We start from the raw sequence: 144,179 nt of genomic DNA on the forward strand, positions 1-144,179 counted from the left end.
ATGTGAAGTAGAAGTTATCGTTGGCGAGGTGGAAAAGAGGAGAAAAATGTTGTTTGGAGGGCACAGTGTGGGCATTACTAATGCCGAAAAGGCACGTGAGCGGCAAACTGTGGCAGACGCCGAAAATGCTGTAGCCTCACAACCTCGGACCGTGGCCGAAATAAAAAAGAAATGAAAGAAATGATCGGACATCAAAGTCGAGGCAAAAAAACGTCTAGCGCTGCATCGGCAGAGTGTGTCCGCCACGTGGGGGGGTGGGGTGGGGGGGGACCGGAGCTGACCCCTCTTGATGAGAAACTGGCCGCTATTATTGGGGAATCCCTATTAAGTCCCCCTTATCGGCGTCCTCCTCCGCCTCAGTCACCTGACTGAGACGGAGGGGACGCCGACGCGCCAGGGTCAGGGTGACACAGGTAAGAGAAATAATTAAAATGAATGCAGTCAAGTCACATGTATGCAGGCTACACAATTACAGATTATTAATATAGAACAATTTTATTTTAGTTGCTGGGTGTTCCAGCGGGGCCAGTGGTTTCGATGCTGCAGCTGAGCAGCCGTCTGGACCCAGCGTCTCCACGGCATCCGGCTCTCAACCCTCCAGCAGTGGACGTGTCCTCACCGATGCAGTCCTTGAAATGCAGAGGGAAGTCAGTAGTTCAATCAGAGACGTGGCCAAGGAGTTGGGCGAAATCAAGATCGCCCTGACTGAAATAAACTGCACGATGAGGGAATTCTTAAATAAATAATATTTTCCACACCTCTTTTTCTTTATAAGCGACGCATCACTTCCAAACGCTGGCGCACAGCAGCAGCAAATGGCTCAAATGCGTGGGGATGGGGTTCAGGGTCGGGGCCAACACAGCAATCAGCGCCAGGGGGTAGAGGCACGTTTTTAAGCTGTGCCACATTGTGTAGCACAGCACATGCCAGCACGATTTGGCACACACTGTCACTTTCACGTGTTTCTTCCATCTGCCGACGGTGTCGCCATTTCTCATTTCACCCGTTTTTGTGCGTACGCCTGGGTCAGAGCTTGCGTGGAGGACCGCACATTTTCCCGTCAAGTTTGCTTTTTATAAATCTCAACTATTGCGTAGAGAGTGGCGTACGCCTTCTTTTGTGCGTACGCAACGTTTATAAATGAGGCCCCTGGTCTGGCTGGGTAGGATCTGGTTCCCCACAACACAAGGTTCAGTGAAGCATGCATGTATCCCCACCCCCACGTGCACACTGCCACACTGCTCCCTATCTGCTTCATCCCTCCTCCTAACCCACAGTGTATTGATGGACAGATATTTTCCGCTCATCTTCATGCCAGATTTTCACCTTTGATGTAATATTTGTCTTTCCAGCAGATCTGGTATAATTGTTAGAGCTTAAAATAATAACTTATTCAAATCAGTATCCCCCACTTTTTCACCTTTCTTCCTTTTACTCTCTTCCACCCCCACCCCCCCACACACACAAAGACACACACATTCTTTCCCTCTCCACAGACACTGAATGTAACAAATAAATAAAAACTAATACAACAAAAAGGGGTTAATACAAATCTACACTCTGGCTTCCAAAGTTCTATAACCTCTTTTTGTGATAGTAAAACATGTCCAACACAAAAGGCTTTCAGCTCTATTCTGTTTGATCATCTGTAGGACAGAACAATTGAAAAGAAAAAAAAAGAAAAAATAACAAGGGTGGGATTATATAAATTTGCTTCCGTCCAATCCCTTTCAAGCAATATTTATTAATATGTCTAATTATCCTTATGTAGCAGGATGATGCAGCACAGCTGCAGGCAATCCCCCTGACTTCCTGGGAGCAGTCAAAAATGGTTTGGCCCATCACTTGAGCACTTGTTGTCTGCAAGAATTAGTCTAAAAACTTTAAAATTTGCAAAAAGCTGTGTAGGCTTAGAATCACCCAACTTCCACAAGTATTTTCTTGCAAATAGATTACAATACATCTTTTAATGGTTAAAAAATAATCCAGAAACCAACTCATGGTTAGACTTGGAACAGGCGTTATGTGGAAAGATCAACCTGTCAGATCTACCATTTATTAGCCAAACAGGTAAAAAACAAGACTTTTTCCAAAGTACTAATATAAATGCTTTTTTAACAGCATGGTGGGAATTTCTAAAAATATCTAACTCGCCAATTCAACTGTGCAAAATGACACCCATCTGGAACAACCCAGACATCCTCATAAACAAAAAAATGATACACTTCCCATCTTGGCAAGAAGGGGGCGTAACACTACTAGAGCACCTAATTATTGATAAAAGATTCATAACTCCCCAGGAACTTCAAGACAAACATGGAAAAAATAACTTCTTGGAATATCAGCAACTTAAATCAATTATTACTAAAAAGTTTAAATATAAAGACAATGATTTAAAGCTAACAGATGTAGTTACCTCTTTGATTAATTTCTCAATGAATAAAATTCTCTCTAAAATATACAAACTCTTATGCAATTTAGATAATAATATTTCACTTCCAATAAATAAATGGGACGCAGATTTGAGCATCAGCACAGATGAAAACGTCTGGTCAGAACTTTGTCTAAACACCTTTAAAAAGACCCACTATCGGTACGGGACCTTGGCGGTTTGACGGGCCGGGGTCTCCGCTGAGGCAATCGGCGGTTGCAGCAGATGTACTCCTAGCACCCTACCCCCTTAGTGCACAAACCATTTACTCCTCAAAATATACATTCAAAAATAAACACACGCACACGCGCACGGACGCACGCGCACACACGCACACACACACACACACACAGTCATGTCGCAAGGAAGGCGGGACCTTGGACCATCTGTCCCCTACCCCATCCCTGGTGGGGCGTGCTGGGCCCTTTGTCCCCTGGGTGCCAGTTTCCTGGGCCCGGCTGTGCTCTCCCCGCGCAGGGAGAGGGATCCCTGAGCTTTCTGGCAAGCCCAGAAACCGGGGATCATATTACACCTGAGCCGGGGGTGTCTGTGTCCCTGCGGGGTGGGTTCTGGTCCTTGCCGCCGGGTGCTGGGCCTCGCCGATTTCCATCTGTGGCCGAGCCTGGTCGGGCCATGTCTACAACAACCCTTGTGGGCCCCCCCTTCTCTCTGGGGTGCCCCTCTCGTGGGCGGGGGCGGCTGGCCCCTGTCTTGCACCTTTCTGGACCATCTGTGGCCCTGGTGGGTGGCTGCCTGGAGCGCGGAGCAGGTCTCCCTTGGGGGGTCCTGGCTCGTACCTGGGTTTGGGGCTGGGGGATGCCCAGAACTCCTGGGTGGTGATGGGGTGCTCGTCTGGGGCTGTGGGTGCCCTTCTCGGGTGGGGCCCTGCGTTGGGCTCTTCCGGCGTGGCGGGGGGGCTGCTCTCCTGGTTGGGGTGGGGCGGCACTCTCTTTCCCCCCCATGCCTCCCTGCTCTCTGGGGGCCTCACGGCGGTCCTGCTGGCCATGGCCTGGGTGGCGGTTGTTCTCTGGCTGCTTGCTGCCGCAGCTCTCGGGTCGCGGTGGGCGGGGCCAATCTCAGCGATTTGAAGCCTTCTGTTCACATCGATGATTCAAATTATTATTTGACAGTTAAGTACAGAAGAAATTTGTTGAAAAACCTTTTCTAAAGTACTTTTATTTGTGAAACAAATGCTTGAGCCTGTAAAACGGTTTTTTCTTTCTTTTCAATGTATAATAGAGAATTTAATTGTATAATAATTGTTTAAAAAAAAAGGTTTCTACTTCACGGATTTTGCCTTTCACGGGTTCTTTTTGGAACGTAACCCCCGAGAAAAACAAGGGTTTACTGTATAACATTTGAGTGTGTGTGTGGACTGGCCCCGCCCCTTTGAGATTTGTATTCTCTCTGTACCTTACCGTAATGATAAACATCCAGTAGCTTGTTACTTTATGATGCTTCATGGTTTTACCCCCCCTTCCCCCCCTCCTATCCCCCTCTTTCTAACATCCCTCTCTCTTCTCCCCTTCTTTCCTTTTCCGTCCGGTCCAACACAAAAGAATTTCAAAAATAATTAAAATGAATAAAGTCTGGCCTCGATTACAAAAGGGGTTTATTCAGACATACCTCTAGTTTGTCAAAAGATTCATAACCCCTGTTGTAAAACTAAAATATGTCCAACACAAGAGGCCTTCAGCTCTCATCTGTCTGCCCAGCTGTTGGACAGGACAAGTTAAGAAAAAAGAAAAAAATCAAATAAAAAAATCAGAGAAGCCAAACAAAAGTAGCAGTGCGCCTCTGCTGCCCCTAAATCCAAACAAAAATTGGTCAAAACACAATTCATAAAGTGTAAAAACAGGAAGAGGCTAAGACCAAACAAACTGATCACCTGAGCAGTGAGGAGACACACATCCACACCTTAAGCTCACTGGGGCGTAGAGGGGAGCTCCGGATGCCAGAGCTCTTTTCTTTTTTTAGCTAAAGAACACAATTTGTTTAGGACAACCTAAAGCAGATTCATAGACGGCACCGCGACACTTACCAGGAAGCACAGAGGGATAGCCACCAGGAAATGGGCGGGGTTTGAGCACCAGACAACAAGTGCTCAAGTGATGGGCCAAACCATTTTTAACTGCTTCCAGGAAGTCAGGGGGATTGCCTGCAGCTGTGCTGCATCATCCTGCTACACTAAGTTCAATTTGTCATTGTATGAATGTATAACTGATGATTGTAATGTTGTGTATTGTTCTTATTTTATTGTTTAAAATAAACCATTTAAAAAACAATCAAATGTTTTGAGTTCAGTTTCCTGTTTTATTTTGAAAGGTTCCTATTATGTTGTTTCAAGTTTTGCTTCTGGTCCCCATCTGCCATTATTGTTTCCATTGTGTCTCGTCTGTTCTGTGTATTTAAGTCCTGTCTTTCCCTTCAACCCTGTGCTGCTTCATAGGTTAATGTTTCCCTGTTTCTAGTAGTTCCAGTGTATTTTGAGTTTTCCTAGCTTGCTCAGCAGTGGTTTTTGGTTTTGTTAGTCTGTTTTACTTTATCAAAGATCCTGTTTCCCCTGGAACCCTCTGCCTCCTCCTCCTCATCGCCTTTCGTAACAACAGCAGAACTAGTCTAGAAAAACAAGGTTGCCCGGACTTAGTTTTCCAAGCTGATAACAAGTTGGCCTCTTATCCTGGAGGGTTTTCTCAATTCTGTGTAAGGTGGGGGGTATATACTAGTCTCAGATTTGGCTGCTGAAGTCCTGCAGATTCTTCCTCATTGTTGGACAATGCTCCGCCTGGATTTGGCAATCCCCATCCCAACAGATCTAAGAACATTTGATCTGATACAGCAACGTTTTGAAATACCAATATAACAATTTTTGATCCGTGGACTTGGATCAGGGAATTTGGTAATCCGGATCACTTTAATCCTGATCCAAAGATGTGAAATTCTAGGGCAAAAAGATGATTCTGATCCCAGTTCAGTGCAGGATCTGAGACTGATCAATCAGCCTCAGATCTTTTTGGTGTTCTTTTTCATGTGTTTATGAACATGTTTATCCAGATCCATAGTTTCAAACTCCAGGGTCTTTATGATTTTCAGTATCAGAGCGACAGATCCATTAAGGTGAGAGGAGATTTTTTCAGAACAGGAACAATTCTGGAGGCCTTCAAGCTGCATTTGATTGGACAAACTCTGTGCTTTTCTCACCGTCCTGCTAAACCGAGGAGGGAAACAAAAAGTTACCGTTCACAGCCACAAGCATGAGACTGTTTGCTGTGTCTTCAAAAAAAAAGTCTGAAGTCTGAAGAAAAGAAGAGAAATGAAACAAAAAATAAACCGTCTCAGAAACAGGAAGTCGTCTCTTGTTGCTCACGTCAGTCCACTGTCACATTACTGATGGTTCATGTACTTTCAGTTTGTAGATGAGAAATGTTCTTCAGACAAAGTGATTGTTTTTATTAGAGTCTCAAAAAAGTTGGCTTCAGGATTTGAGTAATGGGAGTTTTTATTTTTCAGAAAACTTTGATGATGAACAAACTTTTTAGTGTTTTGTTTTTCCTGATCCATGTTTGGATTTTAACCAGAGGAGGTGAGTAAAACTAAAATCTGTTTGATTTCTTGTTCTGGCTAAGTCTTTATCTCAACTCACCTTTTTTCTGCAAAGGTAATCTAACAAAGTAAACGTTGTTAAAAAACATTTAGATTCTTTACAAATGTTTGCCTCAAATCTGTGTGACAGAAAAACAAGGATCCATAAAGCCAAGTTCAGGTCAGAGAAGATAAAACTCTGCTGTGGACTAAATATCACTAGAGTCGTGTTTTTCAAAATATTTTGAGACAAGGTACACTTTTTCCTTAACAAAAGTCCTACTCCACAACAGCAACCAAAAATAAAAAAGAGAAACTCTGTGGTCTGTATTGATGTATAGTCCTTTCACGATCTCACGTGTATTTTTTTGTAATAATTGAGGCGCCAAAAAATTTAAGTTGCAGCTACTTTTCCAAAAGGTTGCAATACTTTTTTACTAAATTAGTGGAACTTTTGCCCAGGTAGTTGTTTTTACCCTCCATTTTATTGCAATTGACTCTGTGAATTCAAAAGGGGCCGAAGCCCAAGAGGTTTGTTTTTCCAGGAAATTAATTTATTTACATCACATAAAGGGAGGCTACACAAAATGATTAATACTTTACCCAGATTTAGCACCAGTTCATGGCTTACAAATGCTATAATACAGAGCACCTCACTTTTATCATTTCAGAGGACTAGCAAACTAAAGTCTCTGGATTTGGCCCCTTCTTGAATTAAACAGGGGAGCTGCCATATTGGATAACTAGTGCTGCCATCTATGGGATAAAGCTAAACCCATGCAAGAGAGGCCCAAGTCCAGAACTTTGTACGTAACCCTTGTTCTATCCTAGGCACTTTAACATTGAGAGTTGGGTCATCTAGACCCACTAGACAGTGCGCTGAACCTTTTGTCTTCAATGATTTGTGATCTTCACTGGTGTCCATGGTTTACATGAAATCTTTCCACCTTTAGCCACCTTTGTTATGGTAGGGGAAACACGTCAATGGAAGGGGGTGGTCATCTAAGATAGCACGAGATAATGCATTGTAAATGTCAAGCATAGTCAATACATTACAACGGACATGGGACTTTTTTGCACATAATCAAATAGCTTTTTCCTTGAAGACCATAGAATATCTCTATTTTGAAAAATTGTGGACTTGGGCCCCTTTTGAACCAACCGATTCAATTTAATATAAACCTCACAGAAACCAAATAAATTGACATTTTCTAAACAGCATTTTTTTCAAGGAATAAAAGTTTGGTTGCGTAAAACCAAGTTTTTAGGGCCATTAAATAAAAAACTTTGATTACGACTTTAAAATCCTAAATTAACGAGAAAAAAACAACATTTGTCTGTTTTTATTGGAGCCATGTTCGAAGAGCAAAGATAAGGAGTATTTTGTGAAGCTTTATTTCCAGATATGGTTATAAAACAAAGACATTCTGAACCTTTTGGCGACTCAGAAAATCAGATTATTGTTAGTGTAATCAGCCTTTTGGGGTTCGGTGTCGGTAAAGCGGTGCTAGGACCTGGGGCCTCATTTATAAAACTTTGCGTAGGATTTGCGTCAGAAGTGGCGTACGGATGAAACATAGGACGTGCATACGCACAGAAATATTCGGATTTATAAAACCGTGCGCATGCACATCCTACGCATCTTTCCCTTAATAAATCACAACTGATTCTAAATACAGCGCTGTTTTTGCGGCTTCATGACACGCCCATAGTTGCCCATAAATAGTCTGCGAAACGCCCACAAATGAATATTCATGGCTTGCGAAACCATGGCAAACACGGAGAGAAAATCAAAAAAATGTAACTTCACTCAATTTGAAGTAGAAGTTATCGTTGGCGAGGTTGAAAAGAGCAGAAAAGTGTTGTTTGGAGGGCACAGTGTGGACATTACTAATGCCTAAAAGGCACGTGAGTGGCAAACAGTGGCAGACGCCGTAAATGCTGTAGCCTCACAACCTCGGACCGTGGCCGAAATAAAAAAGAAATGGTCGGACATCAAAGTTGAGGCAAAAACAAAATACGCGCTAACGCTCCATCGGGGGGGGGGGACACACCGGAGCGCCAGATGCACCGGGTGACGCGTGGTTCCTCCGAGTGCTCCTCTGTAACGCCGGGCCCAAAAGCCCGCAGAGGTCCAACAGGACGGCTCGATGAAGTCTGAACCGGCTCATAAGCCACTCGTCCTCGTTTGCCAGCAAGTCTCCTTGCTGTCTAAAGATGCGTTCACTCCGAATTCTTCCATTTGCCACATCTTCTAAGAGCGCAAGATCAGCCATTGTGCGTCATTACGCATTGTGATGGGGCATTTTATTTCCCTCCATTTAATTACATCTGACAAGCTACAGATGTCGGTAATAATCGACGTGGAAATGGGAAATTGATCAGCGCAAATGTAATTTCTTGTTGCTTTCTGAATGATTGAGACATACGCCATACATTGTTTTATCAAAAATAAAACAAACCAAAGGCATATGCATGGATACCATAATTCCATATCTAATGAAGAAACTTTTTAATTTGAAAACAACTTTCCCCAGTGGACAATTAGTACATCTGTCCGTCCGTCCGCGCGCCCGCACCTATATCTGCTCCGCCAGACGGACACATTAACGAGAATATCAGTTTTGTACATTATTTCATTCTGTTAACTATAATATTTATGAGGAGGAATTGCACAACATGCCAATATTGCAGAACATATTTCACTTTTCTTTTTGCAAATATGTGTTCATTTGAATTTCTGTTGTAATTTGCGTTTGTTTTTTTTGTTTGTTTCACTGCTGATCGATCAAACGGGTGTTCGTGTAGGCGGTTAATTGTCAGACTTGCTTTGTGAAGTCTTCATGTTATTTCTGAGAGGCAGTATTGTCATTTTCACTTTCACGTGTTTCTTCCATCTACCAACGGTGTCGCCGTTTCTCATTTCACCCGTTTTTGTGCGTACGCCTGGGTCAGAGCTTGCGTGGAGGACCGCACATTTTCCCGTCAAGTTTGCTTTTTATAAATCTCAACTATTGCGTAGAGAGTGGCGTACGCCTTCTTTTGTGCGTACGCAACGTTTATAAATGAGGCCCCTGGTCTTGAAGACCAACAAAATATGACAGACCCAGGAGTAAGAGAACTTCAGAGTTTATTTGAGGACCAGAGCAGGCAGGATGATGGCTGAAACTTGACACCAGAGGGCGCTGAGGCAGACTTGTGGGTGATTAGGAATAAGAGGAGGGAGGGAACAGAGCAGAGTCCAGAGTTCAGAGAGGGGGTGGGACGCCGGTCTTGGAATGAGGAAGTCCGTGAACACAGAGTTTGTAGAAGAGGAATGTCTTACTGCTTGGTATCTTGAGGTAGGAATTGGCGATGTGGAAAGTGAGATCACAGGCAGGTAAGTTGATTATTGAAAACTTGGAATCACGGGTAGAGTAGAGAGGCTGGGATATCGGCAGGCAGGCAGGCGGCTGAAGGTCTGAGAGCTTGAGAACGTGGAGCAAAGAGCCAGGCTTCCAGACAGGCTGAAGACTGTAAACGTAAAGCATGAGAAAGCTGGGAATCAGGCAGAATACTTGATGTTCCGGCAGTGAGTGCAGCTGCATGGCAGTAATAAATACTCAGGCGAACAGGTGGAGTAAATCAGAGGCGACGAGCAGCCGATGGAGGGCGAGGCGGCTGCTGTCATGACAAGCAGAGTTTTACATGTAAATAAGGAGCTCAGAGACACGTTTGGGTGTAGAGGACCAGTACTTTATTCTGTCCTTTAAGTCCATTTGTCCCATTTCATGTCAGGAACCTGTCATGAACCTGTCATCTGCAGAAGACCAAAGTGAAAGAAAAACCGTGTTACATTCGTCCCCTCCTCCAGATGAAACGTCCCGTTTCAACATTAAACAAAAAGAGGAATGAAAATAGTCTGTTATATTAGCATTAGAATGTGAGTCTCCTCAGAAGGAAGCATCACACATACTTAGAGATCTTGTCTTTGGTGGAGGAAGAAAGGATTAATGTGGACAGCTGCAGGGACACTGATGTCTTCATCAACGGACTGCAGAGATCCTGCAAGCCCCCTGTTATGTGGTGACCATTTCTTGTCTTTTTAGTTTCTTTATTCCAGCTCCAGGTTTCCCAGCCTGCCCCAGAAGGACCTGATTGAGAAGGGTTTTTAAAGGCCCTTTATTGGCTCCTCCCTTCCCACTTTTCCCATGGCTGGCAGCCACACTAGCAGGATGACTCATGCTTGTCACAGCAGCCTTTTTCCCTCCCCAGATATTTGTTGTTAGTGTTTCCACATTAAAAATAAACATGGGTGCTTTGCACTGTAAGCCCTTGGTTGTGCCATTTATGTTGCACCCACTGAGCCTGGATGTAACACCCCATCAATAAATGGAGGTGTTACATCCAGGCAGCAAGCAACTCCCAGAAAGCCCAGCGCACACTTCCTGAATGCTGCACACGTCATTCAAAAATGAGGAAAAACGATAAAAAATGACTAGAAAGTAGTCAAATTATCTGTCCATGCAGCAAGTAATTTTTACTTGACAAAAATTCTTGAAATAAAACATCAAAATCTAAAAACAAGAAATTCCCAATCCCCAGCTGAGGACAAAGGACTCTTAACGACCCGAAACCATGTAGGCTACACTGTAAACCCGAATAAGTTCAGTGAACTCAAAATTTTTGAGGAAACAGATTACATAATAATTTTTAAGTTGACTTACTTAAAAAGTATAAGTTATTTGAACTTAAAATCTTTGAGTTGAATAAAATAAAACAATTTAACTAAAATTAAACTATAACTTTTTATTTAACTAACTTAAAGATTCTTACTTTACTGAACTAGAATATTTTGTTTTTATTGAACCTTAATACATTAGTTAATTAACTAAAAAACTTTAATATATCTCAACTCAAAATTAATCATTTGAAGTCTAAACTAGTCTTATTTGTCCTTCTTAGTCACGGCCATTTTTACAAAAGAAAAACTGAGGCAGAATTGTAATTGCAAGTTTATTTTTAAACCACCTTACACAAGTACATTTGAACAACTTGTGGTACTACAAAAAGGTAAAACAAAGCACAATTTGTGTTAAGAAAAAGTGCACAAGCCATAAAAAATAAATAAATCAGTCTTCAAGAAAAGCAAAAAATGAGCACTAATCTTTTTTACACCATTTCCTTATACAACTTCATAAAAAAAGAGCATTCTTACATTTCAAGAAAAGCAAAAATTGTTTATCAGCCTTTTTTTTTTTTATACTTTTCCCACATAAAACAGTATTTTCTTAGGCTGCCATTTCCCTATAAACATTAGCGCTCAAAAAAATACCCATTTAGGAAATTTGCCTACCACAAGCTCATCTTCCACCACAACTGCTGTACTGAGCGGACAGAAATGCACTGAACTTGTATTGTTGTTGCTGACGGTCAGAATGCCAACAGAGGTGCAGCTGATGTCTGGCTTTGGTGACTCTAATCTGCAAAGGAAAAGATACAGTGTAGTATTAAAGAGAGAGAATTGATCACTTGAGGGAAGAAAACTTTATGCAAAAACTACAACCTGAAATTGACATTTTAAGAGAAGGTCAGAAATTACACATCAGGAAAATTATTAAAATTGATTTAAATTAATGATTTCAAGGATTGTAGTCAAAGCAATAAAAAAATTACACATATTTATCAAACTCATTACAGAAATGATGAAATGCATTGATTAAAAAGACAGAAAATAAAACAAAAACGTCAATTAAATCACATTTGCTTAATTCAATACAGTGATCTTTAACTAAAGTCATGTAGAGCTTGATTTATTGCTTGAAAAGGATCTGGAAGAACAGAGCTTATATAATACAAGATCAAATGGAATCAAAATAAGACTATTTGTAAGAGTCCTCATGATTCCATAAGGCACTGTACAATAAAAAATATGACATCTGAAAACAGGATCACATTTACACACATCACATCCCTGCCATTAGACCCTTTTACACAGTTAGTAAAAACTCCTTTATAAAAATAAAATAAAAAAAAACTCCTCCCCAGGACGGACAGGCGATGTACCAGAACTCTTTGAGAAGAATTACATTTTCTAGCTCAACAACTGCATTTTTTAAGTCCAGCAGATTGGCGTCATCCAGATGAAATAGGGGACGGCTGTGGGCCCAAGACGAGTCAGAGGCGAGGTCCACGGTCAGGTACAGGAGCACAGATGAGCTGGAGTGCAATATTTTAGGAGACTATGTGCTCTGCCACATAATATTGCTTTGGCATGACTTTATGGTTAAGTTGTATTACCCACACAGCTGGAGTATTAACCAGCATATCCATCATAAAGTACTTACATTCCAAACTTTGAAGAACTGTGGGTCCTCCTCACGTTTGTATATGGGAAGCCAGTACAGGACAGGAGTACCTTTGACATCAGCAGTCTGCTCTTGCTGCACAGAGACAAAGACAAATTAATATGGCAAACATATTTCAAATGACTGCACCCTTTGGTCTGGCTCAGTTCAGTTCATCTAGTCTTTTTAATAATCTTAAAATTGTACAGTTATTTCAAAAAATACACCAAACATAAGATGACATTAAATTCATATTTACAAATGCATTGGGATCAACATTGATGTTTTTTTCTCCAGTGAAGTAAACATTTACACTCATTCACTGAATTAGAAACGCTCAGTGATTAATATAAACCGATCCAAGTCAGCCCCTTCTTTTAGCTATACTAATGCATAATGTTGATCATGCCATGCAGTTACACCTCACCTGTTTATCATAGAGGTGCAGAAAGTCGCATAGAGCCTTCCGGTTCGTGCTGCCTTCTTTCTCAACAAGATCAGCATCCTCTGCGTCTGTCTGTCCAGGTCAAAATAAAACGGTTTTCGCAGGTTGACATTTGTGATGCGATGAAACTCAGCTCACATCTACAAAATTTTTTTTTAAAATGTTAAACACATTTTAAAGCTTTTTCAAGCTACTGGTAGCTTGGAAAAACCGCTGCATTTCACAATAGCCTCAATACTCTGTCCACAATATGTAATCTATGATTTATATTAATATTTTTTAAATACTTGTGCATTAGCTAGAATGACATAGAGGATGTTTTAGGAAGAGACAAAAAAGTTATTTTAAAATATTTGACATTGTGAAACACAAATCACAACCAAACCAGTGGCCAAAATACAGTTTTTGAGTCTTAAGCAAACTTTATGATACATTTAGTATTTTAACTCGAGCCCAATTCAGGACAAAGTTATAACTGCTACATAACATTAAGGTAGCTTAGAAATTTTTACTTATTTATAATTAATTTCATTTTTCAATAAGGTCAAATGTTCTCCATAGCCGGAGGATTCGTGGGACTGGGAGCTGCTCGTGTCTTAAATATTGCAGCCATGTTATTTACAATCAAAACTTACCTTCGCTCTTATTTTTCAAACGCACCGCCGGTTCACTAAAGAAGATACGAGAACATGTTAGCGTAAGGCAGCTAGCTTAGCCCACATTTGCATTTATTAGGTTACTACGTGAAATACAAGTTACACAAAAAAATAACGATTACCAAATCACAGAGCCTATGGTAAAAAGTAGTAGAAAAAAAAGGCAATTCCCACCGAGTCGTATAATATGTGGCTGTGGCAGCCGCTCTGCCAGAGCTAGCTAGCGGTTAGCTAGTAGTAACGGTTAGCTAGTAACGGTTAGATAATTTAAAATGTGCGCCAACCAACTCGGTAAAAGTAAAACTTGAAACTTTGCCCCAACAACTTCTTTTAACCACAAGCAATAATTCTCTGATGACATGATACTGCAAAACATACATAATTGTTTAATTCAGAACAAATATTCGAAGATACATACAAACTCATGGAGCACGTCATGAATACAAAGGATATACTTGAAGGAACATCAAAAGAAGCAACAAATATATAATACAGAGGCGAAAGTCATAAAATATAATAAAAAATAAAATAATACGACTTACCTAGACGTATGTGCGTTATCAACTTGGGCCAGCTGACACTCGCATCAGACCTCCGCCATCTTGAAGACTTCTGTGGCTGAGTTCACGTTCATGGGCGTACGTTACGACGTCATCACGTCTCATTACTCATAAGTTTTGACTCCAAGGTTTCATTTACTCAAAATGTTTTAGTCCAATAAACATATAACTGTGGCAAAAGTTCAATCGGCTTATAGGTTTTAAGCTGACTCAACTTGTTTGTTACTTTTGAGTTCAGTGATTATAAAACTTTTGAGCTCATTGGACTATTCGGGTTTACAGTGTAAGTTGACAATACCATCCAGTTTCAGGTCTGACTCCTCCCCCATGAGCGCATATATACCAGCTCTTCGACCAGCTATTTCAGAATTGAGAAAAGCCTCTTGGATAAGAGGTGAAACTAACTTTTAAAACCAAGTCCAGATGACAGCCCCTAAACCTACTACAATGGAACCAACCTGGATGAATGAGAGTCTTCATAGACATGCTTGGGGGAAAAAGGTTTAAAAAGCTAAATCCTAGATAGAATAACTTAAAACTGGGTATTATACATCCCCAAAATATTTTTTTTTACTAGTTCAAAGCACATGGTAATTAAAATATGATCTTACAACAAGTTGGCCCATCTTAATAAATCCTCAAAGCTTAAAACTGTCATGATGTGTATGACGAGACAGACCCAGATGCTGGAACCCGGAAGTAAACTCAAACTAGGAATTATTTTAACAGATTTCTTTCTCTTCCAGAAATGACTTAAGAGAAAGTTTTTTAGCAAGGATAGTAGCTTCTTGAATTCTTGCCGCTGGGTCCTTAAGGCGGCATCGAGCTGGATGTTGACATAGGTGTTCGTGACCGGATGGATACTAGGCAGGAGTATGAATTGGGCAGCCTCGGAAAAACGATTGATGATGGTTAGGATGATGGTGTTACCTTGCGAGGGCAGAAAACCAGTGATGAAGTCCATAGCTAGGTGGGACCATGGACGATTAAGGACAACGGTTGTAGCAGACCAGCGGGTGGAGAGTTCGAGGATTTGGAGCGGGCATAGATGTTGCAGGCCGGGGAGCCGGTTCAGCTCGTGCTGGTTTGCGGCGCCTTCCGTCCGTGAAACCAGGGTTCAAATCCGGGCTGCTCCCTGTTCCCTTCTCTACCTCTGTGCCGGTCCCAAGCCCGGTTGCTTTGAGAAGGTTGCGTCAGGAAGGGCATCCGGCGTAAAACATTGCCAAGTTTACCATGCGACTTGTTCGCTGTGGCGACCCCTGATGGGAGAAGCCGAAAGAGGAAGAGAATAGATGTTGCAGGCCGAGATAAATTATCGAACATCGTGCTCCATAGCTGGCTAGAAGAACCTGCGCCTAATGAGATTAAGGGTTCTTTGGACACCTCTGTGACAGGACATACGGGATGCGTATGCGTAAGGCTAGGACGTCTTGATGGAGTGATGAAGGGACAGACAAAATATTTTTAGGAGCAGGAGGGTGATTGAGCTCCTCACCTTGATCTTTTAGAATCCGTGTCTCTAGGGCTCAGGTGAGATTTCCTATGATGCACGTAGAAGGGATGATGGGGGTAGTGTCCTGGGGCCAGTTGTTTAAAGGTAAGCTGATCGTATTTTGGTGATCGGATTGGATCAAATCTTGAAAATGGGTTGTTCAAAAGGGATAGAAGGAATCTGAAATCAGATTAGATCACAGAATCCAATCCTAGTTCTAATCTGGATCAAACCTTCAGTTTGTGTTGTTCAAAACTTGTCAGTAGGATTTGGATAACTTTGATCCAAAAAAACTGGATTATCCTGATCCCAACAGGGGGTAGGATTTAAAGGTGGATTCCAGGAGGGAAACGTAGAAAAACTTTAAAATTGGTAAAATAATACATTTGTTTCATTTAGTGTTTATACTTTTATTTATAAAAGTTGTTATATTATATAACAGTGATGAAGTAGATATAGTAGACATTGGCTACCAATTAAGCTATTAAGTAAAGTAAAAACAATGAAATATGAAATAATCCCCGAAACAGATTTCAATAACAAACAAAAATAATATATTCAATTCATCACCGTATATTAATTTCAAAGTAAAAATCATCAAAGATGAGCCTGTAGAAAATAATGTCTAACAATTGCATCCCTTACTATACGTCCACTCATTCTGAGAGAATGCCAGAGGTTGGTCTGGTTCTTCAAATGGCTCAGGTGCATCATAAACATCATGACAGAGAGGGACATTGCGCCTGGTAGCCAAGTAACTACTTGGTAGAAAGTCCCAGATGCATAAAAGCGCAGACCAATGAGGACCTGTTGTTCCACAGACTGACTGTGACTCCTTCAGGTTCTCTGTTGATGTTTTGGCCTGACTAGGTCTACAATGTACTTAATATCAGCATTCCCAAAGCGAATGCGAGCATACAGTTCTTCAGTGGTGTACTGCTCCAGTGGTTGAGCACGCTCAACATACACCCTTTGACAGTATCCTCTTCCACCAAAACGATGGTAGCGATGGACAATACCTGCCATGTCAGTGCCTCTCTCTAAGTCCTCTGAGAAAGGCTGAATATAAGACGGCTGTCAATTTCCCACACACCAATTGGCTGACGTGCTGTGGTTTGTGTTCAGTTAAATCAATCATGCCCCTGGCCTATAAATACTATGTTCACTGCAACAGATGAGGTGGAACCATGGACTCAAAAGGACCTAATTTCACTGTTGCAGAAACCCATGCACTGCTGGAGGGTGTTAAGTGCCATTATGTCTCAATAGTAGGAAGCTCTGTTGCGGGTGGAATGGTGACTAACAAAAGGAAGAAAGACATTTGGGTTGAAATCACCCAGAATGTGAATGCAATGGGGTCTGGCCAGAAGAGGACCTTGGAGCAAATGAAATTTAGATGGAAGAATCTGAGGGCCAGAACAACAAAGGACCTTGCTGAAGCCAAAAAACCCCAAACAGGCAACAAACCCTTTAAAAAAGGTGAATACACAGATGTGGTTCTGGACATTATTGGAGGTGAGAACTCTAAAGCTCTGCACGGGATTCAAGGTGTTGTAGGGGATGGTGAGCCTACGATTGTAGAGGAAAGTGAGCCTGTTTCTCCTAATGCAGAGGAAACATTCATTCTGGATCTCAGCCCTATTATTGAAATTCAACCTGGACCCTCACTGGTAGAGCCAGCAGTCACAGGAGCTCAGAAAAGACGCTTGAAGCATCCTTTGCCGAAAAATAATGATGATGCCTATGAATTACTTCTAAAACGAGAGACTGAAAGAGCAGCAGCACAGATACTCCTGGCAGAGGAACAAATCAAGCTGACCAAACTGCAGCAAACCAAAGCAGAACTGCAGATCCGCCTCCTAAAAGCAGAGCTTGGAAATGCTGGTCTCTCCTCCTCAGATAAAAAAAACTCCCTAAACATTCTTTATTTTGTTAACTATTGGACATTTAGCCATTTTATTTAAGACGTTTTCAAAATATCCACAATGTATTTGTTAATATATATCTGTTTTTTGTATTTTTTGTGACTCAGATGAGGACTTCCATTCATAATTTCTTTTATGACCCATAAAAGAAATTATGAATGGAAGTGGATGTTTGTTATTTTTGTGTTTTGTCTCAGAATAACAAACTCTTACAGTGACCCCATTTTGGCTCTTCTACCTGTTCTTTACATAGCTGGTAGCCCATGTTGTGATATGTTATCCCATTTAGAGCACAGGTAATCTGGATTCGGTAATCTTGAAAACTGTGTATCTGGATCAGGGTGATCCAATCCAATGTTGGTTTGAAAAACCGGCATAAAAGTAAGACGGATTACCTGATCCTGCATAGGAAAAAATGTGATTTCCAAATCCGGATCATTTTGATCCAGATTAAACTTTTTGAACAACCGGCCCCTGGTTATCACTGGTACTGAATTTGCGAAAAAGGGCAGGATTTTTTTCAAAGTTAAAGTGTGCCGTGGCTCAGAAAAGGTTGAAAAACACTGCTTTAGGACATTAAGGAGAGCCTCACTGGCACTTCCAAGCCATTTTGGTGGTGGAGTTGGTGAAGGGAAGAGTGATGGGAGTGCATTGATGAGAGCAACAGTGAAATCCACTAAGAAAGAGACAAAATAAATAACTGAGTGCTTTGGACACAAATGAAACATGTTCTGAAAAACAAAACAGGAACTTACCTCCACGTATATCTAATGGAAAACGGGGTTTCAAAACCGTCTTCCACACTCCAAACCGAACTTTTGCAAAAAAAGTCCTTCCACCTTCCCTTCATTTTATCTATGTACTTTAGGTTAGCACCACACACATACGGCGCAGCTCATCCATGGCCTTAGTAAAATAAATAAATCAATGGTGCTCAATTCATTTAATCCACTATTGACCTTAAATACACAGCAATCATAGGCAACAAAAACAAATCCAATTAAAATGAGGTAAGAAACTTACATTTTTAACTTCTTTGAAGCATGGACATGCCTCAAACATTTTTTAGGCTTTCCTCATAGAACATCCACGCAGATTTGCAACCATACTGGTAATTGTGTTTCTCACATGCCTGCAACAAAGCTCCTTAGACAAACTGCAGCCCTTTTCCTTCCCTTTGAGAAGCAACGTAAAGTACTGACTGCCCACCATTTCCAGCTCTGAATCTGTGTACACGACATACTCTGGTGGGTCTGGCATTTTTATTGTCTTGTCTGTAGATATGGTAGTTGAATTTTAATGTTGGCATGGTGATACAGCTGTAGTTGCAGGGATGGCATCACTTTCATAAGATTTTGCCCAGATTTCTTTTTTACTGCTATACCTTTTGACGGATGAAATCCCAGAGCTGCTCTCTTCTGAAAAGGTTTTCTGATCCAGAAAATCAATCCTTCAAGTCCTCCCGGGTGAGACATAGCAAGGCTTCCTCATCAGCATCGGCAGCTATTAATCCAAAATTAAACATTCCATTTAAACAACATTTCTCTCCCATCCACAGAAACAACTATAGCCTCACTACCATCATAGAGTGCAATTACCCCACATGCTTCCTGTCAGAGATTTTGTAGATTGTCATCCAGTAGGAACTTTGATTGGTTAAAATTATTCTGATCTTTATTTCAGTCAGACAACTCTTGCAGTAAGAAATATTTATTTGACATACTTAATTTTCCACATTCTTTAAGTTGGCATTCACATCTTTTCGTTTGGCATAAGGCTCCGTTCAATTCCATGAGAAATTTCCATAAAACTTTCGGGTAACAAAACCCCCAACACTAAAATCATCCAGAAGAAGAAAAATGTGAATGTATAATCAGTGTGTAATAAAATGGGGTGTGTTTTTCGGCAGCATTCCATTTTCATTTCACAGTATGACTGCTATGTGTGACCCGGCACCATTGACCATTGGGCCGCCCCCGTTCGAGTACAGCGCCACGAAGGGAACATGCTATCTGTTGGATCTGCTATGTGTGACCCGGCACCATTGACCATTTGGGCCGCCCCCGTTTGAGTACAGTGCCACGAAGGGAACAGGCTAACTAGTGGATCTGCTATGTGTGACCCGGCACAATTGACCGTTGGGCCGCCCCCGTTCGAGTACAGTGCCACGAAGGGAACATGCTATCTAGTGGATTTGCTATGCGTGACCCGGCACCATTGACCGTTGGGCCGCCCCCGTTCGAGTACAGCGCCACGAAGGGAACATGCTATCTAGTGGATCTGCTATGTGTGACCCGGCACCATTGACCGTTGGGCTGCCCCGTTCGAGTACAGCGCCACGAAGGGAACATGCTATCTAGTGGATCTGCTATGTGTGACCCGGCATCATTGACCGTAGGGTTGCTCCCGTTTGTGGAAACCACTAGGGGAACATACTATCTGAAAGAGAGAGGGAAAGAAATAAAAGGGGAGCCAACATAAAATTACTCATACCTGATCTTAGAACGTAAGCTCACTTCTGCAAAGCGCTGTGTGGAACTATAATTTAAACCGCCAAACAACCCGTATGATACACTAACTTAACATCCAATCCAAAGCTTCCGATGGCGTATTATGACATGCTTAACAGCCATTATTCAAACTTCTATAAAACTAAGAACAAGCTTGATGGCCATAAACTTCTTCCATTTTGGCAAATATATATACACGAGCTTAAGTAAAATCCATTATTTCGAAGCTCCCAACGAACGAGCTTAATAGCCATAATTTTCTCCATTTGGCATACCAATTATAAGCGCTCAAGGAACATCCATTTAATTGAGGTTCCATCCAAATATTAAGAACGAGTTCAACGCCCATAATTACTATGCTTCATTGGCATACTACAAACAAATGAGCTTAAGAACCAAATTCGAGCTCTGCGCATACTATGATACAACTTAGAACAACCTAAATTTTGAGGCTTCCACCTGGCTATAATTTTCTTTTAACATCTATAATCGAAGAATTTACATTCATTCTGCTGTTGACATTGATTAATTAATTCAGTCAGAAGTGTCATTGGTATGCAGAGGAGGTCCACCGCCCCGTCACTTTCAGTGCAGCAATAGGTACGTCGAGCAGTCATCGTTGCAGCACCAGATCAAGGAATGCATGGGTGACATCATTTCCTGGAAACGGAGAAGCTGATCGGGGCGTAGGGGTTCGCAGGCTCAGGATGCGAGGCATAGATAAAACAAAGCAGTATTAGTCTTGACAAAACATACAAATAACCCAGAAACTGATCAGTTTCAAAATGATTGAGAGAAATTAAATAACAGTGCTTTTAAAGAACAAATCTGAGAAAGTGAAATTTAGTAGATAGTTAAGGCAAAGACCCATTGTGGATTTATCGCAACCTAGAAACCACCATAATTACAAATTCCAACAGTGAAATGATAGTGAAATATATAACCTGCACGAAATCTTTACACCAATTTTTTATATACTCCAATGATAAGAAAAGTAACCTTTGACAGTTTCAGAGGGACGCACCTTCAGGAGGCCATCGAGGAGTAGGTGATGGGAAGAGTAGCCAAGGAGATTGGTAGATGAGGAAGGTCAACATCCCACGTAGCAAAGGATTACAGCTCGGCTGGATTTGATATTAGTTGTTCTCAAATTGGTGGACAACAAAGTACAGACTATTAGCCAAGGGCGTCTGGATACTGCAAAAGAGAACTTGAGAGCCATGAGGGATCATAGGTTTTGATAGTATTTTTGCTAGACTGAACCTTAAGCATTTAGAGGCGGAGTATAACAAGCCTCTAAATGGGAATGCATCTAGCAGAGTGTCATCTGCTTAAACAAGGCAGATAGAAGACTGGCTTGTGGAGACAAGATTTAACTCTTGAACTAAGCTAGAGAGCGCAAGTGATATATTTCCTACGGTCAGGGTAGAAATTGCTCAAGGTGTTATTTAAACATTAACCAAGTCAACCGATGACACAATACTATCATTCACTATTGAAACAGCCTTAATATAATCTCCAAGGATTAAATAACCGGACGACCCCTTAAAAACCATCAGAGCTGTGGATTCTGGCGGCCGGACAAACACAAACTACTCTTCTTAAATCCTTTTCCCCCAAACCAGAAGGCGCAGACTCAGAAGAACAAGTGGAGGGAGCCTGAAGACACGACAGTCATCACAAAACCACTCCAAGCATAGAGAGGGAAAGATCAAACGCAAAACACGAAAATCCAGAACAGGAACACGGGGCCCAGGATCGAACTACCCAGAGCACAAGATGAACGGATGACCATAGGACCAAAGGCACAGCAAATGTCAGGTGGCCCAATCATTGACAAATCATATTCAACCAAAAATTGAATAAACAACATGCTGCACAAAAGCTAGAGATGACATAATGGGGAGAGACAAGCATCAATAAACGACCCAGATCCATAGAAGAAAAATAAATCTGGACGGGTGGAGGACCATACATTATAGACAACGTGGAAACCCAGATTCGAAAATAACGTTTTTTTCCACAGAGATTCAAAAGACCAGGGATACAGAGGAAAGTTGGCCACCAAGAAATCATCAATAACTCGCAAAATGAAGGGCACCCATCGCCTACAAATATCCAGTACAGGGCTTCTGATAATAAAGTCGATATTATGAGGACTGTCACGACAGCGGAAAGGTAAACCGACACGTCGAGCGCCAACTGAATGCCAAGAGACGCCACTGAGAGGCATAGAGGCAGAACAGTGAGTCCATCAGTGATAATAGTCATCCTCAGCCTTATATCGTTTTCGGAGGAAAATCGTGCAGACAGCATGGGGAGCTGAAGAAAATATATACCAATCCTGAAGGCGCATGGGGAACCAGGCCACAGATGCCCAGGGGATGAACTGCGAGGCGCTAACAGGTCCAGATCAAGTCACGTCAACCTGAACACTTCCTAGGGGCCACCCTCAGTGGCGGCTTTGAAAACGATGCCCCGGAAGAATCCATCACCTAGCCCCCACAAACCTCCAAACCAAACCAGAGAGAGAATAACAAATTAACTGTCCAGCCAAGAAAACAAGGCCGCGACGAGACTAACACACTCACTAATGCGGTCGACGCAAGTCCCTGAAGCCAGGGCAGGACCCACTGGGGTACACAGAGCAGGGGAAAAACAGGCAGAGCAGAAACAGATGCAGAAGGTGCGGGGGCAACGAACAACGATCGCTGAGTGAATAAAATGAGCGATAGACGCTGCATAAGAGAGACCAATCATGGGGAAAATGTCCACTGAGCAGAGATGGGTCCAAGAGACACTGATTCACATTCTGACTAACCAGCAGCTACAACAACGAAGAAAATAAACAGAAGAAGCGCCATAATAATAAAGCCAGCATCGAATCAAAGATAGTCAAGATTCACACTCAGCTCCCAAAGAACAAACAGCAACAGAAAAAAAATTGCTAAAAGCCACAAAAAAAAAAAAAAATTCAGCCAGCATGAGAAACCTGTCCAAACGAGGACCGCCAGCCTTCACAACCACAGAAAAGACCCTACAACCCCTGAAACAACAACCGGACGACGCAGAACTACGCAGCAGAAAAGGAATCAGAAGTGAATCATGAAGGACCAGGAGACAAAACTACAATTTCCAGGGTCCTTAGGGGCGTGACGTCACCGAAGTAAACAGGAAGCAAGAACGCAGCCTTAAAAAACTACACGGGAAAGAACCGTATGCCGCTCACCGTAGAAATTCGGCCGACCACGGCAGACGAGAAGACCCGGACTGCTCCTGATCGGGGGCCACGGACATCCCGAACATCGCGGAAAGCACACCCCCTGCAGATGCACGCTACCGCGGCGGAACGAACGCGCTGTGCGCCGTCAGCCGCCCGCTGATCGCCGCAAAAGGAGAGCAGACGCGGCGAAACGAAAACCCCAAATCAGAAAAATGGGGATCATCCATCCGAAGGACGGGGGGAACACAGCAAGACGCCGAAAGAGAAGGAGACGCTTGGGCACGGAGACTGGCGAAGAATGAGCGCTGAAGGTAAGAAAGAGAATGAACAACTGCGCACCTGGGCTTAAATAGGACGCTGAGCAGGTGAGTTATTTGACTGAACCGCCCTAGGGTATTTACCTGTAAAACACTGCAGCGAGGATCTGCCCGAAATACGATAAATCATCATTAAAATTGTTCCTAATAGCAATAGAAAAAAAAGTAAACTGAATAATTTCTTAAACTTATATTGCATGTGTGTGTCTTTAAATAAAGTTATTGGAACTTTTTTAAAATAACTCTAGCCTTAGAACTCTGCTTACTTGCGCTTGCTCATTGTTGCAGATTCCTTAAAGCTCCGTTCTTTCATAAAATTTTTTAAATAGGATAATTTTTTCCTGCAAATATTTATTGTAAATTGTGTTAAACTGGTAGGTTTCGATTTATGTTTTCATCACCATTTTTCTTTCCGTTCACACCAGGCTTGAAAATGCACATTTAATTTTTTGTTCCGATTCTTGCACAAAACGCACTGGGATCGTGCAAGTGGGAATTTTAAACTTGCTGAACTTTGACCAACCGGCAACTTGGATTTGGCAGTGACGTCTGTGGTTTTTCAAGTGATCATCCTTACAAAAAATTGATCATAGAGGACAAATTAATTGCATTTTGTGCCCAGTTAAAATTCTATAACACCTAGTGGACATTGATTGCGCACAAAGCTTTTTGCTACCCAATATGGCAAAACGCACCAGTGAACAGTAGAAACAGAACCCCCACCCCATCCATTTTGAAAGCCACATGGTTGGTCTAAATCCAAAAAAGAGGGGTTAAAAAACCAGGAGATAAACTCGCTTTTAAGAAGTGATGTGAATGCACATAAAATGCCCTGTGTAGTATGTAGCTTAAAACAAATCATCATCATGTTCTATTTTATTTTCGGTTGAAATTTAATTTCAGGAAAATATGAAATGTGAAATATTTAGATATCACACATTAAAAATGTGAGACCTCATAAAAACAGCTTTCCAACCTGAATGAATGAATGAGAGTCAGGTGTGCAGCATCCAGGAAGTGTGGCTAGAACTCTAGAGATGGTTCCCACTGGTGACCAGAGGGGGAGACAGAGTTCTGACTTCTGACGGAGACTTACTCAGAATCAGCTATCCGAGGAGATGGAGGAAGTGTCCAGGGAGAAGACAAGTCTGATCATCTTTACCTAAACTCACCCATGACCTGGTCCCAGATGAGCAGTAGAAAATTGGTGGATGGATGAAATGACTAAACCACTCCCTATTGGTGGACTTGTGGCAAAGAGCTTGATGAAAACATTTCCATATCTTTTTCAGAAAGCAAGGCAGTCTTTTTTTCATAAAGTTCAGGAGGCTGAGCAGGCTGGCTCCTCATCCAACAGCAGGTCTCTGTCTGGCCGCCAGCTCAACTCCCAGTAGCATAGTGATCGCTCCAGCTCCAGTGGCCCTACGACAGGCTGCCTAGGTTGTTCACGGCTTGATTTGATTTATTTATTTATTTTAAGCATGTAGTTAAAGCAAAAAATAATATACACAGATTTATCAAACTAATTACAGAAATGATGAAATGCACAGATAAAAGAAATAAAACAAAGAAAAAAGACACTTAAATCCCATTTGCTTAATCTAATATAGTGATCATTCACTAAAGTCAAGTAGTTTGATTTATTGCTTGAAAAGGAGAAGGAAGACGCAAGTTTATATAATCCCTCCCATACTGAGTTTATTCATTTTATAGTTGGACATAGTTTTTGTAATCTGGTTCTGATCAGATAGATTCTTTTCAAGTAACAAAATCCAGTGTCTAATAATGATTGATTATCTTCTGTAATTCATTTATGATTTCAGTAAACAGTAACGGTAACCAATATGTAATAATAATTGATTATCATTAGAACACACGATCACATTACACCAGTAATTATTGCTACACATTGCAGATCAAGTAAAGAAAATCAATAGTAATCCTTTTAGTAATCATTATTGCACATTACAATGTAATACTCATTGGTTTTAATTAAAAGATCTTTGATTATTTCACCACAATCAAGTTTACACATGGATTTGGAAATATTCAAACACCTGTTGATCCTTAACTCCTCTTATCTTTAATAGTAAAATCAGAGTTTCTTTATACATTTTCTTAAATCTTTGGATATTTAACATTGTTTGGGTTTATTACTTAACCCGTTCCAAAGTTAAGTGCCACACCCCGACACACAGAAACTTTTCTTTGTGCTTCTTATAAGTTTGATCTTGAAGTTTCGACATCCCCTCAGTTTGTTCCTTTTCCAGACTTTAGTTTGTATGTGTCTGATGTGTGGCTTCCAACTTAGTTTGTCATCGATAACAACCCCTAAGGATTTGATTTCTCTAACACTTTCAATAAGGACATTAGTCATTATGGTCCGGAGCAGCAGTCACTGACTGCAACGAACATATTAGTTAGCCACATGGTCGAAAAGTCACCAAAATGTGCACACACCTAGGATAAATTGCAAATGAATTTTCCACAAAGTCAACTTAACCCCCCCAAAGACGATGAAATGTGTTGGGAATATCCCAAGAGAGTTTTGACATCATTATGGGACGGCCACACGACCCACGGCTTGGCGGCCCCTTTGTGGTGATCTCTGAGATTTGGCATTTTTTGTTTTATTCCACGATACGGGAAAACAACACTTTTGTTTGAGCGATTTTCACGAAATTGCACACACTTGCTGCCAGCTCTGGTCTACAAACACCACAGAAGTGTCTTGAACTTTGACCTTGGGAAAAGGCCGCCATCTTGCATTTTTTTTTTAAAAAAAAGCACCTTTAGCGCCAGATACAAACAAAAACTCGTCCTAGGGATTTTTAGCAATCGTCTCGTAACTTCTCAGGCACGCATAGCAAGGTGCTGTAGACAAAGTGTTAAAATTAGAAGTTATAGACTTTGAACGGCACATTTTTAATCGGCATGTCGTGAAAATGAAATATGCAGTTCTCTGGCGCACGCTGAACAAACTGATGTAACAAACGACAAGATCAAAAATGAAATGTGGGCGTGGTAAGCAAAAGACGGTCGCAAACAAATGTGTACACTCAGCAAAAACGAAAAAATTCGGATTTTTTTTTTAGAATTGACTAACACACCAAATATACAAGTTTTAGCCACTTTAGCATAACTAGCATCTTAAGCAATGTGTTTTTCTGAGTGGGTTGATGATTGTGATGCTAGCACTTTTATTCACATTAGCATAACTAGCAGAATTAGCATCATTAGCATATTACGCAATGTGTTTTTCTGAGTCAGTTGACGGTGCTGAACTAATCCTAGCACTTTTACACATAGAAGCATAATTAGCATAGTTAGCTTTGATTAGCCTTAATAAAATTTGGGCGTAGAGGGCGACGGGTACTGTGTAGAGGTGGGGGGCAGGGCCAGTTGCGCTTGGGGGCTAAACAAGGCTGCTTGGTCCTTTATTTTAATTGAGAGCTTGTTGTTGGCTATGTCGGTACCAAAGAACATCACTTTGGTTTTATCTAGGTACAAATATAATTTGTTATAATCCATCCTTGATTTTATTTTGATTGAGCTTGTGTTTACCACATTGATAAGGTCCCTATGACCTGAAATTTGAAATATTTAGATATCACACATGAAATATATTTCATGTGTGAAATATATTTCACACATGAAGCAGAAGCAGAAGCAGATTGAGAACACTTGGGTTAAAGGCTGCAGGATTTACGTCAAACCACTTGGTCCACCGGACCGGTCCAAGTGATATCAGCTGAAGAAGGATATGGACCTGAATCACATAACATCGAAGAGAACTATTAACTGTTTTGAACCCAGAAGAACGGCTGTTAATCAGCAGAAGAAGAAATGCCAACCTTGGACAATCGACAGATTATGGACCCTTTTTATTTTTCCCTTACAGCATTACTTTATTATTTAAAAACAAAAACAAAATAAAGAAAAATAAAAAAGTAAAACAAATGATTAATCACCTTTTGAAAATGGTTAAATTGATCGACATTTAATGAATATTACTTCACTTGCTCCAAAAATTGATAAATTGATTCAAAAATCTTTCCGAATGTAGCAAAATTTTGCACGTTTTTAACTTTTGATAGTTGATGAAATTTTGCTATGAAAATCTCTGAAACAGTGTTGTGTCTACTTTACTGATATAGTATTATTTTTTAATCATTTGAATGACTTTTATAAGTAACATAATCTGTATATATTTTATATAACTGATCTCCATTTACCATGTTGATTTCTAAAATAGTTATTTTTACATTACAATTAAGTAATTTTCTTTGTCATGTGCTTTAATGATATTTCAAGATTCTTAATTCTGTCTGACAAAAGCTATGAACAGATATTGATAAATCATGTAATAAAATGGTTACAGTATAACGGGTGGGATTATATAAGTTCGCTTCCTTCCACTCCCTTTCAAGCAATATTTATTAATATGTCTAATTATCCTAAGTTTGATTAGTTACTGTATGAATGTATAACTGATGATTGTATTGCTTTTGTGTGTTATTTCTAATTAATTGCTTGAAATATACCATTTCAAATCAAAATCAAATGAAACCTGGTTTTCCCCTCCCGGTTTCTGGAGTCCGTCCCGGCTACTGCAGGGCGAAGGCCCTCTTTAAGTTCTCGGAGAAGTCGCCTGGCAGGCATAGAACAGCTGCACTTCTCAACTCAATATACTACATAAATGCTTAAATATTGATAAAAGCATTTCCTAAACATGCCACCTAAAAAAAAAACAGTTTCGGAGGAATATGAGGACTTGAGGAAGAAGCTTGATTTCATTCTGGAGGAGATCAAAGCTATGAAGATTGTTCATGGACAGATTCTGGACCTGCTCGGAGAGGTAAAGCAGGTCTGGGCTCTACAGGAGCAGTGCTTCAACAGGACGGACATAATCATAAAATGAATGGATGACCAAGAGCAGATCTCCAGATCTAACAACATGATTATTGACAATCAAACCCAGGTCACATGCGCACGCAGTGACCGCTGGGAACAGTGAGGAATCCGACAACCAGGAGAGGAGTACTGTGGAGAAACAGGTGGAGGAGTTCCTGAAGTCCAATGGAATTTCTCTGGACACCAACATTGTGGAGATCTGCAGACCGCTTCACCGGAGAAGAGACACGACAAACCAGCAATCCTCTTCATAAGTTTTTTCATTTCTTAACCTTTTATAGGCTGGTTCTTTCATTATTGTCTTTGTCTTCACATGTATGTCAAAAACTGGTAAATGATCAGTGTTACATCCCACCCCAAGGGAGGGAGAAAATATTAAGAAAATATTAATTAATTAATTAATTAAGCCGTTAAGGGTTTAAGGCTCTCAGTGCAGCCGTTTATTTGAATGACAGCTCCAAAAGTAAAAGAAGGTAACAAACTTAATTGCTCAGGCACTAATGCAATAAATAACAAAACCAATGTGAAACTTAAACTGGATGGACGTCACCAAGACACAAAACACAAAGCATAAGCCGAAAACAAAGATCACAACTAGAGGTGAAAACCAGGCCGTTTCCACAGGCTCTAACGCCAAGTCCAACAACAGGGGCCAGCTGATTAAACGGATTCCTCCCAGAAATTCAGCTGCCACTGGAACAAGGGATGTTTGAGGCTTTTATGCTTCCTGCCCAGCCTGGTGATTGGAGGAGGGAAGGATGCCGCAATCATCTCCTGCAGGAGGTGGAGTCAACTCTGTGGTGGAGACTTCTGCAACGGACACAACCAGACACACGCAAACACTCTACATACACACATATACACACCAAAGAGCCTGGGGCCGTAACAATCAGTTATGTCACATATCATTAGTCCACTCATATGAATGTATTCTATATTATTTGTAAATATGTTATCAATAAGAGTAGCACTTTGAGTAGTGATTCTGCTGGGTCTTGCTATGGTTGGATAGAAAATGATTCCATACATTCTGCTGATAAAGTCGTTGGTTGCTTTTTGTTTTTGATGGGGTTTATCAGATCCATTTTAAATTTTCCACAGATTTGTAATATTTTGTTATTTATAAACATCTTTCCCCTCCAGTTACTGAACACTTCTAGGCTTGACCCTGGTGACCTATAGACACAGCTTATAATGACATTTTTCCCTGAATCGTTACATATTTCAATTGTGAGACATTCCAGTATTCCATCCACTGCAACTGACAATTTATCAATTACTGTAAACTTAGTATTTTGTTCACATATATTGCAACTCCTCCACCTTTTTTGTTTACTCTGTTCACATAGTTAAGTTCATAGTTTTCCAATTCAAAGACACCGTCTTTGTCGCGGATGAACCAAGTTTTGGTTATTGTTATTGTTATTATATTTTAATCTTTAATATTTTTATCTGATCGACCAAAGACAGTGGATTTAATTAATTTAGGAATTTGATAGGCCCCGCCCTGATAAGTGTCTGACAGTTTGCCTTTCAATTTGAATTTTAACACATAAAGAGTGATGCTATGCAAATGAAAATGCAATACACCAGGGGGCGCTGTTTGCAATTTATGTTGAATTTCTACAGAAAAACAGCTCGAAATCTATTGCAATGCAATAGATTTTAAGATTCCTTAAAATGAATTTAAAGCAAACCATCTATTAAAATGTTAGTTTTTACTATTTTAAAGTGAATAACAAAATACAAATAAAATGAATGGTCAAACTGCATACTGAATTCTAAATTAAAAAATGCATTTTTAAGTTGCATTATCAAATTGTAAATTAAATTGTTCATTAAAAATTGCATTTAAAGCCAAATGTGATTGGGCGGAGCCCTTCAGAATCCACAGCCAGCTCGCACAGAGAAGAAAAAGATGAGAACGAAAGAAAAAAGATAAACTGTGAAAAAAAATTAGAAATAACTAAAAATATTGACATTGACAGACAGACCATCAAAAATGTTTACAGCAGTTTATCAATCCTAACATACAAACAAAAGAGCACAACATTGAGAAGGTGTTGATAAAGTTGTTACAGAAAACATCTTTAGGTTTATTTCAAATGTTAAACAGCTTCTAGCAAAGTTGTTAAATTCAGTAACTAACTGACGTCATTGTTACTGGCTCTGTCTTGTCTTCTAACAGATGTTCACGTATTTAACTCTTTTTTTCCCTCTCAGAGTCTACATGACATGACAGACCAGACTGCTGCTAATCACTGAATGTTGCAGCATCATCTGAAGAATATCCTTCATTAAATCTCATCCTATGAGAAAAAGTGTTTGTGTGCAGCTCAACATTTACACATCTGTCTCTGATGTTCACAGATGCAGAGGTCTCCTGTCAGCTTGGACAGAGCTGCATTTTACCCTGCAGTTTTACACCTGGAGATGATCCTGCTATTCATTGGATTCAGCTGACACTAATAAAAGCTAAAGTTCACTCCTACCATGACAACAAGGACCATTGGGTACACCAGGACCAGAGGTTTAGAGGAAGAACGTCTCTGTTCAAGGATCAGATCTCCAAAGGAAACGCCTCCCTGCAGCTGACAGGAGTGATGGTTCAGGATGAAGGAAGATATCAGTGTTTCACCAGCACCATCACTCATAAAAATACAAGCCTCTTAACCATTCGGATTGAGTGCGGTAAGAGAAATAACAATTTGTTTTTGACAGAAATCAAACAAGTGTGTAAATAATTTGCCTAAAGGAGCAGAAAAGTATTTGAGTTTTATCTGAATTATTATATTTCTTTTTATTATTATTATATTTATATTTTTGTCTGATAAACTCTGAAACTATGTAATGAATTTCAGCAATTATGCTTGAAATATATAATGGAATAAAATATAAAATATATTATGCTTAAATAAGCCAAGTCCTCTGCTTCTGCACCCAGCTCCTCTTCAGCATCTTTAATACGTCCCGATGAAGACAATATGCTTCCTTATAGCTCTTTTATTTTGCACTGATTCCAATGATGCTTTTATAACACCTGCATTCATCACACCTCCCAAATGACACGCCCACCGTCTACATCGCCCATCAACAAACAAAAGTAACACATTAGCCAGAAATAAACAAAAGTAGTCGAGGGGGTGGGGCATCAGAGAGGATACGGGAGAAGGGATTGAGGAACGTGTTGGGTGAGATGGGTTTTAGAGGGTGGTGTAGTGTGGGGGAGGTGGGGTGAGGCTGTGGTTGCATCGTGAACTTTGGGAGGCTTGTTTTTGTTTTTTGAGAGAAATGTTGACGTGTTCAATACTTATTTTCTCGCTGTGTGTGTGTGTGTATATATATATATATATATATATATACAGTAAACCCTTGTTTATCGCGGGGGTTACGTTCCAGAAAGAACCCGTTATAGGCAAAATCTGTGAAGTAGAAACCTCTATTCTTTTAAAAAAATTATTAAACAATTAAATACTCTATTATACATTGAAAAGAAAGAACAAACCATTTTACAGGCTCTAGCATTTGTTTCACAAATCAAAGTACTTTAAAAACGTTTTTTTTTCAACAAATAACTTCTGTACTGTCAAATAATAATTTGAATCATCGATGTAAACAGAAGGCTTCAAATCGCGGAGATAAGCCCCGCCCACCGCGACCCGAGAGTAATTGAATTAAATTGGAGAAAATTTAAAATGATCATGAAAAAAATACAAAGTACAAACGGACAAATAGTGGCTCAGTTGTATTTCAATGCTTTTCAGTCTGAGAAGCTGCAGTGTTTTCTCTTTCTCAAGCCCGCGGTGCAGTTGTGTGTTTGTTCAGGAAAAGAACACAGTGATTGACAGTTGGTGTTGCTCTTTTTCTATGGGTTTTAGAGAAACTTGAAATTGCAAGATGATTTGCATGTACGTAATTTGGAAAGCTGTTTTACGTATGTGTACATATTAAACTGCAACATTATTGACGCACAGGTAGAGCAGAAGCGGAGTGACTTTTTTAGCCAATCAGAATGCAGAACACAATGCATGATGCAAATCCGTGAAGTAGCGAAACCGTGGCTGTGTCCGAATTACCGCCCTAACCCCTAACTACTAAAACCCTATATAGTGCGGCACTATATAGTTCTCTATATAGTTCTCTGAATTTTCAAAGCAATTCGGACACCCGTGCTCACTAGTTTTCTCTTTCGGGTGTTTTCAAATGGCGCTTGGCACGGAAACAAAGTGGCGCATTACCGCCACCACCTGGTCTGGAGGGGAACTACTTCTATTTAACGCGGAGAATGACACCCAGTTGTCAAATTAAAAATACAATAAATATGAACATTTTATGATGACTATTTATGAATCTGCTGTGTTCTGATCATGGAAAATGTGGCTGATTTATAAATAATAAAATTACAAACACATTGGTGGTGATTTTATGTATTTGTTGATAGATAAACTCCCATGTTATTACTCCATGGCAATATTTATTTTTGTGCCGCTGAACGATTTATGGGCTCATGCGAGGAGGCATTTTTTTCTGTAGTTTTCTCTTCTACCTTACTGAAAATAGCTTTATATATGAATCTGTCCGTGTTCCTGGCAATAATTCCACCGTTTTCATGGGATCAAACCAAAAACGAGCAGATATGCACCATCACAGGACGGCAAGGAGGAGAAGCAGACGTCTCAGAAGATTTACTCTGGATGCCCTGGCCAGACATGAACAACTTGTGAGTTAAACTTAAAGTTTTTTATTAGTTCAATTTAGGCATTTGTCACTAATTGTGCTCAAGGTTACACAGTCTGCTGGGTAAGAGTTTAACATTTTTCAACACTGGACTATGAACTGTATAGTCCAACTACATAAAACACTTGTGAGTTCAAAGTTTAGTATTTTTTATTCAGAGTCAAACCATATCACTTGTTTTAAACAAAAATACTTTAATTTTTAAATATTTATATAAAAATCCAAAAACCCAGCCAAAAAAAACCACGAGATTTTCCAGCATTTATAAATACGTCATAAACTAAAATGTAAGACATCAGAATAAAATGAAACATTCAAAAAAATCAGATTTAATTTTCTCAACAAAATAATTATTTTTCTATTTTACAGGGTTTTCCACATCTCTACTGCTTTGCCAACATAAAGGTGTCTGTCGTGGCCCTTCACGCTGACGCTCAGTCCGACACAAGACCAGACCGGCAGACCCGCAGATCGGTTGACCCGCAGGACCATTGAGCATCTGGTGGAGCAGCTTTGGGTTCCTCACACTCTGGGGGGGGGCACAGGAGACTGAGGTCCTGGTGTTTCTTTTCTGGCTGGCATGTGGCACATCTTACGGTGTGGTAGCCAGGGCCTTTGACATGACACGGTCCACTGTAAGCGACGTTGTCCACAGGACGGCAGACCGCATCCTCCAGCTGATGAGCAGGGTCACCCAGCATCCAGTGGGAATGAACTGCCATTAGTCACCTCAGGTTTTTTAGCAGCTCGCTGAGTCTTCCACCTTCCAAAAGGTCGTAGGGAGTATCGATGGCTGCCACTTAAGAATAAAGGCCCTAAAAGAAAATGCAGCTTGTTATTTTAACAGGAAGCTTTTTTATTCCATTCAACTGCAGGCTGTACGTGACTCTAATGCCAAATTTAGAGATATTTTTGTTGGGAATCAAGGATCAGTCCACAGTTCACAGGTTCTAAGTAAAAGCCCAATTTATGTAAATCAAACATTACCCACCTGAAGGATCCTTTTGGGTGATGGTGGGTATCCCTGCATTCTTCATCCCATCACGCTGCTGACACCCTACAGGGACCCATGAGGAATGTGGTTCAGGCCCGTTACAACCAGCACCACGCCAAGGCACGCTCTGTGGTGGAGAGAGAGCATCTGGCAAATGAGGAGGAGAGCAATATTTCTGGGGCACTGGAAGTAAAACCAACCTTTGCAATGAAAATCATTGCCTGCAGTTCAGTTCTGCACAATCTGTGCATCGGTGAAGGGGACTGCTGGGAGCCACAGATGTTGAACCACAGCAGGAACCAGTAGGACGGGTAAAGTGGCGTCCGTCTGCGAGGACAGATCTCTGCTTTCCTTTTAGCTCCAACTGTGACACACCTGACTCTAGAAAACCAGGATTATTGTTAAGATGTATAAAATAAATGTTAACATATAAAACGAAAATGTAAATATGTACATTTGATATTTATATGAAAATCCTCAGATTTAAATAATACATGTAAATAATTCATTTTTGTTCCTGCATTTATTAAACAAATTGCAAAAACAACGACGATGTTACATTTTTTGAACAATATTTTAAACTCAGGTAAGCTTAACAGACTCTCCTGTCACTCTTTGTCCCTTCTTGCTCTTTCCTCCTCTCCTCTTTCAACAACAACCTTTACCCCAACATGACAACGATTACAGTTTAATGATAAATAAATACAAATCTGATCAAGTGTCTCTCACTCCCATCCGGCACGAGCTTGCCTGATAACAAACAGGCTATCTTTCTCCATCCACAGATGGATCAGATTTTCCTCATCCTCGTCAGTCCCTACATATATAAACACATTTTAAAAATGTGTTAATAACTTATTACTACGGTTAGAACTCACTCATTTTTTTATGTAATATCAACAGCGTTTGTTTTTAGCCTTCAATGCTAATTCGCGCTAGCGTTAGCTTTAGCATTACCGAAATTGATGAGCTTCAAAACAATGTAGATAGTCGATTGAGGAATATAACATATTAAACACATCATCTTACGTATTTACAAATATATTTTACAACATATAAAAGATACTTTTAAATATACTTACATTTTTAAGTCCTCTTTCTAGCGCAACCGTCCGCCATCTTCGAATAATTCAAACGCAGTGTATTGTGGGTCACACGCAATGCATTCTGGTATGAACGCAGTGCATTCTGGGCAATATTCGCCGATCGAGTGAGCATCGATCCACACTGGTTTTTCGTAGAGAATTCTGGGAAATTTCTAGTGCACATGATTTTTGAACTGTAGATTCGGACAGCACTACAAAATGGCGACCGCACTATATAGTGCACTATATAGTGGTTAGGGCGGTAATTCGGACACGGCCCGTGAAAAGTAAACCGCGTTATAGCAAGGGATCACTGTATATATATATATATATATATATATATATATATATATATATATATATATATATATATATATATATATATATATATATATATATATATATATATATATATATATATATATATATTGGATATCCGCACAGTGAAAAAAGAAGTTCTGGTCACCTAGCTCTAATGTTTTGTATCACTGCGCCGACTTCTTTAAAACAACCTTTAGCTTCATTATCTGGACAAAAACAAGCAGTAGGAGATAAACTTTCTCTCTAAACGCCGCACCAGGGAACAAATAGTACGCTTTTTGTGAGAAAAGCGATCCAAATCTGGGGAAAAAAAAAAAGAATTAAAGACTTAAAACTGGTTAATATTCATTGCTTTTGTAAGTTACCATGGTATAAGCGGGTTAATGCCCAACAAAGTATGCATTATCACTTTTTAATGCACACCGTGGAAGCCTGAACCGTCCGACGGGATCTCTGTGTGTAGTGTGTATTTGTTGTGTGTGTGCTGCTAACATACAGTGTTTGTGTCTAATTTAAGTGGAAGTAAAAAAAATGTGAGGGGGACCAGTGAAAAATGAGCATAGATGTTTCACTGTACCCCCCTCCACCAGACCATCCCCACAAGAACCCAGATGAATCAATGTGTCTAATATGCAAGTAAAAGTGGAATGGAGGCCAGGTGCAGATGAAGACCCAAAGAGAGACACCTCCAGTGAGCCCCGCCAGCATGTCCCACCCATCCAGTTCCCGGAGCCCTATGTGCCTGTGTGCAACATTTCTTTGGGTGGGAGCGGGGAGGAGCAGGCGGATGGGCACAACCGGGGGAAGAGGCTGCCCCCGAGCGACTGGCCCCCCAGCCAGCCGCAGTAGGCGCCTCACCTCCCAGGGTGACCGGGAAACCAGAGGGCAGCCGCAGACAGAGACAGCGACAGCGCCAGTGCATAGAGACAGTCAGCAAGGAAGGGGCACCGCGCCGCACCCGAGGGCAGGAGGTCCAGAACCACCACTCATGCCCCTGAGCTTCCTGAGGAACAAAATAATATTACTTAATAAATAAAATAAAAGAAGAAAAATATATAAAAATAAATAAAATAAAAGAGGAACATTTTAAAAATTATAATAAGAGAAGGTATACTGACCGGTTCAATGTAGTGGAGCATCAAGGTTTGTCACCTGATGATGAGAAAATGTATAGACCTGATGGACTAACTTTAACATTACAAGGAAATCAAATCTTTCTCAACAACATCCACACTGCCATCCAGAAATGCCTCCAAGAACAAGATGAATGGATGACTTCTTGTCTTGACAGACCTTTTTAATGAGCAAGATTTTTTTAAATGGCTGAAATAATTGAAAACTATCAACGCTTTTGTCTTCAAAGCACAGTGGACACATAAATAATCGATGCAAAATGCTCATATCAATTATGATGTTGTACCTGCCATATACATACATTTTTTAAAGTAGTGTCCTAATTGCTTTTAAATTCAAGGGGACTTTAAATCAGACAGTTTACACCCTAACAATAGTGGTTCCCGTCTTCTCAGAATGAACCTTGATTTCACCCTCCGTTCTTTCAATACTACCCCCAGCTGACGGTTGAACCAGGACACCCACACACCCCTGACTCATCATTTTCTGCCATACAGCATCACATACCAGTCTGCATCACCAATAGACATTCAAATCATTTACATTCATGTCCATATGCCTCGCATGTTAGATGTCTCCGGCCAATTCACACATCAGTCACAAAACCCATGACATGCACACATCAGATTGTACCCACAACCATGAAGATGGCTCTTTTAAATGTCAGATCACTTTTAAATAAGTCTTTTATCATTAATGATCTGATTTTAGACCATGATTTAACCTGTTTGTTTTTAACTGAAACCTGGCTTGGCTCTGATGCACCAGCTATTCTCACTGAGGCTTCTCCACCTAATTTTAACTTTTTATTTTCAATCAGGGGAGGAAAGAAAGGTGGAGGTACAGCATCGATTGCTCTCAAAACAATATAATCTGAAAATATTTTACTTAGTAAACATTGTTCATTTGAGCATCATGCTTTTCTTTCTGGTGACCCACCTGTTTTAACTGTCACAGTAAACAGACCACCAACCCCTCCTTCCTGTTTTATCCAAGAATTTTCTGAATTTTTATCATCTCTTCATATTAGGTACAATAGGATTTTAATTACTGGTGATTTTAATTTGCATGTTGACAATTATGATATCTATGCCTGTGAGTTTTTAAATCTTCTAAACAGCATGGATTTTCAACAGCATGTCACACAGCCAACTCACAACAGAGGACACACCCTGGACCTTGTCATTACCTATGGTCTGTCCACTGGGGTGTCCTCTGTTGTTGATTTGGCCATATCAGACCATTATTGTGTGTTTTTTAATGTCACCAGTGAAATCCAGCAGGAAGCCTCAGTGAGAACTGTGAGGAAGCGGTATTTAACTCCTGAAGTGGCTGCAAGTTTTATTGATGTTTTTAAGCAAAATCCTGCTCAGATTTTACCTGCACCCTGTGATTTTATTGTTGATCATTTTAATAACAGACTTCAGTCTTCCATAGATGTAGTGGCTCCATTCAAAACAAAAACATTAAGAGCCACTCCTAAAATGCCATGGAAGACTGACGACATTAAGGGTCTGAAGCAGAACTGCAGGAGAGCAGAGAGGAGATACAGGAAGACGAAATTAATAATTCATAAAGACATTTTAAAAGAACAACTCAAAATCTACAATAACTCAGTTAAACGGGCCAGAAGCTCTCGTTTTTCCAAAATCATTTCAGAAAATAAAAACAACCCCAAATTTATTTTTAAAACAATTGATATTTTAATAAACAAAGACTTCAACAAGTCCTCCATGCCATCATATAATGCTGCATGTGAGGACTTCGCAGACCACTTCATGGGTAAAATCAATGCTACAAGATCAAACATTTCATCCATGCAAAACACTGATCTTAACAGACCTCCAGCATTGTCTTTACCAGAAGAAACACTGGGGAGTTTTGTCCTGGTTGATACAGAGATGCTTGGTCGAGTTGTATCCCAAGTAAACACTACAACCTGCCTTTTAGATCCCATTCCCATTTCACTTTTTAAAACATTTTATGGATTCTTTGAGTCATAGCTTTTAAATACAGTGATCCCTTGCTATAACACGGTTTACTTTTCACGGTTTCGCTACTTCACGGATTTGCATCGTGCATTGTGTTCTGCATTCTGATTGGCTAAAAAAGTCACTCCGCTTCTTCTCTACCTGCGCGTCAATAATGTTGCAGTTTAATATGTACACGTACGTAAATCAGCTTTCCAAATTACGTACATGCAAATCATCTTGAAATTTCAAGTTTCTCTAAAACCCATAGAAAAAGAGCAACATCAACTGTCAATCACTATGTTCTTCTCCCGAACAAACACACACAGCTGCACCGCGGGCTTGAGAAGGAGAAAACACTGCAGCTTCTCAGACTGAAGAGCATTGAAATACACCTGAGCCACTATTTGTCCGTTTGTACTTTGTATTTTTTTCATAATCATTTTAAATTTTCTCCCGTTTAATCCAATTACTCGGGTCGCGGTGGGCGGGGCTAATCTCCGCGATTTGAAGCCTTCTGTTTACATCGATGATTCAAATTATTATTTGACAGTACAGAAGTTATTTGTTGAAAAAACATTTTTAAAGTACTTTGATTTGTGAAACAAATGCTTGAGCTTGTAAAATGGTTTGTTCTTTCTTTTCAATGTATAATAGAGTATTTAATTGTATAATAATTGCTAAAAAAAAATAGAGGTTTCTACTTCACGGATTTTGCCTATCACGGGTTTTTTCTGGAACGTAACCCCCGCGAAAAACAAGGGTTTACTGTATAGTAAATTGCTCTCTTCAGACGGGGGTCTTCCACTCTGACTGTAAGACGGCGGTGGTGAGGCCCCTTCTGAAGAAGAGTCAATTAGATCCAAAAAATCTGGATAACTACAGACCCGTATCCAACTCATCATTTTTAAGTAAAATTATAGAAATAAGTGTCGCTACTCAACTGCATGAGTTTTTAAATGCCCAAAAAATTTTAGGAAAATAAGACAAACCATAGTAAAGAGACGGCTCTTTTAAAGATCGTTAATGATCTTAGATTAAACTATGACTTACAGAAACTTTCTGTTCTGGTGCTACTGGATCCTAGTACAGTAGATCACCACATTTATTAGACAGACTTAGGAGTCTAGTGGGCCTCTCTGGAAATGTTCTTAAGTGGTTTTACTCTTACCTGACAGATCGACACTTTTATGTCAGTATGGATACGTGCTCTTCGAGAAATAAGTTGTGGGGTTCCCCAAGGGTCGATTTTAGGGCCGATACTGTTTAATTTATATATGTTTCCTCTTGGGGATGTCATCAGGAGACATGGCGTTGACTTTCACTGCTATGCTGATGATAAACAGCTTTACATCGCCGTGTCTCCTGATGACCTTGAACCTGTTAACACTCTTTTAAGCTGGATTTAAGATATAAAGTCATGGATGGCAGAAAATTTCTTACAGCTCAACCAGGACAAAACTGAAGTTTTAATCATCGGTTCTGAAGACAAGAGAGAGATGATTTTACCACATCTTCATAATTTTAAACCCTCTCAATGTGTGAGAAACCTTGGTGTACTTTTTGACTCTGAGCTAAATTTGATCCCACACATTAAAAATGTTGTTAAGACAGGATTTTATCATCTTAAAAATATTGCCAGAGTCCGACTGTTCCTCTCTCTTGCCAGCACAGAGGTGCTGATGCATGCTTTTATTTTCAGTCGTTTAGATTATTGTAATGCCCTGCTCTCTGGTTTACCCAAAAAGTCAATCTCAAATCTACAGCTATTGCAGAACTCAGCGGCACAAGTTCTGACAAGGATCAGGGGGCGGGAACACATTACACCGGTTTTAAAATCGCTGCATTTTAAATGATATTATTTTTAAATATGAGCCCTCCCGGACCCTGAGGTCCTCTGGTGCTGGCCTTTTAGGCCGCATTTACACTGCCGGTCTTGATGCCCAAATCCGATTTTCTGACTATATCCGATTTTTTGACGACCCGCTTACATCATCTTTTAAAAGTGACCCGTATCTGATTTTTGCATTTACACTATACAATGCTGAAACTATCAAACGTGGACGTTCTGAGGACTACGTAGCAGTATTTCCGCCTTCCGCGGACCTCTTTCGGACTTTTGTGACTCTCATTGTCATGGAGGCAAGGCGGCGACGGAAAGAGGCATTGCTGTGGGCACGGGAGAGGAAAAGGGAGGGCTGCTCGGCTCTCTCTGAGTTTTGATTGAGGAAGTGTTTGCAGACGTTGTGCTGTCCGAACAGTTTGATCCAAGTGTTGAACCTTTCCTGCACGATGACTTCTCTTTTCCGACCGTGGTCAGAAACGCATGGGAGATTTCCACGGGGTTCACTTTTCCGTTCTGAACCCTCAGCCTCCAGAGGGGGTTAAGAAAGACTCCAAAACTTTTGGGCGAGACACCTTATTTTAATTTAGGGTTCTCCGACAGTCCCCCTCTCTCCTCTCCTTACACACACGCAAGCACGCGCTCACACACACACACGGTCCCCAGCATACACGCCCCCCAAAGAAATAAACGGTTTCTAGCCTGCTGTTCCATAGCATCGGTGTCCCGCTTCATTAGTTACCGTTTGCGTCCCGACCGGGACCGGACCGGACATAACAGCGGTTTCCAACTACGGTCTGAAGCCTGAGGCTGAAAGGTAACACGCTGACAGCAAAATCAGCGCACAAAAAGCACCTGAATAAGTCACGTGATCTCAGTTGGTGGTGTCCTGAATTGACGTCACTGACGTACGACTCGCATTTACTGGGGAATATCCGATCTGTCTGCCTACAGGGCACACCCAAATGCACGTATCTGATTCGTTTCCGATTTATTTCCACATATGAGAGAGGCCTGTATCCGATCTGAGAAAAACGGAATCCATGTGCTTTTGTCCTGCTTACACGTTCACCGATCATATCCGATCTGTGCCAAATGAGAGGAAAAAATCGGAATTGGATCACTTGAACCATGCACTGTAAAGGCGGCCTTAGTTGTTCCTAAGGTGAGGACCAAAACTTATGGTGAGGCTTCGTTCTGCCATTACGGTCCTCGCCTGTGGAACAGCCTGCCGGAGAGCCTCAGGGCCGCAGAGACTGTAAAGGTTTTTAAGAAGAGGCTCAAGACCCACCTTTTTAATTTACCTTTAAATAACAATAATAATGGATTAGATTTATCTGCGCTTTTCCAGATGCTCAAAGTGCTTACATTGTGGCCATTATTCATTCACTCCTCATTCATACTTGGTGATGGTAAGCTACGGTTGTAGCCACAGCTGCCCTGGGGCAGACTGACAGAGGCGTGGCTGCCAGTTCGGGCCTACGGCCCCTCTGACCATCACCAGGAGCATTCATACACATTCACACACCAGTGGAGCCTCACTGGAGGCAAGGAGGGTGAAGTGTCTTGCCCAAAGACACAACGACATTTTGGCTGGTGGGAGCGGGGATTGAACCGCCCACCCTTTGATCATTGGACAACCCGCTCAACCACCTGAGCCACTGTCACCTTTAGTTCCCTTTAATCGATTTTAACTGCTAATTCATTCTATTAGTTTTATTATAGGCTATTTTATGTATTTAGTTTAATTTTATGCATCTTATTCTCCGTTTTATGTTTTTAGATTTATCTTATATCTTTAATTTTAGTATCTTATCATGATTTTAGCCCCAGTGTTTCTTGTGGGGATCTTTTCTGCCAGGGCTTGCCGGCTTGGTCAGTGGTTGATGCTGCAGTTCTTGACCTTGCTGGGGCGGCTGGGGTCTATTCAATTCAATTCAATTCAATTTTATTTGTATAGCCCAAAATCACAACAACAGTCGTCTCGATGGGCTTCGAAGTAAAACATGAAATCAAAAGGATCACGAATACAAAGAGTTCAATAGAAAAATACTAAAATGAACTAACAAACTGACTAAGCTATACTGGCATCCCTGCCCTTAGACCCCCCTTCGCGGTAAGGAAAAACTCCCAAAAAAACCGGATTCCGGAAAAAACGAAGAAACCTCAGGGGTGCCCACATGAAGGAGGGATCCTCCCCCAGGACGGACAGGCGATTTACCAGAACTCTTAGAGAAGAATTAACTTATCTAAATCTACAACTACATATATAAAAGTCCAGCAGACGAGCTTCATCCAGCCGTGGTTATCGGGACAGTCAAAGGCGCGAGTCGAGCCGGAGACAGGAACCACAGCCAGGTGTAGGAGCAGGAGCAGAGACGAGGTACTCGGTCAGGTACAGAGCAGAGACGAGCCAGAGATGAGCCAGAGACAGGATCCACAGCCAGGTGTAGGAGCAGGAGCAAAGGCGAGGTAAACGGTCAGGAACTGGAGCACGGATGAGCCAACTGGAGTCTGGAAGCACTCCCACTCCCCAGGAGGGGAGAGGAAAAGAGGGACAATACATGAATCGCACTGCACCAAACAGAGGCATGGAGAACTAAATGATAAATTATGGTCAAGAATAGAGGAGAGGAAGGGTAGAAGTAAAAACAGGAAAGAGGACAGAACCCCAGTGTACCATAGTTACCCCAGCTTCAACTTCTAGCAGCCTTTTAAAAGAAATAGTTATTATTAAGTTTAATTTAAACAAATTAACATTAAGTTAAATAATCTCTGAATACTAACTAGTCTGACAATAAGCCTGTCCAAAGAGGAATGTTTTCAGTCTAACTTTGAATGTAGAAACTGAGTCGGCCTCTCTTACATGAGCTGGGAGTTTATTCCATAAGACAGGGGCTTGGTGGCTAAACGCTCTACCTCCAACCGTACTTTTACTAATTCTAGGAACCACAAGCAGTCCTGCATTTTGCGAGCGAAGTGTTTAATTTTGCAGCTTCATGGCTGTGAAGTGGACTCCAGCTGTCCGAGTCTGGGTGGTCACTGTGGCGATGCTCCAATGGCCGAGCTGGCTCCTGGTATGAAGAGATTCCCAAATACTGTTTCCTCACAGCATAGCCAAGCCTTACTTGTTTGTTTGCTTATTTATTGATTGATTGATTGATTGATTGATTGATTGATTGATTGATTGATTGATTGATTGATTGATTGATTGATTGATTGATTCAAACTTGCTGTTACATCCCACCCAGAGGGAGGGAGAAAATAGGTAACATAAAGAAATAATATTAAGCCGGTAAAGGTTGAATGGCTCTCAGTGCAGCCGTTTAATTTAAATGACAGCTGCAAAAGTAAAGAAGGTAACAAACTTAAATGCTCAGGCACTAATGCAATAAATAACCAAAAGAAAATTTAACTAGATGGACATCACTAAAATACAAAAATAGTCCAAAAACACAGATCACAATCAGAGCGGAAAACCAGACCGTTTCCAACAGGCTCTAATGCCAAGTCCAACAACAGGGGTCTGCTGATCAAACAGATTCCTCCCAGGAATTCAGCTGCCCACTAGAACATAGGTTGCTCCAGGCTTTTATGCTTCCCGCCCAGCCTGGAGATTGGAGGAGGGAAAAAGCTGCAATCATCTCCTGCAGGAGGTGAAGTCAACCAATGTGGTGGAGGCTTCTGCAAAAGACACACAACCACACACACACACACACATACACACACCAAAAGGACTGGGGCCGTAACACTTGTATAGTCAATATTCATTGTCATGGGTCATATGTTTTAATGGAGGGGAGTGGAAAGGGTGAAGGTTGGGTTGGGTTTTTACTGTAATGTTGTGTGTTTTCTGTTTTTAATGTTAAAGCACTTTGAGCTGCACAAAATGCATGAGAAGCGCTATTTTATAAATAAAGTTTGATTTGATTTGATTTACACACTATACTGTTTTTAGTTGGGGGATAGGGCAGGGATTCACACTCAGCCCCTCAGTTCACTAAAAATCTCAAATCACACTTATTCAGACAAGCATATCCACCATAAGTAATTTATGATTGTACTGACTTTTTTAATTCTATGAACTAAAGTACTGTTTAATTATTGTAACTGTGTTTTGTATTTTGTTTTTTACCTGTAAGCTGACATATAAATTAAATTTAAAATGATTTTTACGAAGCAACAGACCAGCAGACCAGACTGTTGCTAATCACTAAATGTTGCAGCATCATCTGAGAAATGTCCTTCATTAAATCTCATCCTAAAAAAAGTGTTTCTGTGCAGCTCAACATTTACACATCTGTCTCTGATGTTCACAGAGGCAGAGGTCTACTGTCAGTTTGGACAGAGCTGCATTTTACCCTGCAGTTTTACACCTGGAGATGATCTAGTTATTCACTGGATGTATTGGAAACCAACACAAGCTGAAGTTCACTACTACTATCTCAACAAGGACCACCTGGAACACCAGCACCAGAGGTTTAGAGGAAGAACGTCTCTGTTCCAGGATCAGTTCTCCAAAGGAAACGCCTCCCTGCAGCTGACAGGAGTGATGGTTCAGGATGAAGGAGGATATAACTGTCTCGCCAGGACAATCGCTGATAAAGGAGGAAGATGCTTTACAATGAAGGTTTACGGTACGAGAAACAAACCCAGAAAACTGGAGAAAGTCCAAATGTTTTAGTTCAGTTTCTCCGATTCAGTCCATTAGACATTCTTCAAGCTGAATGTTCCACAGTAAGTCATGAAATGAACTTGAATTCAGAGTTTAGACAGTAGTTCATGATCCAAAGTTCCTGATTCTCCTGAATCTGTCCCATTCTCTGATGAACAAATGTTCTGTGTCTCTGAAACTAAAAGCTTCTTGAAATCCTCCAAATCTTGGAGTCACTAAAAGGTTTTCTTTGTTGAAGCAGAGACGACTGCAAGAACAGAAAGATGTGGAAGCTCTGAAAGCTGAACCAGAAGAGATGAAGGAAGGACAGGAAATGGGAAAATGCAGACATTTGTTGACTTTACAGCTGGAAATCTATCCCCCAAAAACCTTCAGAGAAATCTGTCATTAAGGCTGAAAATGTCCCAAAAGAAATGAACAACAAGTGAGAGATTCTGCAGAATTGAAGGAGGTTCAGCTCCAATGTTGAAGGAAATGAAGAAAGATTTCAAGCAGAGCTGCAGATTAGTGAGAGTGTGGATTAGAGGAGGACACACCTGCTGAGGATCAGTTCATCCTGAACCTGCTTAAAGCTGGAATTCTAGCAGCAGGAAGAGAGGATTGACTTTTCCACACAAACACTGATTCTACACTGCTGGAAGCTGAAATTCTACTTTTTCCACTTGTTGCAGCTCCACCTCAGAAGATCAACATGAAGCAGACGGAAAACCAGATCATCTGCAGCTCAGATGGGATCTATCCTGAACCTGATCTCAGCTGGTCCATCAGTCCTCCATCCAGCAGAACCTTCCAGAACACAACCAGAGTCCAGGAGACTGAAGAACTTCTTTACAACATCAGCAGCTCTCTGACTCTTTCAGACGGTGAAGATGACCTGGACTACATCTGCACCATCAGCACTCCATCAAACCAGAGGAGAGCTTCATGGAGGAGAGGACGTGAGTGTTCCAGTTCATCTGGAGACATCTCTGTCTGATCATGGCAGAACTTTCCAGAATCAAAGACCTTGATGTTCTTTGTCACTGTGGGACTGTTTCTGCATGCAGACCTACAGGATCCTCCAGGATCCAGCAGACTATGGAGGATTCAGCTCTGAAATGATTTCTTTCAAGTCTTTCAAAGTGTCATTCATGTCAATATGGAGGCAGGAGGCTGAGTGCAAACATCTCAGTGTCTTTGCTTCAGGCTGTCAGACATTTGGACTGGATGTTTTATTTCATGATGAACTGTTTCTGTGTTTCTATTGTCCAGCTTCAGTGAAGATCATCTCTGGAGAAGCAACCATCTCCTGCTCTGCCTCAGACTCCTCCCTCAAAGGCTTCAGTCTGGTTTGGAGCTTCAATCAGAATCAGATGATTGTGACCAAGAAAGAGGATGATGAGCAGAGAGTGTCAGAGGAGTGGAAGCAGCATGTGAAGGATGTCTCAGAGTCAGGCAGACTCACACTGCAGCACTTATCTGCAGATCATGAGGGAACATACACATGTGAAGTCAGCAAGGATGAGGAGACCAACATCACTCAAGTCTCTCTGAGTCCAGCTGAGGAATCAAGTGAGAAACTAGTTTTTCTGTCAGAGATCAGAGAAATTGCTCCCATGTTCCAGACATCCAAACGTGATCAACATGAAGTCTGTCAGAACTCGTCCCGTCTTTGTGATTGTGTTTTACTTTGAAACTTGCAGCAACATTTAGATTGAGTTCACATGAAAACATGATGCTGAGTAAGAAGTTACCAAAGACGGCAACGTTTAGCTGCAGAAGATTTTCTGTCAACTTTCCTCTAAATGTTCTTTCATGTTTCACAGTTTTAAAGAATAAAATCTCCTTTTTGAACCAAATAACTGTTTTCTGTTTCAGACAATCCTCATGTCACCATCATCATAGTGTTAACAGTTATTGGGATCTCTGCTGTTGTAATCGCTCTGGTGTTTTTCTGCAGAAGAAGAAGAAGAAACGGTAAAGTTCCTCAAATCCTGTTGTTGTTTAGTTGTGGAGGAAGTTGTTGTAGATCAGTGATTTTCAAAATAAAGTTGAGGAGGTGAGAGTTTGTACATTTAGGACTGCTCTGTGTGAGGAAGACATGAAGGTCAGCTGATGAAGAGCAACAAGAAGATGATTAGTTTCTTTATTGTGTACAGAGTCTGTCTGACATTTAGAAATGAGCTCAGAGATGAACATCCCAGCTGAGAATTTACATCCATGTGTGTTAGTGCACGTGTCTGTGCACGTCTTTGTGTTAAACACTGGTGTGTGTGTCCTCTTCTCTGTTGCAGCTCAGAGAAAAGCTGCTGAAGTTTCATCAGTGGCCTCAAACACAGAGATAATCCTGTAAGTGTGTCTGTTTGCTGCCTTGCTCACAGGTTTGTGTTCAGTTTTTGCTCAGACAGCAGAATCAGAAATGCAGATCTAGCAGATGACCTTTAGGTGATAGAGGTCAGCTGCAGTTCTGTGGGCCTGCTTTCAACAAACACTCCCATCAGCTTCATGACTGCAGTTCAGCTTCATTTTTCCTCAACAGTCTTTGAGTTTCAGCTGCTCTGACTTTGAGGCTCCAGAGTCTCCAGAAGATGAAAAAGGACTGAAATGGAGCTGAGCTGCAAAAGTGCAGAAAAGACAGAAAGAAAGATGGACGGATGTGTTGAAAGTGTCAAAGCAGAGCAGAATCCCAGCTTGTGTTTGATCCAGGAGAAAATGTTGGACCATCAGGAATATTTGGACTCAAGTCTTCCATTGAAAAACTAAACATGGATTTTCTGAAAATCTTTTCATCCAAACTGGAAACACAAACCACTGAACAACTTCTGGTTCAGGTTTCATCCAGCTTACAAGTTTCTTTCTAGTTTGGAATCAATGTGAAAAAGAGACAGTGAGCAGAAAATGTGCAGAAGTTTCTGAACAGAATAGAGAATGATTCTAAAAGATCAGAATAGAAGAGAATCTCACTTTTCATCACACATGGTTGTTGTTTGGATCAAAGCTGGTTTCTAATCAAACAAACTGATTCACATTTGGAAAAAAGAGGAGATATTGAATCAAATAGCACAGATGTTAGCATTCTGGCCTCACAGTGAGAGGGTTCTGGTTCAAATCCCTGCTGTTTGTTTCTGTGTGGATTTTTCATGTTCTCCTTATGCATGTGTGGGTTTTCTACAGACACTCTGGTTTTCATTCCACTGTCCAGAAACATTGTGTGTGTGTGTGTGTGTGTTGTGTGCGTGTGTTAACATGTGAGTGCGGTTGTGGTGATGTGTTCAGGGTGTCCTCTGCCATTACCCAACAGCAGCTGGTTCGACTCCAGCAACCCTGTGACCCTTGAAGGGATACAGCTGGATGGATGAGGAAATGTTTTGGTTCATGTTTCAGTTAAACTTCATGATCTTTAGCGTCTCTTGTTTCATGTTTTTCAGCAACAGGATTTCTGAAGAAGCACCAGCAGACTACGGAGCAGTCAGGAACGATCAGGAACAACAAGCAGAAACAACATTGTGAAACTGCTGCTTCATCTGTGTTTCATCAGCAGAACCGACACAACAACATTCATGAATTTTGAAGTTTCTTTTGCATTCAGTTATAACATGGTCCATGGTTGGGGGGGCTTTGTTACACCCACAGCAGCACATGAACCAAGTATGAGGGAGAGAGAGAGCTCCAGGTACAACAACAAACTACAACACAAAGTAGAGAAAATGACACTGGACCCAGGAAATAAAGTAACATCTGGAACCATTAGACTTTTATTGATGATTCAAAAGAAGAGTGTAGAGTCTGCAGGAAAAGAGTTCCGTCTAGAACCGGCTCCAGAACCAACCTGTACAGAAACCTGAGAGAATTTTCTCCAGAACAGAACAGATCAATTCTGACAGAAGAAACCAGATCAGCTGCTAAAAGCTAAGACACTTTTAAATACAAACCTTCACTGTGAATGAAAGTCTTTTGTTTGTTTGTTTTGTTTTGTAGATTTTAAATTGTATTTTGTGTTGCAGTTTCAGTGTTTTGTGTTGCTTTGCCTCAAATATGTTTAAAAAGGATAATGCTAAAATTTGATGTACCGGTCGTTAAAAGTTGATTAGTAAATAGCCGTTTTGGTTTTATCATTTATTTTTGAACATTTTATCTGGAAGGAATACTAGTAAATACATGTCAAAACTTGAATAAAAGCACATTTTTTTACATTAGTTATTCATTTTGTGAATACTTTTATATAGTTGTTGATAATAAATTAAATACAGCAACGAAACAACCTAAAGAGCCATTTGGGAGCCAAAAGATCCAGTTCTTTTTAGTGAGCCGATCCTGAAGAGCTGGTATTCCCATCTCTACTGAGGAGCTTGTTCTTGTAGTTCTGGCTGCTGGACCATTTGTGTAGCCGCGGCCTAGTTTCTGGACTTACCCAACTGGAGTTTCACAAGTTGTGTTTGTAATGATGGAACTCCTTCCATGGTTTGATCACTATAGTAATGTGGTGTGATTCCTCCCAAACTGTCCGATTTGCCCCATCAAATCAGGATAATATTTGTAATTAATACTTTATTTATCCCACAATAAGAAATTCTCTCCACATTTGACTTATCTCCTGGGGATATCCCCTATCACCCATCCCCTGCCCCTTGTTCAGAAGTACCCCATCTCCTGGACTGTGATCCTCAACAGCCCTCTGGGGGTCCTTTCCCTGTTCATCCTAATGCCACTCTATCTGATCCTCGTTTTCTTCATCCTCAGATGTTCTCAGTTGTCCTTTAACCCTTGTGCTATCTTATATGACCCCCCCCCCCCCCCCCTCCATTGACGTGTTCTCCCTACCATGACAAAGGTGGATAAAGGTGGAAAGATTTCATGTAATCATGGACACCAGTGAAGATCACAAATCATTGAAGAAAAAAGGTTCAGAGCACTGTCTAGTGGGTCTAGATGACCCAACTCCCAATGTTAAAGTGCCTAGGATAGCACAAGGGTTAAAATGACCTCTCATAAATCTCTCTTGCTGTCTAAATCTGTCTACTTTCTTCTCCCCTGTTACCCAAAGAAGGTACAGTTTCCCCAGCAGGTGGTGCAATTCGGTTACTAGCCCCTTTTTGGCGGGCCTTCCTCAGGGTCAGCTTCCTCATCAGGGGGCATCAGAGGTTGTTCTGCATTCTTCAGCCCTCCTCACTGTTGTGGAGGTGAACAGCGGTTCCACTATAGTTTTTAGGCTCTTTTGATTTTGCATTTAATGGATTCTATATATATATATATATTGTATTAGAGAGAAAAATGCCTGATTCCTTCCTGCAGAAACAGATAATATGTGCTGAAGTCACCAGTAGGCCTGTCTGTGACTTTTGGTCTCTGTTGTCTTTCTGTGCTGGAGTGTTTATGGAACCACAATACCTGCAATGCACACTAGACAAAAACACAGTCTGAGAACGTATTTTGGATGATTACATTTAGCCTTGCTGGAAAATAATTAAAAGGTTTTTCTGCCCTGAAGGGTGAGAGAGTGGACAACCACAATGCCTAACAGGTTGTGTTTTTTCATCTCTCCCCTCTTGCAAAAGGTTTGAAAATGTATGCAGACTCTTGTGAGAATTTTCATTTCCCAAAATGCACATTTTATTTTTTGGACGCCCTGAACCATCCGAATCTGTGCGAACAAGACGGCAACACTGTCAGTCATAAATGGACAATCATCTCTGACGTCATCTATGGACTTCTACTGTTCTGTCTCCCCCAGTGTTTTATGTTTCTGTTATTAGTTAAATGGGTTTAATTGTCATTTTCTCTTATTTGGTACATTAAGATTTAAAAGTTCATTGTAAAGTCAAAAGTTTATGCCTTACGCTGCCATCTAGTGGCCACATGTAAAGTGGGAAGCTTGGTTTGGGAAAGAGAGGCACGTGCTGCGTGTTGGGGAGTGGTGCGCATCCATGAAAAGTAAAGCTCTTTGATGTATTCAGAACCCTGTGAGAAGCCATGATCTGTACAAAATTAAAAGTGGCTCAAGAAAAGCAAATCTGTGGAAGTTTTTTTGAAGCCCTTTGTGTTTAGCTCGCTGCATAAGCTAAATCAATACATCTGGCTGAGGGCAAAAGATCTACACTCCGCTAGTGGAAGCTTAAATTGTCGGCTCATATGTGCCGACATTTTGGCTGTAATTAACTCTGCCCAACTCCAACTTTACAAATCTTGACAAAAGAGCCAAATGACTTGGTTTTTGATCAGGGACAAAAAAATCTGATCAGTTCATCCATACGAGAAACAGATTGAGGTGATTTGAACACATTGAAAGGTGAGACAGTGAAAAGTATAACAAGTTTAATCAAATATGAAAACTATTCACTTAAGGCTCACACTCACTGGCCACATTATTAAGCCCACCTGACCAATCAGCCAATCACACGGCAGCAACTTGATGCATGTAGACATGGTCAAGACGATATGCTGCAGTTCAAACCAGCATCAAAATGGCGAATGGTGATTAAGTGACTTTAAACGTGGCATGGTTGTTGGATTTCAGAAACTGCTGATCTACTGGGATTCTGAAAATCTTTTCATCCAAACTGGAAAAACAAACCACTGAACAACTTCTGGTTCAGGTTTCATCCACTTTTCAAGTTTCTTTCTAGTTTGGAATCAATGTGAAACAGAGACAGTGAGCAGAAAATGTGCAGAAGTTTCTGAAGAGAATAGAGAATGATTCTAAAAGATCAGAATAGAAGAAAATCTCACTTTTCATCACACATGGTTGTTGTTTGGATCAAAGCTGGTTTCTAATCAAACAAACTGATTCACTTTTGGAAAAAAGAGAAAATCTTGAATCCTATTTTTCTGGAAATGAAGAAATTATGTTTTGGTTTGTGTTTGTGATAAACTTCATGATCTTTACTTCTTGTGTTTTTCAGCAACATAAGTTTCCATTTTCTAAAATGACAATTAGAGAAAACTGAGAGTTCCAAACTACAAAAATCTGGACCAATCAGGAAGAAGAAGAAAGTCGACAGAATTCCCTCTAAACTCTGCAGATGCTGCTTCATCTGATTCAACAGAATCAACATTTCCATGATGGAGGAAAAGTAGAATCTACAGTCTAGAAAATGAACAAAATGAGAAACTAAATGACCACTTGGAGCCGATTTAGAACTGGACACTTTAGAAACCTAACTTTTCATTCCTTACAATGTAAGGACATGAAGTACATGAAGATGTTTTAGTTTTTATCAAATCTTTTTTAATTTATTATGAAGAATTTGATGAATTACCAAACTGATGACGTTTTTTATTATTCTTTTAATTATTATTCTTTTAATATTATGAATGTTCACTTGTTTATCTGTTTAAATGTGTTAAATTCCAAACAAAGTTTCACTTCTGAGACGTTTTGAAGTGAAAGTCAGATCTGAAGGTCTTTAGATATCAGTTTCTTTACTGCTGCTGCTTAGTCAAACGTAAAAACACATTTTTTTACCACGTGACTCTGTCTCTTGTTGCATTTACAGGTTTCTTCTTCAGACTTTCAAAAAAGTTAACTCCTTTATTTTCTTTTTCCTGTTTAGTTTGGTCGTGTTTCGAGTTGTTCTCTTATTAGCCACTTCAGGGGGTTATGTGAGTTACCACGGTAAGTTTGTGGCTAAGGAAGTTGATAACCTCAGCTTTCGGTTCCAGAAATGGAGTTATGTTTCAGGCAGTGCCGGTTTTTGACATGGGCGAAGTGGGCGGTGGACCAGGGCGGCACTTCATAGGGGGCGGCATTTTCCGTGCCCGATGCGTTACACATAATGTGCTACCAAATTCAAAGAGGCAGCTTAGAGCTTTTATTTTGACATGGCTGCAGCTTCCGACACGTTACGCTTTTATTTTGACATATCAGACTGTTAAGAATGTCTTCATCCTATTCCCTCTTCACACTTATGGTACAAAAAAAAAAAAAAAAACAGGACGAAATAACTCAGAGTGAAACAATGTAAAACAGGCACATGAAAAGGAATTGGAAGTCCGACACAGCAGACCCAACGTGCACGTGACCACAAGCTGCGTTGGAACAGAACAAAGGACTCCGGTAAGAGCAGAGGGGGGGGACTCTGTGTTTATGTGCACGATAACTGGTGCAACAAAGGAACGATCATCGATCAGCACTGCTCCCCAGACGTGGAGTTTATGTCTGTTAGATGTCGGCCCTTTTTTCTTCCGAGAGAGCTGACTGTTGTTATCATCACGGCTGTGTACATCCCGCCGAACGCCAACGTAAACACAGCGCTCTCTCTCCTGCTGAACGGCATAAACAAACAGCAGCGTGCTCACCCCGACGGCGTTCACATTGTAGCTGGAGTTGGAGTTTAAAAAGGCCAACTTAAAGACTGTTCTCCCGAAGTTCTACCAGCATGTGAAGTGTTCTACAAGAGGGGAGAACACCCTGGATCATGTTTACACTAACATCAAGCATGCATACAGAGCCCCCCCCCCCCCCCCCCCCCCCCCCCCCACACACACCTCGGGCAGTCAGACCACCTTTCCCTCCTGCTCTTCCCAGCCTACACCCCCCTCATACGCCGATTCAGGCCCACCACAAAGACCATCACAACCTGGCTTGAGGATGCCCTTCCCATGCTGCAGGACTGCTTCCAACAGACAGACTGGGACTTATTCCACCATCAGGAGCTGGAGACACTCAAAGGAACAGTGTTGGACTATATACAGTTCTGCATTGGAAATGTGACTGTGGAAAAAACCATGAGGGTTTTTCCAAACCAGAAACCCTGGATGATCAGCCAAGTCCGCTCCCTCCTCAGAGCTTGTGACGCTGCCTTCAGGTCAGGGGACAGAGCAGTATACAGAGCTGCCCGAGCTGACTTGAAAAGAGGAGTAAAAGCAGCCAAGGCAGACCACAGGATGCACAAGGAGGCCCACATATCCAGCAATAATCCACGAGAAGTTTGGCAAGGCATCCAAGACATCACCAACTTCAGGGGCTGTGATGTGTCTTCAGCAGCTCCAGATGCTACACGGGCAGAGGAGCTTAACTGCTTCTTTGCTAGCCATGAAACCACCAAACACCTCCCCTCCACCCCGGACCAACCCCCAACCCCCACCGGTCCAAGCACACCCCCACTCACTGTACAGGAGCACGACGTCAGACGGGTGCTCCTAACAGTGAACCCCAAGAAGGCTGCTGGCCCCGACGGAGAACCGGGCAAAGTGCTCAGGGTGTGCGCCCACCAGCTCGTCCCCACCTTCACCAACCTCTTTAACCTCTCTCTGGCCCAGGCAGTAATCCCATCCTGCCTGAAATCGGCAACCATAATCCCTGTGCCAAAGTCGTCCCCTACCACCAGCCTCAATGACTATCGCCCAGCGGCCCTCACGCCGGTCATAATGAAGTGCTTTGAAAGGCTGATGCTCCCGCACATCAGAGACCACCTCCCCACTGACTTGGACACCCACCAGTTCGCATACCGCAAGAACAGATCCACAGAGGACGCCGTAGCCGTGGCTCTCCACTCTGGGCTGAACCACCTGGAGCAGCAGCAGAGCTACGTCCGGATGCTCTTTGTGGATTACAGTTCTGCTTTTAACACAATAATCCCGGACAGACTCTGCAATAAACTGCTCACTCTCGGCCTCCCCCCTCCCCCCCAAGAGACTGCAGAGAGTCGTAGAGACAGCTCAGACAATCATTGGGTGCCCTCTCCCCACCCTGACTGACATCTACTCTGCGCGCTGTCTCACTAGGGCCCAGAACATCATCAAGGACAGTTCACACCCCGGCTCAGACCTGTTCAACCTGATGCCCTCTGGGAGGCGCTACAGAGGCATCAGGCATCAAATGAACAGACTAAAAAACAGCTTCTTTCCAAAAGCAATAACCATCCCCAATTCCCAAATGCACAGATAAAAAAAAATCCATATTCCTGTTTACTCTCTGTCCAGAGTGTCAACTATCTACCTCATTGCCACCTCTTGCACTTTTGACATGTTTACACACAGTTTTCATACGCAATTTTGCACAATTATCTCAGCACTCTTCATTACAGTTTACAGTTTATATTTGCACACTTGTACATACTGTTTGTTTGTTTGATTTTATTGTATTAAAATGTTTTTTTCTTTCCCTTCCTTGCTGTACTTGCACTGATAGCGATGCTTAAATTTCATTGTACTATGCACAATGACAATAAAGCAAATCTAATATAATCTCTAATCTAATGGTGTTGCACAGAATTAGGGAAATGCCAAATATTTTTGGAGTAATCCCACTGATGAGTTTTATGATTTAGTTTTTAATGTTTTTATAAGACCTAAAAATAGTATTCACAATAAGTTTTTTTAGATATAATCCCTCTGATATGTTTCACAAAGACACACACAGAGGATGTCACACATTAAGAAATTATTGATAAAAATTTAGCATAAAAAATGATAAAAGAGCAAAGAAATCGGAATTATTTGATTTGTCATTTCTGGTTCTGCAGCATGTTCATATTTTGACAGAATATATTTCTATGGAGAGCAAAATATTATAAGTTATTTAAGGTTTAACTTGATTACTCTGGATTAATGTTTCTGTTTTTATTCATATTTATGTCCGAAAAGTTCCGTTTAAAAGGTTTAAAGTTAGCTTTAGTGTGTTCAGTAAATGTTTATCTTCTTCGGCCCAAAACCTTAAGCGTGTTTTTAATTTAGCCCCCTGTGTGACTGAGTTTGACCCCCCTGTAATACGAGTCTAGAAAATTCATGCATCTTTTGTGTAAAATGGCTAAATAGAAGACAGGGAACACAACAGGATGTTGTAAAATTTTGTATGTGTGCGTGGGCGCTGGTGGGGTTACTCACCCAGTTAGTGCAGAACTGGTTTCAGGGTATGTCAAGTTGCCATAGCAACTCATGCTCTGAACATAACCTGGTCTGGAGCAGGTTTAGTTGAAGGTTAGTTTGTTTACAGCGAGGTGAAGCAGCATGGCGTGTCCATTTGAAGATGATTTAGTGGATGAAGAAGCTCAGATAAAGTTTGATTGGATTCAAACATTCTGAAAGTGAGGGACAGCAGGAATTAGAGCAGCAACAAGGGCCCTGGTTCTAGTCCCAGTTGGGGGACCTGGACCAGAACATCAGCCTTTCTACGTGGAGTTTGGTTTTCTCCGGCTTCCTCCCACTATCCCAGAACATGCTTCATAGGTTCGTTGGTTACTCTAAATTGCCCCTAGGTGTGGATGTGCTGCTTCATCAGCAGCACCAGGATCCACAGCCGTCAGCCTGAAGAACTGTTCAAAGGGAAAAGGTAACAGTCTGCGTCTGTACCGCGTCATTTGCTGTTTTATGACGTTTCTTTAGACACATGCAGCTGAACTGACTTTCAGAGATCTAATTAATCTGAAAACACTAAAGTTTCCAAAGTGATGCTTAGAGGAGGAGAGAGAACATCAGCTGAGATGATGCTCATCTGTGATACTGAAGCATTTCAACTGCTTTGCTTTACAGCATGTCACGCTGTCAAATGCTAAAGTTTAGGAACACTTTCCAAACAAAACTTTATTGTTCATAGAGAAACAAAGAACGTCTGTTTTCTACAGAAAGCTCATTGGGTCCAGTTGACCCTAAATACTCATATTTCAGACTCCTAAAAAGTGCCTCCAGTCCTGCAGTTCCATAGAGACCAAACAGTTGTGTTGTTTTCATCTGAACGCCATCATTGTAACCTTTTTCAGCAGAACTTTATCAGTCGTTTTAGAGTACCATGGTCAGGTAGACCATGTTTAGCCTTTGTGTTCCTATCTATGCACTAAAATGACTAAAAACAAGATTCTATTCACAAACAGCTCTTAACCTGTTGATGGCTGAAGTTATTTCCAGCTATGGAAGCAATCACTTGTGTTTTTGCTTTCGAGGAGATGCTACATTAAGGTAATTTGGGATCTGAAGTGGTCTGATGCATTTTGCATCAATAGGCATCGTGCATTAGTCACATGCATCTGTGCGAGGGTTACTTTGATTCATGCTCCCCGTGAGGGCAGTTGTAACTAGAGACAACTGTAAAAACATAAATCATGTTTTATTGTTGGGAAATGTTTGAATTCAAAGATGAAATCTTTTCAGAAAGTTGTGGATTAAAAAACCTGGCTGACAATTTCTGCAAAAATGTGGTTCATAATCTAATAATCACATAAACTAATCAATCTATTTGATTTGAGGTCTTCCTTAATGTTAAAAATATGAACTTGACTTTAAATGAAAGGAAAAAGTTCTACCTTTGTACTTATTCTGATAAAAGAAACTCAAAAGTAATCCAGACAGGAACATTGTAAACCCAGGACATATTTTTAATAAAATAAGTATTTTATACTGGAAGTAACTTGTGAAATTCTGTTTCTGAATCACATCAGTCCTGTCATTGTTTAGTAGGCCTTTAGTACCTCAGCAGATTAAATTGAGGATTATTTTGATGTTTTCTTTCCTTTGGATTCAAACTTGTTATTTTTCAAATGATCAGATTCTCTAAAGCCTAAAACCTAAAAAGGTAAAAAAAAGAAACCTGAGCTTTTCCTTCATCCAGACCAGCAGCACCTCTCTGTGATGAGGTGAGACTCTTCAGCAGCTCATGAGTTCGTGTTCTGCTCCCAAATGTGAGTTTGGACAGTCTGACGGCTCACACAGAACCTTTCCCGTTGATAAAGGATGCTTTTCAGGATGCAGAACATGGATGTTAGAAATCCCATTTATAAAGAAGAAGATCTTTGAGATGAAAAAGTAATGCACTACAAAAGACATTTCATTGTTTTTAGTGCATCACGGCTGTTTCTCATGTCTCATGAAAAAAACTTCCTGTTGAGCTTCACTCCATTACATAAACTGCAAACAAAGCTCTGCTCCCCTGGAATCAGACTTTTTGACTCAGGGTGGCGCTGAGTCTGTAGCTGCTGCTGTGAAATCCGCTGATTTAGTCTCTGATCCTCCTCAGAATCAGGAGATCCTGTGTGGAATTCTGACACTTCTGTGTTTGCATTTTTTTCCTGCACACAGAAAAGTCTGTACAAATGTAGATCTTCTCTTAAACCAGAGACGTTTGAAGTGCCTTTAGAAGAGAATAGAAAACCAAGGCTACGTTCACACTGCAGGGCTTAATGCTCAATTCCGATTTTTTGAAAAAATTCCGATTTTTTTGCAAGGCCGTTCACATTTCCAATTAAATGCAAACTTTTGTGATCTCCTGTGTGACCGTGAAATGATCCAGAAGTGACCCCCAATTCCTTGCGATTACTAATGTAATTCAATTTAATGGTATAATGTTGGATCAACATGATTGAAATTAGTAACTGTTAGATTGATTATTTTTATTTTTATGTACAATCGACATGATTCATTCACGTATGATTTACAAACATAAAATGTTCTGGTTGAAATGACAAGTTACATTTTCGTAAAGTTAATTGGCTGGTAATTCCCTTTTGTATGAGTGTTCCTGAGCAGCTCTGCACTGGTGGGGTCTAAGAGCAGGGATGTTAGTTTAGTTTAGCCTGTTTAGTTAGTTCAGTTTAGTATTTTCCTATTGAATTCTATGTATTCATGATGCTTTTGATTTTAATGTCTACTTTACAATTACCTGTATGAAGCCTATTGAGATGACTGTTGTTGTGATTCTGGGCTATACATCTCTTTAGGAGATTTTTGGATCTCTTTAGGAGATCCAAACAGCAGTTTTGTGGGGGTGAACAGGGGTTTCATCCCTTTTTAATGCTCATTTTATTATGCATTTAATGGATTCTATATTTGCATGAATATTGAATTGTTTCCTGTCTGCAGCAACAGATAATATGCCGAGGTCAGCATCTTTCTGTGCTGGAGTGTTCATGAAATAGAGACACCTGCTCATTGCAGACTAGACTTGTATCCTTGAGTGGCAGAAAATATCTTGCATGCACAGACACAGTCTAAGGACGTATTTCACATCTTGCTTTGTTGGACATTGAAAAAAGCTGCCTGGAAAGCAGTGAGAGCGGACAACCACAAAGCCTAAATGGGCGTGTGTTTTTCATTTCTCCCTTTTGCAAAGGGTTGGAAAATGCATGCAGACTTTGTGTGTTTTCATTTTCCAACTGCACATTTAATTATTTGGACGTCCTGAACCATCTGAATCTGCGAAGGCCGGACGAGACAACAACAGGGACCATCCAGGTGCTTGCTGGACTTTCTTGGACGCAGTGGGAGCACTCCCTACAAAGATTTTAGATTTTGGATCGAGATCTGAAGACTGGCTACACCTCTCCAGAACCCTAAAATGCTTATTACTTAGACATTTCTGGTTGATGCAACTGAGCACTCTTTCTTCTTCAAACACGACAAGTTTAGTTTTGCAAAGTTTCGGTTTTATCAGACCTTTTCTTTTATGTGTTTAAACCACCTTAGCACCGAAACGTCAACGTAGAACAGCGGTGCACAGGCCGTACCTAGCCTGCGCCATTACGCGCGCAGCCACGGGATGACATGTCTAACATTTTTCCTTTGCCTGTTCTTTCAGGACCTAGCCGTTTCACGATGTCGTATGAACATGACAGGCTTTCGTTAAGACAGGTGACAATTGGAAATGATTTGGAGCGCTCTAGGAACTCCGCGCTCCCCATATGCGCACAGCGACGTGTTACACGGAGAGCTGATCCCCTTTTACGCACGGGTTGTTTTGTTAGCTGTTCTGCATGTGACCCAGTGGAAGGGGCACTAGTTTTTAGACCGGGAAAGTTAGGGAGCATTCACACCCCGCGACGTTCCCCTCAGGCATTAAGCAAGAGTTCCAGCCCGGAACTCCTAACCTGTGCCTCCGGCGCTCGCTTTTGTTGGAGAGGAGAACTGGTTAGGTGATGACATGTCCAGATCTGATTAGAATTCTCCTTCAAAGTAAGTTGTCCCTTTGTTACATTTACTCTTGTGGTCTTTTGTTTGCATTTTGAGTAATTTGGTGTCTTGCTATAAAGCCTGAGAATTTACGTTAGACCATTATTTATTGCACCTTTGGTGTTATGTTGATTATTTTCCTTTTAGTCCCCTCTGATTGTTATTTGTCACAGAATAAACGGCTGTGTGGCCAACCTTAACCCCGCCCAGTTATCATAATTTTCTCTGTTACACATTTCTCCCTCCTCTCTGAAGAGGGATGAACAGGTGACCAAATACTTCTTTTAACCGAGGAATTTACTAATTATATCATTAGAAATCCTATAAAAATCCTGTCTCTCTTAGGGGAAGTAAACTTGTGATGAAATATGCAGGCCTCTCATCTTTTCAAGTTGGAGAACTTGCATATCGACCAATGACTGACTGACTGAATATCTTTTTGACCCACTGTTAACTCCATATCCTATCAAACAACAAGGATAAACTGGTGGACTTAGGGCCTCCCTACTCCACCTGAATGTGGATAAAGGTTTCCTGAAGGACTGCAGACAGAGAGTGAGAGTAGACTAACATCTGCAGCACCTCCTCACAGGACAGTGTGCTGAGCCCCTGCTTTACAACTTTCCACCATTCTAAAGGCCTGTTCGCACCGGGACGAATTTCGCGCGCGATTTCGCCGACGTTTAACGCCTCGTGACTAAACAAAGGGCACCAATGAGAGTGTGCACACCGACGCGAAAAAACGCCACGCGTCAAAGCGTCACTTTTTAAAAAAACGCCTCGGGTTCGTTTTTTTTTTGACGCGTCGCGTCGAAATTTATTCGACCAATGAGAATGGCGCTTTTGCACACGTGTCTGGAGCTTCTGTATTTACAGTAAAAAACAACTTGGGGGCGCTCAAACACAAAACTGCCTTGCTGAGCACACATACCAGCGAAGAAGATAGACGCCAAGTAGCGTCTACACAGCAGCGAAGAAATAATGACGGACATTCTAAAATATCCCCGAACCAAGCACCAGTTGGAGCAACTGGTGCTTGAAATATTCATGTTTTCTTTGTATGATTCTGACAAGCGCGTAAATACTTGCTCTCTTCTTCTGAGTGAAAACCGACTTTAAGAAGCGTAAAATTGCGCAGCGCCACCTTGTGTACAGGAGTATTTCTGTTTACATTAAGCGCCATCTAATGTCAGGGAATGAAATTGCATGTTCACTCGGCTCATCGTCAGCGAAAATCGCCTGGGTGTGAACACAAAAAACGTGGCGAAAATCGCCTGGGTGTGAATACAAAAAAAAACACTGGCGAATATTCGTCCCGGTGCGGGTTTGCAGACCACTTCACAGCGGGTGGGGCTGATCTCTGGTGGGGACCAGATGGCTCATAGGGATGAGGTAGAATGGCTGTCAGGATGGTGTATGGAGAACAACCTGTTGCTCCACAAGATGGAGCAGTGTTGTACCCTCAAGTCCAGTGTTTTTCAACCAGTGTGCCACTAGTGTTCCGGGGGAGACAGTCAGGTTTGCCGTTGGAAATTACCCATTTTCACTGATCTAAATACATTTACCATCTCCAGGATATCAGCTCTGTGTTCACTTTCACTTTTTGTGTAGCTACAGAAAACATAAATATAATGTCAGTTTTTTGTGTGTAAAATTTATCAAACATGTTGTGATCATATTGTTCAAAAATTACAGTTGCCTTTGCACTAATATTGAAAGAAATGTTTAAAAAGTAAATCACTATTTAGAAAGAATATATTTGTTTTTTGTGAGGTTACATAAAATTGCATGTTAATAAACTGAAGAAAAAAACAACTACCAGGGTAAAATATCAAATGATTTAGTTGAGAATTATTACTAAAAACTAACTTAACTTTTATTACAACTTTTAGAAAAAACAGCTGCAACTTCCAGCTTTTTCTCCACAATTATCACATAAATACTCGTGAGATCATGGAGGGACTGTCCATCAATACAGACTATGAGTTTCTCCTTTTTTATTTTTGGATGCTGGTGTGCCGCGGGATTTTTGTCAAGGAGAAAGTGTGCCTTGAGAATGAAAACATAAAAACTGACAGAATGTGAGATTCAACAGAAGGCGTCTGAACACAGTTGTGTGAAATGACACAATACTAACCAGATTTTTGATGCTGCAAAGGCAAACGTGTTCTGTATCCAAAGGAAGAGATTTTGACAGTACACCTAGGATTCGGCAAACAATACTTTTTATTTCCAACTTTAAAAAGTTATAGTTTTAAAACTAAATTGTTTGAAGTTTAGAAAATGGGTATTTTATAACTGTGACTTGTTCACATTTAAGTGGCTGAAATATTGCGTCACACATGGAGAGCATCCTAACAAACCAAAGTTTAATAGTTTGATCAAATATTTTTAATAGCGTGGGTCTTGGAAAGGATTATAAACATACATTAAACAGAAATATGACCAGAAGTGACTGCTCTCTGGCCGCATTCCAGCCCCAAACTGCTGGATAACAAGACCAATATTGCCCCAAATTTATGTATGAGACCACCCGACATTCGATGTGTGAGATCACCCACAGTCTGTTCTGGAGAAGAATGTTTAGAAGTTTGTTTATGCACAGCTTAGAGAGAAAATACCTGTATATTCTGATCATCTTCTAAAGCAAAAGTAAACCAACATATTGATGGCTATTACACATCTATTAGTTTGTTTTATTTTCATCATTTTTATTCATGTATATTGTTTGTATTTGTTTTATCATTTAGGAAAGCGAAGTCTGTCAAGTCATTTTTTTTGGCAAAAACGTGTCATGATTGGTAAATGATGTGTACTAGAACAGCACTTTTTTACCTTCCTTGAAGGCTTAAGATGCTTTACAGTCACAGTCACATCCACAACATTCACGAATCTGCTGTACCTCTGCAGCACAGCCACTCTCATAAAACACAAAGAAAACTGCAATAAACATGGCTTAATAGTCATCAAAAACGTGCATCCAAATAGCAGTATTATATTGTGGTGTCTAATGCGTCCTGCTCCCATACCACAGTTAAAAAAATAATCCTGTCCCACTCCTGCTAAAATGATCCTGCTTCTGTCCTGCTTCCTATGTTGTTGTTTTTTGCTCATTATGTACAGCAATAATGTAATTGTAATATTAAGGTGATGTTTTTGTAAGGCAAATGAAAATGTAAATTGTCAACAACTGTGTCTCTCCAGACCGCTCAACCCAGAATCATTATTGTACTTCACTAATATAAGACATGTTTACAAGCTGCACATGACGTCGTATCACCATCTAACTCAACTCACATCCATGATTTTTGCTCCATCTGACTTCTCTACTAAACAGAACTAAACAGAAGCGTCGTTCATCCTGACTCTTCGCCTGATGTCATTTTTTCTGTCCTCAAACTCACCGTGGTTTTTGTTTTCTCCAAATGATCGCTGCACTTCAGATTTAAGGGGGAAACTGTGACTAGGGACATTGATGGCTTCTAGGTAATGTAGTTATTTTTCAGTTGAGTTACATTGTAGGAATATTGTCAGGAAACTCCTAAAAGGTTCCACTGTTACCGTCTATATTTGCCTTTCCTATTGGTTGTAGTGATGGGAATCCAGCTCTTCTTAGACATTTGGCTCTAAAAAGAGTCGTCTATTTTGGCTTTCAAGCGGCTCTTTGGGTTGTTTTATTGCTTTGTTTAAATTATTATCAACAACTACATAAATGTATGAACAAAATGGATAATAATGGCCATCCTGTTGTTTATTTTTTCTAGATAAAATGTTTAAAAAAACAACTATTTACAATTCAACTTTAACTCTATATATTTTGAACTTTTTCTTTTTAAACAAATTTGAAATGAAACAACACAAAACACTGCAACCACAACACATAATAAAAATAAATATCCCCCCCAAAAAAAGGATTTTTTTTTTGGTCTTTCTTTCTACTACAGACGGCTACAGCTCACCGCTCCCCAAGGGGATGGGTCAAATGCGGAGAAAGAATTTCCCTTCGTGGGATAAAATACAGTGTATAAAAAAAAGACCCTCAACATTCCCCACTTCCCATGAGTCTTATAAACTGAAGGCAGGGCTAACCCCCAGATCGCCACAACCTTCCGATCATTTTTTACATTCTTGCTTTAACTGGGATATTGATCTTTGTGTCTTTTGTGGAAATGATGTAGAAACTGTGGAACATCTTTTCTTTATGTAAACGAGTTTTGGTCTTCTTTTCATAATTGGCTCAAATCCAAAAATATCATCATTAACCCTTTTAAATTGGAATACAATTAAAATTCGATTACAATTCATTCACATCTGGACTTTCTGATTAAAGCACTGTCGCGGGGTTCTCTCAAGAAATTCATAAAAAATGCAAAAACAAAAACTGGTAGGCAAGCCAGGAGAGATTTCATAGGGTTTTTACCCTTTTTAATAGAGTCTTTGGGAGACACAAAAAATAAAGCAGGGATGAAAGTAAAACAACATAAATTCATCTCACTTCAGATCATATCACCTTCAATTGTGAATTTGAATGGCACTCCTTCTGCCCATTTCTCTCTCTCAACCTCTCAGTCCCTCTGCAATGATGAGAGTGAGGCTTCCTCTGCCATTGTGAGAGTGAGGCGCCTTCTTATGTACCTCTTGCCACTCCCACATAATTAGGCCTTTTACTTAGAAAATTGTAAAGAGTTATTCTCAAAACATTTCATATTTCCTTCAATAATTAAATAATGTCCATCACATTAACTTCAGCCACAAATAACTCAACTTAAATTATACAAAGAAAAAACGAGAAACAAAAACAAGATAAATTAGGAACAGCTGTTTCCTAAGATTTACAACAATATATAAACAAAAAATACAAATCCCTCGGTTTGGCTGTCAACGGAGGGGGCGTGGCTAAGACGCCGCTGCTGCTGAGCTGCTGCTGGGCTGCCGTGAGTAAGCGGTTCTATGTATGTGTATGCGTAAAACTACTGATGACCAAGTGTGCACCCGAGGTCTAAACTGTAAAAATGAAAGGTGAATTGTAAGAAACTATGGTTTCACAGCGAAATGTTTGATTGTGACGTGGACGCGCGCACCAACAGGTGTGGGTGTGTGTGTGTGTGTGTGTGTGTGTATGTGTGCTCACGGTGTTCGCTCAGCCCGAGAGACGGAGCCGCTCCGTCACAAGCACTGATTGTAATTTCAAAGCATTTTATTCATACTTGTAAATTCTCAAACGTGAAACCTCACATTAATGGATTACTCAACCATCTCAACCTATTTTTCTAAATATTTACATTACATGAATCATAAGAATGCCCATACATGGTGTAATTTATTTGATCCATTTAAACTTTTGTTATAGACCCTTGTTTTTATTGATTATTTTTTAATTTATATTTGTTTTTTTGTCTATATTTATCTCAGAATTTATATTGTTGTCATTGACAGACATGCCGTGGTTGTTTGTTGATTATTTGCTTCAATAAAAAATAAAAAAATTGGTGCATTCCCTGCGGGCGCCACAAGGGGTGCTCGCGGGCGCAACATTCATACATGTAGCAGAGAGTGAAGGATTTACACACTAGTCTCACTTTCAGTTTGCTTTTTCAGACTTTGGTTGAGTTTGATTTGATTGATCTCACAAAGTCACGATCTACCCACAGAGAAGCTGAAACTACGGAGACCGTTGGGTGCCAGTGGTTAAAAATTTTAAAAAATCTGATAAACTGTGCTCACAGATTACTAAACCGTGCGCACCATTTAGTAAACTGTGTGCACGGATAAGTAAACTGTGTGCACCGATTACTAAATGGTGCACACGGATTAATCAATTGTGCTCGTACTTTTAAGCAATTGTGCGCACACGCACATTTATTGCATGTGTGTGTCTCTGAGCAGAGCAGATATACTCTGTTAAGAATAGTTAGAAACAGAATAGTTAGAAACTCTCTTTTTTACTTTTTATTACACTAATGGTTCAAACTTAATTCATTATGCATGTATTATCATCTCAAAATTGTATTACATTTGAAGACAGCACAGCCAAAACCATTTTTCTCATAAGATTCCTCCAGCATCCTCCCCTTTTCATCTTTGTGTGTGCTGGTGCCTGTGCTCTGGTAAATGTCTGTGAGAACCTCAGAGAGATCTGACACTTGAAGCTTCCTGACCTTCGAGCATCTCCCTGCAACAACCTGTGGGTGTGATTTTCACACCATTGTCCAGTGTGTGATCCTTTGAATATGCAAATGCAGGGTTTATATTCCAAGCCCATCTCCCTGCCTCCGTTGTTCAGACTTTGTGTGCAGACTTTGCTGTTCACTTCGTCTGTAACCCTTCATACAATCTGATTAGTGCTGCTTGTGCGGAGTAAACTTCCACTGAAGATAATTTTTGCCTCTAAGTCATTATTAATTCGTTTCTGTGTGCAGGGAACTGTGGGTACGAACCTTTAACCTTAATTTTTACAGTCCTATCTAGAAAGACCAGTTTCCTCACAGACTCTTAGCTTCGTGTTTGCAGGATCCACTGGATTCAGATGACACCAACAGAGAAACCGGCCCACTCCTTCTATTACAACACAGACCAACTGCAGCGGCAGCACGAAGGATTCAGGGGCAGAACGTCTCTGTCCAAGGAGCAGATCTCCAGAGGAAACGCCTCCCTGCTGCTGTCAGGAGTGAGGGTTGAGGATGAGGGCAGATATAAGTGCTACAGCAGCGTCCTGGCAGGGAACCACGAGTCCTTCATCAACCTGAAGGCGTACGGTACGAGAAACCCACAAGTTCAGAAAACAAAAGCATGAAAAGGGTTTCAGGGGCATCAAATGTTTTTGGTTTATTAATTAAAAACTAAGTCCAGATAACTTTTTATAAACCTTTCATCAGTGAAACATCCTGAATGAATGACAGTCATCACAGATTTGCACAGAACAGACCGGATGAAGGAAATGTTTAAAGGGACTTTACAGCTGGAAGCAGTGATCCTACATTCTTTCATTCTGATTGAGCTGCCATAAAGCAGTGAGCCTGATTACAAAGCAACGACTGAAGGCTTATTAAAAAGAAAGCAGCAGCTGAAATTTAGCTGACTTCATCAGGTGAACTTTGGGATGAATTTATCATTTGTAAAAAGGTTGAGCTGATTCTTTAGGTTTCAGGAGTCTTTCATCTTGCAGTGTTGGAGGTTTGAGTGCTGCTGCACACAGGCATGCAGCTGATCTGCTTCATTCCACAACTACTGATAATGCAGTCAAGGTTGAGTTTCTGAGGTCAGCCAGTCGACACTGTTGGTGAACTGTTTCAAAGCAAAAACAACAACTCCAATGACATTTCAGGTGGAAGGAAGGACGGCTAGACTGTGTCTGTGCTCAACTGTTTGGCTCTGAAAGACTTTCACGGCTCTGAAGAAGGTTCCAGAAACACATCCATCTGCTCCTCAGTGGGCCGGCAGATTTTAATGAAACTGTCCGTCTTTGCAGGCTTTTTCTCCCCAAACCTTCCAAGAGATTTTGACCTGTTTGCTTTGGAGTTGAACCAACACTTTTTAAGATCCAAACAAAATATTTCAGCATTCTAACTCCCCCCTGGGGTTACGTATGTGATTTTGAATCAAATACAAAAACTCTGGTCTCAAAGCCAACATGTTTAATTGGGCTGGAGGTCAGGGCTCTGGGGGGGCAAATGGGGGGGTTTCCACCCTCACATAGTTTTACTGAAAGGGTGGGAAAATATTTTGACATCGATACAAGGGCTGGATCAGGAGCAGATGTGCGGAGTGGGAAAGAAATGAGGAAGAATTTTTTTTCTTGTGTGTGTGTGTGTGTGTGTGTGTGTGCGCATGCATGTGTGTGTGTGTCTGTTGGGCGGTTTTTTTGCTAGGTCTGGCGGTTTTTAGATGACTTTCGGCTGGAAAAATGTGACGCTATCTGGCAACGCTGATCAGTGAAATCCACGGAGTCTCATTCCAAACGTTTATGGCAGTAAAACTCCTCACTGCCTAAATACACTTTTCTCACACAGACATGAACATTTTCTCCTTTTCTCTTGTTTAAATTCTCAAACCTTCATAGAAATGAGGTCCAGGATCTTAGAATGAAAACAAAGATCTGATCGATCACAGATTTCTGTAGATCTGAAGAGCTCCACGTTTCTGTACAGGACAGGAGACATAGAGGACATTGATTGACAAGATCTCCAGCCAATCAGGACACAGAACAGGTTGCACTGTTTAAAAAAAGCAGCATAATGGCTCTAAAAGAATGAGCTAAACCAGGAAAGATGAACTTTGACGTAGAAAGGAAAGACTGTCTTCTGTTCTGTTTGAGAGATTTTAGAGGGTTTCAGATCGGGACACAGACTGCAGAAGGGGGAAGAAAATGTCACGTCTTGATCGTGTGGCCAGATTAAAAAACAAACAAACAAACATGGGTCTCTGCTATTGTTCAGTGGACCGGCCCAAACATGGAGCCGGGCCGGATCCAGCCCGCGGGCCGTAGTTTGCCCACCCCTGATCTACACTGGAGGACAGATCCTCTGATCCCTATGTCATGCTCTAATCTACATGTGTCAAACTCAAGGCCCGGGGGCCAAATGTGGCCCTCCATCTCATTTTATGTGGCCCGCGAGAGCATAAAAGTTTTTTATTTCTTAGAATAAAAATAAAATTAGTGTATATTTATTCATATTTGGGGGGAATCAGACTTGAAATATCGGACTGGGCAACTATACATTAGGACTTAAACACTGTCAATATAACCTAACCTGACAGACACAAATTTAAGAGGATTTATGCTAAAGTAACAAGCAAACATATGTTTTCTATTCAACTGTAATTGTCACTTTAAAAAGTTATAATACATAAATAATGAGTTATTTAACATTTAGGAGTAGTTACATTTATTTTTTATTACATTTAGCTATATGTATAAGTTTTATCTGGCCCTCCGAGGACAGCCACTATGCTGATGTGGCCCTCAGTGAAAATGAGTTTGACACCCCTGCTATAATCTATGGAGTAGAATACTGTGGTCAATAGTGTCAAAGGCTGCACTGAGGTCTAACAGGACCGGAATAGAAAGTAGTCCCTTTTCTGAGGCCACTAACAAGTCATTAGAGATTCTAACTAGAGCAGTTTCCGTGCTGTGGTGAGGTCTAAACCCCGACTGAAGGTGGCAGTAAAGCTGCATATCTACAACTCTTTCTAGGATTTTAGAAATAAAGGGGAGGTTTGATATTGGTCTATAGTTGGCCAAAATGTTAGAATCCAAACTGGGCTTTTTCAGAAGAGGTTTAACAACTGCATATTTAAAAGACTGTGGCACATAACCCGTTTCCAGAAAGGTATTTATCATTGTTAATATGGGATCATTAATTAGGGGAAAGGTTTCTTTAAAAAGTCTAGTGGGAATTGGGTCTAACAGAAAAGTTGAGGATTTGGAGGACGTAATAATTGATGCTATTTCTGCTTGATCCACAACAGTGCCGGAATTGTGCCGGAAAAATGAACCAAATGAGTTCTATCGCTAGAGGAGACGTCACGTGGTTCCTCATGGGAGGAGAGCACCGCCATCTTGGTGAGGTCAAGTCACTGCTGCATGCATGTGAACACAGTTTTTGCAAAATGCCAGTTCATTGTGGTGGTTTTCAACTGCCAAAATCGGAGAAGTGAGTCCATGAAGGAGGAAGGTATATCATTTCACAGGTAAGTACTATATTTTTTTTCTTTTAATGCTGCAGGGGCGTCATTAATCATACACATGTTGACATGCATGATGCTGCAGGGCTATTATCAACATGCTGCTGCATGATGTACGTATAATTTTCTGTTGACATAAATGTAAACATTATTTTGTTAAACCTGTATACAGCATACTAGGCTATTATAGTAATATAGATTTATACATTTCTGACTCAGTGACTGAACTTTTCTTGCAGGTTTCCAGTGGATTCAGACTTAAAGAAAAAGTGGGCCTTAAAAAGAGCTACAGTCTGGATATGTTCAAAACATTTTGTGGAAACAGATTTTGATAAGAGGCCAGACTGTTCACTTGAAACCCGACACCATAGCATCTGTGTGACACAAACTGATCACTCACATGAATCAGTAAATGTAATGTTTTTCTTTGTTTTTTTAGGGTAAATCTATTGTTGAATTTTGGACTTGTTGTTGACTTATTATTATTATTATTATTATTATTATTATTATTGTTATTTTTATTATTCATTAACTTATTATTCATTTATTATTATTATTATTTATTATTATTGATTTACTGTTGATTTGTTATTGTTAATATTATTATTATAATTATTGACTTATTATTGACTTTTTGTCGGGCTTTTTAAAATAATTTAAATTTCATGTCAAAGAGGTCTAAAACTTATAAATGTATTGAAATTATTTTTAAAAATTATTTGTAACAATTTCTTTATTTGTATGAAGTCCTGCAACATATATTTATTCAAGTTTGAGCTTTTAAAGCTCCTTGTATAACACTTCAATGTGGAAATGATGATGAAAAAAAGTAAAACAAAACAATGTTGTTAATGATGATTAAAAAAACGATGTAAAACAAGACAACGAGTTATGTTGTCTGTGAAAGGAGCTTGACACAGCAAAATACACGTCACATGAAGAAAATAAACACAGGGCAGAAACTTGAAAACCGCTGGATTTGAACCCGGACAATCCGAGTGAAGTCCGTGTAACTAGTCCGCTGAGCTATCCATAAAGTACTATTTAATGACGGTAATTCAAATAGGGGTCAGAACAATAGAAAATGTGGCCAAAGGTTCGGGATTCATTTGTTTTCACAGAGAATAGCGCAAACACAAAAGACATCTGAACCGTTGTTCGACGATGCATTTGACGCTTCATACGTCATCAACCACGTGATCTGCGCTAGTTGACACACGCCTCGAAACATTGTGCAGAACCACTGTGTTTCATGAAGGTGAGACAAGCGCCAAAGTGTCCGTGTCAAACGGGCCATCCCTGGGATTAGGGTGGGAACTCGGACACAGCCCTAAAGTCACGGAGAGCTTCCTCTGTGATGATGACGTTCAGGTTTGTTAGATGAGAAACTGTTTGGAGACATCATGTAACTCCTGGGACGATGCAGTTTCTTCTTTTTATTTCTCAGAAAACTTTGATGATGAACAAACTTTTTAGTCTTTTGTTTTTTCTGATCGATGTTTGGATTTTAACCAGAGGAGGTGAGTAAAACGAAAATCTGTTTGATTTCTTTTCTGGCTGAGTCTCCATCTGAACTCATCTTTTTACTACAATAGAATCTGTCAAAGTGAGCATTGCTGAAAAGATTTGGATCTGCTGTCTCAGTCCCGGGACTCACGGAACCGGGACTCCCGGGACCGGGAGCGGCTCTGGGACGGTGTGTGAGCTGGCTGATGATGCGGCTCTTGGGTGCAGCATTGATAGCCCGCACGGACCTCAGTGCGTCCAGGGCTACATGGAGATGGCACGCATTAGCCTCATCTTAACCCTTCTTCCGGGTCATATTTAGACCACCCTGCTGGGGGGTTGCTGGTTCCCCGCCTGTGATGCTGCATCTGGCTGTCTATGCAGCTTTTCACATGGGGGGGAGGGGGGGGGGTTGGTTCCAAATATCAACATTAACACATATTGCCTCATCTCCATCATTAAGGGGTGGGAGGCATAATGGGGGTCTGTGTGGGGTGGGGGGTTGATTTTAGTTTTTACTTTGTTGTGCTTGTTTTATGTTTCTGTCCTGGTGTTAAGCACTTATGTTCCATAGGAAAAGTGCTTTATAAATAAAGTTTGATTTGATCTAGAAATTTATGAGCCGAGTCACTTAATAATAATCCTAATAATAATAGAAGCAGCTTTAGAAAATCATCTGTGCTTTTCCAGACGCTCAGAGTTCTTCCATCGTCTTCTTCATTCACTCCTCATTCATACTTGGTGATGGTTGATACTCGCTCACCATCAGTAGCATGACGGACAAGTTTCCAATGGTTGATGATGTGATGCTGAAACAACTGCAGAATACAAGAACAGTTATTAATAACTCTTTCAAGAAAGAAAAACACAATGAAACACAATAAGAAACTCAGTCTAAAGACCCACTCCAATGAAAAGGGTCGTTTTTGTGTTTTTAACATGTTCAACCTCATGAAGAACATGTTAAAAAATTATGATTAAAGCTGGATTTTTTTAGGTTTTATTTAAATCTTGAATCGGGAGCAGAGGAAAATTTACCATTTGAAAAAACTTGTAGTTGTTGTTTTCAAACTACAATTGCTGGGCCACAAGCTCCCTGTTCTGCTCCATTCTGATCATCCACTGTCAGACCAATAGATCCATGAACGTCTTTGTTTTCCTGGTCTGAGCTGGAATCTGGATCAGAACTGGATGGCTGGATGAATACAATACTCATCACCATTTTTGTTTCTCCATTATTGTTAGCTTGGAGGTGTGAGGGGCTGTAAGATAGCGGGAGAGAGTGTAAGCAAATGGCTGATGGGAAATGGGGCAGGCTTACTTTGCGCTTACCTTCCCAACCATAACCCAGGTGGATTTTAATGAACTCCAGCTGCTCTGCAGAAACTATGTCCTAGAAAACAACACAGGTTTTTGATTTTGGCTAAAAACTGCATCATTATATAGATCAAAAGAGGATCAGAGTGAGACTTTAAATAAATATTTTATTTTTCATGCATCCAATACACCCATAATTTAAACTAACCATCTGAGCATAATACAGTCCCTTTCCTAAAATACTAAACTTTCACAGGATAAAGATTCAGGGTCATCTCTTTAATTGATTTAAGTATTTGTTTATCTTTTTATATAAATTGGGGTCCAACTCATCAAACCCACAAAAAACAGAAAACTGTGGAGAAATCACCATTTACTTCAGTTTTTACTAAAAGATCAAGACAGATTCTGATCACATGAAATCAATCAACAAGTAACGCACTTTTAAAATAATATGTCCATCTCCAAACCTTACTGGGCGGGGCCAGGTCCTGCTGGAGGATGAATTCTGCATCTCCATCCAGAAGCTCAGCAGAAGGAATCCAGAAGTCCTCTAGAACTTTCTGCTAGACTGTTGCAGTGATTCTGGACTGAAGACAGCAGAGGTTTCATGTCAACATCAACTGAGACATCTGCTGCTGCAGCTATGTTAACTCATGAGCTCATCAGTTAGAGATGATCCTGTTTGTCATTAACCCTTGTGCTATCCTAGGCACGTTAACATTGGGAGTTGGGTCATCTAGACCCACTAGACAGTGCGCTAAACCTTTTTTCTTCAATGATTTGTGATCTTCACTGGTGTCCATGGATTACATGAATCTTTCCACCTTTATCCATCTTTGTCATGGTAGGGAGAACATGTCAATGTAAGGGGGGGGGTCATCTAAGATAGCACAAGGGTTACGTTCACATTTACAACTAGCTGTTGTGTATTGATCTCCAAATAAGGAAAATTGTATTCTCATGTCTTAAGAAAAGTTTGTTTTCGTGTGATAACAAATTATTAAGTCTTTATATCAAGAAAACAAGCTGTAAAAAATATGAACAGAGGCTGCTGTTCTTATCTTCAGTAAATTAATTATTTGACAAAAGTATCAAAACCCATGAAAAGATTGAAATGAGCCTCCTTTTTTCAGATTTACAACAAAATGAATGTCTGATATGATTATAGGCGGTTCAAACATGCTTTTTTATTTTTATTACTAATCAATAAAGTTTTTACGGCAGATCTCTTACTCAAAGAAAAAGTAAAAAAACTAAAAGTGAAGAATGTCCTTCATTGAATCTCATCCTTTGAGAAAAAGTGTTTCTGTGCAGCTCAACATTGACACATCTGTCTCTGATGTTCACAGATGCAGAGGTCTCCTGTCAGTTTGGACAGAGCTGCATTTTACCCTGCAGGTTTACACCTGGAGATGATCTTGTTATTCACTGGTTTAAGATGACACCAACAAACACTAAAGTTCACTCCTACTATGACAACAAGGACCACCTGGAACACCAGCACCAGAGGTTTAGAGGAAGAACGTCTCTGTTCCAGAATCAGATCTCCAAAGGAAACGCCTCCCTGCAGCTGACAGGAGTGATGGTTCAGGATGAAGGACCATATCGATGTTTGACCAGCACCATCACTGAAACAGGAGAATTCGACATCAACATGAAGGTTTACGGTACGAGAAACCCAGAAAACTGGAGAAAGTCCAAATGTTTTAGCTCAGTTTCTCCCATTCAGTCCATCAGACATTCTTCAAGCTGAATGTTCCACAGTAAGTCATGAAATGAACTTGAATTCAGAGTTTAGACAGTAGTTCATGATCCAAAGTTCCTGATTCTCCTGAATCTGTCCCATTCTCTGATGAACAAATGTTCTGTGTCTCTGAAACTAAAAGCTTCTTGAAATCCTCCAAATCTTGGAGTCACTAAAAGGTTTTCTTTGTTGAAGCAGAGACGACTGCAAGAACAGAAAGATGTGGAAGCTCTGAAAGCTGAACCAGAAGTGATGAAGGAAGGACAGGAAATGGGAAAATGCAGACATTTGTTGACTTTACAGCTGGAAATCTATCAGAGAAATCTGTCATTAAGGCTGAAAATGTCCCAAAAGAAATGAACAACAAGTGAGAGATTCTGCAGAATTGAAGGAGGTTCAGCTCCAATGTTGAAGGAAATGAAGAAAGATTTCAAGCAGAGCTGCAGATTAGTGAGAGTGTGGATTAGAGGAGGACACACCTGCTGAGGATCAGTTCATCCTGAACCTGCTTAAAGCTGGAATTCTAGCAGCAGGAAGAGAGGATTGACTTTTCCACACAAACACTGATTCTACACTGCTGGAAGCTGAAATTCTACTTTTTCCACTTGTTGCAGCTCCACCTCAGAAGATCAACATGAAGCAGACGGAAAACCAGATCATCTGCAGCTCAGATGGGATCTATCCTGAACCTGATCTCAGCTGGTCCATCAGTCCTCCATCCAGCAGAACCTTCCAGAACACAACCAGAGTCCAGAAGACTGAAGAACTTCTTTACAACATCCGCAGCTCTCTGACTCTTTCAGACCGTGAAGATGACCTGGACTACATCTGCACCATCAGCACTCCATCAAACCAGAGGAGAGCTTCATGGAGGAGAGGACGTGAGTGTTCCAGTTCATCTGGAGACATCTCTGTCTGATCATGGCAGAACTTTCCAGAATCAAAGACCTTGATGTTCTTTGTCACTGTGGGACTGTTTCTGCATGCAGACCTACAGGATCCTCCAGGATCCAGCAGACTATGGAGGATTCAGCTCTGAAATGATTTCTTTCAAGTCTTTCAAAGTGTCATTCATGTCAATATGGAGGCAGGAGGCTGTGTGCAAACATCACAGTGTCTTTGCTTCAGGCTGTCAGACATTTGGACTGGATGTTTTATTTCATGACGAAACTAGTTTTTCTGTCAGAGATCAGAGAAATCGCTCCCATGTTCCAGACATCCAAACGTGATCAACATGAAGTCTGTCAGAACTCGTCCCGTCTTTGTGATTGGGTTTTACTTTGAAACTTGCAGCAACATTTAGATTGAGTTCACATGAAAACATGATGCTGAGTAAGAAGTTACCAAAGACGGCAACGTTTAGCTGCAAATGTTTCATGTTTTTTACAATTTTAACGAAAAAAAAAATCTCCTTTTTGAACTAAAATAACTGTTTTCTGTTTCAGACAATTCTCATGTCCGCATCATCTTAGGCTACGTTCACACAGCTGGGCTTAATGCTCAATTCCTTTTTTTTTTTTAATCCGATTTTTTTGCAAGGTCGTTCACATTTCCAATTTAATCCGAACTTTTGTGATCTCCTGTGTGACCGTGAAATGACCCACAATTGAACCGCATGCGCAAAAGAGGACTCAACAGTGAACGACGTCACTCGTTTGCGGAAGTAGCTAATGTTAATAATGGGTGTCAACAACAGTGTTGTCAACAGCGGAGCTCTTTTTGTATTAATACATTTATCTTCACGAAGAAACCAGCACAATAAAATTCTTATCATTTTAAGAAGGCATTGGAGCCAGGGTCGTCTGTACCCACTGTTGTGGAATGAGGATGTTTATGTGCTGCGGCCATGCGCGCGTGTGTGTAAAAGAGAGGAGAGACCGCGTGCAGCGAGGTAGAGAATGGGGGGGGGGGCAGTGGGGGCGCGCATTCATGTTGTGTGTTAGGGAGGAAGGAGAACGGTAATAAAACAAGGTTTCCCCCAGAATAAATGCTATTGACTCTTTATTAACCCGTTATGGGGAATCTAAGGGTTTGAACGGGGAAGTGAACCCCGGAGGAAGATCCGCGCTTCTGATTACGGTCGGAAAGGGAGAAAAAAAGTCAGCGCGGGGAAGGTTCAACACCATGATCGGCCATTTAGCTAGAAATCTTTTCAAAAACTGCCCGGTTGTGATAAGAGCCCTTGAGTTTGGCCTGAATAGAGCTGTCACCCCAAATATGAATCCAATCGGTGACCTCGCTTCCCTTCCACTGACTGGTCTCAGCAGCATCGTCCGCCATGGTTGATATTTACGATCTCGTTTCCGCCTACTTCAATGCAGAATTATGACGTTTGTAGCGTATCGATGCAATCGGGTTGGATTTATGTGGCCTTCCCGGTCAGACGGAGGTCGCATTTTAAAAGATCAGATCTGTATCGGATTCAGAACCACATACCCAAGTGGCCTGGGTCGCATTTGAGAAGATCGGATCTGTGTCGTTCATGAAAAGATCAGATACAGGTCGCATGGGGGCAAAAAAATCGGAATTGGGTCTTTTGAGTCTGCGGTGTGAACGTAGCCTTAATGTTAACAGTTAGTGGGATCTCTGCTGTTGTAATCGCTCTGCTGTTTTTCTGCAGAAGAAAAATCGGTAAAGTGCCTCAAATCTTGCTATTGTTTAGTTGTGGAGGAAGTTGTTGTAGATCAGTGATTTTCAAAATAAAATTGAGGAAGTGAGAGTTTTTACATTTAGGACTGCTCTGTGTGAGGATGACATGTAGGTTAGTTGATGAAGAGCAACAAGAAGATGATTAGATTTTTTGGATACACGACCACCGCCGGGCGGTCCAGAATGCCGGTCCGGGTGAGCCCGATAGAAATCCTCAAGGAGGGTATGGTCAAGGATGAGGGAAGGGGAGATCCAGGACCGTTACTCTGGACTGTAACCAGTGACGTGCGGTGAGGTTAATGGCTGGTGAGGCACTGACGTCATCAGTCAGATTTACAAACATATGAACCATGAATATAAATAACTGAGTAACTTATTCACCATTTGATTGACAACAGTTAACGTTTTGTTTAAAATATAATTTCAACATGTTTTTTTTTTCATATACAAACTGCAGCATAGAAAAAAGCACAAACGTTATTATCGTCTTACCTTTAGTTGTAAATAAAGTCCATACGCCGCTCCTTCTGAAGAAAATGACTTGCCGCTTGCTATCACTTCTTCTAGTATTTTTAGCGTCATAATCTCAGGGCTCACCGGCGCCCCCTAACACGAGGCACGAGAACTGCAACATGAGGCACGAGAATGTCTGGCCTCACCCAGCGGCTTTTTCGCCGTCGTTTAGCGCTCAGCACAAGAAACACGTCCCTCACATACAGTTATTTATAAAAACAAGCACTGTGCATCATATACATCTGCTAAATTATTTAAACTCAGCTCATATAGTACAAGTGATTGAACCGACATACAGAGAGACAGCAGTACCGTCTGACTGCATAGGTATTGCGCAATCCAAGGTGAGGCTCAGCGGGCTGATGCCTCATCGCAGGTCACTTAGTATCTGAACGGCAAATGCGGAAATTCAGCGATTTTGAAAAGAAAAAACACCCAAAAATGGTACATTTAAATGGAAAATGACCGCAAAGCACAACTTACTGATTAAATATAATAATTGAATTTATTTTTTCTCTTTTCTTCCCATAATGACAGGTGAGGCTGTGCCTCACCTGCCTCTCCTGACTGCACGTCACTGACTGTAACCCTCCCAGTCCACCAGGAACTGAAAGCCACGACCACGGCACCGGATGTCCAACACCCGGCTGACTGTGAAGGCAGAGGCGCCGTCGATGACACGGGCAAGTGGAGGGGAAGCGGACGGCGGGCACAAAGGGAACTCGCTGACTGGCTTAATCTGGGAGAAACGTGAAAAGAAGGATCTACCTTGAGAGCAGTGGGTAACCGGAGGTGGACACAGGATGGGTTGATGATTTTAGTTGATGACATAGGGTCCAATATAGAGGGGAGCCAGCTTCCGGGAGGTAGCCTGGATGGGGATATTCCGCGACGAGAGCCATACCCTTTGACCAGGCTGGTATGTGGGTCCCACCACCCTGTGGCAATTAGCAATAAGGCAATTACAGTCCTTGGTGCCCAGGAGAGCAGCCTTGGTCTGGCGCCAGATGTTTTGGCACTGTTGGAGGTGATGCTGGATTGAGGGCACTGCCAAATCGAGTTCCTGTGACAGAAACAGAGGTGGTGAGTACCCAAGGGAGGCCTCGAAGGGAGACACCCCGGTGGCAGAAGACGGATGAGTATTATGGGCATACTTGACCCACACCCGAAACCTGGACCAGTCCGCATTGTTCTGGGCTGCCAGACATCGGAGGGCCGCTTCCAGCTCCTGATTGGCCCTCTCTGCTTGGCCGTTGGATTGAGGATGGTATCCGGATGTGAGACTAGCTGTGGCTCGCAAGGTGGAGCAGAAGGCCTTCCACACTTGTGACATGAACTGAGGGCCGACACAATATCTGAGGGAATGCCAGTATGACGAAAAACGTGACTGACCAGGATGTAAGCAGTTTCAGTAGCAGTAGGTAGCTGGGGAAGGGGAATTAATTGAGCAGACTTTGAGAAATGACCGATAATAGAAAAATAACTGTACTGCCATGAGAGGGAGGAAGTCCAGTCACAAAGTCAATGGCGATGTGGGACCAAGGACGACCAGAAGTGGGCAGAGAGTGAAGATGACCAGCGGGAGGTGAGTTGGATGTCTTGGAGCGGGCACAGGTGGTACAGGCAGCGACATATTCACACACATCCTTCTCCATGGAGGGCCAGAAAAAACATTTTCGGAGAAGATTGAGTGTTTTACGGACCCCACCAGGTGAGGACGTCCGATCTGAGGGAGGATGGTACATAAATAGTTCCTAGAGGACATGGCACATGATTGGGTTCCTCACCTTGGGCCTGTAGAACCCTGGTTTCAATGTCCCAGGTGAGGTTCCCCACAATGCAGGTGGATGGAATGATGGAGGACTTGGCAGGAGTTTCAGAAGGGTTATATTTCCGGGAGACAGCGTCAGGTTTTACGTTGCGGCTGCCGGGTCGGTAGGTGATCATGAAGTTAAATCGATCAAAAAACATACACCAGCGAGCCTGATGTGAGCTGAGTCGTTTAGCCGAGCATAGGTGAGCCAAGTTTTTGTGATCCATCCAAACTATGAAAGATTGTTCAGCCCCCTCCAGCCAGTGGCGCCATTCCTCCAGAGCGAGCTTGATCGCCAGGAGTTCCCGATTTCTCAAATCATAGTTCCGCTCTGCGGGAGAAAGTTTACGTGAAAAGAAGGCGCTGGGTTTTAGTTTTCCTGGGGATTCTTATCTTTGGAAGAGGACTGCACCAACACCCAAGTCGGAAGAGTCTACTTCGACAATAAATTGTTCATTGACATCGGGTTGGACGAGAATAGGAGCAGAGACAAAAAAGTCCTTTAAGCTTTTCAAAAGCAACATAAGCTGCGGGATTCCAAATGTAAGGTTTGATGGTCGAGGTGAGTTGGGTTAGAGGAGCGGCGATACTGCTATAGTTGCGGATGAAGCGACAGTAGAAGTTGGCGAAACCCAGGAATTGTTAAAGCTTCTTACGAGTGTCTGGTGTTTCCCATTTGGTGACTGCTTCAATTTTAGAGGGGTCGGGTCAGATGCGACCCGCCTAAATGATATACCCCAGGAAGGGGATAGTGGAAACATGGAACTCGCATTTTTCAGATTTGATAAAAAGCTGATTTTCTATTAGTCTTTTAAGGACGAGGCGGACGTTGTTTTCATGCTAAGCTAGGTCCCCCCGGCGGGGGGGCTGCTTTCCTGGTTGGGCTGGGGCTGCACTCTCTGTCCCCCCATGCCTCCCTGCTCTCTGGCTCTGGGGGCCCCGTGGCGGTCCTGCTGGCCCTGGCCTGGGTGGCGGATGTGATCGCCCGGGGGGCGGTTGTTCTCTATCTGCTGCCGTGTGGGTTTTAGGGGGTTCTGGTCTTGGTGTGAGGATGGCTGGGCACTCTCCTTCCTTTTTTTTACATTCCATCATCCATTTTAGAAGAACATGAACATTCACTTGAGCACAGGTGTTAGCTCACCTTTGCACTAATATTTTGCGCGATAAAATTCAATATTTCACACTAGTTGGTTTGAAGGCATAAGTATGCGTGTGTCAACAATATTTGTATTGTGTACATGTTGACATGTCTCATATTAATCACCCGTTCTGCTTACTTTCATCTCCACAATGATGAATACACTTCCAGCTCCGTCTTCCACAAAAAAGCACTGACCACACGGATTAAAAATAAAATGATGATGAACAGGCACTTCATAATATTCATAACATTAATAAAAGCACGTTTGGAAGATCGCCTCGTATATTACCGAGCTGCTGCATAAAATGTTTGTGGCAGCAGTTTGTTAACAACGGGACTCATTTCCGCTTACGGTATTTTCAACACTACTGCGCATGCCCAAATTATATATTAACACCAAAAGTGTGATCCATGTGAAGGCGGACTATTGCACCACTCAGTTCTTGGACTTGCTCGCTTCTCTTGATTTTAAACATGTCATGCAGCCGACTCACAACATGGGGCGCACTCTTGACCTCGTCATCAGTCATGGTTTACCTACCAGTGTGTCCACTGTTGTGGACCTGGCTGTATCTGACCATTACTGGGTGCTTTTTAACATAACTGGTTTTATAAAACAAGAGACATTTGGGAGAACAGTGAAGAAAAAAAAAATGGAAAAACAACTGGATCTGTTTATTAAATTTGCTCATTTTTTAAATGTGTTATAAAAGTATCGGATAGGGACTCGGTATCAGCAGATCCTCACAATCAAAGAACTTGAAATCAGAGAAGGATCAGGACATTTGATGGCTAGTCATGCCGCTATTTACAGCCTGGTGTTTTCTGATGCCTTTGGCTTGCCGTACTCTCTCACTCAGTCTGTGGGTTGCAGCTGTCAGGTTTGTACAGGGACGCCATCAACGTGTGGATGACACCGTCCACAAAAACCGCAGGGCTTCATCAGTTCCAGCCAATACGCAGAGTTTGAGAAACAATAATTCAACAGATGACAGCGAGCACGGGGTTTAGTCATCAGAAGGATCACCAATTGGGCGGAGTCTATCACCTGAGAGGCATCAAACGCAGGGATCCCAACCAAATGCCCCAAACTACAGATGAGCTCACAGAGCCGTCCAACCACATGTAAACATCCTCAGTCTGAGGTTCACTGGGTTCTCCATCTTGATTGTTTAGACCATTTCCTTTAGATTTGAAGTGAACTGTGTTCATATTTTTTCATGGCATCATCAATCAGAGCTGGAAAAGTAAAGGTTTTCTCAGCAGCAGTGATCAGTGGGTTTGCTTGGTCAGTGGCAGAGAGTGGGCATGTTCATCTAAAAATAGCAGAAGGGTTTAGGGTAACATTCATGGAGCAGAGAGTGAAGGATTTACACACTAGTCTCACTTTTATTTTGCTTTTCAGACTTTTATTGACTTTGATTTGGCTACGTTCACACTGCAGGGCTTAATGCTCAATTCCGATTTTCTGAAAAAATCCGATTTTTTTTGCAAGGCCGTTCACATTTCCAATTAAATGCCAACTATTGTGATCTCCTGTGTGACCGTGAAATGACCCAGAAGTGACCCGCATGCGCAGAAGATTACTCAACAGTGAACAACGTCACTCGTTGTTTGTTGAAGTAGTTAACGTTAACAATGGACGTCAACAACAGTGTTGTCAACAGGGGAGCTCTTTTTGCATTATTACATTCATTTTCACAAAGGAGCCAGCACAATTACAATCTTCTCATGTTAAGAAGGCCTTGGAGCCAGGATCGTCTGGACCCACTGTTGTGGAATGAGGATGTGTATGTGTTGGGGCTGCGTGTGTGTGTGTGTGTGTAAGAGATAGCGTGTGCAGAGAGGTAGAGAATGGGGGGGGGAGGCAGTGGGGTCGTGCATTAATGTTGTGTGTTACGGAGGAAGGAGAATGATTATAATAGAAGGTTTCCCCCAGAATAAATGCTATTGACTCTTTATTAACCTGTTATGGAGAATCTAAGGGTTTGAACGGGGAAGTGAATCCCGGAGGAGGATCCGCCTTCAGTCCCCCGGGCTTCTGACCACGGTCGGAAAGGGGGAAAAAAAGTAATCATTGCGGGGAAGGTTCAACACCACGTTTGGCCATTATGCTGAAAATATTTTTCAAAAACCGCCCGGTTGCAATAATAGCCCTGGAGTTTGGCCTGAATAGAGCTGTCACCCCAAATATGAATCCAATCGGTGACCTCGCTTCCCTTCCACTGACTGGTCTCAGCAGCATCGTCCGCCATGGTTGATGTTTATGTCCTAGTTCCCGCCTACTTCAACGCAGAATGATGACGTTTGTAGCGTAGAAATAACGTACGGGTCAGATTCATGCGGCCTGGTTAGACGGAGGTCGCATTTGAAAAGATCGGATCTGTGTCGTTCAGACTGTCATGAAAAGATCAGATGCAGGTCGCATAGGTGCAAAAAAATCGGAATTGGGTCGTTTGTGAACGGAGCCTTTGATTGATCTCACAAAGTCACGATCGACCCACAGAGAGGCTGAAACAACAACATGATGAAGTTTTTTCAGGTTTTGTTTCTTCTTAATGCAGCCTGGACTCTAGCCAGAGGAGGTCTATACTCTTTCAGTGTTCAGTCTTCTTTTGAAATAATTCAAATTTTAGTATTTTGTGTTAAAAACGTTTAAAAACATTTTGTCATAGTTTTTATTTCCAAAGAGGTCAAATGTCAAGAAGAAAAACTAAATGTTTTGGTGTCTGTTCCTTTGAGAAAGTTGTCAAAGTGTGTTTGCGACAGAGTTGTTTCTGTTCAGCAGTCAGTGGTTGTAAAAGCTTAACTTGTCAGAAGTCAAAGTCACTCTTTCTATGACTGCATGTGGCCATATGGAAAACTCTACAATCTCAAGAGAATATGTTTTGTTTTTTATTTTATTTCAATGTGCCTTTAACAGAAAGTACCAAACAGTTTCTGAATTTTTTTCTAATTATAGCTCCAGAGCTTTTTCTTTGACGAGGCCTAAACCTTTAAAAGATTGAAAAACTATGAAAAGATTGAAATGAGCCTCAATTTTTCAGATTTATAACAAAAGAAATGACTTGGCTGTTCAAACATGAATCTTTCCTTATTACTAATCAATAAAGTTTGTAACGGCAGATCTCTTACTCAAAAAAAAGTTTAAAAAAAGTAAAAGTGAAGAATGTCCTTCATTGAATCTCATCCTATGAGAAAAAGTGTTTCTGTGCATCTCAACATTGACACATCTGTCTCTGATGTTCACAGATGCAGAGGTCTCCTGTCAGCTTGGACAGAGCTGCATTTTACCCTGCAGTTTTACACCTGGAGATTATCTTGAGATTTACTGGGTTCAGCTGACACCAACACAGGCTGGATTTCACTCCTACTATGACAACAAGGACCACCTGGAACACCAGCACCAGCGGTTTAGAGGAAGAACGTCTCTGTTCCAGGATCAGATCTCCAAAGGAAACGCCTCCCTGCAGCTGACAGGAGTGAAGGTTCAGGATGAAGGATCATATAAATGTTTCACCAGGACCATCACTGATGTAGGAGGAATCTACATCAACATGAAGGTTTACGGTACGAGAAACAAACCCAGAAAACTGGAGAAAGTCCAAATGTTTATTTTATTTTTTTTACTTTATTTTTTAAATATTTTTCTTAACACAAAATACAGTTGTTCCCGGTTAAAAACAAAAGCAAAAACAAAGACAGACAGAAGTAGCGGGGTGCAACTAAAACCTTGTTTCAAGACCGGTCCGAGGAAGCAGAATATTGTTTCCATTCCTTCCATCGATGTTCAAGTTTTTGTGTATCTAGCCTTAAGTAATGCGTTATCTTTTCCATGGAGAAAGTTTCCTCCATAATGTCTCTCCATTGCTGCTGTGTCAGCATTTCATTTCTCAGCCAGTTTCTTGTTATTGCCTTTTTACAGGCTAGAATCTTCACCTTTAAGAGGTACTTGTCTTCTGGTCGAATGACGTCCGCCGTTAGGCCAAAGTACAGTCTCTGTGGGTCAATGACTATCTCACATCCTAGGATATCCCGAAAGGTTTTGACCATATTTTCCCAGAAAGGAAAAATATTTCCACATGACCTTCTGGTCACTTCTAGTAAGAGGTCACCACAGTTTGGTTTTTCTTTTTTGGCTGAGATTTATCGTTCATGCACAAGAGACACTTCTTTACCGACATAATACTGAAATGTTCAAGCAAAGAAATCATCTGGTCAAAGTCATATCTTCAACCCAATACTTGTCTGCGCATACTTGGTACTGCCCCAAAATCTCCTTTCTGCATTTGCCACATGGTATACTTGTAGCAATCAACAAAGCGCACTCTGGCATTATTGTTCTTGTACTGACTAATCACCTGGCATATTGCCCGTTTCCCTTTGCCAGGTATGGGAGCTTGTCAAAACGGTATTCCTCTTTCGCCTTCTCAGCTCCCGCATGTACCTGTGCGAGGTTTTTTTACTGATTCTGGAAGCTCCCAGTGAATTTTGCCTGGTTGAAAGTTTGATGCAGTTGGCAACAACAAACCCACAAACATTGGAGATTGCAGGAAACCTGTCAGTCCCAACTTGATCCATGCGCGTGCCCTTGACATCAAAGTGTAAATGCCGCATGATATCTTTGAAGTGGTTTCTGACCATAGTTTTTTTAGATCAGTGGATTTCCCATTTTCGCCAACCATCTTGCATTTTGCGTTTTGCATGGATGGAAGTTTTATCCCCCCTTCACAAGGAGGATGGCAATGAACCCCATTAGTTCAGGGAGGGCCATGAACCAGCTGTCATCTTCTGTCTGACATTCATGCTGAACAACACAGTCCCGAATAGTCTGAAGCATGTTCAGAGTGAGGAAACACAGGAAACTCTGTAAGCGAGTCGACACCGTACTTCTGACCAAAGCAGTTGGCTCTTCCTCAGCAGTGTAACATTCAATTGGGCTGTGATGAAGAGGCCTCCCAACCTTTTCTGAATACCACATCATCCCATCTTTTGTTTTTTCTGTTGGCACAGTATGTCTCCTCTCTGTCGTCCTCTCTGCCTGATGGCAGTGAAATCTCCTCATCTGTGATCTGATTTCTGAGATCTGAGCAATGAAAACCTTCAGTAATGTAAAGATATATGTTGTTTCACTTGTTTATTTTAATTTTTTTTGTTTTTTGTTGAATTCTAGTTGAAACTATAAATTCCAAAACATGTCAAATAGGCCTCCTTTGCCTCCCCAGTCCAAGAAACATGTGGTTAAATTAAATTACTCTAAATTTCTCCTAGGTGTGTATGTGAGTGTGCCTGGTTATTTATCTATGTGGCCCTGCAATGGACTGGTGACCCATCCAGGGTGTACCCCTCCCCACTTTTACTTGTGACTACCTGGGATGTGCTCCAGCAGACCCCTGTGATCCTGACCAGGATGAGCAGGCACAGAAAATAAATGGATAGACAACTGCTAGAATCAGCAAATGAGAACAAGAGGTTCATGAAATCTTATTAAAAGAAATATCAGTCTGAGTCGAGCTAAAGGACTATCTCTTCTTTCACTTGACACACTGGGAGTCAAAGTTTGTCAGAGCTTGGAGGCTCTTTGGAAGCAGAAAAACCTCCCCCACCCTGATCAGAGTAAAGAATGTGGTTAGTTAGGACATGTCTTCATCCAGATGATCGGGTAGTTGGTGCTGCATTTACAAATGAAAGGTGGCTAATTGAAGGCTGTTGAATTAGTCATTTCAAGCCACCCAGCCATTTGGCTGTGCTCTGGACGCTGCAGGGGGAGTGTAAAATCCTGAGCGTTCTAGTGTTAATTGGAAATACCTGAATAGGTCAGCCGTATCAAGCTGAAACTCCCCTTGAGCCTTCCAAAGGACTTTAACATTTTTCTTTCTGTTAACCATTGTGCTATCCTAGGCACTTTAACATTGGGAGTTGGGTCATGTAGACCCACTAGTGACAGTGCGCTGAACCTTTTCTCTTCAATGATTTGTGAACCTTACTGGTGTCCATGGATTACATGAAATCCCGATGCGGGATAAATGCCCCCAGGTGATGACGTCAGACCTCAGGGAAGAAGGCAGGTATAGGGTACCGTTAGGACAGGGTGTGTGATTTGGTCCCTGGATTCGATTTCCCATGTGAGGACGCACACAAAACAGGTTGGAGGGAGAATGGAAGACTCAGTGTTCTCATCGGAGGAGTTGAATTGACGAGAGAGTGCGTCGGGTTTCACATTGCGGCTGCCGGGACGGTAGGTGATGGTAAAGTTGAATTGGTCGAAGAATAAGCACCAGCGGACTTGTCGGGAATGAAGTCTTTTAGCAGAGTGTAGATAGGCAAGATTCTTGTGATAAGTCCAGACTATAAAGGGTTGAGCCGCCCCCTCCAGCAAGTGACGCCCTCCTCCAGGGCGGGTTTGATGGCCAACAGCTCCCAATTTCCAGTGTCATAGTTTTGTTCCGCTGGGGATAACTTCTTGGAAAGGAAAGCACATGGTTTGAGTTTGCCTGATGTGATCTCCCTCTGAGACAGTACTGCGCCTAATCCGGAGTCAGAAGCATCAACTTCAATGGCAAGCAGGATCTGGTTGGATAAGTATGTGTATTTAAGTGTGTCAAAGGAGTTCTGAGCTTCAGTAGACCAGTCATATGGTTTAGCAGGTGAGGTGAGTTTGGTTAAAGGTGAGGTAATTTGACTAAAGTTTCGGATAAATCAGCGATAGAAATTTGCAAACCCTAAGAATTGTTGCAGTTTTTTCCTGCTAGCAGGTCGTTCCCATGTGGAAACGTCCTCAATTTAGGAGGGATCTGGGCGTATACAACCGGGTTCGAGAATGTAACCTAAAAAAGGACTTGAGGAGACGTGAAACTGACACTTTTCAGCTTTTACAAATAGTCTGTTTTCCATCAGGCGTTCTAACACGCGTCACACATGAGTTTTGTGCTGTGCTAAGGATCTCTTCGAGATAAACGAAAACAAAACGATTAAGAAAATCTCGAAGAACGTCATTGACGAGACGTTGGAAAACTGCTGGGGCATTAGTAAGCCCGAAGGGCATAACTAGATATTCGAAGTGCCCCTGAGGACTGTTAAACACAGTTTTCCACTCATCCCCCTCTTTGATGCGAATGAGATGGTGGGCATTACGCAGATCAAGTTTGGAGAAAATGTAGACCCCTTGAACAGAATCAAAAACAGAACTGAGTAGAGGTAGTGAATATTTATCTTTGACCGTAATCTGATTTAATTCTCTATAATCAACGCAGGGACGTAGGGTCTTCTCTTTCTTTTCGACAAAGAAAAATCCTGCTCCAACAGATGAGGAAAAAGGGTGAATGTGGTTGTTGGCGAGAGCCTCTTGGAGGTAACTCTCCATAGCGTCCTTCTCAGGAGCCGATAGGTTAAACAACCTCCCTTTAGGAAAGCTAGCTCCTGGAAACAGTTTGATTGAGCAATCATATGGTCTATGAGGGGGTAAGGCTAAAGCTTTGGATTTGCTGAAAACCAGTTTTAAGTCATAATAACAGGAGGGGTCCTTCGTCAAGTCAATTTCTTCTTTTGGACAGGAGGGGCAGAAACGTAGGGAACAGCAGATTGAAGACAGTTAGCCATACAGAAAAAGCTCCATTTAGTAATGAGTCGTTTGGACCAGTCGAAACTGTGGATTGTGTAATTTGAGCCAGGGAAAACCTAATACAACAGGATTCTGGGAAGTCTGCATTATGTAGAATTGAATTTGTTCATGATGGTTACCAAAGGTGATGAGTAGAATGGGTTTAGTACGATGAGTGATTCGAGACAGATGTTGTCCTCCTAATCTGGCAGCTTCAACAGGAGTGTCCAAACGTTCTGTGGGAAAAGCCAGCTGTGACACCAGGGGCCTCATTTATAAAACTTTGCGTAGGATTTGCGTCAGAAGTGGCGTACGGATGAAACATAGGATGTGCGTACGCACAGTAATATTCGGAGTTATAAAACCGAGCGCACGCACATCCTACGCATCTTTCTCTTAATAAATCACAACCAATTCTAAATGCTGCGCAGCTTTTGCGGCCTCGTGACACGCCTATAGTTGCCCATAAATAGTCCGTGAAACGCCCACAAATGAATATTCATTGATTGCGAAACCATGGCAAACACAGAGAGAAAATTAAAAAAACGTAACTTCACTCAATGTGAAGTAGAAGTTATCGTTGGCGAGGTGGAAAAGAGGAGAATAATGTTGTTTGGAGGGCACAGTGTGGGCATTACTAATGCCAAAAAGGCACGTGAGTGGCAGACGGTGGCAGACGCCGTAAATGCTGTAGCCTCACAACCTCGGACCGTGGCCGAAATAAAAAAGAAAAGGTCGGACATCAAAGTCAAGGCAAAAAAACGTCTAGCGCTGAACCCCCCCCACACACACACACACCCGTGTCTGCCACGGGTATGGGGGGGGGGGGGGGGGGGGGACACCGGAGCTGACCCCTCCTGATGAGAGACTGGCGGCAATAATCGGGGAATCCCTTTTAAGTGGAGTGGTGACTGAGGCGCAGGGGGACACCGACGCGCCAGATGCACCGGGTGACACACCCCCAAAAGCCCGCGGAGGTCCAACAGGACGGCTTGAGGAAGTCGGAACCGGCTCATAAGCCAGTCGTCCTCGTTTGCCAGCAAGTCTCCTTGCTGTCTAAAGATGCGTTCACTCCAAATTCTTCCATTTGCCACATCTTCTAAGAGCGCAAGATCAGCCATTGTGCGTCATTACGCATTGTGATGGGGCATTTTATTTCCCTCCATTTAATTACATCTGACAAGCTACAGATGTCGGTAATAATCGACGTGGAAATGGGAAATTGATCAGCGCAAATGTAATTTCTTGTTGCTTTCTGAATGGTTGAGACATACGCCATACATTGTTTTATCAAAAATAAACAAACCAAAGGCATATGCATGAATACCATAATTCTGTAGCTTATGAAGAAATGTTTTACTATGAAAACAACTTTTCTTAGTGGACAATTAATGCATCTCTCTCTATCTATCCATCTGTCTGTCTAATTGCACCTATATCTGCTCCGCCAGACGGACACATTGACGGGAATGTCAGTTTTGTACATTATTTCGTTCTGTTAAATATATTATTTATGAGGATGAATTGCACAACATGCCAATATTGCAGAACATATTTCACTTTTCTTTTTGCAAATATGTGTTCATTTGAATTTCTGTTGTAATTTTCGTTTGATTTTTTTTGTTTGTTTCACTGCTGATCGATCAAACGGGTGTTCGTGTAGGCTGTTAATTGTAAGACTTGCTTTGTGAAGTCTTCATGTTATTTCTGAGAGGCAGTATTGTCATTTTCAATTTCACGTGTTTCTTCCATCTGCCGACGGTGTCGCCGTTTCTCATTTCACCCGTTTTTGTGCGTTTCTCATTTCACCCGTTTTTGTGCGTATGCCTGGGTCAGAGCTTGCGTGAAGGACCGCACATTTTCCCGTCAAGTTTGCTTTTTATAAATCTCAACTATTGCGTAGAGAGTGGCGTACGCCTTCTTTTGTGCGTACGCAACGTTTATAAATGAGGCCCCTGATCATGGTCTACGAGGCTTTGTTCCGCGCCAGAATCCACCAGGGCTTGAAGTTCATGGTACTTGGTGTGGAGGCATAACTTGACAGGAATAAACAAGAAACTTTGATTAACATGATTATTATTATTATTAATTTTACCCACCCGCGGCCTGTCTTCTAGCGGGGGGTTCTGGAGTTTAAACGGAGTTGGCACTGGGAAATGAAATGGTCAGGTTTGCCACAATAGAATCATGAGCGTTCCTCCCTTGTTCTTCTGGTGTTAATTTTGAATGTCCAATTTGCATTGGATCATCCGAGGGGCTTTGAGGTGATTCCTGTATGGGTGAGGCAGAGGGGGAATTAAGTAATTGAGGAGTACGATTGGGGTTGGTATATTGTCTACATGACAAGCTAGTTTTTTCGGCTCGTCTTTCTTTCAGACGAGCATCAGAACGGAGTGATGCAAAAACTAACTCTTCAAAGGTAAGAGCCTCTGGTTGCAAACAAAGATGGTCTTTGATAGCTTCATTTAGGGATTGATAAAAATGCCTTTTAAGGCTTTGTCAGGCCATCCAGCTTCTACTGCCATGATTCTGAAGTCAATTACGTGATCGCTCACGGGGCGGTTACGTTGCCTGAAATTCAATAATCGACGGTTGGCTTCGTCTTCTTTCCGTGGTTGATCGAAAACCAACTTGAATTCTTCAATGAATCTGTTAATCGATAAGTGAAAGATGGGATTGGCAGATAAATAAGCCTGAGCCCACTGCATGGCTTTGTATCTGAGGGAATTAACTACCAATGTAATTTTGCTATGATCTGACTGGTAAAATCTGGGAGCTTGTTGGAATATTAACTGACATTGAAGTAAAAAAAACACTACAGTGTTCTACTTCCCCGTGGTAGGGCTCAGGTTGCAGGCGGAAGTTCTCAGGTGACGCGGCGGAAGTTGACGCCGCCATATTGACTGTTGACGGAAGTGGAGCGGTACTCACGGAAGCTGTAGCCATTTGACTAGTTAAGTCCATTAGATCTTGGGAAATATTGTCCATGTGACGAAACAGGTCATGCTGTGCAGATGCCATTTGCGAGAGGGCGTCAGCCTGACGGCCCAGGAGCACACCTTGTTGGGAGACCGCGAAACGTAGATCTTCCTGGTCAGCTGAGTCTAGAGGTTGGCCAATTCGTTCTGTCATGGCTGACAACGAAAATGGACCCAAATGGTGAAACCCGAAAAGATCCAGCTCAAAGCCTGTTGGCTATGAAGGATTTTATTGCTCTTGAGGATGAACGGGAATCCGTGGAGTTGGAGTTCCGCGGGAGGCTGAGACGAGGAGCTTACCGGGAGGTAAGTATCCCTCTTATAGGAATTGAGTTTTTTTGAGGTTTGGTCTCGGAGATCTGGCGGAGTGTTGGTGGAGTGTGGCTCGTGGCCCGGCGAGGCTGGAGGGCTTGGCGTGGTGATGACTGGAGTGATCGAGGCAGAAGCTCGACCCATGCAGGCGCTTGGTTGCTGAGATTTGTCCATAGTTGGCAACGAACTGGCTATGAATACTGGAAACCGGCCATCTGATATACTGCGGGGTTGATGATGGAAGTGCTGGCAGCTGGGTCCAATCAGTGGAAGCGAAGGGAGGGGGGAGAGGACTCCTGGGGTACCATGGCAGACACTATTCGCAGGGTGGATGTTAAAATGAAAATGCAATCCCCTCTTTGCATTTTTGTTTTAATTATGACACAGAATAAGCGGTTTTTAAGTATAAAATGAAAAATCATTTTGAAGTATTGATTTTTTATTTAAATTTTTAGTCAGTTTATGCAGTTACATTTTGAAAATGAAAAAGCATTTCTGTTAATCCATTTTAATTGTCAAATTAGACATTTCTAAATGAATTTTGCTAAAGATTTACCAGAGAACTTTTTGAAAATGAAATGTCAAATACAATTTTCTTTATCATTTTAATTAAGTGACAGAATAAGCAGTGTTGAAGAAGAAAATGAAAAAGCATTTTGGTGGATTGCTTTTTCATTTAAATTTTGAGTCAAAAAATGCAGCTTCATTTTGAAAACGAAAAAGCATTTCTGGTTTTGACTTTTATTTTTAATTATGCTACAGAATCGCTTCCCTATTCGTAACCCTTTTGCTATCCTAGGCACTTTAACATTGGGAGTTGGGTCATCTAGACCCACTAGACAGTGCGCTGAACCTTTTTTCTTCAATGATTTGTGATCTTCACTGGTGTCCACGGATTACATGAAATCTTTCCACTTTTATCCACCTTTGTCATGGTAGGGAGATAGCACAAGTGTTAAAGGTACTGTTTGTCTGTCCCATTCTGAATTTTTGAGATTGTGGGGGCCAGATAAGGGTTGCCTATATTGTATTCATTGACCACGCCCCACCAGATCTTTAATGTCGTTTCAATGATAGGGTTTTGTTCTATGATTTTTATTGTGGTGGACATTTACTTTAGGTCAACTTCATTTGTTTCCATTTGGAGTGATATTCTGTTGTACACCAACATACTTTGTATCTTAACTGGGCTGCTAAATAGTATTCTCGAAAGCTTGGGAGACCTAATCCTCCTCTTTCTTTTTCTAGTTGGAATGTTTTCAATTTTACTCTTGGTTTTTTCCCTTCCCAAATAAATCTACTCACTTGTTTGTCCCAGTTTATAAATTGATCCTCTGGAATCTGCACTGACAATGATAAGAAAAGATATAACAATGTGGGTAGCACATTCATTTTTATAACCTCTATTTTGGAGCTAAGGTCCATGACCAGACTGGTCCATTTTGTTAAATCTTTTTGTATTGCATTATTCATGCTACTATAATTAATCTCATAAAGTTTATCAAGTTTTACCGTCAGAAAAACTAAAACTAAATATTTTTCATTTACTGCATCCCATTTCAATTTATATCTTTGTCTAATTTAATATGCTGGTTTATAATTTATGCAAAGTAATTGAGTTTTAGAAATTTTAGAAAATTGAAATTGGTCAATAGGACTCAAAATATTCCTTTTGTCCCTTCTTTTAGTAGGACAGAGATGACTGCCTCTTTCCATGATGGTGGAGTCCTAGCATTTTTAAGTGTCTAGTTAAACAAATCTAGTAGAAGAGGAGCTAGATCTTCTTTAAAAACGGCTCCCTGGGCTTTTGTTATTTTTGTCATGACTTGTAGGGTAGACACCAGATGCTGAAACCCAGAATGAGATGATTGTGGCTTGGTATGAATCTGATGAGGAATGAAGCTTGAGGCGTGGCTGGAGGTAGCAGCGCGGCTTGGCAGAGCTTGGTTTTTCCACAGGAATGCAGGAAGCTCGAACTGACTTCCACATAGGTGACGCTTGGAGGCAGGAATCCATAAAGGGCAACGAACTGGCGTTGAATACTGGAGCTGGGTCTCCTTTTGAGCTGCAGCAGGTGATGAGGTGAATTGGTCACAGCAGGTGGAGTCAGGAGCAGAGCAGGAGGGGGAGGAGACTGACAGGCACCAGAACAATTTTTCAGTCTCCTAATGGCTTTATCCAGTTCTGTTTTTGTAATTGGTGAAGTTAAAGTCTTATTTTGAGTGGTTCCAATACAGTAGAAGGCAGATCTAAATTAGCCAAAAAGTCTGTAACTTCTCCTTCATTCACTGGCTCACTAGCATATAAAGTTTTATAATAATCTCGAAATATTTTTCGACTTATTCCTGGTTTATAATTTATCTCGTTACTGGCAGGATGTCTGATTTTATGAATGAAGTTCCTCTTTTGCAGCAACCTTAAGTGCATTGCCAAAATTTTTGCTGCTTTGGGGCCTGATTCATGAAAAATGTGTTGTTCAAGCTTAGTCTGTGGAATCATTTTCTTTTTATTAAGGTACGACATCCTTGATATCAGGTTCCCTCGCATCACTGCTACAGTGTCCCATATTATTATTGGTTTTATCTGATCATCCTTATTGAGGGTAATGCAGTCTGCAATTTCTTTTTTCATTTTATCCACTTCAGATTCATTGTTAAGGTTACTAGTGTTCATTTTCCAGATAGTTCTTCTTTGTTGGTTGTCGAGATGTATTGTTAAATATATAGAGTTATGGTCAGATATGTCTGCTCTCCCTATAGTACAGTTTAAAGCCCTGTGGCTGTCTCGGTTATCGATCAGAAAGAGCTGAAAAAAGAATTTGTATACCCCAATTTAACTATTTTCCCATGTTCTTCTTTGGACAGATTTCTTGGATAAATATCACTTGCGCTTTATCTTTCTTAAGTTTTGTTAACACTTTGCTTCTTTTAATTGGATTACCAAGGCCATTCACACTTATTGAGACTATTTTATAGTTACCTTGCTCACTCATTACCGTTAAACATAATAACAGTAGACCCCGCTGAAAAACTAAACAAAACTGTGAACAGAAACAATATAAGCTGGTGAATAATAATAAAAAAAAAACATTACAGGTACATAAAGGGTACCTGAGACTTCCACGCAGTGGGGGAAGTGTTTCTCCTACCTGGGCCCCGCTGGCAGGTCTAGGGTTGTCTCTCCCAGAAGGAGAGGGCCCTCTGGAGGATTTGGGGCAACAAAGAGTTCCTTCTGTCCTTATTGTCCAGCATCGATATCCTCACCTGTGTTTCTGATGCGGCCCCATTATTCCAGTGAATTTGAGGTGGCCTGGTTATTAACGTCTTCCGATTGTATCACTTATCTATGTTTCTGGCTAACTCTCTTAGCTTTCACTTTACTCTTTGCCTGGTGGAGGGCCTGCTGTCCGGTGGTGGGGGAGCTGCTCGTTGCCATCCTAGGATCTCATGTTGTCGAGTCCAGTACATGCACATCAAATCCCCGTCTGCACAGCTCGAGGCCGGCTGCGTGTGCGCTGCTGCACACCTGAACGCCGTCCTTCCAGTGGATCCGGATGCTTGAATAAGGTGTTTGGAACCGTATTCCGCGGGTCTTCAGAGCGTTCTTGATTGCTTGGTATTCTTTGCGCTTCTGGACGATCTCAGGTGCCTAGTCGTGATCAAAATAAATGTTTCTGTCCTTTATCTGAATCCGTCCCTTTTTCTAAGCCACTCTCAATACCTGCTCTTTGGTGGTGAATTCTTGAAAGTTGATGATGATTGGTATCGGGGGAGCATTGACTCCTGGCTTGAGTGTGGGGGTTCAGTGAGCCCGCTGGATTTTTAGATCCAGGTCCGAGGGTAATAGTAAGTCCTAACTGAAGAGATCGATGATGAATTGGAGTACAGACTTCTCTTCCGCTCCTTCACCACTCCAAAAAATTTAATGTTGTTTCTCCTGGATCCCGATTTGAGGTCGGTTAGTTTAGTTTGAGTGATCCTTTGTCATTTAATCCACTGAAGAAGTGTGCGGATTAGCTCTGTTGATACTTCCTCGACTTGCCCCACGCGAGTCCCCGCTTCGTCCACTCTCTTTGTTAGTCCTTGCATTTCTTTACTTATATTATCAAGTTTACTTCTCATCTCTTGGCGGGACGAGTTTATGTCTTTTCTTATACTGTCATTATCCTCTTTCAGCTCGAATTTGAGAGTTTCTTTGGCTCTCTATCAGTGGCTCGGCCTTACATTGGCGTCGTCGCTCGGGTTAGCTTGTTCGGCTGCTTTGCTGGTGTTCGATGCTGAACTGCTTATATCTTGCTCTTTTGGCATTGTCGCGTCTTGCTTGCCTCTCGTATTTACTCTTTCCCACCCGGTAGCATGTTTTAAACCATTGCTTTGTGCGAGTTCTGAGTGGGTAGTTTTAATAGTCCACAGACCAGAACCTTTGTGCCTGAAGGACGCACATCCCCGCTAGCCAAGATGACGCTTCTATTCTAAGTTCAAACTATACTTGCTTCGATGGGCAATGGAGTAGAGGGACGGACATGTAAGGAAGCCGCTCCTTAATAACTATTAAAAGTCCAAATGTTTTAGTTCAGTTTCTCCCATTCAGTCCATCAGACATTCTTAAAGCTGAATGTTCCACAGTAAGTCATGAAATGAACTTGAATTCAGAGTTTAGACAGTAGTTCATGATCCAAAGTTCCTGATTCTCCTGAATCTGTCCCATTCTCTGATGAACAAATGTTTTGTGTCTCTGAAACTAAAAGCTTCTTGAAATCCTCCAAATCTTGGAGTCACTAAAAGGTTTTCTTTGTTGAAGCAGAGACGACTGCAAGAACAGAAAGATGTGGAAGCTCTGAAAGCTGAACCAGAAGTGATGAAGGAAGGACAGGAAATGGGAAAATGCAGACATTTGTTGACTTTACAGCTGGAAATCTATCAGAGAAATCTGTCATTAAGGCTGAAAATGTCCCAAAAGAAATGAACAACAAGTGAGAGATTCTGCAGAATTGAAGGAGGTTCAGCTCCAATGTTGAAGGAAATGAAGAAAGATTTCAAGCAGAGCTGCAGATTAGTGAGAGTGTGGATTAGAGGAGGACACACCTGCTGAGGATCAGTTCATCCTGAACCTGCTTAAAGCTGGAATTCTAGCAGCAGGAAGAGAGGATTGACTTTTCCACACAAACACTGATTCTACACTGCTGGAAGCTGAAATTCTACTTTTTCCACTTGTTGCAGCTCCACCTCAGAAGATCAACATGAAGCAGACGGAAAACCAGATCATCTGCAGCTCAGATGGGATCTATCCTGAACCTGATCTCAGCTGGTCCATCAGTCCTCCATCCAGCAGAACCTTCCAGAACACAACCAGAGTCCAGGAGACTGAAGAACTTCTTTACAACATCAGCAGCTCTCTGACTCTTTCAGACGGTGAAGATGACCTGGACTACATCTGCACCATCAGCACTCCATCAAACCAGAGGAGAGCTTCATGGAGGAGAGGACGTGAGTGTTCCAGTTCATCTGGAGACATCTCTGTCTGATCATGGCAGAACTTTCCAGAATCAAAGACCTTGATGTTCTTTGTCACTGTGGGACTGTTTCTGCATGCAGACCTACAGGATCCTCCAGGATCCAGCAGACTATGGAGGATTCAGCTCTGAAATGATTTCTTTCAAGTCTTTCAAAGTGTCATTCATGTCAATATGGAGGCAGGAGGCTGAGTGCAAACATCTCAGTGTCTTTGCTTCAGGCTGTCAGACATTTGGACTGGATGTTTTATTTCATGATGAACTGTTTCTGTGTTTCTATTGTCCAGCTTCAGTGAAGATCATCTCTGGAGAAGCAACCATCTCCTGCTCTGCCTCAGACTCCTCCCTCAAAGGCTTCAGTCTGGTTTGGAGCTTCAATCAGAATCAGATGATTGTGACCAAGAAAGAGGATGATGAGCAGAGAGTGTCAGAGGAGTGGAAGCAGCATGTGAAGGATGTCTCAGAGTCAGGCAGACTCACACTGCAGCACTTATCTGCAGATCATGAGGGAACATACACATGTGAAGTCAGCAAGGATGAGGAGACCAACATCACTCAAGTCTCTCTGAGTCCAGCTGAGGAATCAAGTGAGAAACTAGTTTTTCTGTCAGAGATCAGAGAAATCGCTCCCATGTTCCAGACATCCAAACGTGATCAACATGAAGTCTGTCAGAACTCGTCCCGTCTTTGTGATTGTGTTTTACTTTGAAACTTGCAGCAACATTTAGATTGAGTTCACATGAAAACATGATGCTGAGTAAGAAGTTACCAAAGACGGCAACGTTTAGCTGCAGAAGATTTTCTGTCAACTTTCCTCTAAATGTTCTTTCATGTTTCACAGTTTTAAAGAATAAAATCTCCTTTTTGAACCAAATAACTGTTTTCTGTTTCAGACAATCCTCATGTCACCATCATCATAGTGTTAACAGTTATTGGGATCTCTGCTGTTGTAATCGCTCTGGTGTTTTTCTGCAGAAGAAGAAGAAGAAACGGTAAAGTTCCTCAAATCCTGCTGTTGTTTAGTTGTGGAGGAAGTTGCTGTAGATTAGTGATTTTCAAAATAAAGTTGAGGAGGTGAGAGTTTGTACATTTAGGACTGCTCTGTGTGAGGATGACATGAAGGTCAGTTGATGAAGAGCAACCAGAAGATGATTAGTTTCTTTATTGTGTGCAGAGTCTGTCTGACATTTAGAAATGAGCTCAGAGATGAACATCCCAGCTGAGAATTTACATCCATGTGTGTTAGTGCACGTGTCTGTGCACGTCTTTGTGTTTAACGCTAATGTGTGTGTCCTCTTCTCTGTTACAGGATGCAAATGACAAAAATCCTACATGGAGTCAATCATGTAAGTGTGTTTGCTGCAGTGACGTGCGGTGAGGTTAATGGCTGGTGAGGCATTTACAACTGAAAGAACTGAATGTTTCACCATTTATCCAACAGCAGCTAACAGCTTATAAAATACACACAAGAACATATTTGTCCTACATAGAACTTTTCTTGTATAGACATGGATAGAACACAAATATTGTGTATAAATGATTCATATGAACTGTAAACAAATTATAGTATTCAGATGATTTCAGTTCACATTTGACCATCAGTAACTATTTCTGGTATTTTTCCAACTTCAAATTTTGGAGCTTTAATCATTTATCAAATGTTGTCTGTGAAAAAATGATCATAACAATAAAATAAATGATTTTACTTACAATTTTATCAACTCACTCCCATGTTATTTAAAAAAAAACAAGGATTGAAAAACGTGTTTGGCCTTACTTTTTGAGTCCATGTGTTGATCCTTCTCCACAAAAATCTCTGTGATCTGCTGGAAAAGTCTTCTATATTTTTCTTTATTCTTTATTTTGATACAGGCGTTCTTAAGGCCTGTTGACACCGGGACGAATTTCGCCCACGATTTTCGCCGACTCGTGACTAAACAAAGGGCACCAATGTGAGTGTGCACACCAACGCGAAAAAACGCCACGCGTCAAAGCGTCACTTTTTAAAAAACGCCTCGGGTTCGTTTTTTTGGTTCGACGCGCCGCGCCGAAAACTATACGACCAATGAGAACAGCGCTTTTGCACACGTGTCTGGAGCTTCTGAAGTTACAGTAAAACACAACTTGGGGGCGCTCAAACACAAAACTGCCTTTCTGAGCACACATACCAGCGAAGAAGATAGACGCAGAGTAGCGTCTACACTGCCACGACGAAATAATGACGGACATTTTAAAATATCCCAGAACCAAGCACCAGTTGGAGCTACAGTGACAGTGGCTCAGGTGGTTGAGCGGGTCGTCCAATGATCGAAGGGTTGGCGGTTCGATCCCCGCTCCCACCAGCCAAAAATGTCGTTGTGTCCTTGGGCAAGACACTTCACCCTCCTTGCCTCCAGTGTTGCTCCACTGGTGTGTGAATGTGTATGAATGATCCCGGTGATGGTCGGAGGGGCCGTAGGCGCGAAATGGCAGCCACGCCTCTGTCAGTCTGCCCCAGGGCAGCTGTGGCTACAACCATAGCTTACCATCACCAAGTATGAATGAGGAGTGAATGAATAATGGACATAATGTAAGCGCTTTGGGTGTCTTTAAAAGCGCAGATAAATCCAATCCATTATTATTATTAGTATTACTGGTGCTTGAAATATTCATGTTTTCTTTGTATTATTCTGACAAGCGCGTAAATACTTGCTCTCTTCTTCTGAGCGAAAAGCGACTTTAAGAAGTGTAAAGTTGCGCAGCGCCACCTTGTGTACAGGAGTATTTCTGTTTACATTAAGCGCCATCTAACGTCAGGGAATGAAATTGCATGTTCACTCGGCTCATCGTCAGCGAAAATCGCCTGGGTGTGAACACAAAAAACGTGGTGAAAAACGCTGGCGAATAACGCCTGGCGAATATTCGCCCCGGTGTGTACGGGCCTTTAGTCTGTTTCTACGGCACCAGTGTAGCTACCAAGCAGCTGTCAGCTCACGTCTGCCCCCTGCTGGTGAGGCATGCCTCACCTGAAGCCTATTAAGCTGGCCTGTAGCAGGGTTCAGGCGGCCTGAGCTGGCTTGTTCCGCTTTGCGCAGCTGCGTGGTCTGACTGTCGGTCCGCCAGCTCGCCTCCTGCGAGCCGACACTGTAAAGCACGATGTGAGCTCTGAGTGAATGGCGTGAGAATGAGGAGTGTTTCATGGGACTTCAAGATGTGGACGACCGGAGCTCCTCTGTGGTTTGGTCCACATAAACCCTCAAACTACAAAAACAGAGTCGTCCATGTTTGCTGCAGCAGACAGATAGTTTGTCTCTGTTTGATCCTCTAATATCAGCAAAGCCGTGTGGATATCGCTGAAACATGTAATCTCTCTGACTGGCACACCGCTGAGCGGGTATCGAGGAATAAGAGTCGAGTTCAATGGATGAGCCAATGAGCATTTAAAACCCGCCCACTTTCACTGATTGACAGATAGACTCATTCTCCTGAAAAAGCTCTTCATGAAATAAATACGCCATTGTGAAAAACAGCAACATGAAATAAAACAAAGCTACTTTGGAAAATATTGATTTTGAAATACGAGTTTCTGAAAAAAGACAGAATTATAATAATATCCCACATGATTAAAAATAAATATTTTAAAATTCTCTTTTAAAATAATGAACAGGTTTTTAAAGAAAAATGAAATATATTGAATAATATAATGGCTAATTTAAAATCGGTGTGCAGGTTTTTCACAATTTCATGATCTTTCTATATATTTATGAGAGATTTATTGGTTGATTGTGTATTTGCATGAGGCCATATTTATTTCTTTAATTAAATGTTTATTTATTTAATTATGAACAGGATAGGACTCCATAGGTTTCCACCGCACGTCTGTGTTAACATTGAGCCCTATCGTCAGACATGAGGCACAGCGCTTCAGAGCCTCACCCGGAGTTTCCGCTCCGTCTGTGATCGCGCAACACTCAATTTCGGCGATTTTAACCTCAGAAACTGTGGAAAACATGCTGATTTGATTGAAAATGTATATTTAAAACAGATGAGTGGAAATAATATTTACTTAATTTACCCTTTTCTATTTTAACACGATCATGACAGGTGAGGTTCTGCCTCACTTGCCTCACCTGACCGCACGTCACTGGTTTGCTGCATCTACAGAAGATGAAAAGAGGTTTCTGAACAGAATAGAGAATGATTCTAAAAGATCAGAATAGAAGAAAATCTCACTTTTTATCACACATGGTTGTTGTTTGGATCAAAGATGGTTTCTAATCAAACAAACTGATTCACTTTTGGAAAAAAGAGGAGATATTGAATCAAATAGCACAGATGTAGCATTCTGGCCTCACAGTGAGAGGGTCCTGGTTCAAATCCCTGCTGTTTGTTTCTGTGTGGATTTTTCATGTTCTCCTCATGCATGTGTGGGTTTTCTACAGACAGACTGGTTTTCATTCCACTGTCCAGAAACATTGTGTGTGTGTGTGTGTCCTGTGAGTGTCGTTAACATGTGAGTGCGGTTGTGGTGATGTGTTCAGGGTGTCCTCTGCCATTACCCAACAGCAGCTGGGTTGACTCCAGCAACCCTCTGACACTGAAGGGATACAGCTGGATCTGAAGATGGATGGATGGATGGATGGATGGATGGATGGATGGATGGATGGATGCATGGATGGATGGATGCATGGATGGATGGATGGATGGATGGATGGATGGATGGATGGATGGATGCATGGATGGATGGATGCATGGATGGATGGATGGATGGATGGATGATGGATGGATGGATGGATGGATGGATGATGGATGGATGGATGGATGCATGGATGGATGGATGGATGGATGGATGATGGATGGATGGATGGATGGATGGATGGATGATGGATGGATGGATGGATGGATGGATGGATGGATGGATGGATGGATGGATGGATGGATGGATGGATGCATGGATGGATGGATGGATGGATGGATGGATGGATGCATGGATGGATGGATGATGGATGGATGGATGGATGGATGATGGATGGATGGATGCATGGATGCATGGATGGATGGATGGATGGATGGATGGATGGATGGATGGATGGATGGATGGATGGATGGATGGATGGATGGATGGATGTGTGGATGGATGGATGCATGGATGCATGGATGCATGGATGGATGGATGCATGGATGGATGGATGGATGGATGGATGGATGGATGAATGGATGGATGCATGGATGGATGGATGGATGGATAGATGATGGATGGATGGATGGATGGATGGATGGATGGATGGATGGATGGATGGATGGATGATGGATGGATGATGGATGGATGGATGGATGGATGGATGGATGGATGGATGGATGGATGGATGGATGGATGGATGGATGGATGCATGGATGGATGCATGGATGGATGGATGGATAGGTGGATTAATGCTTTGATGGAAATGAAGAAATGTTTTGGTTCATGTTTCTGTTAAACTTCATGATCTTAAATTTCTCATGTTTCATGTGTTTCAGCAACAAGATCTCAGAATTCCACACAAACAGACTACGGAACAATCAGGAACAATCAGGAACAACATTGTGAAACTGCTGCTTCATCTGTGTTTCATCAGCAGAACCGACACAACAACCATTAGACTTTACTTCATGAAACAAAGGAAGAGTGTAGAGTCTGCAGGAAAATAATTCCATCTAGAACCGGCTCCAGAACCAAACTGTACAGAAACCTGAGAGAATCTTCTCCAGAACAGAACAGATCAATTCTAATAGAGGAAACCAGATCAGCTCCTCAAAGCTAAGACACTTTTAAACACAAACCTTTACTGTGAATGAAAGTCTTTTGTTTTGTTTTTCACATTTTACATTGTATTTTGTGTTGCGTTCATTTATTTTGAGCATCTGGAAGGAACAAAAGTAAATACATTTTATACTTTGTATTTACTAGTATAAAGTACTGTATTAAATGATTTTGTCATACATTTTTTAAATTAGTTATTCATTTTGTGCATACTTTTGTGTAGCTGTTGATAATAAATTTAATTATAGCAATTAAACAACCTAAAGAGCCATTTGGGAGCCAAAAGATCCGGTTCTTTTTAGTGAGCCGATCCAAAAGAGCTGGTATTTCCATCACTACTGAGGAGCTTGTTCTTGTAGTTCTGGCTGCTGGACCATTTGTGGAGCCGCCGCCTACTTTCTGGCCTTGCCCAACTGGAGTTTCACAAGTTGTGTTTGTAACGCTGGAACTCCTTTCATGGTTTGATCATTATGGTCATGTGATGTGTGGTGTGTTTCCTCCCAAACTGTCCTATTTGCCCCATCAAATCAGGATTATAATGCATAGCTTCAGTGATCACTGTTGGGAGTCCATCTTCTACTGCTTTTCTGATGACACCTGACTGACCCCCGCTTGGTTGGAATGAATCCCCGTGTGTTTGACCCATTTGTCCTTGCATTGTTCTACTTGCTCCTTAGGAGGTGTCTCAAGATGTTTCTCCTTTTGATTTGTCTCAAAGAAGCCTGCCTGTGGACACTGGGAGTGGAAATTTGTCTCTCATGGCTCATCCAATCCCAGTGCAAACCTCCACAAATGGAATTTCATTGCCCACATATGTAATCTGGGCCATTCCTTCTAATTTTAAAAGCTCCCCCCTGTCCTGCACTGCTCTCCAATCTCCCACTTCCACCCTCTGGTCCTGTGTTAAAGCATCAAACATATTCAACTACAATCAGTACCCCTCTTGAGGCATTTCTCTACCAGAGCCGTCACATCAACAAAGTTATAGGTTGTATTTGACCGCTGCTTTGTGGCGGGCCTTCCTCACCTGCCATGGGTCAGCTTCCTCATCAGGGGGCATCAGAGGATGTTCTGCATTCTTCAGCCCTCCTCGCTGTTGTGGAGGTGAACAGGGGTTCCACTATAGTTTTTTAGGCTCTTTTGATTTTGCATTTAATGGATTCTATATATATATATTGTATTAGAGAGAAAAATGCCTGATTCCTTCCTGCAGAAACAGATAATATGTGCTGAAGTCACCAGTAGGCCTGTCTGTGACTTTTGGTCTCTGTTGTATTTCTGTGCTGGAGTGTTTATGGAACCACAATACCTGCAATGCACACTAGACAAAAACACAGTCTGACAACGTGTTTTGCATGTTTACATTTTGCCTTGCTGGAAAATAATAAAAAGGCTATCTGCCCTGAAGGGTAAGAGAGTGGACAACCACAATGCCTAACAGGTTGTGTTTTTTCATCTTTCCCCTCTTGCAAAAGGTTTGAAAATTCATGCAGACTCTTGGGAGAATTTTCATTTCCCAAAATGCAAATTTCATTTTTTGGACGCCCTGAACCATCTGAATCTGTGAAGGCCTGACAAGACGGCAACACTGTCAGTCATAAATGGACAATCATCTCTGACGTCATCTATAGACTTCTACACTCCGCTAGTGGAAGCATAAATTGTCGGCTCATATGTGCCGACATTTTGGCTGTAATTAACTCCGCCCAGCTCGAACTTTACAAATCTTGACAAAAGAGCCAAATGACTTGTTATTAGATCAGGGACAACAAATTCTGATCGGTTCATCCCTACGAGAAACAGATTGAGGTGATTTGAACACATTGAAAGGGGAGACAGTGAAAAGTATAACAAGTTTAATCAAATATGAAAACTATTCACTTAAGGCTCACACTCACTGGCCACATTATTAAGCCCACCTGACTAATCAGCCAATCACACGGCAGCACTGATGCATGTAGACATGGTCAAGACGATCTGCTGCAGTTCAAACCAGCCTCAAGGCCCGTTCACACCGGGCCTTGAGGCCGACGTTTAACGGCTCGTGACTAAACAAAGGGCACCAATGAGACTGTGCACACCAACGCGAAAAAACGCCACGCGTCAAAGCGTCAAAAAAAAAAACGCCTCGGGTTCGTTTTTTTTTTTGACGCCTCGCGTCGAAATCTATTCGACCAATGAGAATGGCGCTTTTGCACACGTGTCTGGAGCCTCTGAAGTTACAGTAAAACACAACTTGGGGGCGCTCAAACATAAAACTGCCTTGCTGAGCACACATACCAGCGAAGAAGATAGACGCCAAGTAGCGTCTACACTGCCGCGAAGAAATAATGACGGACATTCTAAAATATCCCCGAACCAAGCACCAATTGGAGCTACTGGTGCTTGAAATATTCATGTTTTCTTTGTATGATTCTGACAAGCGCGTAAATACTTGCTCTCTTCTTCTGACTGAAAAGTGACTTTAAGAAGCGTAAAGTTGCGCAACGCCACCTTGTGTACAGGAGTATTTCTGTTTTATATTAAGCGCCATCTAATGTCAGGGAAGGAAATTGCATGTTCACTCGGCTCATCGTCAGCGAAAATCGCCTGGGTGTGAACACAAAAAACGTGGCGAAAAACGCTGTCGAATAACGCCTGGCGAATATTCGTCCCGGTGTGTACGGGCCTTCAGAATGGCGAATGGTGACTTTAAACGTGGCATGGTTGTTGGTGCCAAACGGGCTGGTCTGAGGATTTCAGAAACTGCTGATCTACTGGGATTTTCACCCACATCCATCTCTAGGGTTTACAGAGAATGGTCAGAAAAAGCGAAAATATCCAGTGAGCGGCTGATTGGCTAATGCCAAATGTCAGAAGAGATCAGCCTTTCTATCAGACTCATTCCAGCTGATAGAAAGGCAACAGGAACTCAAAGAACCACTGGTATCAACCGAGGTCTGCAGAAAAGCATCTCTGACACACAACATGTCCAACCTGGAGGCAGATGGTCTACAGCAGCTGAAGACCACACAGGGTATCACTACTGTCAGCTAAGAACAGGATACTGAGGCTACAATTCACCATAGAAGATGGAAAAACGTTGTCTGGTCTGATGAGTCTCCATTCCTGCTGCCACATTCAGATGGTGGGGTCAGAATTTGGCGTCAACAACATGAAGCACAGATCCATCCTGCCTCTAGTATCAATGGTTCAGGTTGGTGGTGGTGGTGTCATGGTGTGGGGATATTTTCTTGGCACACTTTGGACCCCTTGGTACTAATTGAGCATGGTTCCAACACCACAGTGTAACTGAGTATTGTTACTGACCATGCTGGGTCCTCGGCATTGAGAAAAGGGACAATAATAGAAAAGGAATAATGAGATTCATACACGTGAGGAGAGTAAATATAGAAAAATAACACTGAGCAAGAAAACTAATTAGGAGCTGGACACAAAAACTTCCCGTTGTTTAAATTTTAACCAAAATCCAAAATTCAAAGAAAACTCAAAAACTGTAACAGAATATGTCAAAGAGGGTCTGCTGGAAGTCCAGCACCATGGGGTAGTGGGGTCACTGCAACTATTGTCTGTGAAAAGTCTCACTCACTGCAGGTTCATTGAAAGCAAGTAAAACAAAACTAGTTTCCTGTTTTGGTCACAAGGTGGCAGCAGTAGGCAGGAAACAACTGGTCTGTGATCACAAAGGAAAAAGGAACAAGATTGAGTTTGAAATGACTCAGGAAGATGTGAGCACCATGGTTGAAGCTACTACATGCTTGAGAATAGGCTCAGTTCAAAGGGGTTTATGATGTTGGAAGAGAACAAGATAATGATTTGTTTGATGGTCTTGGTTGTTTGCCAGGTCAGCATCACATCCAAATAGACCCCTCAGTTTCACCAGTCGTACACACACATTATATTGAACACTTTAATATATTCTGAAAAAAGGACCTGTTCATGGGAAAGGCCCACATCTAAACAGAGCTGGAGCTAGAGAGTTTAGTGAAGAACCTCCTCCACGCTCTGAGGCACAGAGTCCAGGGCCCTGAAAAGACAGTAAGGAAAGACCGAGAGAAAGACAGTGTTCCACGAACTCCAGCACCACGTCAACAACAAATATATCCACCGCCACCGGTCAAGGACTCAACTGCAGCAGCACCAAAGCAAAACCACCAGATTTGGCCCCAGAGCTAGCTCCACCATCCCTGAGGCAGTCGTTATTTATACAGATTTTTTATACATTTTGTAAGTTTGAATGTTTTACTTCACTCTGTCTGTTAATTAGTTTCCTCTTAAGACTAACTGCATAATAAGTCAAATAAGTCATATGTGGAACATTGCTTTCTGTAGGTTAGATTTGAGTACGGTTCATTTGTTCTCCAAGGCAGCTAATATATCAGTGATCATTTTTTAGCACATAGAAAGGTTTATCAAGAAAGTCCAGCTCCTCCCTTATCTGGAACTTCCCTGCGAACCCTAATTTTATCTTAAAATATATACTATATATTTGACAAGAAAGTTTATGGTTTTAACTCACTTAAAAAAAACAGAGAGAGAGACCAAATAGTTCTGCACAATCCTCATCTAAAAGCTATCTCAAATCTCATCTTTTTAGATGAGATGTGAGTTTTCTCTTGAAACCTTCCACAGTGGATGAAGCCGTCACGTCCTCAGGCCGGCGGTCCCACAGTCGAGGTCCACAGAGCTGAAATGAGGTCTCACCCAAGGTTTTGGTTCTGACCTTTGGGACCAGCAGCAGACTTTCACCTGTGGACCTGAGGGCTCTGGGAGAGTGCTGAGCTAAAAGTTCATTCCATTAAGAATTGTGTCACCTCAATCATACAATCCTTCATAAAGCTGACAGTGCAAAGATATGGAAACTGGAGTCATCCACTCTTTCTGGTTCTGGTAAAAATGCGTGCAGCCGAGTTTTGAACAAGCTGCAGCTGATTAATATTAGTTTTGTTAACACCAGAAACAAGTGCATTACCATAATCGGTTCTAGATGTGATGAAAGCGTCTCTCAATATTTTAGCACTGGCTTTGGGAAATATTTCTAAAATGTGGTCTTTGTAACTTTGTCTGTGGTTCAAAGGTAAGATGTAATTGTAGTGTAACATAATTCCAGTTTCAGCCCACCCCAGGCATCCATGCGGCTTTACAAACATGTTCATCTAAGACTTTTCTCTGGTAATTTGTTGCATGTGTGGTGATTTGTCTAAGATTGTCATATAAAAGCAGCAATATTGATATGACTTCATATCAGCAACACCTACCAATGCAGCAGACCTTTTGCTTTTTATAATTATCTGCCAATATTGACATGATTGTGCATCTCTACCTTCCAGTCACATGCTTTCGTATTGAGAAAACTAACATGTTTATGTGCATTTGTGATTAGGTTTTAAAAGTGCAAACTATAATAATAAATGTCATGGTTTTGGTCTGCCCTTGGAATAAAAAGACAGTAACTACAAATTCAAGTTTTGCATCAATTTTAAAGTGGTCATGATTGTAATACAAACATGTACAAATATCAAAAAGACAAATCAGACTTTTATAAACCTTTCAAATGAAAACATTTGAACAGAAGACAAGCTGATTTGATCTCAACCTTATCATGATGTGAAGAGGATGACCTTGATTAGTATTTTTGTGTGCCAGAGTGTTCAGGCAGGAATGAGGAGGAACGTCTGATAAACTACCTGTTCCTTGAGAAGAAATACAACAAAGAGCTCCGGCCTGTCGAGCAACACGGGGACACCGTGGATGTCTATCTCGCCCTCACGCTCTCAAACCTCATCTCTCTGGTACAAAACATTTTTTTACTCTGACAGTCAAATCTAATTAAGAACTACATACTTCTGTAATCTGTTGTCTTAGATTTTTAAATACAAGATGTTTATGTTTGTCAACTTCCTTAAAGTCCAATCAAAAGACAAGGTTCTTTAACCCTTGTGCAATCTTAGATGACCCCACCCTTATTTCCTACTATGACAAAGGTGGAAAGATTTCGTGTAATCCATGGACACCAGTGAAGATCACCAATCATTGAAGAAAAAAGGTTCAGAGCACTGTCTAGTGGGTCTAGATGACCCAACTCCCAATGTTAACCTGCCTAGGATAGAACAAGGGTTACAGTGCTGGATGTCATCTGCATAAAAAACAGACATTTATGCAAAAGTACGAGAAACAAAGAGCACAGAACTGAGTGGCAGAACTTTAAAGAACCCTGTGTAGTTCATGTTTTTCAAGGACTTTCTATGGAGTCATTTTACATTCTTTGCAGATTAGGTTGAATTATATGTTCTTAAAATAATTACAAAAAGGGAATTTATCATTTCTTTTGAAAGCTTTTGTCCAACAGTTTTAATTCAAAACTTTGGAACTGCTGTTGACTTTGGTCCACATCTGAGCTCTGGATCATCTCTGACATTTATTTTTTTGTTCTTTATTTGTAGAAAGAAGCAGATGAGACGCTGCTCACCAATGTGTGGATTGATCACGTATGTTAATCTTTGGAAAGCTTGTAGATTTTCTGTTCTTTGCGGTCATTTTTCTTGTCTGGTGGCAGACGTGGATTGACTACAGGCTGTCCTGGAACGTGTCAGAGTTTGATGGCATTGACATGCTCCGTCTGCCATCCAACATGGTGTGGCTGCCAGAGATTGTCCTGGAAAACAAGTACGATTGGGTTGTGTTCTCTCTTTGACAGTCAATCTTTTTTTTTTATTCAAAATAATTTAAAAATATTTGATATTTCTGTCTCTGCCCCCCAGCAATGACGCCCAGTTTGAGGTGGCATACTACAGCAACGTACTGGTGGATCCCTCTGGACTCTGCTACTGGTTACCTCCAGCCATCTTTCGATCATCATGCTCTATCAACGTCAACTATTTTCCCTTTGACTGGCAGAACTGCACTCTGAAGTTCACGTAGGCATGAAATGTTATGGAATTAATAAATGAAAGAATTTTAGTTTTCTAAAATACTATTTCAAGTGAAATTTCTTGAAATGCACATGCCTCACAAATTCAACCCCTTTCTCTGGAGAGCAAAGAACGGTTTTCCATTTCTTTGCAGGTCTTTGACCTACAATGCCAAGGAGATCAGGATGCTGCTGAAAGAAGACGCAGATGAAGAGAATAAGTGGACGGTGGAGTGGATCATCATCGACCCTGAAAGCTTCACTGGTTAAACTCCCCTTTATTTGATAATCGTGCAAATCTAAAATTCAATAGTGATGTAAAAACACATGTAAAATGTAATTAAACAGTTTATCATTGCAAACCATAAACACATTTTTAAAATGTTTTACTCTGCATAACAATGTTCACACAAAATTAAACACAAAGAATTGATGTTGAAAAAATGTTTGCACTGCTACAGATCCAAAAACAGCTTCTTCACACTGCTGTCATAAAACTTTGCAAAGGTTAATAGTAGGCGGTGAAGGCGAGCTCCGGCGGGTCGGGCCAGTCGTCGAGCTCCGGCACCCCCCTGGAAGCAGGAGCGGGTTGGGGTGCGTCCGGCACGTACGTGCTGGGGAGCATCCAGGACCACCACTGGAACAGGAACGGGCTGGGCACTCCTAAAATAGGTTTTTCCAAATCAAAACACTGTCACGGACCATCTTCAACTGGGACATATAGAAGGTAGGGTGAACGGGAAGGGTTGACGGTGGTCTCAGACGCACAGCAGAGGCTGATGACTGATTCAATCTTAAAGGGGCTGAGGTAACAGGGAAGACAGTCTCCTAGAGTCAGTTTTCAGCAGAATATTTCTAGAAAAGACATTCACTTCATTAATGGTCCGGTGGTACATCCCATGCAGGGGTTTGTCCTCCCATGAGGGTCTGTCCTCCAGCACTGCATCCTCTGCTCTCCATTGTATCCATCACAAAAAGATGTTTGTATATTCTATTCTGGGTTATTTTTGAGTGACTGACCTTGGGAAAGTCGGTTAGGAGTCTTGGTCCATTCCCTCATCTTCAGCAAGGATGAAAAACTCCACATTTGGTGATAGTTTTTTTTTTTTTTTGGATAATCTTTGAGACAAGAATTAGCATGATCAACCAAGTATTCACAGGAGCTAGAGCATACAGAAAGGCGGGTGATGTGAAGTCCCTGCCGCCTGCTCAGGCTTTCTAATGGGTGGCTGTTCTGGTGGGGGAGTGGCGCGGCGACAAAGCGCACCCTACGCAGCCCCCTGCTCCATGGGCAGGGCTCAAAATGCGCAGGCTTCTGGACAACACTGCTGCCTGAGGCGGCTTGGACCCCTCAGGAACCGCTGACCAGGCGGCAGGCGCTGTTGCAGGATGGTTGGTTCAGTTGTCTCAGTCTCGCATCCAATCAAGGAGGCACCCGGGCCTCAAACGCTCTTATTTTTGCTGTTCTGGCAAAGCATCCTTTGCCATCGACCGTTTGATCACAATCTACACTATGAGCACCTCTGGTCAAAACTGTAGCTTCTTACCTCGTTTTTGTGGCCTTCTTTTTCTTCTTTTTTATTTAAACCCACAGTGGGCATCTAGTTTATTGGTGCAAGCCGATTTTTCTGGCTCTCTTTATTTACAAACTAATCATGGTTGAAAAGTTACATTTTTGACAAGAAATGTGTTAGAGACGTTTTAAACACCACAACTTTTAAGGCTCAGATATAAAAAATAGATTAGTTCATGCTTTTTAAGGTATTATTTCCAAATTAATAAATTCAATGCTTTGAAGACTTTTTAAGACCCTACTGGAACCCTGTAAACAATACTTAATGGAAGTCATCTAACATGGACGCTGGCTGTCAAACAGTGGTGTTAGGACCAGCTCTCCACTTTACAGCAGCTCCACCAATGCTGGTAACTAATTATAAAGTGAACACTTCGCAAAACTACAGGAGAAATTTAAAGACCTAAGTACAGATTTTTTTTAAATATTTTAAATTATGTGACACAAATGAAAACGTAAAGAATGAGTAAAAGTGATTAGGCCAACTCCAGTTGAGGAACTAATATTCAATTTAAAAACAAACAAACAGGATTATAAATTTGATAACTTTCGTCGTCATGATGAAATGATAATGAAATTGTCTGGTGAAGAAAAAGCAGTTTATTAATTTCTGAAGGAAGGTGGTGAAATCCAGAAACTGCTGTGGTGTTTCATCATTGCTGTCTAGCGATGGCTAAATCAAGCATGTCTTCTGCAATATTTCCAAACTTCAGTGGAACTTCTGTTTCAAACTGTTCCATCAGCTGACCAGCTGGAATCCCAGTCGCCTCAGTTGTTTTCATGCGCTGTTGAATTATAATTCAATGAAAGGCCAACAATGTGACAATGATTTCAAAATGTCATCAACTTCTTCTTTCTCTTTCGGCTTTTCCCATCAGGGGTCGCCACAGCGAATCATCCTTTTCCACCTCACTCTATCATGGACATCTTCTACATCTTCTACATCTTCTTCAAAATGTCATCAACAATTTCAATAATTAAAAACTATATCTAGCCAGATGGTTTTTTTGTGTCTCTAACAGAAATGTATTTATGTTAATAAAAAGAAAAAACCAACAACAAAAAGCAGAAGAACTTTTTATTATGAGTGCTCAACACCCCTAGGGCTCTATGAGTATACGCGCCTGTTTCAGATAAAAAAATGTAAAAATTCTCATTTCATCCATATTTTGATCTTAAGAAACCAAATGAAGAGCAGATGAGTTTGAGACTATGTTGATGTGACCTATTTTAAGTCTTTATTTTAGTGACTTAAAAGCTGACATGAGTTATGAAAGAATCCAGAAATGTTTGAAATGTCAGCCAATCTGATCTGTCAGGTTCTAGGATATGACAAATATATCTTTTTCTTTTTGCAAGAACACCCTTAACCCTTGTGCTATCTTAGATGACCCCACCCTTACATTGACGTGTTTTTCCTACCATGACAAAGGTGGATAAAGGTGGAAAGATTTCATGTAATCCATGGACACCAGTGAAGATCACAAATCATTGAAGAAAAAAGGTTCAGAGCACTGTCTAGTGGGTCTAGATGACCCAAATCCCAAAGGTAAAGTGCCCAGGATAGCACAAGGGTTAAGGATACTTCCATTAGTTCCTTTTTTAAAAACCCTGTGAAAGAAGAAACGGAGAGAAGAACCTTTATCTAAAGGTCTGGTGTGTTTCAGGTACTTGATGTTCATCATGGTGCTCGTCACGGTGGTGGTGTTGAACTGTGTGGTCGTCCTCAACCTGCACTTCAGGACTCCGAGCACACACGTCATGACTGGATGGACCAAGAGGGTAATGCAAACAGGAGGGCCAATAAGATTCATTCATAGAGAAAAAACAGACATCTTCTTTGAGCTTTAGTTCTTTTAGCCTTTTTTTCTAATCAGTGCTCAGTCTTTTTCCTGAACTACGTTCATTTAGCATTATTCTAGTCTTTAATTTAAACTCCATGTCTTTGGAATAACCTTTCATTCTGTTTTTTAATTGGTCCTCCAGTTTTTCCTTGAGCGGCTGCCCCGAATCTTGCACATGTCCCAGCCGGCAGAGCCAGAGCCACAATGGGATGGAGCGTTGCCACGGTGATCCAGCTCGGTGGGATACATTGCTGCAGCCGATGAGTATTACAGTGTGAAGTGTTGGGTGCTGTGACAAAAAGTTATTTGAGATGTTCGAAGGCATTTTGAGCGTCTTGATTCCACATGAAACTGTGTTTGGTGGATGTGAGGCGAGTAAGGAGCGGGGCTATACTGCTATAATTTCGTATAAACCACCTGTAAAAATTGGCAAAACCCCAAAATTGTTGGAGTTTTTTCCAGTTTTCTGGGGGTTCCCAATTGGTCACAGCCTCTATTTTGGAGGGGTCGGGTCGAATGCGACCAGCCTCTATGATGTAACCCAAGAACTGTACAGTGTGGACATGAAATTCGCATTTCTCAAACTTTACGTAAAGTTGGTTTTCAAGAGTCAGTTTTCAGCAGAATATTTCTAGAAAAGGCGCACATGTTGCTCATGCTGAGTTTGATTACTGGAATAGATGAGGATGTCATCTAAATATACAAAAATGTAGCGATTCAAAAAGTCTCTGAGGACATTATTCTCCAGTCTCTGGAAGACGGCAGGGGCATTGGTAGGCCCGAAGTGCATCACCAGATATTCATAATGCCCCAAAGGCGTATTGAATGCCGTCTTCCACTCATCCCCCTCCTTGACGCGGACCAGCTGGTAGGCTTGCTTAGATCTCTTGACATGGCTGGAGGTTCGGCAATGGCTCGAGCTGAGGCGTGGAGTTTGGGCGAAGCTCGGTGAAGAGGTAGGTAGCATCGGATGAGCTTCTGCTTGGGTAGTCCAGATTTGGGCGTCCACTCGTTGGCATCAAAGTCCTGGAGACAGGATAAACGTACGTAAGGCAATGGCAAGAGGTACATAGCATGAAACTGTGAGAAGATCAGACTAGCACCATCAGGGGCAACGAACTGGCGATTAATACTGGTGCTGGAGCTCCTTAAAATCTCCTTAAGATCTCTAGCTCCTTAAGGTCTGGCAGGGTGATGAGTTGAGTGGACGCAGCTGGGATGAATCAGTGGCCAAGCAGAGAGGGGAGGGGGAGGAGGGCTGAGAGAGGCACCATGACACATGGAGCCATTCTAAATACAGGGAGAACATGCAAACTGCACACAGACAGGTCCCCCATTGATGTTCTGGTTCAGGTCCCCCCTTGAACCAGGGACCTTCTTGCTGTGAAGCAAGAGCGCTAACCACTGCCCCACCATGCAGCCTGACCTTCATACTGCATACTTATTTTAAAGAGACTACTTCTGTTCTTTGATACTTTTCCTTGACCTGTAAATCGTTCACTATGGAAGCGATTCTGTAGCATAAATAAAAAGCAAAGTCAAAACCAGAAATGCTTTTTCATTTTCAAAATGAAGCTGCATTTTTTGACTCAAAGATAAAATGAAAAAGCAGACCACCAAAATGCTTTTTCATTTCCTTCCTCAACACAGCTTATTCTGTCACTTAATTAAAATGAAAATGAAAATTGTATTTGACATTTCATTTTCAAGACGTTCTCTGGTAAATGTGTAGCATAATTCATTTAAAAATGTCTAATTTGACATTTAAAATGGATTAATAGAAATGCTTTTTCATTTTCAAAATGAAGCTGCATTTTTTGACTCAAAATTAAAAAGAAAAAGCAATACTTCAAAATGCTTTTTCATTTCCTTCCTAAACACAGCTTTTTCTGTCACTTAATTAAAATTAAAATTAAAATGGTATTTGACATTTCATTTTTAAAAAGTTCTCTGGTAAATGTGTAGCAAATTTCATTTAGAAATGTCTAATTTGATATTTAAAATGGATTAATAGAAATGCTTTTTCATTTTCAAAATGTAGCTGCATCAAATGACTCAAAATTCTAATGAAAAATCAATACTTCAAAAATGCTTTTTCATTTTATACTTAAAACCGCTTATTCTGTGTCATAATTAAAACGAAAATGCAAAGAGGGGATTGCATTTTCATTTTAACATCCACCCTGCATGGGAAATTTGTAGCAAAATTCTTTCTCAGTGAGCATTAGCAGAGGGGAGGCGGGGCGATGACGTCACTGCTTTCTCCGTGTGTCCGGCCGCTGACAGACATAGACACACGCACCAGGAGCAGTGGAGCTTTCTGTTAGCGGCAGAGAAGACGGCTTTGTGATGGTTGTGAACTTCTGATGAGTTTCCACAGCTTCTTAGGACTACATAGCTGCATGTCCGCCTTCTGCGGTCCTCCTCCCGACGCACCGCGGACAAGCTTTTTTCTTCGGACCGCCAGCTGCCTTCGCACAGCGGAGCGCGAAGCTCCGATGATCACTGAAGGAGGAAATGCTGCTGCGATCTGAGAAACCATCATATGAATTTGTGTTTCCAGTGGTGTCCAGAACAAAATAAAGACTGATGTCATTCCCACATATTTACAAATTTATTTGCATCTTCTTCGCGCTGAATTTGCTGTTTGATGACAGCTGGAGCCCCATCAACAGATAGCAGATTTCTCCATGGCAAACGTTGCTGGTTGAACCAAAAACACTCAGCGCGAAGCTGCAGGAGACTATCTTCATAATGTGCTTTTATTACAGTTATGATTATATTTAAGGGCCTGCTCTGCTCGATCATATGTTTTTAAATCCGTGCGGTCAGACGACGCTGAAGAAGTTGGCTTACGATTCACAGCTTCTGAATCGCGAGGGGACTAAAGGAACATTCCACTGCATTGTTCGCATTAAGATCACCTAAAACCGGGTCCTGTTCAAAAACCGCTGGACCTGGCCTGCTCAAACCTGGATTCCTGGATCTTAATAAAGCAAACAGCAAATTCAGCGCGAAGCTGCCACTAAATTTGTAAATATGTGGGAATTACATCTCTCTAAACTGGTGCAGCATTGTGTTACATAACAGGGAAGAGAGCCAAAAGGAAATGCTCAGCTCATATTTTTATGTCAAATCTCCTGCAAAAAATAAAATAATTTTCATACATACGACAAACTGATGAAAAGTCAAGCAAAAAAAACAACATTTGATAGGCATTAAGATGTTAAAGTGAAAGTTCCATTAGCTGTCACACACCTAGGTTTGTGGAATCTGTTCTCCATATTTGACCCATTCCCTGGGTCACATTCAGGACCCCTTTGTTTGTTTAACCCCCCAATCCAACCCCTCAATGCTGAGTGTCAGTCAGGGAGGCATTTGGTCCAATTTGTGGTTTTTATATATGACTTAACTAAGGATTTGGGCTCATGACCTTCCAGTCTCAGGACGGACTCTCTACCACAAGGCCACTGAGTTGGGGATTCTCAGTTTCAAAAACCTTGAAGGCTGTAAAAACTTTAAAGGATTGAGTTCCCAGAGAAAAAGTTTCCTTCCAATAAAATAGGTTTAATGCATATTTACTTTTTGATTCATCTGCTGATATGAGAACACTGACATGGTGCCTCTGTCAGAAACCTGCCTCGTCCCCCTTCCTGCTCTGCCTTACCTCGTCATCTTCCCTGCCTTCTTAAGGAGATCCAGGACCTTTCTTCAACGCCAGTTCGTTGTTCCTCTCACGGTGCTTAGTCTGGCTCTCTCATGTCTTGTGTCTCACCTTGGTTTTGCCTCGCTAATTGTGCCTCTCCGTTCCACTCTCAGGAATCTTCGTCACGAGTGTTCCATCGGGTCACAGTTCACCAGCCTCACTCTTCATCCTCATTACAGATCCAGCTAAATCCTCAAGCTCAAGCTCCATCTGCCTCAACCCTCCAGTCAGCTGTCACGCCACATCAAGAACTCTGTTACAGACTCTCCTTCAGAGAATTAAATCCTCTTGCACTTACCACTCGTTTCCGAGTATCCTTCCGGGTTCCAGCGACTGGGTCTATCTGAAATTCCGCGTGATCATGACAAACACATCAAAAAGCACCGACATGTTTAGGAGGCAGTGTGTGTTCATGTTGTGTTTTTGTGTGTGGGCTGCAGTGGTGAAACCTCAGGAAGATGGAGGTGTGACGGATCAGTTGTATGCAGAGATCAAGCCAGCGTTGGATGGAGCAAACTACATCATCAGACACAGACGCAACAAGAACGACTACAACGAGGTGAGACAGGGTGGTCGTCTACGCCAGCAGCTGCTGCTCCCCTGCTCTGGTGAAAAACTCCCCATACCTTCTGAGTCAAAGCTGGTTGTTTGTCTCAAGCTACGTTCACACCGCCCTCGGCAATGTCCATTCAAGTGGTCATTTAAAATGAAAAGTCTATGTAAACACTCGTAAATGCCCATTTCGGGCTTTCACGTTCAAAAATCCTGCGTAAACGCGGCACTATGCAAATTTTTAAACCCTTAATCGGGTTTTACGTACTCAACATTTAACACGGTTGAAAGTGAAACCAGTTGAACTTTGACAGCTTATAAAATGTCTGTTCTTCTTTATTCACGGAGGGCCCAACTCTTTGAAAATGTATGTTAGAGGAGAAATTATTAGTTGTGGTTTTTAGATTTTAAGATACCAAGTCTTTTATAGGTATATTGGAATAGAGCTGTGAAAGAAAAAGCCTGGAGCTTCATGAGATTCATAAGATTTGCACAGCTTTGACATTTCGGGCCAAGCCTCCTACAACCATGAGTATATATGCTGGTATCAGGTTCCGACAGTCCAGTGTTTACAACGTATGTTCTTGAATGCACATCACATGCCTGGTTTGTATGCAGCATTGGGCCATGTGAAATCCAGCAGCATCTGTAGAAACTTTTGCTTTAAAACCAATCTGGGGTGTTTCTGTTTTCTCAATCTGACATCAATTAAATATCCTCTCTAAAATTAAACACAGAAATATGTGGAACTAGTTTTTCTCAATCAAATTTTAAGTGCAAGGCAAAACTGTTTTGGGATTTGCAGACCTGCTGTAATAAATTTAGTCAGCTTTTACCGTACACCCCAGCTTACAAAAGGTCAGATCATAATTGCAATCACAACATAATGTAAATCTTTTCTGGTAACTATTAAGATTGGCAAATAATCCAAAATTGAATTTCTGAATAATTAAATGACCTCTTTACACGACATAATCTCAAGAAAATGAACGTTAAATGAAGGTAATCTTGGAGCAGAAGGGGTTTGATGCATATTTGCATCAATAGATGTCAAGGGGGTCAACCATAATCATGAGATCTTAGTCACTGCATGGATTTAAACTCACAACCTTCAGGTCTCAGGGCAGACACTCTACCATTCAAGTCGTAAGAAACTATTTAACCTCACAAACGTTGTTGTTTTTATCAACTCTAGTGCTTTATAATGCAGGGGGTGATAAGTGATGTCGGTCAGAAAGATGGGGGTCCTGTGTCTTGCTGGAGAAAAGAACCTTTTCAACAAATGTGGAAAAACTCTTTCATCAAAGGACAGAACAACTTTACTGTTGTAAGGGTTATTCTTGGGACAATAGCATCTTTGGGTGAATTCTTTTTTTTATTTCACCCACCCCATTCCCCTACATGTGCTCATCCATTTGCATGATTTTTAATGTATTTCTGATGAAAGAAACATTGTTCCCACACATGCAGGAGGAGAACATGCAAATTCCAACAGAACGGTCCAAACTGGGATTTCTCAGTGTGAGTGCTGATCACCACACCACCATGCATCCCCGTGTAAAAACATTCAAACCAAATACTTTCCGTTTTGCCTACTTCCTCTAAAGGTTTTTGTAAAAAAAGAACTTCACTTCATGTTGCATCAGAGTAAACAGGGAAGTTTGGTTTATTTTAATTCTGCTGCTCCAGCTTAACTCAGATCAAAGGCTGTACTGTTGGACTTTCTCAACCATTTCTGTCTGTGTTTCACTTTCTTTTCATGAATCAGACATGCTGCCTGTGCAAATCCCAGAACCCCATCAATGTTAGTGTAGTTAGAAAGAGGTTCCTGATTCAGGTCACTGCTCGTTCTTGAGAGAAAAAAACATGAATGAGATGTATTTTTGATGAACTCAACTCTATGTGCCTCAAAGGAGACTGTTGAATTTCTCAAGATGAGTCCTGTATGAGGGCTGCACAGTGGTGCAGGGGTTCCCACCTCACAGTGAGAAGACCCTTCAATGTGGAGTTTACGTGTTCTCCCGGTGCATGAGTGGCTTTTCTCCAGGGTTCCAGGTTTCTCACATGCTTCATAGGTTAATTGATGTTGCTACATTTGCCCCTAGGGGTGGCACTGCAACAGACTGGCAACTTGTTCAGGGTGTACCCCCCTTTGCCCAATGGTCGGGTTAAAATTCACCCGTGCACATGGGCACAGAAAACCTTTTCCGATTAGAACAAACGTTCCCATGGCTCACACTTTGGGTCGGAATGAATGATTTGGGCATGCACAGTAGTGTAAAATCACCCGGATGAGGAACTAGGTCCCGTTGTAAACAAACAGCTGCCACAGACAGACAGCATGTGCAGCAGCTCCGTAATATGAGACGATCTTCCAAACGTGCTTTTATTAATGTTATGAATATTATGAAGCGCCTGTTCGCTCATCGTTATATTTAATCCGTGTGGTCAGTGCTGTTTTGTGGAAGAATTAAGCTGGAAGAAGGGTTAGGGCAGGCTAACACGGGCTACCATCATTAGCCCTGATGGACACAAAATCCAGGACCGTGCGAGAAACGAAGCAATCTGCATTCTGGCTGCACGTAAATGTGTGAATAACATCAGCCTTTATTTTGTCGGGAAACAACTGGAAACACAAATCCACGTGAATGTTTGAACCGTTTCTAACGACTGAGTGACATTTATTTCTGCTCTGAAAAGTTCACACACAAAGCCACTCTGTTCGAACACGGTTCCTCCTGAGTCCTGCAGCCGTTAACCCAGAGCGGCGGGACGGCTCGCAGTCTGAATTCTCCCACACATAAAACAACAAAACGCACACGTAACAAGCATCCTCCCCCTTCAGACACAAAACTATTAATCCGGCTCCTCTGCTCACTCGGGTGCCAGTGGACCGAGTGAGCGTCGGGGGGCACGAAGCGCTCCTTCGCATCTCCCTCGTGAGGGGTGAAAGAGAGCGGAGCGGCGCTTTTCACCGCTGGTCGGTCCCGTATGAGCTCCAAAGCTTTCTGACAGCGAAACACCGTCTATGCGTGACGTAAACCAGAGCAGTAGTGACACACGATCGGAATGACGGTTTACATGCTCCACGATAGGATAAACGATCGGTATAACCCACCTATCTTGATCAGAAAGAAATTCTGATCCGAACGAGTCTGACCGGGGCAGAGTATTCCGAACGGCGCGTTTAAATGACGCATTTTCTTTCCGATCAGGCGTTCATTCCGATTACTTTTGCCCATGTAAACACGGCTAGTGGCCCAGTTAGGTTCTGGCAGCCCCGTGACCCTGACAGGGCTACAGCGGGTTAAGAAGATGGATGGATTACTGCGTGACCAAATAAAATAATCAAAATGTCAGCAAAAAGATTTGGTCTAATGCCTCCACGAGGATGCATGAAACTAGGGCTTTCATGTGCCGGTATGCGGTCCAGGTAAATGCAGATGGTTCCGTCAGGAAGGAAATCTCACCCACATAAAACCAGTACCACATCAAAAACATGAATCACAAAGAAAAATGACTTACTGTGGGAGACGCTGAAAGGCAAAGAAGATCAGATGGGCTGGTGCTAATCTGGCTGATGAATGGAAGATCAAACGTTCTTCATATCGTACAACCAAACCTGTAACCGCTTAGAGGGGAACGTTTGGGTTGGTACCAAGATCTTCTAAAGTCAGAGAGAAAGATGCATTCTAAAGGTTTTAGCTCTGGAGTAGAAGCTGGTTTCTGATTTTCTGCCACAGTTTGTGACTAATTGACACAAAGCTGTGAGACATGCAAATCTAAACTCCTCTTTACACAATAGTTCCTTTAAGAACATCATTTAAGAACAAAACTTTAAGAACAAACATTATCTGAACCTGTCTGCTATTGACCTGCTTCTTCTGTCTGTCTAGAGCCGCCTGTTGGACGTTTCCCATCACCAGAAGCCCATCCAGACTTCCAGTTTTAAATAAATCTGTAAATAACTTTACAGGGACTGTGTGGTTTTCTTTCTGCACGGTGGGAAGATCCATTTCTCTTTTTTAGATGCAGTTTCCTGTTGCGGTAGCTGCACTTTCCTGACCGGCATTTCTTTGTTGCACCTGATTTCTGTTTTTAGAGATGAGCAAGCAGACAGTTGAGCAGCTGCTGAAATGACCATCACTTGTTGTGATTAAATGATCACAGAACAGAGCTGAATCCTGTTCCTCTGATATGTCACTTGTGCAATGCTTGAAGAAAAAAACAGAGTGCACTTGTGGGTTTCAACAGAAACTAAGAAGTGTCCCAATTCTCTGTGGTGGGCTGAGCGAATGTCTAAATATCCCAGACTAACCTCCCTTATTACATGTCTATCTAGACTCTCATTCATCCAGGTTGATTCCATCATGGCAGTAGGTTTAGGTCTTATCCAAAAGGCTTTGTCAATTCTGAATGAGCTGGTCTCAGAGCTGGTTTATATATGCTCGTGGGGGAGGAGTCAGACCTGAAACTGGATGGTATTGTCAACTTAGCCTACATGGTTTTGGGTCGTTGGGAGTCCCTTGTCCTCCCCAACCCCAGCTGAGGACAAAGGACCCTTAACTATGCTCCCATATTACAGTCAATAAAAATACCTTCTGTTTCTGCACATAAAAGCTGAATCAGCAGCTCAAAGGATGGACTAGTGGGAGATGTAACCCTTCCCTGATCAGGCTCAAGTATGCTTCAAAGAGTTTTACTGACCTTAAAAACTGGATAAAAATGAGTACATTTTTGGTTCCACTACACAAAAGCCCCAAATAACAAACACGCACAAAAAACTGCACAACTAAATGACTGAGGATAAAGAACTGAGCTGCTGCTCTTGCATAGGTGTGAAACTGTGTGCAAGAAATACGATCATCATGGAAAGTTTGCAAAAGTGGAAATGTGAATTCTTCCATGGAGGCTAATCATAGATGTTGGGAATAGTTTTAGACTTTTATTTGACTATGCATGCATGCTAAAAATGTTCAACTTATAGTTTCCATTTAGTTAATTTCCTCTGAAGACGACATTTCCAGACGGAGTTTCAACAGTTAAAGAAGGGATGTGGAAATGACCTCATGTGTTTTCGTCAGAGGAAACCACCACGTTGTGAATTATTTTTAACTCAACAAGCAGTTGCAAAGAATACAATGTAAACACTATTACAACACAAAAAAACAACTTCGATTATTATAATAATTATTATTGCTATTAGAATGCAAAATAAAATGATTATACAAAATGAAAATAAATAATGTAACTCCAAATATCTATTTTCTCCCCTCAAACAACCTTTATCAGCAACAATGGATCAACTGTAGCAGGATGACATCGCCTGCTGGCTGGTATTAGAGTTAAGGCAAACGTTCAGTTTGGAGGTTGTGTGTTTTTTTAGGTAATAAGTAAAATAGAGATAAAAAGAGAATCAAATGCTTAAATGTATGAACATTTACTGAGAGGGTTGGGGCGTTATTAGAGTTAGTGTTACTGGTGACAAACATACTTTGTCTTTAAGTTTCTTAGGGCTTTGTTTCCCCATCAGTGATGTAACAGCAGGTTGAAGCTGTAAATCCCCACATTTTCAGTCTAGTTTTTCTTTTGTCTTGCTCAGGTCTCCTTTTTTTCTCCCATTTCTTTTCCTATTTTGTCAGAATAACCACATTTTAATTTTGTAATGCTGTTTTGTTTTTAAATATTTGTTTTGCGTTTTCAATTCTTATTGTGATCTTGAAAAGGTTTTTGGGGTGAGTGATTTGTTGATGTGATGTGAACTTCAGGGCCACCGTAGAAAACTGACCCCAACTCCCAATGACACTAAAAGAATCACACTTTGGGGCAGATGTGGGTTCAGGACACATAGCATGGGGTGAGATTCATTCACATTCACACTTGAGGACATTTTTAATCCACTTGGTCATTGGCACCAAACACTGGTGCCATTCGATAACCACCCACTGAGGATTTCCTGACACCCACACAGTCAGGAGGGCTGGAATCACACAATCCAATCTTCCAAATGAAAAGGAAAAAGTGATGAAAGCGTGGTCAATTCCTGGAATTGCCCTCAAGTCAACTTCTAACTCATTCTCGTGCTTAAAGGCGGGAAGCACAGAAGGAGGAAGATGACAAGGCAGAGATTCACTTCTGCATTTTTGGCCTTATAAGCAGTTCACCAAACCCCTACGGACAAAACGTGACGACAGGCCAACAGAAACCACTTTCCTTGTCCCGTCTTGTCTTTTCCTCAGAAAATAAAAGATGGTGAACTCTGAGACTGTGCTGAAAGGAGCACCGGTCGCTCTCCTCCTGATGGCTCTCATTGCGTCTGGACAAGGAGGTGAGCATGAGTCCTATTTAAAATCCTGACAGTCCTTGCATGGGCACAGATTCATGAATTTTAAAGAAATGACTGTTTCTACTTCCAGTGGAAAAGCTGGCTTCCTGCTGCACATCGGTCAACAGCAATGAAATCAAAGAACCGATTCTGGGATACATTATCCAAGAGAGAAATCTTCCATGTGTCACGGCTGTCATGTAAGAACTATTGTAATGTCGTTTCAAATGAAGCAAACATGTTGTAGTGGGTAAAAGTGTTAGCAGTGAGCTGAAGCTGTTTGTGTTCCTGCAGCTTTCTGACCAACTCCGGCCTGTACTGCAGCAGACTCAGGGCTCCTTGGGTTTACCGCAAGATTCAAGAACTGTAAGGCTCACATCAAGTCCAGTCAAAAGACTTTTTGTTTTTAAGCTACTTTGTGAATCTCATGTTGTCCTTTTAATTTTACAGGAGAGCAAAGACTCGGTCACTGATTCCATCATCTTCAGCCTCCCTCCTCTCCACGCTGACCTCCACTGCAACCCCTTCCTCTTCATCTGCCCTTCTTTCCTCCTCTTTTTCTTCTGAATTAGTGACTCCACCTGAGGTGACATCTTCTTCAGCCTCCCTCCTCTCCATCATGACCTCCACAGCCTCCCCTTCCTCTTCATCCATCCTTCTTTCATCTTCCTCTTCAATTGACTCAGACTCCGCCCCCACAGAGCAAGTTGATGAAACCTTTTGGGACGTCCTGAGTTCTTCTGCATCTCCTTCAAGTCCAGCTGATGAAGAAATGCCACCAACCTATTTAGATGAAATTATTTCCTAATGCTGCTAAACTGTTAGAACTTTACCAATTCATTACTTTAGTTTTTTTGAATTTATTTATTTTGACGTTTAGAAAGTAAGAAAACAAAAAAACAAAATGCGGGATTTTATTTATTACCAGGTATATTTAAAAATGTTTAGCAATTATATTTCTGTTTTATGTGACATGTAACGCTAACTAAATGTACTTATTTATAAAATTGTTCCATGAACATGTTTTGACTTATTATTTCAACTTCTTAAGTTATGTAAATCAAAACTCTCATAAAAATGTTCAAAAACCGAGACTTTCTTTTGCTTTCTGTTTCATTTTTTCTGATACTTCTTCGCAAAAGAGCAAGATTTGAACAAATTAAATCCTCATCCTCATCATCATCATCATCATCATCATCATCATCATCATCATCATCATCATCATCATCTTCATCATCATCCTCATCATCATCATCATCATCATCATCTTCATCATCATCATCATCATCATCATCTTCATCATCATCATCATCATCATCATCATCTTCATCATCATCATCATCCTCATCATCATCATCATCATCATCATCATCATCATCTTCATCATCACCATCATCATCATCATCATCATCTTCATCATCATCATCATCATCATCATCTTCATCATCATCATCATCCTCATCATCATCCTCATCATCATCATCATCATCTTCCAGTGAGGGCAGAGGTCAGCCAACCTGGTCTGTCCTCCAGCTCTGAGATTCAAACAGCCTCCAAATCCTTCTAATGCTGAAGCTCTCATCAGTCGATGCTTCACTGAATCATCAGACTCACCAGCAGAAACCTTCTAGCTGACATTGTTGTGCATCCATTGACTAAATGGCACAAATAATTTAACCACAGCAAGAAACTAAATCCAGATAAATGTAAGAAATAATAGCTCTGTTTTTTACATAAAATAACTCAAATAGAAGTCAAATGTATTTTATAGTTTTACAAAGAGTCAAAAAGTACTTTATTAATAGAGTATATGTACCTTGTTTTCACCCGTCTCTGTAATTCTGAATGAAAATCAAAATATTAAAGTCATCTTCAGAATTGTTTGAACTTTGGTTTTCCTGGATAAATGAGGAGTCATAGTTAAAACCAATTTCCCTGTTCTGCTTTCTGTGGAAGGGGTGTGAACTTCCACTAAGCTCAGGAAGTAAACCAGTCTTCATGGGTGACGTCACATCACTCAGTCCAGTTCTCTTATACAGTCAATGCTGCTTTCTTGTATTCATTTATGAAGGTGTAATGTTTGTTTTATCTAAATCTAGCCACAGGGGTTGCAAGCCAGTAACTTCTGTGCCGGTCCCAAGCCCGGATAAATAGAGAGGGTTGCGTCAGGAAGGGCATCCGGCGTAAAAATTGCCAAAATAACCATGCGAATCATCCACAACACTTTAGACATACCGGATCGGTCGAGGCCCGGGTTAACAACGACCGCCACCGATGCTGTTAACCTACAGGGTGTCGGTGGAAATTTGACTACTGTTGGTGGAAGAAAGAGGGGAGGCAGAAGGGTCCGTTGCCAGAGAGAGAAGGGAAAAGGCAGGAACATAGGTTTGAGAATAGGGACTCTTAACGTTGGCACAATGACAGGGAAAGGCAGAGAGCTGGCAGACATGATGGAGAGAAGGAAGGTAGATGTACTGTGTGTGCAGGAGACAAGGTGGAAGGGCAGCAAGGCACGTAGTATTGGAGGAGGATACAAACTGTTCTATCATGGTGTTGATAGGAAGAGAAACGGGGTAGGAGTGATTCTGAAGAGGGAGTTTGTAAACAGTGTTCTAGAGGTGAAAAGAGTCTCAGACAGGATGATGAGCCTAAAGTTAGAAATTGAAGGGGTGATGGTGAATGTAGTCAGTGGGTATGCGCCACAGGTTGGCTGTGAGTTAGAAGTGAAGGAGAGATTCTGGAGTGAGTTGGATGAGGTCATAGAGAGTATCCCCAGAGGAGAGAGAGTTGTTATTGGAGCAGACTTTAATGGGCATGTTGGTGAAGGCAACAGAGGTGATGAGGAGGTGATGGGCAGGTTTGGTGTGAAGGAAAGGAATCTGGAGGGACAGATGGTGGTGGACTTTGCGAAGAGGATGGAAATGGCTGTAGTCAACACTTACTTCCAGAAGAGAGAGGAACATAGAGTGACATACAGAAGTGGAGGTAGGAGTACTCAGGTGGACTACATCCTATGTAGACGAGGTCATTTGAGAGAGGTTAATGACTGCAAGGTGGTGGTAGGAGAGAGTGTAGCCAGACAGCACCGCATGGTGGTGTGTAAAATGACTCTGGAGGTCAGGAAGAAGAAGAGAGGGAAAACAGAAAGAAGACCAAGTGGTGGAAGCTACAGAATGAAGAAACTTGTGAGGAATTTAGGCAGAAGTTGAGGCAGGTCCTGGGTGGTCAGGATGAGCTTCCAGAGGACTGGGAAACTACAGCAGAGATTATCAGGGAAACAGGTAGGAAGGTGCTAGGTGTGTCATCTGGAAAGAGGAAAGACGGTAAAGAGACTTGGTGGTGGAATGAGGAAGTACAGGAATGCGTCCAGAGGAAGAGGTTGGCTAAAAAGAAGTGGGATGTAGAAAGGACTGAGGAAGGTAGACAGGAGTACAAGGAAGCGCAGCGTAGAGTGAAGAGAGAGGTGGCAAAGGCCAAACAGAAAGCTTACGATGAGCTATATGACAGGTTAGACACAAAGGAAGGAGAGAAGGACTTGTACAGGCTAGCCAGACAGAGAGACAGAGATGGGAAGGACGTGCAACAGGTAAGGGTGATAAAGGACAGAGATGGAAAGGTGCTAACAACCCAAGAGAGTGTACAGAAAAGATGGAAGGAGTATTTTGAGGAGCTGATGAACGAGGAAAATGACAGGGAAAGAAGGGAGGAAGATGTGGTTGTTGTGGAGCAGGAAGTAGCAGAGATTGGAAAGGATGAGGTTAGGAAGGCTCTGAAAAGGATGAAGAGCGGAAAGGCCGTTGGTCCTGATGACGTACCTGTGGAGGTATGGAAGTGCTTAGGAGAGACAGCAGTGGAATTTCTAACGAGGTTGTTCAATAGGATTTTAGAGAGTGAGAAGATGCCTGAGGAATGGAGGAGAAGCGTTCTGGTCCCGATCTTTAAAAACAAGGGTGACACGCAGAACTACAGCAACTATAGAGGAATGAAGTTGATGAGCCACACAATGAAGCTGTGGGAAAGAGTAGTGGAAGCCAGGCTTAGGAAGAAGGTGGAGATTTGTGAGCAGCAGTATGGTTTCATGCCCCGTAAGAGCACCACTGATGCCATTTTTGTTTTGAGAATGTTGATGGAAAAGTACAGAGATGGTCAGAAGGAGCTGCATTGTGTGTTCGTAGATTTAGAGAAGGCGTATGACAGGGTGCCGAGGGAGGAGCTGTGGTACTGTATGAGGTCGTCTGGAGTGGCAGAGAAGTATGTCAGAGTAGTTCAGGACATGTATGAGAGAAGTATGACGGTGGTGAGATGTGCTGTAGGTCAGACAGAGGAGTTCAAGGTGGAGGTGGGACTACACCAAGGATCAGCTTTGAGTCCTTTTTTGTTTGCTATGCTGATGGACAGGCTGACAGACGAGGTAAGACAGGAATCTCCCTGGACAATGATGTTTGCGGATGACATCGTAATTTGCAGTGAGAGTAGAGAGCAGGTGGAGGAACAGCTAGAGAGGTGGAGGTTTGCTCTGGAAAGAAGAGGCATGAAGGTCGTAGTAAGACAGAATACATGTGTCTGAACGAGAGGGATCAAGGTAGAAGCGTTAGGTTACAGGGGACTGAGGTGAAGAAGGTGCAGGAGTTTAAGTACTTGGGGTCAACAGTTCAGTGTGATGGGGATTGTGGAAAAGAGGTGAAGAGGCGAGTGCAGGCAGGTTGGAGCGGTTGGAGGAAAGTGTCAGGAGTGTTGTGTGACAGAAGAGTGCCAGCAAGACTCAAAGGAAAGGTGTACAAGACAGTGGTGAGACCAGCTCTGCTCTATGGGTTAGAGACGGTAGCAGTGAGACAGAGACAAGAGGCTGAGATGGAGGTAGCAGAGATGAAGCCTGACATGAAGTTGGCTAACGTTAGGGTAGAAGATGTTCATGATAGAGTAAAGGATGATTCGCTGTGGCGACCCCTGATGGGAAAAGCCGAAAGAGAAAGAAGAATGTTTGTTTTATGTAATCAATTTTTAAAATGTTTTTCCCTTTTCCTTTTTCTTTAACTGGTGACATCTGAGTCAGTGTGGGGATGAAACAGTTTCTTTGAAAGGTTATTTGTGTCCATCACAATTTTTACTGCTTATCAGTTTTTTGTTTTGTATCTTTCAGTAAAGATTTTTGGATGTTGTCATTGCTGCAGTCTTGTTTCAATAAATATTAAATGGCGAGGACGTATCCAGCCCTTTACTACTTTCTTTACAGTCACAGTCCTATTCACACACTGATGGCGGCTCTGCTGCCAAACACTGGGGCCAACCTGTTACCACCAGAGGCAATGTGGTTGTATCTTACCCAAGGACACTTCCACGCATGGGCAGGAAGGGTGGGGGCTGCACCTGTGACCTTTGATTAGAGGTCAACCTCCAGGCTGAAAGAGTTGCTTCAATTCTCTGAAATATCAATAGTATTTCTACTACTATAAGGTAGTGAATAGAACTGTCTTTGTCTGTTGGTATATTAACTTATCCAACACAAGGCCTCTAGTGTTGGACATGTTTTTCTGTTACAACAGGGGTTGTGGATCATCCGACACAAAAGGTGTATATTTGTATAAACCCCTTTTTAAATTAGGCTAAACTTTATTTATATTGATTATATTGGGGGGGCACAAACGAAAGGGGGGGTTAAGGAATTTGAAGGATGATTACGTGAGTGGGGGGGTTATGTCGAATGAAAAACCAACAAGTTTCTGGAAGTACTTAATCATTACTGTCAGGTGTAAGTGTTAGTCAAAAGGGGCGGGGCCTGTCCACACACTCCAATGTTACCAACATACCTGTTGACCCCAAAAATCTTCACATCCAAACATGTCAACATGTACACAACACAACTACAGTTCCCACGCACACACTTATGCATGTAGACCAACACATGTAAAGCCTTTCATTCAGTCATGCAGACTATTTGTGAGGTGAGTGTTCACGTTCTGCTGAGATGGATGAATGGAAAACGAGGCAGAGTGCCCGGTCGCCACGCCAAAGCAGCAGCGGTAGCCAGGGCCCCCGACATCGGCATGGCATAGCAGATCGTAGAAAATCCACCCACCAGACAATTACTCAGCGAAGTGGGTGGAGGTGTTATGAGGTCAGACTGTGCTCACGTCATCTGAGCTGCTCTCAGTCAAAGCCATAAAGACCCTGTGGGAATCTGCCGGTCAGACCTCTGAAGCAGCTCACAATGACCCCAAAGACCCTGTGCGTGATGCTCCTCGTGCTCTCGGTGTGTCTGAGCATCCACTCCCATGCAGGTAACCGCTCTTTCATGCTTTCTTCTCAAGTTTTAAACTGCTGCTAGAAGTTCCTCTGCTGCAGTTCCTGTGAGAAAGACTGACAGCACATTCATGTTTAGCAGACCATTTTGAAGATGTAGTTTTCTTTACACTCAAATTCAGTTATTTATACGTTGAAATGTAATTCCAATGATCTATCCAGACAGGACCATGTCAAAAGTAGTTTAGAATGTGTAACATATAGGTTATTTATGTAAAATTATGTAAAAAGGCCAAAAGTTATCTCCTTTTTTGCTTCAAAGGCAAACATTGACTGAAACTAAAATGATTAGGCATTAGTGTTTAACAGCCTTTCCTTTGTTCTTTACTGCAACATCATTTCTTTCAGTTAAATTCCCGCACGGAAAGCATTGGAACTGCTGCGAAACAGCGATCCGCAGAGACTTGTCAGCGGAGGTCACTGGCAACACGTATAAAGTCCAACACGCCAAAAATAAGTGTGTGAATGCCATCAAGTGAGTTTACTGGAAACATGTGAAGGAAACAGACTTTAAGCTCTGCTTTTCATAGTCTGCTTTCTGATGTTTTAGATTCAAAACGAGAGACGGACAGACCCTTTGTGCCCATCCAGACGAACAGTGGGTCAAAAACTGTAGGTTTCACTGAGACTGCATCCCATTCTCACTCCACTGTTAGACACCTTCTCACTCTTCCATTCTCTTCTTTTTTGCAGTGATGGCTGGAATGACAAACAAGCCTTGAAGTCAGTCGGCTTCTCGACTGTCCTGCATGGCACACTTCAGTCATCATATCTCAGGAAATAACACCTTTAAAGTTCTTCCTATGTAGTCGTTTCACAAGCTTTCTTCCTTTTTTAACTTTCCTGTGCTTGTAATGTGTTTTTGTGGTTTAGCCACTTTGGCTGCATAATGCAATAAAACGGCATCATTTGATATTTGACAGCATTTTTCTCTGCACACGTTTTCTGTTTCTGAAACAACAGCGTTCTGCAGCTGAGCTGTGATATGTGCATGTAAAGCTGAGAGATGATGTCTACATTTGAGATGCTTAGCTTCTGGAAGCTGAAGCCTTTCCTGACTTTGTTTTTCCACATCAGACTTCCTGTTTGAACAGTGAGAGTGAATCTAAATTCTAGAATTTTTTAGATTCTTTTTAGAATCTAATACCTAAAAAGCACATAAACTACCTCAATGGAGACAAAGACTTTGGTATCATCTTGTGGATTTAAACGGCGAGACAGAAGTTGAGACAGAAAATCTGATGACTTTTTATTCAAAATAAATCAATTTTTATTTTCATAAACAAGAGAATATAAATAATCTCATATTTAATGTTCTTGGTAAAACAGTGAGAGTGAATCTAAATTTAAAGGATGAGAGGATTTACAGAGAGCAAGAAACTGGAAACATTAAAGGAGAAATGACACATTAAAATAAAAGTCTGCATTGCTACTGTGTTTCTACCACTTAGAAGTGTTTTGACATAAATAATACATGATAAATAAACCTAGGCTTTATGATTTATGGTAAAAAAGCACATAAAGGACCTGAATCAAGACAAAAACAACTGAAAAGACTTTAGTGTCATCTTGTGGATTTAAACGGTAAGACAGGAGTTTAGATGGAGAGGTTGGTTATTTTTTAATCAAAAGAAATCTATAAAATAAAAAAAACGTATCTTTGTGATGTTATCTTATGCATAATTATCTATACACCTGGACTTTGTTGTATGTCAGACAAAAAACAGCAGAAGCTTCTCTGCTGGACTCTCCTCAGCTGAGCTTGGACGGCGTCTTCTTCTGTCTTCTGTCACTCAGACTCTCTGATGATTATTACCTCCTAGCAGAAGCCTGGACTGTTTCTCTTGTGTCATTCTAAAGCTTCCTGTTTTTAGAAAAGAACTTTTATTGAATCCATGATTTGATTTGAGGGTAAAAAGGAAAAAGAGCAGAAAACAAATGTTTTATTGACAGTTTGAAACAGAGGAGTTATCAATGTACAGTCAGAAACAGGATTTATTTTGAAGGAGCCTGAATGAGGAGCTGCATTTTCAAAATTTTAACTCTTTTTTTTCCCATCAATGTTCTTATTTTCTGATTTTACATCTTACATAAGTGGATAACATAGAAACAGTAGCACATGTAATAAAAATACAGCAGGTGAGCATCATTTAAAACAGGTACAATCAGCATCAATATGACTGAGTCCTGGAGAGTCTCAAAAATAAGAAACTGAGGCACAAGGCAATATTGTAGAGCTGCAGAGGAAGTGTTATTGTGTTCAAAGTCTTTGAAAAAGATCAGTCAGATCCTTATTTCTGATATAATTAATTAAATGTCCCCCAATTCTGGCAAAAGTGTCTTTCTTGTTTTTTAACATGTAAGTTATTTTTTCCAATGGTAAACATGAAGACATTTCTTGAAGCTATTTTTGAACACTTGTCTTGTTCACCCCTCTCCATGAGAGAGCAATTACTCTCTTTGCTTGTAATGTTCCCAAGTCAGTTAATTTATCGTTATAGCTACTTATATTTAAATTGTTGGGATATAAACCCAAAAGGAATAATTTTGGTTCCAATTCCAAATGTGAGTATTTTCCCATTCCCTCCATAAATCTTTTTTATCATGCCTATGCCTTCGTTTGCCCACTCTAAGCTCTCATTGTTTCTGCCTGGGAGGAATTTATTGTTTCCCCAAATTGGGCTGAATAAAGACAAAGAGCTTGGTTCTTTTAAGTACCTTTGTGTGGTTTCTAAGACATATATCATATTTTTAACTATTGGGTCAGGTGTAGATTTTTTAAGACTCCTGAAATTGTCAGAATAAATATAGTTAGAAGAGGTAGGTTCAGGGGCAGTGACTCCATATTTAACTACGAGGCAGGATTTCCTTCAGCGTAAAACATTAAATATAAGAGAGATAATTTAAGTCTTGGATATGTGTTGTTCCATAGGAATTGGTTAAATAGTTTTTTCATTTAGATAAAGAATCCTGATGGAGGTGGCAGGGGAATGTTCTGAAATAAGTATATTATTTTGGGTAAAATGTTCCTTTTTAATATGTTTATTCCACCAATCATTAAAAATGAAAGGTTTGATCATCTTTCTATAGATTTAGAGATTCATTATGACGGGGTTGTAATTAGTTTTTATTACATAATCCAGTTCAGGAACAATTTGAATTCCAAGGAAGGTAAAGCAATGTACATTCTTGAAAGGCTGCGTGTGTATGGGCGGTTTGGTTCTTTCCTCACTATTTAGTAGCATTATTGATGACTTTGAGTTGTTTGTTTTATAGCCAGATCAGTGCCCAAATTCATTAATTGCTTCTACTAAAGCAGGAATTGAAGTTTCTAAATGTTTTAGGAATAGAATTACATCATCCACATCTAAGGCAATTTTAGTGTTTATCCCTGAACCAAGATTAATGCTTTAGGTTCAATTGCTAAATTAAATAGGAGGGGAGACAGAGGACAGCCTTGTCTGCATCCTCTCCTGGTGTTTATTGGTTTTGAGATTGTGCCATTGGTAATTATTTCTGCGTAGGGATATTATACAGTAGTCTAACTGTTATGTGACCATTTTCTTTACTTTTTAATACTTTACAGTACTTATTTTAGTGGGGTCAGAAACAATCTCTCCCTTGTCATTTCTGAGTTCTGAAATTGATCGTTCCAATTGCAGTTGTTTTATTCGCCAGGCTAGAACTTTACCAGATTTTTCTCCTTGGTCAAAGACTGATTGTTTAAGTTTTAGTAGGTTTGCTGTAGCTTTTGATGCTGAAATTTCATTATATTGCGATCGTAACCCTTGTGCTATCCTAGGCACTTTAACGTTGGGAGTGGGGTCATCTAGATCCACTAGACCAGGGGTCGGCAACCCAAAAAGTTGAAAGGGCCAAATTGGACGAAAAAAACAAAAATATTAAGCCTTAATTTAAGCCTTATAATGAAGGCAACACATGCAAAATGTATCTATATTAGCTATATTAGCCTTCTATCAAAATGAGTAAGTTGCTACAAATACATAGTGAGCATTAACAACTAAATGTTTATTTGCCCTGCAGTGCATTCTGCAGAGAACGACGCGTCACGTGACTGCTCTGTTGTGCTAGTTTAACTTCATTACAATATCAATGAATTATGTTTCATTGCTTTGATAAAATTAAACAAATGTAATAAAGAAATCCGATTTTTGATGTCATTTTTATTTTGAGGATTCGAACAAAAAACAACAAAATGGAACGTGCGTGACGTGCCCCTCTCTGGGAACTAAACAGAGTGCAATAAAACGCAGCCTGCGTTTATAAAAAAGAAAACAACAGCAGCCGTTTGAAAAGGTAAAGTACATAAAATCAACTTAATATAGTTAAGTTTGATTTCTGTGCAAAAAAGTCAGTGCAAGGGTGAAACAGCAGCATCGTCTTCCTTCACTGTACATCTCTGGCAAAGACAGTCAGTTTGAGCTCGAATGACAAAACAGCTTCAAGCATTTGCGGCGCCTGCAGACTTTCATTCAGCTTGTTTTGGTGGCTTGTCACAGTCATATCCACCAAAAAGTGCAGCTTTTCGAGCCACTCATTATCTTCCAGTTGCGGGTAGTTCAGGTCTTTGCTTTTCAGGAATGTTTTCACGTGTTCTAAACAGACGACAAAGTGACGCAAAACGTCACCCCTGGACAGCCATCGGACTGTGGTGTGTAGCAGGAGATCAGAATATTCGCTTTCAACTTCATCAAGCAATGCACGGAACTGACGCTGGTTCTATTTACATCAGCCACCTGCCTAGCGGTCTGCTGCCCTACTGGTAGCAACGTGTGTCGCAGGCTATGACGCAAACCTTTGTTGACAGAAATGTTGAAATTTAATATTGTAGTGGCGGTCATGCGCATTTTAGGTCTGTTAGCAGCAGGGGATTGTGGGATGTGGTCTCCTGATTTAATTAGTGCTCAGCATGAGCGTTTCTGTTTTATGAGGTGCCGTGTAGGACATTATTCAGAATTAGCATTCACATACACATGTGAAATTTCTCACACACACTAGTGAAATGCTTGTATACATACAACTGAAAATGTATTCATTCACATACACATGTGAAATCTCTCACATACACATGTGAAATCTCTCACATACACATGTGAAATGCTCTCACACACACTACTGAAAATGCTCTCACACACACTACTGAAAATGCTCTCACACACACTACTGAAAATGCTCTCACACACACTATCCAAAATCCTCTCACACACACTACTGAAATCCTCTCACACACACTGAAATCCTCTCACACACACTACTGAAATCCTCTCACACACACTACTGAAATCCTCTCACACACACTACTGAAATCCTCTCACACACACTACTGAAATCCTCTCACACACACTACTGAAAATTTCAGTAGAAACAGAATTTTTTTTAAAAACTTTATTGTTATAAAAGAAGTTGGTCGACGGAAGACACTTCAATGGAAACGGAAGTTGGTAGAGAGCGGGATTTTACTAGCAGTGGTTGGGATATGTCTTCTCAGTTCCCCCAAACAACTTTGGCCGACGCGACAGCTTTACTAACTAATGTCCTGGCTTCAACGGAGACTGTTCGCACCCTGTCGAACTCTACAAGCGCAGCCCTGCAAGGGACCCCCGTGTCCCTGAGTACGGAAACGGTGGATAATCGCCTAGCGTCACTTTTCCCGTCTCGGTACCGTGGTGGCGTCCCGTTACCACCAACAACAACCAGGAATTTGAGCGGACGCACCCCACGTTATCACGTACAGCAGTCCTTTGGCTCGTGGAGTATGGGCACAAAGAGGAAAAGGTAAATTAACGACCTTGAGTTCAACATTGTTGTTGTATATGCCTAGATAGAATTTCTGATGTTGTTTCAGAAACTGCGTGTCTGTACGTTAAACTGACGTTATGATAATCATTATGTGGTCGCAAATGACCGGTCAAGTCAACCGCCATCTGGCGACATGCTGTCACGCTAGCCATCATTGACATTTTACATGCGCATTTTATATCATAGTTTACGATACATGCGCTTAGCTAACTCAAATGACGGCATAAAGTGGTAATTCTATAAATATGTCACAATTACCTAACGTTTTTGTGGTCAGGAATATAATGAGTGCAATTGTAAGCTATATTTTGTCATATAAAAAAATATAATTTTGATTATAATTTTATAATAAGCAAAACTAATGGGAGATGAGGTATTTTGTGTGAAATATAATAAACCAGACAGACTCAAAGTGATTGTTTTGTCTGTTGTTGAGCATCTCATGGAATGGTACTAAAAAGAAACGATGAAACTCCATATAGAAGAGCACATCTGGTGTAAAGCTGTCGTGTCAAATCTTCTAAGTTATTCCATTGTAAGCTAAGGCAAACCTCCACTGGAATGTTGTTGTTTGTTGTTTGTTTGTTTTTGTTTTTGGTGTGAACTTCATTAGTTATTTCTGTATTTTGAAAAAAATTTGTAATGTTTTTTTACAGTTTACATGTTTTGCAGACCGCATGTTTTTTACACTTTTGCAGCTGTATTTATTTAATATTTATTTATTTATTTAATAAGAATCTCATTTTTGATAATAATTTTTCATAATAATTTTAGTAATATTTTTAATTATCTAATATAAATGTAATTTTGTGATGTCCTTTATTGATGTTATATTATATAGATTATTTCTGAATGTCGTGTTGCTGCCACAGAAATGAAATTTCCCCATTGTGGGATTAATAAAGTCATCTATCTATCTATCTATCTATCTATCTATCTATCTATCTATCTATCTATCTATCTATCTATCTATCTATCTATCTATCTATCTATCTATCTATCTATCTATCTATCTATCTATCTATCTATCTATCTATCTATCTATGTTGTTACCAGGGATGTTTAGGATCATAACACAAGTTTGAATAAAACGGACTGCAGAAAAATGTTGAAAAAAATTCTTTATAGTCAAATTGAAGCTTTTGTCTTTATAGTCAGATTATAACATGTGAAACATAGAAAACAGTATTTTTTTTTTTGAAAGGTGATGCAAAACTTCTACTGGATGTTAAGTAACATCACAACAGGTTTGAAGAAAAATGACTGTCGAAAAAATGGAAAAACACACAATTGATTGAAAAACACACACTCATAAAGTTACATTTTTGGAGTCTAAGGTGTTTTTATTTCCCTGAACTTCTTACCTGAACGGCAATTTAAATCCTCCACTTTTGTCTCTGATTATGGTACGTTTGATATGTTATTCATGTACTAATATACCATTCAATGAGAAGCTTAAAATGATGTCAATGCGCATGCAAAATGTTAGTGATGGCTAGCAGTTCCACAAATGACGGCTCACTTGATTGCGGTCATAAATGGATATACTTACAGTTCAATTGATCCAAACATTGTTTTTCTGACTTCTGTTCAATTGCCATAATGGTTATTATTCTGTAACGTTGTGTGTGCATGGAGCAGTGATAGGATGGGTAGAAGGAGGTTCACGATGGCAATAACATCAATTATTGCCATATAAATCAAAGTAGGAGTTGATTTGTAATATAATAGATGTGATCTGATATTGCTGTTTTCATTTTGTTTCAGAGCTCACACACAGCAGTTTGACCATTTTAATAAAGATGTCATACTCCTTCCAAATCCATCTTGGGATGTGGTTTGTAAGCAAGGTTCAAAGTTGAAATTACATAGGCATGGACATATACTCAGTGCCTTTGAATTTCAAAAAGCTTGGGACTACCAAACAGTTGTGCAACGCATCAGGGAGGGCTTTGGCGAACACATTCCAGGGGATGTCAGGTAAAAGCAACATTTTAAAAATATCTGCACAATCCATTTCTACTGATAGTGACACAACAGTGATTTATGATATAAATGCAGAGTTATTGCAAATTCTGTAAAAATACAATGTTCTTTATAGCCTTCAGTTTCTGATGTCTTGTGGCACGAAGCTGGTGTTGCCTAAGCTCCAAGCCGGTCAAGAACTAACCGGATTGCTAATCCATAAAGTTTATAAAACCAGAGCCCTGTACATCAGACCATCAAAAACCCTTTTAGTAAGTGTTTTCTTCCATGTCACCCATTTTTACGTTTTTATTCTTTTGTTAGTATTTTTGAAATATGATATGATTGTTTTTTTTTTTGTTTTTTTACTTAAGAATGACTCCGAGGAAGAAAATGAACTCGATCACACCACCCCAAGTACACGTAGAACCACCAACAGCAGTGATGATGATTGTGTTGAAGTTCCACAAATTCGCACAAGCTTGGAAAATCATTGCACCACAAGCACTGCTGCCACGTTGAGTAGTCTGTCTGAAAGTCCAGACCAAGATGGCAACCCTGGCACTTGCACCAATGATGACGACGTCGGCTGTGTAAAAAGCCATCCAGTAGACCAGGGTGATTGCCTTCCTGGCACAAGTGGCACAGGCAGTCATATTGGACGTTCCCTTGTGAGAACTGCCAGCCCTGCCAACAGTAGTCAGGACTACTCTTCATATTTAAGACTTGTGTCAATGATTCCGGATGAGTCTTCAGATGATGAGGAGTTAAACCAGGCTATTGCTGCCAGTATGGAGACTCCACTGTGAGTACAAGGAATAGAAGATTAAGATGTCACCATCAGTATGAACTGTTTCATTTCAATATATTTATAACGGAGACATAGGTATTTCCATATACAAAATAATTTCAAAAAAGATTACTTATCAGTGCTTCTGTCACAATGTCTTAGCTTTTTCCTTTTTTGTCTTTTCTTTTGTAGTACAGAACAAGTACCTGTTCAAGAAATACTGCTGGAGCTTTCAAGCAAGATTAACACACAACAGCACTGCAAATTTAACATCAATCGCTCTGCTGTTTGGGAGGGAGCCGTGCGGGGATTCCGAAGGGTATCTTACAACCCCAACTCAGCGATCTGGGTTAAATTTTCTGATGACATGGGAAAAAATGAAGAAGGAGTAGATTTGGGTGGACCAAAAAGGGAATTCCTGAGACTGCTGATGGAAACCATTGCTTTGTCCCCTATGTTTGAAGGAAAAGAAAATAGCAAGAACCTGGCTTTAAACAGCACTGGTGGGAATAATGTCTCTGTCTGTCTATCTGAACTGTTACGCTAATGGTTAATGTATTATTCTTTTCAATTTTTTTGCAGCTTTAAGGGAGGACTGGTACTACACAGTTGGGAGAGCCATAGCAGTGAGCTTGGTGCATGGTGGTCCACCACCAAATTTCCTTTCACCTACGCTATTTTCTCTTTTGGTTGATGGTTCTGCAAATCCGGCCCTAGAAGAAATAGCTGACACAGAATTGCTTGAAAAAGTGAAAAAGGTGGTTTTTTTTGTTTGTTTTTAAATTGTTTCTTGGTGGATGGGCTAACAGGCCTTGTTGCTTTAAGTCAGAGATCTAAATCATTTTAGTCTAAGGTACTCAGCACTAAAGTTTTAGTGTATTTTTTTAATGTTATTTAATTTTAAGATATGCTTATTTTCATTTCAGTAGAATAATTTACAAAGCAATGGATCTTTCTTAATCACTATATTTAACAATTGAGTGGTGGGAAAAAATTATTTTCAGCTTTATGTCCTAACATTTCAAAGCAATCTATTTAACGATCTATATACCTTGTCTTTATTCAGTTTAAAAAAAAGGAACTTAAATGTTCTTAGATTAAGTTAAACAACTACTTTATAGCCAAAGTAATACATTAATTTCCACTCTTCATAATTCTAGGTGTCTGAGAGTGCAAACATAGAGGAGCTTGAGAAGTCCCAGGCAGTCTTGCTCGATTACTTGGCCAATGCAGGATGTCTGAGGCAGATGCAGTCATTAAGAGACAGGGATCTGTTGGTGCAGGACATTGTCATGTTTCAGGTCATTTACAGGGTTCAAGGCCCATTTCACAGGTATTCAGTATCAATAAGTTGTAATCAGAATAATCAGACTATATACAAAATGCACCAAAGCTGACTTTTTAGCAGACAAAAAGCATTCAACAATATCTAAAATTCTGTCTCATTTTCAGGTTTTGTGAAGGACTGACAACTCTTGGGGTTCCACAAAAAATCAGGAGTCACCCAGACTCTTTTCGTCCCCTTTTCTGCTATCAGCCATGCGTGATGACGGCTGATCAGATGGAGAATCTCTTCAGCATCCGCCTGTCCCCAGAGGGGAGCAACAAGAGAGCTGCTGAGGAAACAGTTGTCACATTCTGGAGAGACTATCTCCTGGATGCTGAAGGTAAGTGACACCTTTTTGTATATATTCTATTGCTACCTCTTTATGATGCTTTGTTTTGTGTGCAGAAGAAGAAGGGCCATCCAAACTGCAGAAGATCTTGGCTTTTGCAACTGGAGCCTCTGTTGTGCCAGCCATCGGCTTTTCCCCAACTCCTTCAGTGCAGTTCATGCACAATGAAGATGATGACTTTTTCTCATCAATGTTTCCTATGGCAAACACGTGTGTAAACTGCATCAAGTTGCCACTGCATACATCATACCAGCTCTCAGGGAGAAGTTTGATTTTGCTCTAGGGAACACACATGGATTTGGAAGAGCATAAACAGGCCTGCGCTAACAATTAGTTTGTGTCCATCTATTTCTGGTTGCAATAGTTGAGTTGCACAGTGTTTTGAAAAGTGCTAAATGACAGTCGTTTTAATTTTTTACATTGTGCTGTCTTGTTTTTGTCATAACAAGTTATTAAATACTTTTAAAAAAGTCAGCTTATATGTGTTTTTAAATATTTACATTGGAATTCTCATCTTTAAATATAGAGTTCACTAATTACATTTTGAAGTTTAACCTACACAATTTAAATTAAGTATGAACAATTGATCTGGTACGTTATGATTGAGTTGATATATGTACTAAGCCGCTTTTATCTGAAATTGGAACCAATCAGTTTCTTATAGTTCATTTTCATATTCACCTAGCCCACTAGCCCAGCTCAGTTAATACTTCCTGCTGTCAACATTCTGAGAAAACTAATTTCAAATACTTTTAGGAAAAAATGATTTATTGAAGAATGTTTTAACAAAACAAAAACAAATCAGGCATTCATTGTAGAAAGTTCACAAGTGAAGAAAAAATATCTATGCCATAGTTCCCATCATTTTCAAGAGGATTAACTTGTCGAAAAAGGTTCATTGTGGTCTCATTCACCATAGCATTAATGTCAGGAACTACAACATTGTTATTAGTTTGAAGTTCAGGCAATGGTCCCTGTTCATCAATGCCATAAAAGTCAGCTTCAAAAACGTCACTCAGAACTGGATGAATTCCTACGCTGTTAATGACACCTGTATGCCATAGCTGAAGAGGTGTCTGGCCACCTTGTGTGGAGAGGCCATGGTTGTTCCACTGACTAATGAACTCAGTTAATGCCCTTTCAATTCTTGGCAAATAAACATAATGCAAGCAAAAAAGATGTTGCTCATTCAACGAGTCCAATATACCCTGTGACTCCATGAAATTAAATATGTTAATAAAATGTCTGGATACTACTCTATTGAGTTCAGCCCATAGTCTCTCAATCCTTCGGTTGTGGACCGAAACACCTGTAATAACACTGTTTAAGCCACGTCTTTCCAACATAAACCGGGCAACTCCCACATTCTCCATGCCATGGTCACACCTAACTCTTAAAGGCAATCCAAAGTTATGTACCCCTTCCAAAAATAATGACAAAACGCTGGAAGCTCTGTTATTATACAAACATCGCAAATATATGATGGTCCTGCTGAAGCCATCCACGCAGCCATGGAAGACCAATCTCCATCTGACTAGCTTGTGGTTGCCATCAAAATGCCTGGTGGGAAACAGGAATAATAAATGCCATAAATCTCTCACATAACCACACGAGGGATGTTCTCACACATATGTTTGTTTACAGTCAGTCAGTTGAATGTTTATTAACAGTTTCCCATAAAATGATTAGAAATGAGTATTAAAAACAGAAACACTTAAATGTATGCTGTCAACTTACCATAAGTGGTTGGTCCCTTGAACGGTATAAATCCTGCGGTGGATTGCAGTACGACGCCTTAATGCTCGGCCCATAGGATCTACCTGACACAGGCTCTGTCTGACCCGCCAACGCTGAATCCTTAGACCACGTGCTCTCAGACTTCCAAGTATGTATGTTTCACCTGCATTTGGAGTATTCTGCAGCACATCAGTCACAGTCCTGTTCAGGTCTTCATTTGACAAGACAGTAAATCTTAATGGCCCAACTCCAAGAGTCTGTCTGTGTCTATACAAAGTCCTTCGACTGATTCCAAAGCACAAAGCAATTCTCTGCCATGTCATCCCAATAGATAAACAGTGGTAAATATGTTCGGCACATATGGCATATCTGGGCCGACCAGGACGACCAGTAGTGACTGTGGGGGGCACAACATTACTTGTGACATCAGGGGATTCCTGTCTAGCTTCATGTTCAAGCACCAAGGAACGAAAGCTGCAGTACAGTGATTCTAGAAGATCTATGACTTCCCTATTGTTAGGGTCAAATCTAGATAACTGAACAAGAAATGATGATAAAATTCGAGTACAATCATCAAGCTGCCTATAAAGTCTCTCCCGTGTAAAATCGTTGGTATCATGCCTTTGGAGAGACTCGATACATTGTAGGGCGCTAATGAAAAAATGTTCCACCTCTTCTTCATTGCTTCTGGATGTAAAAAATATTGATACAAATAAAATAAAAAAGAGGGCCAAACGAACAGACATTATAGAACACTGCCACTATCGGCCTTGGTGTTTAACAGCAGTAAACACTGATTTGCGTGGTCAAATTAGCCCCTCCTAAATTTTTAGTGCACTCCTATTCACAGCGTTACGAGAACTGAGTCTTGTTTGGACGGATCCGTCCCTGAGTCATACCACAATGCATTGCGAATGACCCACAATGCATTGCGTTTGAATTATTCGAAGATGGCGAACGGTTGCGCAAGAAAGAGGACATAAAAATGTAAGTATATTAAAAAGTATCAAGTATTTGTTGTAAAATATATTTGTAAATACGTAAGATGATGTGTTTCATATGTTATATTCCTCATTCGACAAACTACATTGTTTCGAAGCTCATCAATTTCGGTAATGCTAAAGCTAGCGCTAACGCGAATTAGCGTCGAAGGCTAAAAACAAACGCTGTTGATATTACATCAAAAAGCAGTGAGTTCTAACTGTGGTCATACGTTTTTAACACATTTTTTAAACGCTCAGCACGCTTGTGTCGGATGGGAGTCAGAGATCACACTTGATCAGATTTGTATTTATTTGTCATTAAACTGTAATCGTTGTCATGTTGGGTTAGGAGAGAGAAGAGGAGGAAAGAGCAAGTAGGGACGAAGAGCGACAGGAGAGTCTGTTAAGCTTACATAAGTTGAAAATATTGTTAAAAAAATGTAACATCATCGTTGTTTTTGCAATTTGTTTAATAAATGCATGAAAAAAATGAATTATTTATATGTATTATTTAAATTTGAGCCATTTTTAACAATCTCCCAAGGATTTTCATATAAATATCAAATGTTCATAATCACAATTTCGTTTTATATGTTAACATTTATTGTTATACATGTTAACAATAATTGTGATCCTCCAGAGTCATGTGTGTCACAGTTGGAGCTTAAAGGAAAGCGGAAATTTTTCCTCGCAGACGAATGCCACTTTGCTCGTCCTGTTGGTTCCTGGTGTGGTTCAACATCTGTGGCTCTCAGCAGTCCCCTTCGCTGATGCGCAGATTGTGCAGAATTGAACTGCAGGCAATGATTTTCATTGCAAAGGTTGGTTTTACTTCCAGTGCCCCCAGAAATATTGCTCTCCTCCTCATCTTCATCATGCCAAATGCTCTCTCCACCACAGAGCGTGCCTTGGTGTGGTGCTGGTTGTAACGGGCCTCACCCACATTCCTCATGGGTTCCCCGTAGGGTGTCAGAAGCATGATGGGATGAGCTATGGGTGGGTAATGTTTGATTTACATAAATTGGGCTTTTACGTAGAACCTGTGAATCATGGATTGATCCTGGATTCCCAACAAAAATATCTACACATTTGGCATAAGAGTCACATATAGCCTGCATTTGAATGGAATAAAAAAGCTTCCTGTTAAATAACAAGCTGCATTTTCTTTTAGGGCCTTTATTCTTATGTGGCAGCCATCGATGATCCCCACAACCTTTTGGAAGGGGGAAGACCAAGCGAGCGGCTAATATCCAGAGGCGACTTATGGTAGTTCATTCCCACTGGGAAGCTGGATGAGCTGGAGGATGCGGTCTGCCGTCCTGTGGACAATGTCCCTCACAGTGGACCATGGCATGTCAAAGGCCCTGGCTACCACACTGTATGATGTGCCACATGCCAGCCAGAACAGAAACACCAGGACCTCAGTTTCCTGTGCCCCCCCCTCCACCAGATGC

General features: G+C 41.3%; 4 protein-coding genes and 3 long non-coding RNA genes across 9 annotated transcripts; 4 read left to right on the forward strand and 3 right to left on the reverse strand.

Annotated features, from left to right (window-relative positions):
- Positions 1-5,596: 5,596 nt before the first annotated feature.
- On the forward strand, positions 5,597-103,975 carry LOC105353610 (hemicentin-1). The gene is made up of 12 exons (XM_078938823.1): positions 5,597-6,014; positions 30,752-31,072; positions 44,785-45,102; positions 45,812-46,078; positions 73,853-74,170; positions 74,862-75,128; positions 83,616-83,933; positions 96,473-96,739; positions 97,053-97,352; positions 97,659-97,757; positions 98,075-98,111; positions 102,262-103,975. Exons 1-11 carry the CDS (start codon positions 5,921-5,923, stop codon positions 98,083-98,085), a joined length of 2,580 nt encoding a protein of 859 aa, XP_078794949.1. The 5' UTR covers positions 5,597-5,920; the 3' UTR covers positions 98,086-98,111; positions 102,262-103,975.
- On the reverse strand, positions 10,560-14,285 carry LOC110015698 (uncharacterized). Of its 2 annotated transcripts, XR_013652364.1 has the most exons (4): positions 13,983-14,285; positions 12,767-12,924; positions 12,340-12,435; positions 10,560-11,475 (listed from the first exon to the last, which is right to left on the reverse strand). It is a non-coding gene; the product is annotated as an uncharacterized LOC110015698 (long non-coding RNA). The 2 variants fall into 2 exon arrangements; XR_002872332.2 differs by lacking the exon at positions 10,560-11,475 and having other exon boundaries at positions 11,482-12,435.
- Positions 33,251-35,464, reverse strand: LOC144988440 (uncharacterized). 2 transcript variants are annotated; one of them, XR_013652363.1, is made up of 4 exons: positions 35,195-35,464; positions 34,313-34,929; positions 34,110-34,239; positions 33,251-33,933 (listed from the first exon to the last, which is right to left on the reverse strand). It is a non-coding gene; the product is annotated as an uncharacterized LOC144988440 (long non-coding RNA). The 2 variants fall into 2 exon arrangements; XR_013652361.1 differs by having other exon boundaries at positions 34,110-34,929.
- On the reverse strand, positions 42,475-43,441 carry LOC144988441 (uncharacterized). The gene is made up of 2 exons (XR_013652365.1): positions 43,262-43,441; positions 42,475-43,176 (listed from the first exon to the last, which is right to left on the reverse strand). It is a non-coding gene; the product is annotated as an uncharacterized LOC144988441 (long non-coding RNA).
- A 1,536-nt stretch (positions 103,976-105,511) lies between the features above and the next one.
- On the forward strand, positions 105,512-109,881 carry LOC144988311 (acetylcholine receptor subunit delta-like). The gene is made up of 6 exons (XM_078938600.1): positions 105,512-105,571; positions 108,175-108,336; positions 108,988-109,032; positions 109,101-109,210; positions 109,306-109,461; positions 109,610-109,881. Exons 1-6 carry the CDS (start codon positions 105,512-105,514, stop codon positions 109,722-109,724), a joined length of 648 nt encoding a protein of 215 aa, XP_078794726.1. The 3' UTR covers positions 109,725-109,881.
- Positions 109,882-117,003: 7,122 nt separating this feature from the next.
- LOC105357410 (uncharacterized) lies at positions 117,004-124,546 on the forward strand. Its single transcript, XM_011492327.4, has 5 exons — positions 117,004-117,136; positions 123,369-123,457; positions 123,546-123,654; positions 123,749-123,820; positions 123,905-124,546. Exons 2-5 carry the CDS (start codon positions 123,379-123,381, stop codon positions 124,260-124,262), a joined length of 618 nt encoding a protein of 205 aa, XP_011490629.2. The 5' UTR covers positions 117,004-117,136; positions 123,369-123,378; the 3' UTR covers positions 124,263-124,546.
- Positions 124,547-129,578: 5,032 nt separating this feature from the next.
- Positions 129,579-130,667, forward strand: LOC105357492 (regakine-1). Its single transcript, XM_011492560.3, has 4 exons — positions 129,579-129,732; positions 130,103-130,229; positions 130,305-130,366; positions 130,448-130,667. The coding sequence occupies exons 1-4, from the start codon at positions 129,663-129,665 to the stop codon at positions 130,474-130,476; spliced, it is 288 nt and encodes a 95-aa protein (XP_011490862.1). The 5' UTR covers positions 129,579-129,662; the 3' UTR covers positions 130,477-130,667.
- The last annotated feature ends 13,512 nt before the right edge of the window (positions 130,668-144,179 follow it).

Source organism: Oryzias latipes, chromosome 20 (genome assembly GCF_053564925.1).
Source record: "Oryzias latipes strain Hd-rR chromosome 20, Olatipes_Hd-rR_3.1".
In the NCBI taxonomy this organism is placed as follows: domain Eukaryota; kingdom Metazoa; phylum Chordata; class Actinopteri; order Beloniformes; family Adrianichthyidae; genus Oryzias; species Oryzias latipes.

Excerpts from the sequence above, each read along its gene's own strand:
- LOC105353610 (XM_078938823.1), top strand. The coding sequence starts at position 5,921 with ATGGGAGTTTTTATTTTTCAGAAAACTTTGATGATGAACAAACTTTTT. Across the intron at positions 6,015-30,751 it reads TTGGATTTTAACCAGAGGAG|ATGCAGAGGTCTCCTGTCAG; the intron begins GTGAGTAAAACT and ends TGATGTTCACAG. Across the intron at positions 31,073-44,784 it reads AACCATTCGGATTGAGTGCG|AGGCAGAGGTCTACTGTCAG; the intron begins GTAAGAGAAATA and ends TGATGTTCACAG.
- LOC144988311 (XM_078938600.1), top strand. The coding sequence starts at position 105,512 with ATGTCCAACCTGGAGGCAGATGGTCTACAGCAGCTGAAGACCACACAG. Across the intron at positions 109,033-109,100 it reads CCAATGTGTGGATTGATCAC|ACGTGGATTGACTACAGGCT; the intron begins GTATGTTAATCT and ends GTCTGGTGGCAG. Across the intron at positions 109,211-109,305 it reads GAGATTGTCCTGGAAAACAA|CAATGACGCCCAGTTTGAGG; the intron begins GTACGATTGGGT and ends TCTGCCCCCCAG.
- LOC105357410 (XM_011492327.4), top strand. The coding sequence starts at position 123,379 with ATGGTGAACTCTGAGACTGTGCTGAAAGGAGCACCGGTCGCTCTCCTC. Across the intron at positions 123,458-123,545 it reads CATTGCGTCTGGACAAGGAG|TGGAAAAGCTGGCTTCCTGC; the intron begins GTGAGCATGAGT and ends TTCTACTTCCAG. Across the intron at positions 123,655-123,748 it reads CCATGTGTCACGGCTGTCAT|CTTTCTGACCAACTCCGGCC; the intron begins GTAAGAACTATT and ends GTGTTCCTGCAG.
- LOC105357492 (XM_011492560.3), top strand. The coding sequence starts at position 129,663 with ATGACCCCAAAGACCCTGTGCGTGATGCTCCTCGTGCTCTCGGTGTGT. Across the intron at positions 130,230-130,304 it reads AAGTGTGTGAATGCCATCAA|ATTCAAAACGAGAGACGGAC; the intron begins GTGAGTTTACTG and ends CTGATGTTTTAG. Across the intron at positions 130,367-130,447 it reads CGAACAGTGGGTCAAAAACT|TGATGGCTGGAATGACAAAC; the intron begins GTAGGTTTCACT and ends TCTTTTTTGCAG.